Source organism: Periplaneta americana, chromosome 15, assembly GCF_040183065.1.
Source record: "Periplaneta americana isolate PAMFEO1 chromosome 15, P.americana_PAMFEO1_priV1, whole genome shotgun sequence".
Taxonomy (NCBI): domain Eukaryota; kingdom Metazoa; phylum Arthropoda; class Insecta; order Blattodea; family Blattidae; genus Periplaneta; species Periplaneta americana.
The window spans coordinates 52,026,054-52,136,086 of NC_091131.1; the positions used below are offsets into that span (position 1 = coordinate 52,026,054).

Here is a 110,033-nt window from a genome sequence, read left to right on the forward strand (position 1 = left end):
CTCAAGTGATAAGAACGGCATTAAAAAACTGAACCAGAACCAGAAACCAGAAGATAGTGCGGGATCTCCACTAGACTTTGGACAATGTATAACAAGACTTCGAAACTAGTCAGAAAATCCTAAATATTAGCACAGTAAAGAAGTTGGAAATTTAATCAGTGAAAAAATTGTAAAGTGAGGTCTGTTATCACAGATAATGCATCAAATATAACGAAAATGCGTCAACTTAAAAAGTACTGCTCTGAATTTTGCAAGGGAATGCTAACCAGAAACTTCTCTGATGACGAGTGTAAGACTCTAAGCTAACTCACCGCCATTCCAAGAAGATCTTTTTTAAGCTAGAAGGGACAGGAGTGACAACATATGTGTATTGGAAGAATCATAAAAAAGAGTTGATTAAATTTAATGACAAAATGGCTCTTGTAATTGAACATTTATTCACACCTAAAGCTTCTCCTGCTAGTGTTAAGTTTTCTTTTTTAAGCATTTGGAATAGTTGAATCTATACTTTGAAAAACAGATTGGGTACAGAGAAACCATCAAAATTGGTTTCTCTATGTGGAGTGTTCAATTGTAAAACTAATTTAAACACTTTAAATTGAAATTCTATCACTTTCAGTTGCATATTGGGAGAGGGTGCTTAATAGAGGTTAGCCTGTGTATTCAATTAATTGTCAGCAAAAAAAGGCTATAAAATTTGTATTTTTCTCTACTTTAAGTGCCTACTGTTTGTGTAATTTTAAACGAATTAAATAAATATAATGTTACAAAACAAATTACTGTTTGCTTATCCACTGTGTATGAGTATTCTTAATATTGTCAAACATAATTACATGGTTTTAACAAAAAAAAAGTATTAATAAGTTATTTCCTTAAAAACCAGGGTTTCTTTCAACCCAGATATTAAGAAATCATCATAAAGAAATTGTTAAAGAATACATATATTCGCAGTTTATCAAATTTCAGAAAAATTTCTGTAAAATTTCACAGCAATTTTTCCTTGACTTTTGTCACTTTCTTAAAATATTCTGAAACATCTTTTTTCACTTATATTCAAAATTACATTAGAGTCATTTGATAACAGTACACAAAAACAATACTTCACCACAAAAAAAAAGTTCGAATTTTCACACATAAAACAGTTAATTAACAATCTTTATAATAATGATTCTCAACCCAAATTCTCCTATATACCAATGAAGCATCAAAATTATGTTTATTGTGAACTAACTCAAATTACACACACTCACAAAAACTATAACAACATTACAGTTTACACCAGCGGTCATCAATGCAGAGCACCCTGGGGCTAGCGTCTCTTACCTGTGGAGAACACACTGCACTATGGTGCACTCGTAGCTGCTAGTGGGTATGCTCACCATCGAGATCAGTTATTATACAAAAAAAATATTTCACTATACAAACAGTATAGACCCTACTTCTTAACACAAAAGACACAATGTTGAATCATAAATAACTATATACGGGTAGTACATTATTGTAGAGATACCAGAGAACTATAAAAAAAAAAAACAAATATCTATAAATTCAATATAACCAACTTAAACAGGATTTCACCTGTAATTTCAGGTAAAAATATGATGTGAAATCAAAGAAATTTGAAGTGTTGCGCTACTGCAGGAACATCAGTGTTTTACTTCTTATATAAAAATAATATTAGGTAAAAGCTAAATCATACATTGAACTCTTTTCCCAATTTCACGTGTTACGTTTTGTATTTTTATATCATTGCCAAAGTTGCCTGTTCTAGAAAAAATATAAATTGTTGCATTAACAAGCGTCTGTAACTGCGCGCTGCTGAGTGTTTCGGGTCATTTCGGTTTCGTTCGGCCGTACTCGTAAACAGCTGTTTGTGATCTGTGCAGCTGTCACTTTGGCGCGCTGATTTCAATACGTATTACGTATTTGTTTTTGTGTTAAAATGTCTGTGTTAGAAGAAAGTAGGAAACAGTAATTTTTGTGATGCTAGATTTTCTTTCAAAAGGAATTGTGGAACGCATGAGGGACAAAATATGGTGGGTCTTACACATAGGTAAATCTAAATATAACTTATAGCCAGTCAACAGTTTGCCTACTGCAGAGGAATTTGTCATTAGGGTTTAGATCTTACTACATGAAAGTACTAATGTGCAATTGTGAAGGCAGATAGGTCGCTATCGCTATTAAGAACATCATTATTATTGTAATTTTTCTTATCTCGTGTCAGCAGATGTCCTGCAGTAACAATTTTATAAATTCATAAATAGGCCTATAGTATGATTAGAAACACCTATCAAGACCTAGAAATAAGATTGACGAATCTATGATTTGTAAAAATCTATATGGTGAATAAGTGAATAAGGTACTACTGCTACTACTAGTATAGTAAACAGCTTATGTAATACAGACGTGAACTTATTCTGCAATGTTTAATTGTAATTTTTACATTGTTTCATGATAATATAGGCCTACTGTATTATTACGTTTAATTGTAGTTAAACATTTTATGCAATGTTATTATGATAATAGTGTGGATATCGGATATAGAATTTTGATATTCATATTAAAATGAGCTGTTTCCGACGGGGCCCAAAAGAATACGAAATGATCCTAAACATTTAGCAGTCCGCAGCAGCTGTTACAGTTAGTGTAAAAGGTACCGTATTCGAAAGCTAAAAGGTTTTGCAGAAAAGTTTGTATACCGTATCTGTAACTGACTTATTATGTATGTTTTGAGAACAAATGCTTAATATAAATATGACATTAACCGTCTGCACCAGATTTGATTGAAAATATATTGAAGAAACTATTACGAACGTCACGAAAAAGTGAACAAAATTTGATATTCCTATCTCCCATGTCTAGGATTTTTGTCATCATTGACAATTATGTTACATAAATCACCACAGATGGCTCACTATGTCACAATTCTAATTAATTATGAAGTCTACGAAGAAGTTGGCTGTCTTTCAACTGGTGTTCCTCACGTTGAGTGGATATCATTGTACTAGATCACCAGAAAGATTTGGACTTAATTCTCGACTCCAGAGTACGCAAATTTATGAGCCTTGAGTCAACATTTGGGTACCCAGTACAACATTGCAACCTGAAAGGTTATTGGCCTTATGTTTGGAGCAAGAGGATGTGTTTCTAGAGTGGAGAAACTCTCGAGGTTCTCAAAAAACTTCTAGTCTGTGATACAACTGTTGGTGTTACGGCGTCATCAATCTTGAAATCATCACTGGCTATCGAGTCATCATTTATATTCTTAATTACTCCTTTTTCAATTATTTCTGACACACTTTCAAATTTTATTTTTGACATTGTTCTTAAGCCGAAATGATAAGGAGAACATCCTTCTGGAACCACAATTAGGACGGCTATATTGTATGTATATTCTTCTAACACTATAAGTTTCACATTACGTATAATTTTCATAGTTGAATTTACAAGTTCCGTAGAATAACCTTTTGATTTTATAATGACTTCACCAGATTAGATGATCGCTGATGAACTAAAAAGTTATTTAAATTAAACAAATGACAACTTCACTGTGTTAATATTTAAATTATGTGTTATTTTTACTGATTGACTAGTTTCGATGCTATATCCATCATCCTCTGCAGATTAGGATTCACAGGATGAAACTATTTTGTTGAAATCATTCCTTGTTCGAATACTTCAAACAGTCACTGTATTACTAGCATTTTTGCCATTACTCCTCAGCTGCCAGGAGAAAGAGTTTCAAGCGTCAAGTCGATATGGTATAATAATAATAATAATAATTGAAATTTTTACGTGAAGGGAGATTGCTGAGCATACCCACTTTCATTTCGGGATTTGACTGAACAATGCGGAGAACAAGCCTGTAGTCGGTATCTATGGTGAGGAGCATTTTCATTGTTTCGATTACTGTTTTTCCAAGTTTTTAACATGATTTTATACTTGCACATTGTTGAAATACCGACTTGATGAACTTAGTCACAATTGAAGACCTCCCTGGAAAAAGGATGTATTAACATAAAATTATTGAAATATGTGATTTTGGTGGAAAAAGTAATTTTTAAGCATATAACAATAAATTATTGTGTTCAATAGCTGAATAAACTTGTATTTTTTGATTTGTGAATTGATTCTGCTAAGTACAGACCTAATAAAATATGCCCCTGAAATTATTTTCCTTCCTCCTGAAATATGAATTATAGTTTAGTTGGTTACATCCTTATTCCTGGGAGGTATTCAATTGTAGGTATTGTCCAAATTTCATGAGAGGATCCCTGCGAGAGGAGTATAGTCCTTGCGGGGTAAGAGGAGAGAGTAAGCCAGTGACTCAGCGTTCTTGAAGAAGAAGGTGGATGGGGGTGATGTCATTGGCCGACTGGGACAAACAAGACTCAGTCAATGGCTGGCCGGTTCCGTGTTGGGGGTAGGTTATAAGAGTGGTGGAAAAACTTGCATTCCTTGCTCGGATCTTCTCGTGAAATGCGGACTGTATTGTTAAAAGAAGCAGACATAATTATTAGTTAAATTTAGACTTTGGATTAGCTCACTCTTTCAATCTTCAACACTGCTATGCTTGGGTATTTACATACTACATTGGTTTTGTTGGTCAATGACAGAAGTTTTTCGTTTATACCCTATTCCTTCATTCTCACATATTCTCAAAATAATATGTAAGACTAAATTCGAAATAATTTTGGATGCAGTATTGCGTAGGTACCTACATAACTTAGTTATAAAGTACAAAAATGTAATTTATAATGAATTATATAATAGCAATAACACATAAATTAACATTTTATACCAGATATATATTATTGTAGAGTAACAGAAATGGTTACCCACATACAGGAGCAAGTGGGGATCGCGGTCCCCTACGATTGGAAAAGGAAAGGGTACCTATGATAGAACAATCCCTAAAGTATCTATGTAACAGAAAATCATAAATTATAATTATATTTTTTATAATTAATTATATAATATTATATTTATATCAGTTTTACTCCAAAAAGACATACTTCAACGCCTTCAACACTGATTAATATCTTTATATACGTGTATTATTAAAATAAACCACTAAGGAAAGAATCACATACTTTTATTACAGCAATTATACAGAGTGTATGTTGTTCTTTATATGTCTATTCTTTGAATACTAATGATGAAAATAATGTATTTATAATTTTTGCTTCGTTTACTTTACTAATCAATTATATAATATGTCATTATTTTTGTATGGTTGTGAAATATGGTTCCTTATTTTTAATAGAAGAGTATACACTACATGGGTAATGCGTATGGAAATATTCTGTAACATAATAATGGCACAAGGTTAAATAATATGGTGTTTACATTAAACAAAAGGAAAATTAAAGCACGATAAGATTCTTACATTTGTCACAAATTTAATCACATTTTAATACTCCAGTTGTAGCAATTCATTTTTTTTAATGTCAATTCTCTTAAGATATACTCTCGTAATATTATCAGAATAAGGAAAAGAAAGGATTATGGAAACAAATTTGTATGGGCCTTTTTTTGTAATTTTGTAGAGTTAATTTAAAAGACTGAAGTAGTTTGGGTGTCGTATCCATAAGGTGAGGAGCAGTAAATTAATTTTCCCAGCATATATATATATATATATATATATATATATATATATATATATATATATATAGAACAAAAGTGGTGTTATTATGCTGATATTTCTTTTTTATTGCTTATAATGGTAGCTAGGTAAAGCTATATCTGATGAAGAATCTCAAATGAGGGACTAATCGATGTTCAGGGAGTTTACGAACTTTATTATCCCACATGTGTTATACAGCAGTAGCCAAAATATAATTTGAAATGTTCTGGTCGTGACAAGAAAAGGACTGGATTGTATTAAATGTGCATTTAAAAATAACTGTTTAATTAACAATACCAGTATATTTTTTATGTAGGAGAGGCCTGAAAACTGCAGCTTCTAGTAGGCTTATTTTGCCATATCGCTTTTGTATTAGGAATGGTTTTTTAAATCTGAGTGGTCGAGATTTTGTAGATATCGAGATTCAGCTGTGTGATGCTATCTACCGATTCAGCTTATACATTGTGTGAACTCTGTTTGTAGCATTTAATCAGAATTTTAAAACTAAATTAAATTGACCTCTGTTGGTCTTATTTTACGAGTGATTATTGATATGCTCTTATAGAAAGGATTTTTGTTTATTCAATTTCGGGACATTAATGATTTAATATATTTCAGTAGTTGTTGATAATTTTAACTTCTACAGCAGGCATTTCCAACTGCTGGCTCTGTGATGTCACATGTCTCTGCTCTCGATCTCCTTGAGAGGGGAAGCATAGTTATAAGAGCAAAGTGGGGGAAGTGGCAGTGGAAGGGATGGAGATGTTTAAACAGTGGAGACACAACATTACCTTCCCTCACATGCTCTACTAGGTCTGCTCCGACATCACAGGTTGGCCAGTTGGAAATGACTGATCTACAGTATATTATTAGTTTATTGTTAGATTCTTGTTAGTAATTGTTACTTGTATAAGGAGCAGTTCATGAACATGCGTTTTTTTCACTCTTTGAGAATCACGTCACATGGGATGACTTTTTAAGAAATAACTATGAATTACTGGTACTATATACAGTATTTTGTGAGCTTTCTAAGCAAACAGAAAGCAGACATTGATCTAAGACGCTTAAATGGCACAGATTATGCAAAGTTGGTTAGCAGATGATACAATGATACTGTAACTGAAAATGGTGAAATGATGATGTTACGGAAAATGGAAATGTTTGGAGAAAAACTACTCAAAACCACTTTTGTTCTAAAAAAAACTCCCACGTAATTTTCCCGGGAATCGAACTCCGATGTTTCGTTAAGAATTTATCAGCTGAACTATGGCAGGGTTGCTTTCAGTGCTTATAGTTTCCTGAATGTTGTTGTGCAGAATAATAACTGACAATTTTGAAACTATACAACATGATTATGATTTTAGATTTCTATTTGGTATGTATTTCAGACTTTTACTTTGATTGGGTTATGAAATAGATTTTGAGTTTTAATATTTCCAGCATTAGGACTTGGAGAGATTTAATATTTCCAACGATTCGAAACTATTAACAGGATTCATCCTCAGAATCGTATTGCTCTAGACCTGGAGGGATAGTCCATTCTCTTGTGTCCACTCGTAATTGGGCATAAGAGTAGAAGTTCTTCCTTGATCTAAACTAGTAGCAGTAGCAGCTATTGTGAAAAAATTTAATCTCACATAATTATGAAGCCTATAATCTTCTTCAAATGATTGTTAAACATACAACATGTTTGCTTTTGTAATTTTTAAATCATATTAAATAAAGTCGTAGTTTGCAGCTTAGAACAGTTAAGATATCAAACTTACATACCTATGTACATAGAATTTTAGAATCTTAACTTGATATCAGTAGTAAAATGATTGTCCTCTCTGTGGAAGATTATTAATGAATTCAGTCACTTTATATTCGTTTAATATCTGTCGGAAATATTAATTAATTACCTAATTAATCAGTCAATCAATATCTTAGGATTTTGTACCATGTGAAGAAATATCTGACAATTCATAATTTCTTAATAATTTCATTATTGCTATTAATTGCACGATATCTGTAACACGAATTACTTATATAAGATATTATTACACAAATAAATGCATAACATCGGATAAATAAGTTCAATGAATGGAACAAGAGGAACAATTTACATGAGTATTGGTTCATATGTGTTATACTGAAGTACCCTACTGGTATTAGAACCATTTGGAAATTATTGTTTATTGTGTGCCAATCTTCATAAAAACTGTTATGATAGGATTTATGAAAAATCTTATATTCAATTTACTAAAAAATAATATTCTTACCAAATTAGATTTCTGGGAAGAAAGCACAATGGAGAAAGCGTATGCCATACGGTATTATAATTGAAATGAAATTATTAAATTTTATTGTTACCGATATTATTATCTTCTTCTTCACTTAAAGAATTAAGCAAAAATAAATGTTCAGCTTCACATTATTTTCAGTTCAATTCTCTTCGAAGATACCTTACATTTCTTCTTTCCTTAGGATTATACATAATTATTATTGATTTTATTCTTTCGCTATACTTTCGATTTATGTATTGCTTCCAGAATGTTTTGTATTCCTCTATCTTGACACTTACACTATTACTAGTGCTTTTCTCATATGTATTTATTTCTTTCATGATTCTATTTGTACAGCATTTAATTTTCCTAAGATATCTCAATTCTGATGCTTACATTTTGCTTAAATTACTTTATACAGTTCATAATTCATACATGTGTGACAAAACAATTATTTATATTAGTTAGAAAGATTAGGGATTTTTTTTACTGAAATTTTCTAGGGGAAGGTCAAACATTGGAGGCATATTTTAAATCTACTAAACCCTGGATGGAAAGCATTGAATTATGTTGTAGTAGGTAGCAAGAGTTATATTTTTCTATAGTTTCATTGAAATATTTTCACATTAATTGCTACAGAAGAAGCTACATGTTATTACCTCACATTTATAGTTCACAACATTTTTTTAGTTTGCTTTTCTTATGTTCATATCTGAAATAAACTGTCAAGAAATTTCAAGGGTTGATAGTTGACACTGGACAGCTTCAAATACTTAGGGTGTACTGTAAATAGTAAAAAGAGCTGCTGCCAGGAAGCCAAGAAGGATAGCAATGTCAAAGAAAGCTTTTAATAGGAAAAGGAGCATCTTCTGCAGACCTTTGAGGTGCTTTGTGTGGCATTGTATGGGGCAGAAACATGAACATTACGACGAAATGGTCCACACCTGTGGAATAACGGTCAGGGGATCTGACCGCGGAACCAGGTGGCCCAGGTTCGAATCTGGTCGGGGCAAGTTACCTGGTTGAGGTTTTTTTTTCGGGATTTTCCCTCAACCTGATATGAGCAAATGCTGGGTAACTGTTGGTGCTGGGCCCCAGACTCATTTCACTGGCATTATCACTTTCATTTCATTCAGACGCTAAATAACCTGAGATGTTGATACAGCATCATAAAATAATCCAGTAAAAAAAAAGACGAAGTGAAGAGAAACGACTGGAAGCATTTGAAATGTGGATATGGAGAAATGTACAGACAAAACAAGAAATGAAGATGTTCTAGAAGGAGTGGGTGAAGAAAGAACAATGCTGAAACTGATCAGGAAGAGAAAAATAAATTGGCTGGATCACTGGCTAAGAAGAAACTGCCTACTGATAAATGCACTAGAAGGAACAAGAAAAAAGTTCCGGGCAGAAGATGATATCAGAAGATAGATAACATTAAGACATATGGATCGTATGTGGAGATGAACAGGAAGGCGGAGAAGAGGGAAGATTAGAGAATGCTGGGTTTGCAGTAAAGGACGTGCCCTTGGATATAAAACTATGAATGAATGAATGATAGAAGGGTTTCCAATGCCTGCATGTACATATCTGATTGGTCATTCAAGACCTCTACTATTGTATATTGTATTGTATAGTGTTCTATTTCTAATGCAAGGGACATTTGAAAGACAGAATTCATTCATTACTGCCGACAGTAGAATATTAGGCGAGAATCATAACTAGCAGAGTTGAATTCTGATGTGGTCAAAAAATGATTGGTAAATTTTGTCTGGAGTCATTTCGTTCTGGAACTGGGTTCTTTTATGTAGGTGCTGTAAATTTCAGACACTTTACTTTCTTTTGAAGGAAGTGGCAGTAAGAATAGTTATCACTCATAAAAATCCATCATCATCAGCTGGCTCTACTTGCAAAGGCAAGTACAAGTCAACACCAAAAATGACAGAAATTTAAAATAATTACCATAGAATTTTAAAGTTTTTCATGGGTTTGAGAAATGAAAAACTGGTGCAAATTATAATTGTTTCGTATAATTACGCATTTTCATAATCATAATTCTCTACCTTCCTTATAACTAATTCTTAGCGTTAAACTCCAATTTACTGCACTGATTTCTGAGATATCTTTAAAATTCACTAACGATACTTGCCAGTATGGCTTAACTGTAATAAATTATAGGCATCTGGCGTTACTAAAGTGTCAGATGTTTCTTACAACATGGCCTGATCTATAATAATAAAACAAAGGAATATATCATGTAATAAAACTTAGAACTTGCGTATCATAGTAAATATTCTTGCCTTCCAATGTATTTATACTGTGTTCTGACTTATGCATAAATAAGTAATATAAATACGATGTAATTTTTAAATTATTATTATTATTAAGTATTTTAAGTCTCAGTTAACACTATGTAGCCTATAAGAGTGAAAATAAATTAAAGGCTGCAGTATGCAATAATGTCAGCCTATTGGAAAGATGTTGTAGTGGTATACTTTGTCAGAGTTTAAGAAAGGGATACATATTTCTAATTCTGATCAATCATAATTTTACACATAATGCATTTTGTTGTCTGGTCCAATGAACACACATGAATGTTGTCTGTCAGATATACCAAATAGATCATTAGTCTTGTAACACATTATATCTAGTATTGATGCATAATTGTAGGCACCATTTAGTGTTTGTTTTGTATATAATATATATGAGCTCCAATAATTATATGGCCAGTGTAATTATGAATTTAAGTACCGGTACCTACCATACTTAAATATCTTCCTTAAAAATATCTACAATACGAATGTATTACAATGTATTACTTTCTAGAAAAATGAATAGTCTATATTTCATTCATTACCGAGGCAGGTTTTATGCATTGCATTAGAGTTATGCTACATGCTAAGGGCTGTAATAATTTATTATCATGAGCGCATTATGTATGTAAAATCATGATTGAGAACTTCTTAACAATATTTATGCTTATGAAGAAAATTTTCTTTGAAAATTTATGTTATTTAGTTCAAATATATATTTCTCAGTTCTGAATATGTAATTGACATTCGTGTGTTGAGCTTGGCAAAGCTATTTTATAGATAAATAAAGGAACATTAAAATGGAATTCCATTACCTTATTTTATATTCAGTGACGCAAGATGGATAGATGAAAATTATACTGTAAGGACTATTTCAATTATGTAGCTATTTAATGAAGAAAAGAGTACTTGGTGCCATACAACTGAAAATTGAAATTGATTAATAAGTTTACCAAGTAATAGGTACTTGCAAAGTTGTATACCGGTATGTGAATTTCTATTATAGATACTTTCTTTGTAGAACATTTAAATAAAGTGACCAATTTAACAAGATCACAAAAGCAGTTGGATATATAGTAGGTAGCTGATGACCCTGTTGGATATAAAAAAAATGTTCTGAGATATGGAAAACTGTTTTTAAGCTGAGAAGTGTTATACTCGTATAGTACAATCAACCATACAAAAAGTCTGTAACGCATTTTTATATCGAAACCATCAAAAGCTTTCACAATTAAAGCATTGTTTTCCTAAGTTCACAGGAACATAGGAATGGAGGGAACATTTTCTCAGTTCAGTGACATGTCAATAGATCTCACAAAGTTTCATGAGTGATTCATTTGTTTCTTGAAATAAAAATACAATTATTCAGTCATGAAACCTTCGAGATTTTCTAAACACTACTTCTTTAAAAAAAACATGTACAAATCTGTACCATTCTGCAATTAACGTTTGAAAAATCTTAATCTCTTAATTACAAAATTAAAGTTCTTTGTTAAATGTACAGTTACAAAAATTATCTATTTTATTTTTACTGTAAAGTTTAATGTGAAAAAACCATTTTGAGAGGCAGAAACTATGCTTCAACAAATATAAATACTGTATTATATTAAATTAAGACCTCATTGTTCTTCTGCATTAAAGTTCTTCGACCTGAAGATCTTTGACTTTTTTGCTATGGCAAAGATCTTCGGCTTTCTTGCTATGGCATTGTAAATAGACTGTTAATTGTCTTTATGTTCAAATTTATATAAATGAAAAATATATGGACCATATTCCAGTTGTTCAATTATCTTAGATCATTTTTCAAATGATGTTCCATGCGGAATGAAAAAAAAATCATGTTTATAATGATTCGAACTACGATATTGTTTTCTTTTCAGACAAGAGATTCGGTCTTACTTACTTGATAATATGTGTAAATCTAGCCTTCAGATTTTGCCATTCAAAATGTTATGAAATAAGATCAAATTAAATATTTAAAAGCAAATAATTATGCTAAGAGTTATTTTTTAATTGTACATGCAATTTAAATTATTTATTTTCTTTTATTTCATATTTTATTTTAATATACAATCGTATCGTGATTTTTTCCTCCTCAATTTGGCTTCATATTGATTATTAAGGAAGTTGACAGTGGCTAGTGAATATGTGGAGTTTGGGTAATTAATAATCATAAATTGGCTAGGATTGGGAAGGAAGCAATCGTATCTATTCTATAAAAATGAGCATTTTGTTGGAGTGAATACATAAGGAAAACAACGATGATTTCAGGCAACTTGGCCAAGCCCTGGGATTTCACCAAGGAGCTTAAGAGGATAATGGAGACGCACAAACAGCACACTTGTTCAGATGCATAAACCATTCTGCAAATATCTAAACCGAATCACTTATGCAGTCTCAGCTGATTGATGATTCTCCTTTTCTGACAGTTTTCTTGCATGTAGCAGAGCTTACCTAAGCCCATTATTGGGCTTTTTTCCATTTGACAGTAGTGGGACTCCATTTGAAGGGAAATAAACACGATACTGGGTCTCTACTTAAAAAAATGCAGGACATCACAATGGCTATGGGCAAACAAGAGAGAAGAGGAAGAGGAAGATAGAAATGAGAGTGAGAGGTGGAAGAAGGTGAGGAGAAAGGAAGAGGAGAAGAAGGAAGGAAGGAAAGAGAAAAGAAGAACAGAAAGAGGCGAGTAGGAGAAAGAGGAGAGGGAAGGGAATAAGAAAAAGAAAATAATAGCAATAGTAGGAAGAGGAAAAGAACAAGAGAAGAACAGTGGAGAGGATATAAAAAGAGAAAGACAAGCAGAGGAGAAGAAAGACGAGGAAATAGGAAGAGAAAATCAGGAGAGGAAAGAAAAGATGGAAAAGGAAATAAGCAACGAGAAAGAACAGACGAAGAGAAGATTGAAGAAAAGGAGAACAAGGCAAAGGAGGGAAGCAGACGTGCCAACCGTTACGAATTTATTATCCCGAAAAGAGGAGAAAAATATGAAAAGAAATCCCCAATTGAGACTGAAATTTTTAAGCATGCAGAAGCTGTAGATATTTCACACAGAAGAATGTTTCATATTCATCAAAGATTCTCAAATTTGGCTAACGAAGGTGAACATGATAGACATTAAGAAGATTTGCAGCTTACCAATGCGATACTTTTCCTGAATACATTATAAATGGATCTAGGACAGATGCAAATTGGACACGAATTGCAGATTTCAGAAATGAAAGTGAGTATAAACATTAAGTAAAGATTGGAATAGGACTTTTGAGTAATCAAAGTGTACTGGAACTTAACATTTTCAACGTTTTGGAACTACATACTGTACAGGTTCCATCGTCAAGATAAGACCAGAGAGGTCATCTACTCTATTGTGCTCGTTAACGCCAGGATAATCTGGACAACTGAGCTCCTGGCATAACGAGCCTAACAGAGTAGGCGACCCCTCTGGTGTTACTCTGATGATGGAACCTGTAGGTAGTTCTGAAACGTTGGAAATGTCAAGTTCCAGTACACGGTGGATTACCCAAAAGTCCAATTCCAATCACAGCCACCATGAAAGCCTAAACCTCGTGTTAAGTAAACATGTGTTTATATAGTACTAAGTGTGCCTCGTAGTAACTCTCCTACAAACTAATAATAATAATAATAATAATAATAATAATAATAATAATAATAATAATAATAATCCATGGCGCTACAGCCTGTGAAGGACCTAGACCAACCAGCCGGCTGCTGGCCTCACGCCCACATGCTGAAGCAGAGGTGGACGATTATCCAACCAGAATGGAGGTATCGTGTGGTTAGCACGATGATTCCCCCAGCCGTTATAGCTGACATTCACAACCGGATTTGGCTACCTATCGTAGCTCCCCAAGTGCATCACAATGCTGGGTGGGCACCAGTTCCATACACTGGCCGAAATTTCATGAGAAGATTTCTTCCCCCGTGAGGACTCGATCCAGCACGCATTCCGTAACGCGAGTCCTAGGCAAGATGCCTTAGACCACGACGCCACGGCGCGGGACCTCTCCTACAAAAAGAGTCTTTAATTTTGTGACAAAAAATCAAACAGAATTCGGGTCTATATTAACTTCAATACACCAACACCGGAATCACTTCTGAGATGTAGAGGATCGAGATGTCATTACAAGGAGAAGTATACTTCAAGAAGAAATTTGCAGAAAGGTATCTGCTAGATACAAAAACACATAACAAAACGTGTAATTATATATGACATGCTTTACATCTGACTTTACCAGAAGGAGCGAGCACGTGCATGCACATTATGGGATTACTGATAATTCACTTAAAGGTTGGCACTTCTGGAGAATGCAAAAGAAAAGAGGAAGATAAACAAAAAGAAGATAAAGAAAAGAAGATGATAAAAGGACCAAGAAGAGAAAGATGAAAGAGAAGGAAATGGGGAGGATGAAGAGAAGACGACGATCTAGAGTAGACTGTGCCTAAAACAGCCGACATCTTTTCAGTTTCCTGCCCTAGTGACCTCCATTCTAACAGAACTTCAGGTCATATACTTTCAGGCTTTAAACTTAATGTTTTGGATTGTCAGCTGCTGTGAACTTCAGTTCGCGACTTTTTCTTGCTCTGAACATCTCCAGTGTTCTTCTATGCTCCTTGGGGCTTTCCCACCTATTTGCAGGCCATGCTTGGTCTCACTTGCGAGATAAAAGAATCTCAGGGTGGCTACGTACACATTACAAACATGCTACAATCCCGTCAGGAGTTGGTAAGGAGTCCGAGCTTCAGGCCCAGGTCTGTGAGCCCCCTGGAAGCTGACACCTGCAGGATGGAGACAGATATCGCTGCTAATGTCACGGCACCTTCCAAGTAGATGGCGTAGAATGTTCTGATGGTGCCTGATGTGAGGCCCACGCCCCCTGCTGCCGTGAAGTCGAGAGGAAACAGCAGACAGGCTGCAAATGGTTGTGCCCTGCCAACACCGAAGATGAGCACCCCGCACAGATAGTACAGGAAGATCGATGCTGCCGGGAACCATTTGAGCCACCTCGGAGGTGAAAGTGAGGGATTCATGCTGGTCTTGCTGTGCCTGACATTGTTAGTGTCAATTGACGAGATCTGATCCTCGGTCGCATGCATATCACGGTGAACCGGGCTTGCTATTTTCTTTACTGGAACAAAAAGATAACAGTAGCTTTCAGAACGGAGATAGTTTATTATCCCTACCAGTACATTAGTACATAACCACTACTACCATCACTACTATCATCATTATCACCAGCATTACCACTGTCACTACGACCACTACTAACATAATTAATTACCCATACTGCTATTGTTCTCATCATCATTATCATCTTGACTTCCACTACAGCCATCAGTAATGCTACTATCACTACCACCATCATTACTATCAACATATCACCCAACAACCACTAGTACCACCATAAGCACTATCATCATCATTATTACAGCATAGCCACAACTGCTCTCATTATTAACCTGTGACTGGTGAGGTGGTATTTTTGTCACGTATCTGGTGAGGTGAGGTTTGAGGAGCCTCAGATATATATATTTTTTTCCCCAAAGGACAGGTAATTATTAAAACATAACAAATTAACTTTGTAGTACTCTTAAGGTTTATTAAACAGATAATGAAGTGATATGAAAAAATTATATAAGTAAGTAAGTCCTAATTGTATTTTGATTATGTATTACATACAAAAGTTTAAAATGACACTTTATACAAAATAACTAATGATACGAAAAAAATAACTGTCATGTCTAAAAATTATTCAAATAAATCATTGCACATAATACAAATTCGCACAACATCTGTACGGTGGCAGTTTTTTTTTTTCTATTTTTTCAAAAAGATATCGTCTGATGAGGTGGAGTTTGGTGAACCTCTAACCGTGCAAGATCCGAAATAACTCGAAGAAAATGTGTTGTACAATGCGACTGCTCACTAGGCCCGTTACTAACAGACTGTATGAAAGTAACTTAAGTGATAGTCACCCATACTACATGCCACACTGAGCAGTGGCGGTTCGTAATTTCCACGGGGTTCGACAAACCCCACCTCACCAGTTACAGGTTAATATTATATTCATATTATTCCTATCATGAAATCTTCTATAGAACAAGTAATCACAAGGAACTCCAATATCTGGTGCCAACACTTGTGAATGGTAATCAAATAACATAATATTACCTTTGTATTGGCAACAGCACTGAAACAGGGCTGCAGGAAACGATGTACCAGGCTGCCATCTGTTAGCAAGGGACTGAAGCTTAACTGCGACTAGCATCCCGATGTTGAGTACCAGCAGAAGGTGTAACGGGATGCCAATTGCAGAGAATATCACAGCTGATATTCTGCCCATGGTCGTTCTTGGAACAGGAGCTCCAAAACCTTGAAAAATATAAAAAATAGTAAGATGATGTTACTGAGAAACTTCTTTTTACATGTTTCTGTTCAACTACAGAAAGACAAAAGAACAATGACAGAAAACTGCGGTACTGGTACTCAGAGAAAACTTGCTCCATAGTTGTTTTTCTCAACCAAGTAACTCATAGGAGTCCACACCTGTGGAGTAATGGTCAGCGCATCTGGCTGCGAAACCAGGTGGCCCGGGTTCGAATCCCGGTCGGGGCAAGTTACCTGGTTGAGGTTTTTTCAGGGGTTTTCCCTCAACCCAATAGGAGCAAATGCTGGGTGCTGGACCCCGGACTCATTTCACCGGCATTATCACCTTCATATCATTCAGACGCTAAATAACCTAGATGTTGATACAGCGTCGTAAAATAACCCAATAAAATAAAAAAAAAAAAAATAAATAAATAAAAAACTCATAGGATTTGCTCCGAAGATGGAATTACGATTCCTCTTGTGGGAGGTGGGAGGGGAGGAGGTAGCCATAATCTGTTACAACTAAACTACAAACAGAAAATGGAATAATAATAATAATAATAATAATAATAATAATAATAATAATAATACCACTATAATATAATCAAAACAATAATTTACAATATAGTTTTTATTTTTTAAAAGTCTAATTACGTCTAAACAATTTTCATGTTGATTTTAAACTAGTTTCAGTTCGTCCTATTGCATGCACACGTGTTTTATTTCATTGAGATAGTGAGAAATCAGTCTTGTTTATTTTTTATTACATTTTATAATCGAAACAGAATGTTACTCTTAAAAATTAACACCCTGGACATTGAGGAAGTGTTTTGTCCCTATTAAGATGAAAACCTATGGGCGCTTCTGATTTGAATGCTATTACTTTTAAAATGTTATATGTATAAATTGTTAGTTTTGATTAAAATATATTACAGGTTATTTATTATGGCTTGAGCTCTGACTTCTGGTTGCACAGTGGTGCAGAGCACATTGCAAAGGAAGGGGGAACAAAACTGTTAGTTATGTTTCAGTAATGAACCAGTTAAGATCATATTGCATTCACAATTTTTTTATGGAGGAGGAGCCCGAAGGCTACACTGCAATCTGAGGCTTATTTGCTTACCACATCTGTTCTGTGAATGATCTTGTCGCTTAACGGCCACACTCTTCTACTATGTGTACAGTATGCTGCACCGTGAACTTAACCTGGGCTACGGTAATGGTGACAGTGATATTTGAATTAATGATGGCGAAATGAGTCTGAGGTCCAACGCCGAAAATTACCCAGCTATTCTCCTTCAGTTGATTGAGGGAAAACCTCGAAAAAATCTAATAGGTGACTTGTCCCAACCAGGATTTCAACCCGAGCCCCCCACTCATTTCATGGTCAAACATGCTAACTGTTACTCCACAGTGGTGAACTGTATCCGCAGTTTAAAATCATCGATAAAATATGATTATTGTTTCACCTTTTTAGCGCAAGCCAAAGCTCAAGTCTAACCAAACAACTTCTACTTATGAGTTGTTCTTGTGTGCAAGATATAATTATGTCCAGAGATATACTTACTTTACTGTCCTCACATAAGCCTGCCATCGGTCCCTATCCTGAGGAAGATTAATCCAATTTCTACAATCATATTCCACCTCCCTGAAATCCATTTTAATATTATTTTCCCATCCCATTCGGACTCCTCAAAGGTCTTTTTCCCTGCAGTCTTCCAACTAACACTCTTTATGCATTATTGGATTCCCCATACGTGCTACATGCTCTACCCATCTCAAACATTTGAATTTAATGTCCTAATTGTCAGGTGAAGAATACAATGCGTGCAGTCCTGCATTGTGTAACTTTCTCCATTATCCTGTAACTTCATTCCTCTTAACCCCAAATATTTTCCTAAGCACTTTATTCTCACACACCCTTAACCTCTGTTCCTCTCTCAAAGTGAGGGTCCAAGTTTCACAACCATACAAAATAACCGGTAATATAACTGTTCTATAAATTCTAACTTTCAGCTTTTTTGAGAGCAGACTGAATGACGAAAGCTTCTCAACCGAAGAATAACAGGCATTTCCCATATTTATTCTGCGTTTAGCAGAGATATAACAAGAACAAAAAAAGCAAGACGAATTGAACGTTATTTTGAACATCTTCAGCGCTACAACCAAGATGTGGTCGCGAATTTATGATTTGAATTGTGACAATTAATGAGACTGGAGTATATCAATACACCCCTGACACCAAGAATGCTAGTAAGAAATGGAAACTTTCAGATTTGCCGACACCAAAAAAAAAAAAAAGGTTGAAGTGATTTTTCGAAATACTTCAATTTTCCCTATTTTTATCATTCTGCTTTTCGATACTAGTACCATTATCTCATAGACTCTGAATTTTATTTTTAACTTAACACCACTGCTGAATAAAGAACTAATGTACCTCCATCGCATTTATCATTATCATCATCACCAGGCATCATCATCATCATCATCATCATCACCATCATCATCATCATCATCACCAAACTTGACATACTTGATATAACATGATTTAAAGATTAATATTTGACATTCAAAGGTAGGCTATTGCTAAACTGTGTACCATTATATAACACGACAAATGTTGGTACCGGTAATTACTAAAAAATCAATAAGCTTAATGTAAATAATTAAAACATTAGGTAGCAGCAGTCAAGGATTCGTTAAACATAGTTCTCGTAACAGTATAATTTACTATACAAAAATACTGCAATTATCTCTTAGAAATGTCCAACTAGTCATACTTGAAAGAATAATTTTTACTGTCTTGTTATACAGTGTACAGAAAATATTATGATGCTGCAAAAAGTTATCTAGAAATTGTCACAGAAAAACACGTTTCAACATACTTAGCAGGTCATTCATTTGTCTGTCCTTTTTCCAGAAGCGTTATTATAAATATTTTTATGCTCGACCATGCCGAAATGTAGTAATTATACACCTGGTAGCAGTCCTTTAATGCATGTCATTAAAGTACATCTACTCATTAAAGTACAGGTGTTCAGCCAATGACAAGTCAGCTTACAGGTGTTCAGCCAATGACAAGTCAGCTTTGTACCGTTATAAAACCGCAAGTATCGATTATTCTCGGATATGCAATCGAAAGAGAATTAGCGAAAAGTCACGGAGGCTGGAAACCCAATACTGTCGCAGAAGGTTATGTTCTGTTACTATAATAGTAGAGTTAATTGTAAATAATATTCAAATAAATTCAATTTGTCATCTCGTTTTTCAATTCTAAATCAATTTTCAGGTTATACTAGAGTAATGTTCATCTTATTCTGTGCCAAGGTCAATGAAATTCGGCCTTGGAAAAAATCAACACTTTCGCGTCTGCTCACATCTCACAATTCAGGTTAGTTCGCACATAACCATAATTTTGAATACTTTCGAGTTAGAAATATGGTCGAGCATAAAAAGTCGTATGAAACATGCCTATAATGGTAATTAAGAGCTCGTATGAAAATTATGAAACTCGCTTGCGCTCATTTCATAAACAATCATATTTGCGTCATAATTACTACCATTATAGGCTCGTTGCATAATGTACTATTACTGAACAAATAAATTGTGTTCAGATGTTTTACAACTTGATGGGCGATGTATAGCAAACTTCATGACAGAATCGTTAAGAGCCAAACAAGGGAATATTCGTAATTTGTGGTGCAATCACGAAGTAATGTGTCAGTATTTTATTCCCTCCGGCCTCCCAACTAACACTCTATATGCATTTCTGGATTCGCCCATACGTGCCACATGCCCTGCCCATCTCAAATGTCTGAATTTAATGTTCCTAATAATGTCAGGTGAAGAATACAATGCGTGCAGCTCTGCGTTGTGTAACTTTTTCCATTCTCCTGTAATTTCATCCCTCTTAGCCCCAAATATTTTCCTAGGAACCTTATTCTCAAACATCCTTAATCTCTGTTCCTCTCTCAAAGTGAGAGTCCAAGTTTCACAGCCATACAGAACTACTGGTAATATAACTGTTTTATAAATTCTAACTTTCAGATTTTTTGACAGCAGACTAGATGACAAAAGCTTCTCAACCGAATAATAACAGGCATACTAGTGAAAAATAACGGGCATAATGTGGACCATGTAGTTCTGTAAGGATGGCCAGGATGATTGCTAACTCAAAGCTTGATGTTCTCTTGTTTTATAAATTGCCAAAGCCTGCTAATTTCTAAACATAGCCCATTGATTAAGTTGTTTCTTTATTGTTTTTACACATAGGCAATGTTAAATCCCTATGTCCTATTCCCAGAAAAATAAAAAAAGCAATGCATGTGTGTGTATGCATTGTAAATATGTGTATTATGAATCTATATTATGAGTTTACGTGTACCTGTATGTAGGTGTATTTTGTATTAGTACTATTCATTGTTCTTTTTATAGTGTCATACATTGAATGAATTAACTTAATTATTTTATTTTTCATATAAATATCATATTATTTTAAAATCACAGTCTCCAAGTTGATAGTTTGAGATGTTGGAAGTTAACTTTCCTGGTGTAAAAGAACAAGCTTCCATCTCCATTTCAACACCATGTCTAAACTGTTTTATATTTGTGTCAATCTTTTTTTTTTTCTCTTTTTTTTTCAGTTATTGAGTAATCCACTACTAACTCGGCTAAGCCTTGCTTTGTTCCAAGGCTCTACGAATAATGTAGTATGACAGCGTAGGACTTATTTATGAGCCTATGTAGGTTGAAACCATGCACATCTCCAGAATATTTTATTTGGTGCTACCTGTAAAATGTTGTAGGTAGAGTTTCCAAATAATAATAAAAAGGAGGTTTGCTCGCACACCTACACGCGATTTGAAATAGAAGGAAAGAAGCAATATAACATGAGAAAAAGTCTGAATGACCTTGAGATGGCCATTACAGACTCATTCAGGCTATCGAATTGAAAATCAATTTGTACTGTATACACACACAACAGCACACAGATACTCGCTTTAAAGTAACAACAAAAAAATTTGTGACCTTTTCCTTATGTAATCCATTTCATTTTCCGTTACTTTCAGAGAACAAAGGGTTAGTATGAAGTCACGAACATAGTACATACAAGTGATTATTCTGAATTATTATTGTCGAGTGATATTTTTGTTCTTACTGGACATTTTTCTTTTAAAGCCATGTTTTACTTTCAGTGATTTAATTTTTTTAAATTTCAGTTTTGTTATACGTTATGCATGACAATCTGAAGCTTTTATCATCGTCTGGTGTCGGTAAGATCTCTTCCTGAAACAATGAAACATGAAAGATGCTATTTTTAGAGGTAGTACAGATCAGGAGGCGAGACCAGGCATGTGAGCTGCATCAGAGGGAGAAAGGATGGACAATCATAAAGATAGCTTGTTTCAATTCGGTTAATATTACACTAATCTACCGACATGGAAGTTCATCTCAGACTAAAACAGAATAATTCAGTTGTCTTAAATGGCTTCTCAAAACAAATCGCAAAACACTACAAAAAGGAATTTGTTAAATCTTCAACTAATATTATAAATGAAAGCTTCACAGATAGTATATTTATAAACAGTTAAAAAGTTATTGTAAGGCCTATCTGTATATAAACAGAAGGGATCACATCTAGCGTAGAAAATTACAGACCAGTTTCTCTATGCTCAGTTTTTTTTTTATTACAGAGGACCTATAATTATTTGAAACAATTACAGAACTATTGTACTAAAATGTAATGTATTATCTGAATCCTAATATGGTTTAAAAAAAAAAAAAGTCTACAATACTTACAATAGAAAAAGTAAACGGCATTATAACCATGGGCATCATTTCAGTTTTTCCTTGGAGTAGGGGGCAGACAGGATTTTTTAGAGAACATCTTATGGGATCTACCACATGACGTACTCCTTATTTTATCTGAAATGAACTATTTTACATACTGTGAACTGAGGTAAACTTCACCACTGGAGTTAACTTGATCATAAAATAATTTAAACAGAATAGAATTGATGAAAGAGTAATGGAACGGAGAAAAATTCTCTCCGGCACCGGGATTTGAACCCGGGTTTTCAGCTCTACGTGCTGATGCTTTATCCACTAAGCCACACCGGATACCCACCCCGGCGTCGGACAGAATTGTCTCAGTTTAAGTTCCAACTCTTGGGTTCCCTCTAGTGGCCGCCCTCTGCACTACGTCATAGATGTCTATGAATGTAGGACTGAAGTCCACACATGTGCTGAGGTGCACTCGTTATGAGTGACTAGTTGGCAGGGATCCGACGGAATAAGTGCCGTCTTAAATCACGAAGTGATTTACGCATATCATATATATTATTTTAATGTACCGAAGTACATATGATATTTCCATGCAGATATTCTGCATCATCATACGATGAAAGAGTAATGGAATGGCGCTTATTCCATCGGATCCCGGCCAACTAGTCACTCATAACGAGTGCACCTCAGCACATGTGTGGGCTTCAGTCCTACGTTCATAGACATCTATGACGTAGTGCAGAGGGCGGCCACTAGAGGGAACCCAAGAGTTGAAACTTAAACTGAGACGATTCTGTCCGACGCCGGGGTGGGTATCCGGTGTGGCTTAGTGGATAAAGCATCAGCATGTAGAGCTGAAAATCCGAGTTCAAATCCCGGCACTGGAGAGAATTTTTCTCCATTCCATTACTCTTTCATCGTATGATGACGCAGAATATCTGCATGGAAATATCATATGTACTTCGGTACATTAAAATAATATATAGAATGGAATTGTTTCTTTGAAATATGAAATATGTTTCTTGTGAATAGCTATGCAGCTGAATTGTATAAATTAGTCTATCTAAAATTTCCGGTTTCATTTATTGCAGGCAGAGCTTAATATTTCCTATCCCATGAGTGGTCCCATGTAGATTAATTTTAGAAATTAATGCAGAAATCCTACTTGTAAAATCCACTCCTAGCGTAATTCAGCACGTTTTATTGCACCTGTGCGTGTAGCTATATCATATGAATTTGTGAAAATTAATTACATCTATTTCAATCGCACACACATACATAGTGTTTATCATAATATGTTGGAACTGTTTACATGAGAGATGATGCAGATCACGAAAGAATTAAAAGTTTGAAGTATCTTAAGCATATTGATTTCCCCTTATTTACAAGTAACATTCGCATTTGTATCCCATCAACTGTCTCTTTACATGTACTGGAAATGTTCAAAATAACTGATAGGGTTTGAATGCAAACCTATTAGTGCCTCATCCTAGAACTCCTGAATCGTTCAGAGACGAGATGTCTGTCACATTTACTAGCAGCCTAGATATTGGCGTAGAATTTCAATGTTATCAGCTAATGTGGTATAAACTATCAGTTACAAAGTGTTCATGTATTCTCAGAATAGTTTTGCTGTTTGATAGAAGACGACTGGGGAGTTCTATTGCATACAGACATCTTGCCCTAACTCTAACTGCTTCTCATTTCTCAAGATTTTACATGAAGTGTGATATATTAATGGTGTCATCTATGCTAGCTGTGTTTATAGAAGACATTTTTGTAGCAGATTGAATTGTTGTAAGTTGGAAAAGTTAGACTTATGATTATAAAACTTTTTTTTTTTTTGCTTCTGAGCTCACCAGTCCTAAAATAGCAGTATTTTATGATATACCTGTAAATGATTGTTTTGTTAGTGATTATTTTATAAATTCTATTAATTTATCTTATTTATGACAAGTTTTTTTCATTTTACATCTTGATTATACAACTTTTAACACTATATCACTTTGGAAAACGTATTATATGTCTTTCACGTGTTAAATTTTATGTTACCTTGTTAACATGTTTCGGCCTGTTATTGGCCATCATCAGAACTGGTTGTTGCTGGTCTATCTCCACAGGACACAAAACAAAAGGCGCCAAGACCAGCAACAACCAGTTCTGATGATGGCCAATAGCAGGCCGAAACATGTTAACAAGGTAACATAAAATTTAACATGTGAAAGACATATAATACGGTACGTTTTTCATTTTGTCTAATAGAACTCCATTTAATTCATTTTATATATTTAAGGAACTCTTAAAATTCTGTAACTTTAGAGGAATTTGAGGAATTTCAGGACGTATCTGTAAAGTAAAATTAGACATAGTCTGCTCCAAAATAACCATGCTTTAATCAACTACAGAAGTGAGGAGAATAAGAAAGTAGATGGGAACAAATGACAGTAAGTCAGGCTGGATTATCCATTATAAATGTGTATCGATTTCCACTTGCCCATTACTTATGGCTCTCTGTCCCATCAGCTAGCAGCTCATTAGGAATGATATATCAAACATTAACATCAATACTATCCTATTATTACACATCGACTCCACTTGCTATGGGGTCATTGAACTGCCATTTTATAGCCCTATTTTGTGTCGTTACAAGTTCCTGAAACTGAAACATCACAATGATATCATTAGAGTTGTCTTCGGTGAAGTCAAGTTTCTTCACAAAACTTCTGAATAATTAATTTAGTTCATTGTGCTTACTCATCTATAGCAGTGAATCATAAAATAAGTTTTTTTTATTTGTACGTTTTCTTCCTTTACATTTAACTTAAGAAGACGTCAGATTTTTTGTCCCTTATTATGTATCAGTACCTATTTTGAATATTTCTAGTGAAGTTTCAGAACTGCATCTCTTCTCGAGTTCACTATGAGACCCTATGTTGATTATTACGTCTAAAAGAACTTATTAATTCCCTAATTAAAAAGTAGGAAAGGATGACTGTATTCATGGCGGTAATTCTCCTTTACCAGTTTTGATAAGAGAAAAAAACATTAAAGTTTGCAGTAATAACTGAATCAGATGACATCACCCTTAAGAGAATTGTGACTTTAATTGTTTTTCCTGTGTAGGCCTACTCTTCATATATTATGTATTTGTTTTGACTTGTCTTACACCATTGTATATATTCTATTGGATGAGTAAACCTATCTATACTCAGAAGCATAGGAGGAGAGAGAACCGTTTCCTTGGGGAGGCAAAGCAAAACCATAGAATCCCCATATAACAGTTTTATGGGGAACATCATTTACCTCCTCTCCCCGTTATAGCTTGACCATGGTACAATACAGTACCGGTATATCGGAATATGATCATTTAATAAAGGTATTTTCGGGGGGCATTTTCCTTACAGTGTTACATCCATATCTGTGCTGTTTCGGACCAAGTTGTATAGGGCTTGAACTGTAGATCTACTACAAATTATAATAAGACATAATCAATCCCTCTCTTTTTCTCTCTCATACAGAAACACATATAAATCAATAAAACTATATAACAGTGCTAACAGAAACTTTTTTACTTTAAGCTTTTCTGAAGATATCTTATGAAATTTAAACTCTAATTATTTTATTTAATCTCGTCTTTAAGTTTGCACATTATACCGGGATCACTTTTCTTTTTCCTGCATTGTTGTGCAGTATGTTATTCATATTTCTCCGAGTGGCGGCCTGAATACCTGCAAACTTCTAACACACGAGTATAGGCTGTCCTCATATAGTAATTTTTATACATTAAAAAATTTAAAATAAATATTATAGTCTAGACACATGATCTGAAGAAATTAATTCGTCAATTTAAGCACAGAAACTTAATCATAAACAAAAGCAAAAAAGATCTGAATTCAATATTTTCTAACGTTAATAGGAAAAAAAGAGTTCAGACAAGTTTGGGGGGGCATTGCCCCCCGTGCCCCTCTATAACTCTGCCTATCCTCAGAAGAGGTGAGAGTTGAGTTTTTCCATTGTTGTTGATATTCCTTTGGGTTATTGCTAAATCGACGTGACTATTCGCCCACTATTGTGAATCAACAGATCAGACCTTGTAAAGTTTCTAAGTATGTGTTTACCTTACCTAGTGTTGTTAGCAGTGACACAGCAAACAGCAAACACCCAGCATAGCTCCATATCTTGCCATTGCTACCACCTTCCCCATACCCTTCACTGACTGCTTCAAGCAGCAACTCCTTGTGTTTTATCACATAACACTCAATCTTGTTCTTCCAACCAGGCTCCTCCTTCTTCACTATCCTCAAGTCTTTCGCCAATTCTATTACAAGTTCTTTTTGCTTCACCATCAGTTCCCTAGCAACTGCTTCCTCTTGAGGGCCTTCTGTTGCTCTAAAAGCAGCAGCACCCAAGAGGGCCCAAATGAATAAAATGACTCCTAAACCACATTGCGAGAACATCCATCTACCAGCTAACCGCAGGAAGAACCGCATTCGCTGGATACTACAGAGTTTCTGTTCACTGCTCTCAAATGTTGTACAACCGCAGATCGGAAGGAAGCGCAAGCGGTACTGAGGTGATGGGGACACCTGAACACCAACTGATGAAAACCGGCCTGTAATGATCTCCTTGTTGTTTACACTCAGTGGTAGTTCACTGTCTTTATAAACCACCTTGGAGCTATCTAACCTAATTTCACCTTCGCCACTCAACACTACTGGCGACTCATCCCGATTCCTGTTGTCACTTCTATTCAATTCTGGCTCATAGTTTTGACTGTTAAGCTGACTCTCCTCCACAGAGGGGAGAGTAGCATTCATGTTTGACGTCCCAGATGTATGTTGGTTATCTTGTTCTCTTGGTGGGCTGCTACCGACGTTGTATGTTTTCTTTGTTTTTAGTTTTCGTTTTGATTTTCTCGGTATTATTTTTGGTGGTTCTGGAGGATGGTTGTGAAGGTTTTGGGAGTCTTTTTGTCTTTTCAGCTGTTGGTAGTTGTCCTCGTTGATGTTATCGAGTTCTTTCTGTGGCTTCGACATGTAGATGGTTACTCCTCCGTGTCTGTCCTCTTTTATATTGCAGATTCGTTGTGATGATCCGTGGGGTTGTTGGCTGAGAACCTGAAACAAGAAGACGAGATCAGTTAAAATTAATTACTACAAAGACGGATTAAACAATCCTGAACACTTTAGTCCTAATAAATCTATTTGTATAATTAATTAGATTTTTTTATTTTAGTAGGTTATTTTAAGATGCTTTATTTAGGTTATTTAGCATCTGAATGAGATGAAGGTGATAATGCCGGTGAAATGAGTCTGGAGTCCAGCACCGAAAGTTACCCAGCATTTGCTCATATTGGGTTGAGGGAAAACCCCGGAAAAAACCTCAACCAAGTAACTTGTCCCAACTGGGAATCGAACCCGGGCCACCTGGTTTCGCTGCCAGACGCACTAACCGTTACTCTACAGGTGTGAACTATTTAATTAGATTATTTTAAACGATTATTATTAATTATAATTATTGTGTAATTAAGTTGTCACTACCACTGGATGTTTGACCATTTGCAGTGTAAATACACACACACACACACGCAAGCAAGCACACACACACAGCCTGGTCCTCACACTAGGTAAGGTGAGGTAAGGTAAACATAATAAAATGAAATTTAATGACCAGAAATCGAAAGGTTTGTTAATAACACGAAAGAAACGCAAATATAAAGAAAACATAAGTATATTTCTCAACAATAAAGAACTACAACAGGTGGAGAAAATGCAATACCTTGGAACAATAAATAGACAAAAGCTTCAATTTCAGTGTCCATATTCAGCACATAGCTGACAAGTGTACAAAGCTGATAAATGCTTTATCCAAATCAGCAAAACTCGATTGGGGATTGAAACATGCAGGTCTCCTAAAAATATATAAAGGTGCAATATTGCCCCTAATATCATATGCTGCACCCATATGGATAGAGGTACCGGTACTCCAAAGGAATTACAACAGATGGAAGCTAATAGGGGTTCAAAGAATAATCAATATAAAAACTGCAAAAGCATTCCGAACCACATCTACTGAAGCATTATGTATCCTGACACGCCAAACACCTATAATCATCAAGTTAGAGGAGATAAGCAAAGCCTATAACATGAAAAAAGGAAATGGAAACATGGAGATAGACACTGTTCTGGAGCTGAAGAAGTGGCCTCATCCAGCAGATATCCCTACAATAGAAGAGACAGACATCAATAGGAAGTATTCCAGCCCTGGGCACAACGGGGAAGCGCCTTATGTCCTTTTCGCTTACACTGCCTTATAAACAAGCACACAGTAGTCACTGTGCATCAGTGGTGAATTTCAGGCGACCAGCGAGAGCCGAAAGTTCGTAAAAGCCTTATACAATCCATCACTGAGCAATACTTACTTCCTGTATACTCGTCTCATCTGGGGAAGGTGTGGTGGGGAGTTAAGGGGAAATCTGCAATGCCTTAATTGAGTTAGTAGTGCCTAAGCTTGAAGTATTCTATGGAAATTTACACGGATGAAAGCAGATCAAACGACGGTGCTGGCTCAGAGATAGTTGCAATGCTCAATGGTGAACCAACACATCGCCAGAGATACAAATTGGATAAGAATTGCTCAAACAATCAAGCTGAACAGTTCGCGATCCTTAAGGCACTCGAAAAAATTGAAGATCTCCAACTAAGCAAAGGCACCACAAAAAATAGCACATTGGATCCTCTTAAGAATATGAGAAATCATAACCACATAATTGAAGATATATGACAAAGTTGACATCTCTCAAAAATCAAAATTGGTCTCTGCTAGAAGTGGAGAACCAGTTTAGTATAGCAAGATTGTAAAAATCAGTATAATGAACATGTTAAGAGAAGAGAGCGAGGTGAAATGACAAAGTCTTTGGCAAAATGCAGATAAAGGAACAGAAATTAAGAAGTACTTCCCCAACGTTTCCCAAAGATTAAAGCTGAAACCACCTTCTCTGCAAGTTTAACAACTATGCTGACAGGACATGGAAGATTAAAAGCCTACTATCATAGACTCCACATAATAGAAGATCCAACATACATGTGCAAGGTAGGGGACCAAACAGTCGACCATATTCTCTTCAAATTTAGTATATAACACTGAAAGGAACATATTAAACTGCAGAATAAGACGAGGAGGAGGAAGATGGCCAGTCCAAAAAAAGAAAAAAGAAAGAACTCATAACCATATATACTAAAGAGTACTGTAAATTCATAAAATCAATTAAATTTTAAAATAAACTTAGAATTAAGAGAAAAACTCATAACCGGAACTCAATGGAGGATGTACTGAAATAATTTCTAAGAAATTTTAAGAGTAGGTTAATTTAAAATTTAACAAGTAAATATGTAAATAAACTACCAATAATTGTGTATATATATATATATATATATATATATATATATATATATATATATATACACACAAACTAACTATTACAGAATGGATAAATATTAGGTTATTTGAATGAAGATAATGTAACTAGAATTTCGTAAATATTCACTATTATTTATAATAATTCACACATTAGACTTAAGTACATTGTAGAGAAAACTGATGACAATAAATTGTTAAAATCATTTATGTACAATATGTAGACCAAAACATGTAGTGTTACACCTTGTAATAGAACGTGTTGATAAAAAGAATTAAATAAAAGAGCTGAAATATTTAAGCATTTCTCAACTCATAATCAAATTGCATTTCCTCTTATTAGTATTCTCTATCCCAGATTTGTGATACCAAGCAATCATCTTCTGAGGCTTAAAAAAACGTACATGAGAGCTGCTATGCTCTATTTTTAATCAGTTATTTAACAACGTTGTACCAATTGTGTAATGTAATTGATAACGAAATGGAATTTTGGTGAGGTGGGTCCGAGGATTTGTCATGTGATTATCTGATATTTGCTTTATAGTTTGAAAAAACCTCGGAAAAAATCGAATCAGATAACCAGCCTGAGACTGAGAGAGATTCGAATCCGTTCCTGAGCACAGCTTCGGACATATGTTTTCTAAAAGTACATTACCTCATCAGTAAACCCATCATAATCCTCAAATTAGTTCTTTTCAGGACCAAGATCTGCTTACTGATATCCTTCGATGGTCTTTCAACCACCCCCTTACATGTCTCAGACCCACACATTATATCAAAGCGCAAGCGTGACCAACCTCCACCCACTTCTTCATTGTGGAACACATCAGACTATTTGAAATTCCACTGAATGATTCTATTTCAATAGGAATATATATCTGTCTCCTTTCTCAGGCAATTTGCTATCTCCTTGCGAACTATTCCCTTTCGTAAGACGACAGCTTATGTTTGTTGTTATAATCCATGAGGTTTTACTAATTGTCAGCTTCTAGAAAGAGAAAGCAATATTATCTTTCTCGAAACTCTCATTACTGTAATTGGGGTACCGGTAAAACTAACACTTTCAAGAAAAACAGGTGGAATCAATAGTGACATCATTGGAGTTTGGACCCTGGTTTTCTCTTATTTAAACACTAAAATGTCATCTCTAATTTCTTCATTGGAGTATTTAAAATTAGTTACAAATTTATTGATGATTTTATTTTATATTTCATTTATTGCACTATTCCATAGATCTTACATTTGCAGTGAAGCTTTAAGATGTGGAACAAGTCAAGATTTTACAAGATCACAAATTTTTGGCGAGAATTATCAGTATGTTAACATGTTCATATGTTTTCCTTAATGCCTGCTGAATTGTGTGGATGCATACACAATTTCCATGCAACTGTCTGTACAGCTGGTACTGCTTTGTTTGAACACTGAGTTTCTTAATTAATTATCAAAATGTAGAATAACATATATCTAGGTATTAGTTTCAATCAACAAATTAAGTGCAGGAGCATATTTACAGCGTGGGGATCGATGTAACCCTACCCTCCCTCTGGTACTATGGTACCTTGCTATTAAAAAAAATAAAACTAGTTTTAGATGTTTTGCTCATTTCCATTCTTCTGCAGAAAGAAGCTTTCATATTCTTTACGATGTCATATTTCTGTGGATCCAAGGCAAATGATATATATTTCTTGCAATTTTTAAGGAGTGAGCATTTAAAGTATAAAATCATAGTAAGTAATCATATTTCATAACAACGGGTTAGAGAGAAAAATAATACAGATATACATGTCATCTTTTGTCACAATGAAGATACTATTAGGATGCACAACACATCGAAAAAAATTGACGTATTACCTTTTGCCTTGGGATCACAGCTTGAGAATTGAACTTCAATCATGACAGAATGAACAATTGATCATGAGATTCATGTTACCGGTGCTGATGAGGAAGTTCTTTACAAATTTCACAGTGTAGGTACCAAGAGAATTTGTTTTGTATTGTATGCATTATTTTATTCTCCTGTGTATAACTGCACTATATTACAATTTTTATAAATATATCAGCCTATATAAATAATAGAAAATTAACGAGAATAATAATAATATTCGCTTAGAATATCTACTAACTCAGTATCTGTACTGTATATGTTCAATATATACCGGTACCCTACTGGCTAAACAGCATTTATGCACAACTAGGTTTAACATGTGTTGTGTGTGAGTGTGAGTGAGAACTAAGTAGATGTGTATGTACTTTCTTACGGAAATGCCTTGTCTGTGGATGTTGCTATAATTTTATACAGGTTTTTTTTTTCCTTTTATTCCCTCCCCAAATCCAAATGCTATATACACCTCTCTAAGTGTAGCTACTTTATTTAAATGAATAGGCACTTAATGGTTCAGCCAGACTATTTCAGGATTGACTTCCTTGATCTAATAAAGTCCACACCTGTGGAGTAACGGTCAGCACGTCTGGCCACGAAACCAGGTGGCCCGGGTTCGAATCCCGGTCGGGGCAAGTTACCTGGTTGAGGTTTTTTCCGGGGTTTTCCCTCAACCCAATAGGAGCAAATGCTGGGTAACTTTCGGTGCTGGACCCCGGACTCATTTCACTGGCATTATCACCTTCATTTCATTCAGACGCTAAATAACCTAGATGTTGATGCAGCGTCGTAAAATAACCCAATAAAATAAAAAATAAATTGATCTAATAAAAATTGTGTTACAATCTTCTCCCACCTTATAGTCAAATTTTACTACCTACTTAATAAAGAGTTAAAATTTAATTGGTTTATTATTATTATTATTATTATTATTATTATTATTATTATTATTATTATTATTTACATCACTATTACTACTACTACTCATTTTATCTGAAATAATTATATCCTTTAATAACTGTATTTGGTTATTTTATTATCTTTCTGATTATATTTATTTCAGTTACTAATAAATGCATTTTAACTGAAATAAATTGTAGTGTAGAAGACTGGGCTGTCGAAAATAATGATTTGCAAGCTATTTTAATGTTAATTGTATCTTAGGTAAATGTTCATGTAATGTTTACATACTGGGACATATTTACAAAGCATTAGAAGAGCTGTAGTTAAAATTATTTTATTAGGGTATTTTGTATAATTTCCCAGTATGAATGCAGCAAATTTAATAAACTTAAAAACTCAAATATAACTACAAAATATGTAACTTAGTCATAAGTACCTCTGAAAATATTTAAACAAGAAACTTCAATGAAATAAATAAATGTCCATGAGATCATGCACTTATGAGACCGTAATCAGTGTATAATAAACCATATTTAAATGTATATATGGTACTTTAAATTTAATAACGTAGGTACATTATTATTTCTTTTATTGTTGTGACATTATTTGATTACCATTGATTACTTTGGATGCTAATTTCATGCCATTTTGTGTCTTATGAATTGATTTATCATTATAGACAACTTCAAAACAATAGCTGTAGGCCCTACTATTTTTTTTTTTCAAGAAAATATACAAGAAGAATGTAAAAGTAATAAGAAACATACACGCATATGTGATATATGAAGGTGGATCGGAAAGTAACGCACAATAATTAAAAACATTTCTCTCATTGTGGTACAGTTTCAGTATACTCTGTTCATAGAAGCCCAATCGGTTGGAGTATAATCATCTGCGGACAGTTGATTGCACTTCTGCATCGGTCACAAAGCAATGGCCGGCTAGGAATTTCTTCATGGGACCAAACAGATGAAAGCCCGACAGTGCAAGGTCTGGACTGTATGGTGGATGCTGGAGCACCTCCCAACCAAATGTGTTGATTTTCTCATGAACAGAAGCCTCAACATAGGGACGAGCATTGTCATGAAAAAGTTTGACATTGTCAGCATTTACGTTTACGACGTTTGTCACGAAGGGCACGACGCAACTTTACTAACGTTTGAATGTACACTGCAGCATTCACAGTGGTCCCATGTTTAGCAAAGCCCACCAACAACACACCATGCATATCCCAAAACACTGTCACAAGCACTTTCTTAGCAGACTGCGTCACTTTGAATTTTTTCTTTGTTGGGGAAGCAGCATGTCTTCACTCCATAGAAGCCTCCTTTGTTTCGGGCGTGTAGTGGTACGCCCAGGACTCATCACCAGTGACAATTCCTTTCAGAAAGTCATGCCCTTCTGCAGCGTAACACCTTAAGTGGTCCAAGCATGTCATCATTCGCTGCCCTTGTGATTGTCTGTCAGGTTCTAAGGCACCCAACAAGCCCTAACTTTATGAAATTTCAATGTGTCATGCATGATATCGTACACCGCACTGTATGAAATGTTGAACTGTTGAGATAAGATTTGCAGTTGGATCTGCCAGTTGTTCAAAATTGCTGCCTCAATGTCTGTGACATTCCATTGGGTTGCAGCTGTTACTGACTGCCCGGAACGTGGCAAATCACAAAGGTTCTTAAGGCCGTCTGTGAAGAATGCGCACGACCTGGAGATGTTGCTACGGTCCATACAGTCTTCCCTGTACATGCCACACATGTTCCTGTGAATTTCACTCGGGTTATGTATGTCCTTTAGCCCACAAAAATCGCACAACACTTCGCTGCTCTTCACAAGTTGTCGACAGTAACATGTGCACCAGCTTTGTTGCGTAGTTCACGCTTCTCTCGCTTGAGCTACATATGCAAAACAAATTGTGTCTGTAGTGAAAACTTCAAACTATATCCCGGTGAAATGTCAACATCCCAGCCGCAATACGAATGCAGAAAAAAATTATTGTGCATTACTTTCCGATCCATCCTTTATATATATATATATATATATATATATATATTCATTCTCCGTTGTTTAACTTTTGACTATATGAAGACTTTAAAAGGAACTTCAATATACTTTTCCATCGGATAAAACATTTTTGATGTCCTAATCCCCTTAAGCGAAGATTTTTAAAAGAAACTTCAATATGCTTTTCGATTGGATATAGTCAAAAGTTAAACTACGGAAAACTGAAATGCAGTTTTATTTTGTTAAGATGTATAAAATCTGTTATATTCAGAACTACTGGTAACTAAATTCCATAATTATAATATTGATTGAGAGATAAGTTTTGTGAACATAGGCTCTAGTTAAGTGTGAAAATGATTTTATATTAAGTGAAAATATCAGATGGTATTAATGAGTGTATTTTGTATTAATGTAGACTTAGTTGTTACAACCTGACTTTAAAATCAATTCAAACAGAACATCACACTCTAAAGCACATATTATTACCTACATATTTAAACGATAAATATACTGCTACAAAATTTATAGGTAAAAAAATCAATAAAAGCGTGAGGAATATTAAGATTGAAAAATTTACTTGTGGTGATTAGAGATATTGTTAATAACTAACCTAGAAAGCAACCATACTGTAAGTAACAATAATACAGTAAAGTAGGTATCCAACTTACATTTGAGAATGTGAGTTACAATTCTAACAATTCAGAATTTTCATGTAATGGAAACAATAAATTTGTGGTACACTTATATAAACATGTATTCGAAACGATTTTATGGTAGCCTTAGTTTATATATGACATTTCAAACAAAAGAAATCTAATATTCAAGGTCATGATAATTTATAACTAAAAATAGAATGTTTTCTGCTGATGTCATCATATAAAATTATACAGATATTAAGAGAATTTTTCATGAGAAATAAATAACAAACTGTACCAATATATGAGCGAACAATTATTTTATTGTAATTTAAATAAATATAAGAAAACTGGAAATAATTGTTTCCATAATTTCTTTAGTTGTGTTACCATATTGAACTCCTCTGTTTTAGATAATACCATATATTTTCAAGATATTTTCGAGAAGAAAACATATGTTTCTACGAACAAATGAAAAATAATCACGTTACTGATAAATCAATACCTCGAAAATAATAGGCTATGTTTACTTTGTCATTATGTTACTGCACTAATTGATTTACATTTCTTTAGGCAATATAGCATCTGTTTAAATATTTGTGAGATCTATAAATAGAATTTTGTCAACAGTCAAGAAATAATCCTATTATTTACATTAAAATGGGAAGGAAATAGTAAACATATTGTGAGAGGGAAAATTTAAAAACAAAAAAATATGCTGTATATAAATATTATATTTCGTGACTTCATTAATTTTTTAAGGACTTTAAGGGTTATTAGAAAATATAACTGATAATAATAATCTTTCAAGATATTTATAAGAACTGTTATTATAATAATAAGTAATCTTACCTTAACAAAGATCTGGGTGCTATGGTTACAGTTTTCTATAACTGCTCCTGGTATATTTGGCTGAAAGTCATCTTCAACACTATCTTGTCCCCTATACAATTCATATTGACTCCTACTAACACTTCCACGCTCGTAATCATCAGTTTCCTCGTATGTGAGATTCATATCATCGTTATATATTCCACCATTAAGGTCGACAACACCTTTTTTAGTCCTTGAACTTGAATGGTTGCCCTTATTTTTAAGTATTGATGGCAATTTTTCGTTTTGTTGGGTGTAAGTTGGGAGACTGTGATTGATAGAACCAAGAGAAAATGACTTTTGATGTTTGACAAAGGGTGGAGAAGGAGAATTACCCTCAGGTCTGGCCGGACTGTTTCTATTGGAATCACTCGACGGACTATTTGATGGTTGGTATAAAGGTGGCACAACTGGCGTCGGTGCTATGGGATAAGCACGATTCATCCCCATGCGTGTTTATGTACATTTATATTAAATATATGCTCTGGGGACGACGGTAATGTGTGACATGATCTTACAGACAACAATCGTGACGTCACAGTTGCGTCTTCTCGCCTTGGAGGCAGAACAGCGACTGAGTATGATGGGGAACATTTGAAACCCCTCCCTAACTCAATTTAAAAGTCTTAAAGAAGAATTTTATATTTTTCTATTCTCCCCTACGTCAACTTTTAACCGCTCACTCGCCTCTCCTTCCCCTTCCTTTCCTCATTCCTTGTGTCTTCTTAAAATGTTCATAATTATATTTGACGTCCTTGTACCATAGTGCGCACGCAACATGTAAATCAATGCTTGTGCATCCTGGAGACTAGTGGCTAAAATTGGATTAAAATCCTCCCTGTGGTGGCCTACGTTCTGATGTTATGCGGTAACCTACATTCTAACATATACCAACATTAAAAAAATAATGGATAAGAATCATATTTTAAACGGAAGAAAAAATAAAACGTTTTTATACATCGTTCTATCTCGGTTTATCTTCTTACGTATGTTTCGGTAACACAGCGCGCAGCGCTGCGTGACGGTACTGCATAACGAGCCAGGAGTTTGCGTGTTCCATACGGAAAATCCAATAAATGGGAATGCCGCGGGGTTCCCCCACTATTGGACAGGGACAGGAAACGAGGCATTGAAACAAATAACAGACTTATCAGAACTTTGCCATTGTTGCGTTCAAAGTCTTTTAGAAGTAAATGAAATGGTATTAATTACTTGGAAAATACAGTCTACTGTATGGTATATGAAATGCGTCATGGAATCATGACAGTTTTCGTGGAAAATAGGATTACATTTGACTAGTTTGAAATTTAACAGACAGTGAACCATGTTAATGTTGAATTAATAAAGATTATTCTTTTTTTTAATTACGTATCTTTGCATTTTATGTCATAATAATTACTTTTGTCTATAGATTCTACAGCTAGTTGTCTGCCTTGCGTATTGAAGACACAGTACGCTGGCTATATTTCAGTGTAGCTACCGCATTAAAAATCGCGAAACATTTAATTTTACTTGTAAACTTTTTATTCTATTGTTGATTGCACGTAAGAGTCATTAAAAAGTTGGAAGTAAAGTTTCAGGGTTGTTTTCGGAAGTTACTGTGAGAAAGACGCAAATACAATAACAAGAAAGATATGACACTGTCCTATCCAAGCATGCCCTAAAATATTTTATACTTTCCGTAACTGAAACGTAAACATTGTTGAAATTATTCACTTTTTTTGTTCAATTGCCTTTGTTGCTTTCAGACACGAGGTCCAGAGACTGACATAAAGGTAATTCATAAATAAAAATGGATATTATGCTTAATACCGGTATTGCATGCGTTCTTTTAAAATGCTTTTAATTGTAAAACTAAGAATAGGCGCACAATTTAAATTCTACAGAGATATTTTTGTCAGAATATTTCTATGAGTATGAATCTTAGACTATACAAGAAAAGGATATTTCACAGACACAAGAGAACTGAAATAAATTTGTTCCAAAAAGTAGAGTTGTAAGATAATGGATTCATACAGAATGAATCGAAGTATTTTCTATCATTAGAAATTCCTACAAGCTGCTCGATGGACAATTTTAGTAGAATGTAGCTGGAAGAATTTAAAATCGATATAGCTCTCGAAATAGAAGAGATATTGGTGGCTCATTTCTGAGCTGGAAATCTGAAGTCGGAATAGGAAAATTATCCTGCTTCGTAAAATGGAGACGATGATGATGATGATGATGATGATGATGATGATGATGATGATGATGATGATGATGTCAAGAACGAGTATTGAATTTTTAAAGAACGGCGAGGCGTGGTTCCGCAGGTTAAAAACTTGGCTTCCCTTGTATTTTGCAGATATCAGCACTTCCAGCCAGAAAATTCAAGATCTAGGGCAGTCATAACAGCGAACCGGAGCCTTTATTCAGACTTGGCTCGCTGCACCTCTCTTCGATCTCTTTTATCGTGATTTATGAACGAAGTGAATGATAAATGGAGAACGCCTATTGTTTTATCTCTTTTTACATATAATTACGTTTAAAAAATCTTCTGATACAAACGGCCTCTTGCATTCATCAATGTTCACATTATTTCAGTTACAATTCTTTTGGTTTATTTATCGACTCGTTCGGTCAGGCACACTATAACCATTTTGAATCGAGATATATCGGAAATTCTACATTATTCAAGAAACAGTAATATGAAATATTGTCAATAGTATTCAAAATTAATAATAAGCACAATGACAGCCTATTAAATACTCAACCAACCATGTAAAATGGGAAACATATCCTCTACTGGTACCCGCATTTCTCTCAACACATCAATGTTCTTAATTAGTTTTGTCTACAAAATTCACTGTTCTTTCTAAGGAAAAAATTCTTAACTTCAGTAGAAGAATCGTGTTTATTTCTTATGAATGTTTTAGCCGTAATTTTATAGAAATGTCTATAAAATTACAAATAGCACGCAAAAAAGAATTTAATATTTTAAAACTCTTCATTATCGCTTTTGGAGTAAAGGAAAATTATTTACCATTTACATTATAGGCCTACATTATTCTTCTTTTTCACACAAAATGGATAGACCTTATAATAAAGGCTTTAAAAGAAAATATTGTTTTTTTCTGTTATTTGTATATTTTGTTGATTTAATTCCGTTGAGCAAACTTAGCGACTAGTTAAGAACTAAAAGGGTACGAGTTATATAATTATTCTGACCCGTACGGTAATATAAAAGGATTTCCAAAAGAATGCATGCGAACATGGAATACCGAGATCAAAAAAAGATAGTCATAATTTACTTTAAAGTATGTATGGTTTAATAATACCAAATGCGCAAATAACTGTTCATTCTTTTGGAAATTAGAAATTAAATACTATTTTACATGTATATTCGCTTTTATTTAGTGCGAACATTCCAAATGCCAGACTTAAATTGTCAAGCAAAAATTCAACATCGCCAATATTATGACTTTAACAACATTTTGTACAAATGATTCCAAGAGGTTAACTATTTTAATGATAATTAGAACAAATTTGGAGCTTGAACATTTAGAATATAGCGTAATGAATGAGAGCTGCAAAGATTTAGATTTTAAACAATAAATAAAATAATAAAAAATAACAAATAGAGTATAATGACAGAAGTATGAAAGAAGACTAGAGGAGAAATACCTCTAAGATATTATTAGACAATGAATATTCCCAGTACGGTATGCGCCGGTATGGAATACCGCCACTGATTTCTATGGCCAGAAAACATACCGTTAGTAAAAAATGACATAACGTCACTGAAAAAATGTGGTCCGTAAAAATTTGTTTATACATTTCTTCACAGCAAAGAGTAGGCCTACTATCTGTTTGCTTCGTAAATCTAAACCACAGTCTTCTGGAACTGTATTCAAAGTGTATTTAGACATATTTATTTGATGAGTAAACCCCTGGAATGCTTACAACGGTAATATTTCAAGTATATGAGGCTGTTATTTGTAGCTTGTGGTGGTCATTGTTGCCAATTTAGTGACTGTGTCATTTTTGTTGTTGTTGCACTTTTTACTAATAATTAAGTAAGGCACTTTGAAGCTTTAACATTATTTTAAATAATAAGTTATCAATTGACATTGCCAAATAACTGAAGTAACTTGAAATTATCTTATTAAGAAATTTAACGTGTTGCGTAAGCTTCAAAGATTCGCGTTACTGACTGCACGAAACAATTTATTGTATACATCATGTATGTGTATGTTGTTAGAGGGGGTATGACTTTTTTAAATCGAGGTATGTCAGGAGAAAATCTTGGGGTAACATACCGTCTCTAGTTTTTTTCCACTTCCCTCACTGGATATTCCGATAATTTTGTATGGATATGAGGGGTAACATGTCTTAGATTTACAGGACATAAAACACTCTGTCCCTGAATGAGAGGTTTACATACAAAATATGCCATTTGTTTCTTTAATAAAGTAGAAATTAAGCTTAACAAATTATTCTTGCCTAATAATTTTCGCCTTACATGTTTCTCACCTCAGAGTGGGATTCTACATATTTTTAAAAATTAAATGAGAACGGGAAGTTCACAGAAGCATATAAAATGATGTGATGGTGGTGAAAATGATAATGATCATGATGATGTTGATGGTGATGAGGATGATGATTATGGCAACAACGGCTTGCACGTGAACTTAAGGTAATTTGATCGTTTCTTAGGAGACATTACTAAAAGCCATGCCAGTTTGCAAGTAGGTCATCTGATCCCCGTAACATGAAACAGACGCATAGATTAAGAATTCGCACGCGGGAAGTAATCGATGTGAACAAAGCGATCTAAATCGTGTTCAGAGCCAGGACCCAGTTGCATGGCAACATAATGTATCTGCAAGATGAACAATAACGAAATCATAACGCAAGAAAATCGTTACTATAATGCTTTAATTAATTTCTCATTTTAGCTACGCAGGATATTCAGAGACGATACTATCTTAATAGTAATTATTATTTATTTAAATGTCCATTTTTAATAGGGAAAACCCGGGTAATTTCGCAGTATTAAGATTTTACTCCTCTAAAATATAATAAACGACGTATTAAAATTTTTCTATTTTTAGGAAAAAGTCTTAATTATGATTATTTATACACGACACACGCAAATTTGATTTTTTTTTAACTAAATACGACAGAATTTCAAATTATAATCCTTTGGACAACTCGCTTAATTTCACAGTACTAGTCTGATAATTTCGCAGTAATATTTTAAAAATAAATTTCTACATATTTGGTGCAAAAATAACTTCAATTCTATTACCAATACATACGCAATGATTTATTTGTCTTACAAGAATCTTCTCTCACTCAGATTTATGTTCTCTGCAAGAGTGACGCAAGAAGTCCTTGCGGTACGTTGCAAGTCCGTGACATTTTTCGTGGAACCACTTTTGCACTGCAAACACTGTATCCAGGCCTCTCCGTTCGTTTAGGGTCCGGCAGAGGAACGGGTGATTAATAAATAGTTGGTTACTTGGTTATTGACTCAAGAATTTATATGTACAAAATGGCATACGTGAGATCATAAAGTACATAGTCTGTCATTTATTTCTTGAAAAGGACGTTCTGTGCATGACTACCTTGAGATGGAATTGTGTTTCGTTAGACATCCACAAAGTGTCAATCAAACCTTCATATTCATCCATTCGATTTAAAATCTCTTCACAAAACGCCCTGCTGTTGAGAATATCGCGATGTTTTAATTGTTGTAGGCTACTACCCGAATTTTATATGGATGAAAATGTAAGTCTCGTGAACATACGGGACGGGATCATGGCGCCATAAATTAAAATGAAGAAATTCACGCCTAACAGCCTCAAAACTGTCGTTTTTGTAAGCCGCTCTACCTATTCAAGATGACTAAGTGACATTGTATTGGTAACAGAACGTGTGCGCAGTTTATTTCCCCTCAACTTTGCTGCGAGAAATATGCGCTTCTTAAAATCGCCCCTTTCTCTGCCGGATCCTGTATATTGTAATCATTTCTAATATTATTTTTCTATTTACGAAATCGGTATTTAAAAGTGATAAAAATGCTGAAAGATTTTAATGGTTTGCAATGATTATCTGTATTACAGTACCTGTCAAGTAAACAGCAATAGCCTACCACGAATGCATTTTAAAAGTTTCAAACAACAATGAACATATTGCCTGTAACAGTAATGATACTAAACATGGATTCGCGTTTTTACGATCGTTAAAGTATTATAAAATGAAATCATAGTATAATTTAAACATTTCTGTACATTTGACGCCCGGAGTCGAAATTATTCCGGCCTCCAAAGTTTCCCGATCTTTATTAGATAGTAGTTTTATAATACATTGGAAATATGTAAAATATATTTGTAAAAGAATGAAGAAATAATTTTATTGACTTTTGTTTTAGACATTTACATTTAAAAAACTACAAGAATTCCTATTTCGTATACTGCGTGCGGTATAAAGTGTAAAACAATTTATTGCACAAATTTGTGATACGCACTCGCTACCGAAGTATAACATAGGCTACTGTAATTTCTAAGTGAAGGGATAAATTAATTTTTGAACTTCTTAACTACTCATTCAATTTACTTTAAATTTATGCTACACATTTGTTAAGCTTATGTTCTTGTGTGATAGTGCACAAAATATTTTTTATTCCAATAATTTAAGAAATATCATGTTTTTTGTTAATTCTTTATTATCCGATAATATTCCCTGCGAAACAATTCCGGTTTCAATTTTTTTAGTCCATACTTTTTCTTAAGATTTGTCATAGATATAGTTCTCAAATTTATGTTGGCTTTTAATGTCACAGGTATAGTTATTGTTGAGGAATTTTAACATTTACTTAAATCGAAAATTCTATACAGAAATTATTTTTTGAATTAAAAATTATATAATTATTATGAGCTTATATTTATTAGCTGCAAAAAAGCCGGTATAATTTCTATTCATTACATATTTTTGCTCTTCTATACCAAATTTAAAAGCAATAGATTAAGAATTGTTTCGCAAGGACCATTTTGCATGCTGAGAATATAGGAAAATCAAGTGTCAGAACAGTGGAAAAGTGGGCGTACCGAATCGAGATATTTAAATGCCGAGCCATTTAAAAATGGCTGCTGTGACGTCAAGGTGCCTGCCTTGCGAAATTGCAAAGTTTTATTTATTTATTTTTATTTCGAAAGAGGAAATATTGCAGATTTATTCAAAACAAAAATTAAAAAAAAAAATAAATAAAATTCTTCATCGAGTTTACCAAAATTCAGTCATCCGTCCCCGTAAATAAAAATTGTATTGTCTATAAAAAGACTGTCTACGAACGATTAAAATATCTTTCTTTATACGTTCATTGACTACGATATCTCGAATATTTCCAACGTCACGTCAATACAAGGTCGCTTAATCTCGTTCAATGCCCTTCATTTACGTTAACTTCACTTCACTAGTACGCAGTAGAATAAAAGGAAGTTTTGCAATGTTATACACCGCCTCTTCGTCATGATAAAATCAAGCAAGACATATCAAGTGATTCTTAAAAATAGTTATTGTAAAAATCTAGTTCTGCGAAAATGTATATACAAATAAATGCGTTGAAATGTTGATTGGAGGTTATGGATGAACCGTATGAAGGGTGAGACATTGATGCATTATGTGAAGGTGTGAATAACTTAGATAGGATAAAATAAAAAGAAAATGAGATTGTATTTTTTAATGCGTTGCTTCCGTTTAAAAATTTTGGGACCAGTGTTCTTTGCATTTACTTGTTTCACTCTAATAAGTGAAATATTCAGATGGAGAAAAACTTGGGGAATATCGCCACGAAATGATGATTCCGTACCAAATGGAGAACATTTCTCCTACCCACAACCTCAAGGCGTTTTCAACCAAACAAATTTTATACCAGGGCAATTTCTTAAGGGTGTGTTTCCAAAAAATGAGAGTTACTGCCAATTTAGTTACGGTACACCAGAATATTTTAATTGGACAGATAAATACACGACCGTTAGTCCAGAACTTGGTGAAATGGGGCCTTATCGCATTATATATGATGTGCTTAAAGTACCAGATATTGTAGAAAATAGTGGCCCTGTTAAAAATTTAGGTGTAACATACTGTACACATGCTACTCCAGAATTTGTGTATCATATAGTAGAGATAGTGCGTCGATGGGATGGGCCAGTGAGTTTGGCTGTATATGCCCCTTATACAGATGCAGGACTCACCGTTACTGTAATTAATCATTTATGTCACTGCCTTCCTGAAATGTCTAAGCTCTCCTTACATCTGATCTTCCCAGTGTCACATCCGCCAATTTTCACACCATTCTTCCCTAGCCATAGATCAGATTTAAATATTCACCAGTTCCCAACATTCACAGACTGTTCAGTACCAGAGTCTGTACTTAATGGAAAGCTACAGACATTCCGACAGAAGGAGGGGCTAACATATCCTGTTAATGTAGGACGAAATGTAGCAAGAACTGCTGCAAAGACATCACATGTGCTGGTGTCAGATGTGGAACTACTGCCGAGCCAGGGATTAGTTCCAGCATTTCTCTCAATGCTGGCAAGATTTCGCAAGCAACGCATCGAAGGTGATGGAGTTGTTGCAGATCTCAATCCTCCATTACCAGTTATGCAAGAGTCCCGCATGAAGAATTTTGTATTTGTATTGCCCGTATTTGAAGTGGACGAGAAGGAATCTGATGTACCAGGCACAAAGGAGGAGCTTCTGGATCTGTATGCACAAAGCAAGGCTGTGTACTTCCATCGCTGGGTTTGCCTTCATTGTCAGAGGTTTCCTGGACTGCAGAGGTGGCTCCAACGGAAACCATCTGCAGAAGGGACCAAAGTCATCCAGGTTCTGTTTGTCCTATAGCTCGCTTGCCATATCCGCTTTTCCTGTTGTCCTCATCGTATAGAGAAATGCATTATGAAAACTTCCTTTACTGTCGGATGATCAATATGCAGCATGTAGACGTCATTTTAAAAAATAAACACCGTTTCTATGACTGTCTAAAAGGTCACATGTTAGAATGTATTTCACCATAGAAATCCCATGGGTTGTTCTAGGATAGCTTCTCTCAAAGTATGGCCAGCAGAATGTCAATGATTCTGTATGTGTAGCTTTGTGGACTGCAAAGTAGAATTGTTAGCAGACACATTAATTTATTCTAGTAATACTGTATAGGTACTCTTCTTTTACCCACACCTGTGGAGTAACGGTCAGCGCATCTGGCTGCAAAACCAGGTGGCCCGGGTTCGAATCCCGGTCGGGGCAAGTTACCTGGTTGAGGTTTTTTCCGGGGTTTTCCCTCAACCCAATACGAGCAAATACTGGGTAACTTTCGGTGCTGGACCCCAGACTCATTTCACTGGCATTATCACCTTCATATCATTCAGACGCTAAATAACCTAGATGTTGATACAGTGTCGTAAAATAACCCAATAAAATAAAAAAAAACTCTTCTTTTTACTTCCTCATTGTAGGAAGCATAAAGGAACAGTATTGTGATGCTACAAAAAGTCGATCTCGAGATTTTCGCGGAAATACACACTTTTCAGTATCCTGGCATGCCCTCCATTTGTCTGTCTATCTGTCTTTCTTTCTTTCTTTCTTTGGACAAATGTTATTCATACCACTGTTCATCTATGAGTTACTGCATGAAATGTTTAGTAAGAAATTATTAGCTTTTTATCTGAAATGAAACATACGAATGTTATAAACGTGACACATATTTTCTCGTTTTATGCTTGGGCCTATGCATTTTTCATGTCCTTTATCATGTTACAAATTATATTTCTATGTTATAGTTTACTTTCTTGAAATACCGGTAAGTTACTATTAAAAAGCATACAAAAATAAAATTATTTAGTATGCACATAAAAAAAAAACTTTCTTTCTATGTATGACATACAGAAAGCAGAGCGAGTAGAAGACAGAAAGTGAGATCACTAGCAGAGTTTCTATGGCCTGATGCAGCGTGGCGTTAATATCTCTAGTTGTGCAAATATGCAAGGAACATAGCGAAGCATGCAGTGAGATACGAGTTTCGAAACGAATATAATTCTGCTTATTTATAATTGTAACTGTAGATTCTACCTATAATACACTATGATAAATGTAGATGCAAAATATACATGATTTAAGTAATGTGTATTCCACTTCAGTCTTGAAATTGCAGTAATTTTGTCATTCGCAACAAATTAATCCACCTTTACAAGCAAATCACCTGAAAAATGGACGTGAACAAACATAGCATTTACGACTAAAGGCTGGTTCACAACAAACCGTGAACGGAAACGACAACGGGAACGAGAACGGAAATATTGTTAAAATAAATGTATTTAAATGTGAGCATTCACAATTAATTTTCACGTTCCCGGGCTCCGGTAAGCTTCTCGTTAATTGTGAATGCTCAAATTTAAATACATTTATTTTAACAATATTTCCGTTCTCATTCTCGTTGTCGTTTCCGTTTCCAGTTTATTGTGAACCAGCCTTAAGAGATATTTACGACTTTCTGGGAATTGCCTCACCCACTTCGAAAACTGATCTTCATCCTTAGGGGACTTGAAGAAATGAATGCCTTTGTAGGAATCCTTGCCATGTCCACTCCTACACCTTGGCGCAAAACATGATGGCATTTCAGCTTATTTTAACGCACGCATCGCTTAGAATGTCCGTAAATCATTCACATGAGTTACCATTATCTTTAGCTTTCCCAGCTCGGAGATTTGAGATATTTCAAATTAGAACGGACTGAATTTGTAGTTGATAGAGACAGTACTAGAGCAAAACTTTTTGAGGTGCTCTTGATTTACTGTGATTTCTGTGCTTCATATCTTTGCTGCAGAAAGACAGGAGATTTCGGCACAAATATGTGCGTGGAGTTTACTTTGTGACAGTGCAAGAGCCTCAATGCTGTAGTTGCATTTTGTTAATAAATTACTTACCAGGTATAAAATCGTACCGTAATTTATCTTACAGTACAATCTCGAAATGACTAATCTCTTCATGGACGTATGCCTTGCAACTTGTAAAAAATGTTTCCAGCAACATAGCCCAGTTCTTGTCTCGTGATGTCGAAAATTCAAGACAGATATTGTTCATGTAGCATGTGAAGATTATTCACCTTCATTCTTATCTTTCAATTTCCCTCATAAATATACGTAAATAGTACGTATTTTAATGAATAATGATCCAGTTAATCCAATGCATACAGACAGATCATAACCAAAGTGTAGAATCTTATATGTAAGGAAACCTCTTGCCATTAATTTGTGAATAAAGAATTACTTAGTATGTTGATATCGTCTATAAAATTTGCTTTGACGTCTTCTCCATAGTAGCTTACAGTAGAACCTCGATTATTCGTCTTAATGAAGTGGAAGGGAGGAATGGTTAATCGAAAAAGACAGATAATAATCTGTTCTTCTTGTTCTTACTTTATTTTTATGATCTTCTAAAGAAGTCTGTCATTATTTTCTAAACTTTATACCAGAAACTTTTTTGATCTTCATTCTAATTTTCTGAAGTAAAACAGCATTCGGGAATGAGGTGTCATCTTCTTCTCCGAAAATCTCATGCGGATCTCCACTGATTCAAGTGCAGTTTGTAGGAGAACACGTGATTCAGGCACTTTCTCTTCTTCCCCTTCACTGCTGTCATTCTCTAAACTTGTAGTCTCACATGCACATCGAATTTTAGCTTGATCTTCTTGATTAAAGGGGGGGGGGAGGGAAAGCATGGGGCATGTTGGATAATCTGAGGATCGGTTAATCAAGATACGAATAATCAAGGTCCTACTCTTTATGCTTTAGGGAATTATTATGTGTGAAACTTCTTTGCTCCACGTGTTCACTTCAACAGAAAAAAAACAATCTAGATAAACATGGAATGAGTCTTACTTATTGCGCAGTTTGGATTTTATGCCATTGATGTTCCTAGGAAATAGTTACACTATGTGTATCCCTTGGAGAAGTAACGAATCAGTATCCCCAGATTTGGTGTCAATGTCCGAGTCATTAATTACAACTGAAGGAATAGAATCTGACATAATATTATGTCAGATTCTATTCTATCTAACCCACACTTTTCGTCACTGGGCATTTTTCGTCCGACAGCTAATGGAAGTAAGACATCGTATATCAGCACAGTCCTGGCTGCTGTAGTTTAGATCGTATTTAATTTTTTCTGAATGTGCAAGACATGTATTTGTGAAGTATCATGGACTATTAGAATATTCTGTCACTTTTTTTTTTTTTTTTTGCATGTTTCTACCATAAGCACACAATGTAGGTTGCTTTATTCCGCATACTTAAAAGGATAGTATTCCTATCACTTGTTTCGCTGCTTCATTCAGTGGCATTTTCAATCTGGCATTCTTAACATATTAGAGGTCTCAAATAGTAGAAGAATAGTGCATCGAGTTTCCAGCTGATGTTTTGGGATAAATGTCTCCTGAGATAAAATTAAATTTGTGGAGAACAGATGTGTTGGAAAAGTTTAACAGGCATATTGCTGTTTCCACTGCTGTTCCACGATTTCTAAATTCAGTATTATCAATAATAAGGAGAATATACCAGTCAGTACCACCTGATGGGTTGGTCGGTTCTTAGTGCCTCTTGATATGTCAACGAAAATCTTCCAAACTCTTTTAACATAGCTGTATGAAAAATTCCATTTCTGATGTGAGAAATTTGTTACTTAGTATGATACAGTAGTAGATCAGGATGATAAATAACATACAACAATTCTGACATGGACATGAATAAGTGGTAAATTTAGCATAGAGCCCTTTCATTTAGAAACAGGACTTCTTAAGTGCTATGACTCTAGAACAGTTCCCTCAACTTCATTCTTTTTCCTATGGAAATGATTTGTACCACCCTTAAACAATCTATCATCTTCCAAGTTTACTTCACGTACCTAAGAAGTAATGGTAATATTCACCAAGAATGATTCCGTGCCTCCTCTAAATATAATTTGCTATGGCTTTTTTTTTTTTTAGCTTGCAGTTCATAAAGCTGCATGATGCTGATAACATTGTTTTGAGATGAGCAAGTGGCGCATGAATTGGTCATGTATGACGATTACAAATACATCGTAATATTTATATAATACTGGTACATGTTTAATGTCTTTCTTGGGAATCTTCCACAAATATTAGATGAAAATTTCTTTTGAAAAGTCATACACTGTAAAGAAAGAATTAAATATAAATAACAGCTTTCGAGAATAGCAGCCTACATTTAATAGTCCTTTTCTTAAACTCTTGACACAGCTGTGATCCTTCACCTTTCCTCATCATTTAAGCATATAGATAAAATATGAACATTCTGTCTTTGATCTATCATACTGGTTTTCTGTTGGTAGCTTACTTACTTACAAATGGCTTTTAAGGAATCCGAAGGTTCATTGCCGCCCTCACATAAGCCCGCCATCGGTCCCTATCCTGTGCAAGATTAATCCAGTCTCTATCATCACACCCCACCTCCCTCAAATCCATTTTAATATTATCCTCCCATCTACGTCTGTTGGTAGCTAGGACAGGAAAATCTTCTCAACTGTTAAATGAAAGCACAAAATGGAGTTCGTAATAGACACTGATCTAATTAAATTGTAACTTACAAGTTTCACCAGTTTGTCTCTACTGTAAAGTAAGGTGTGACTTTGCTAAGTACAAGTAAATTAATATTTTATGTCATACTCTTTGTATTGGCAACTAGGATCTTATAGGTCATGTTTTCTTTACATTTCAAATTTTCAAGAGAAATTTCGACCTTATATGGAAGATTCCCTTGGTAGATATATTTTTATGGCATGCAAACTTAAAAATTATCCTTATTTTAGTGCATTGCTGTTGTAAATGCAGCGTTGATTTATGTATACCACTTTATTTTGAATGACATGGTTTCGTTATAAAATTTTATATAGGTAATGTTCTTGGAGTTGTGTACCTTTTGCCTATATGATATATAAGGTCTGTACACTGTTTTTTTTTTTTCCCCAATGATGAAAAATAATGTAGTTTGTAACTTTCTATTGAATTCATATCTGTAATCGTGTACTTTTTTTATACACGGTGTTCCATTCAAACCTCCCATAGTTTAATTAATCATTGCTAACAAGGTATACCAAATTATGGAATGCGAGTGGTACTAAAAGAAAAAGAATCTCAAAGAATTTTTATTTAATGAATTTGAAGTTGATTGTTCACTCACTATGTTGCGCCACAATCGTATAAAGCAAAATGGCGACTCCACAGCAGCATGCACAATCTATATTCTGGTATGCAGAGACAAAACATTACAATGCAAAGAAATGACTGGAGAGGATATGGAGGAGATGGGAAAGCACTGAACTGCTGGGATGCTTGTCGAATTGATTTACGTGAGCATCTCTGATATTCTGCTCGAATTTCTTCCACCTTCTCTTTTGAAACACATCGACGAGAACCTCCGGATTGTTTTTTAACACTTATGGATGCCAGAAACTTCTCACACCATGCCTTAATGATTTTCCCATTAGATGCCTCTCCTTTATATTCTCTCCGGTAATTTCTTTGAACTGTAATGATTGATTTTGTCTCTTACTTACTTACTTACAAATGGCTTTTAAGGAACCCGAAGGTTCATTGCCGCCCTCACATAAGCCCGCCAGCGGTCCCTATCCTGTGCAAGATTAATCCAGTCTCTATCATCATACCCCACCTCCCTCAAATCCATTTTAATATTATCCTCCCATCTATGTCTCGGCCTCCCTAAAGGTCTTTTTCCCTCCAGTCTCCCAACTAACACTCTATATGCATTTCTGGATTCGCCCATACGTGCTACATGCCCTGCCCATCTCAAACGTCTGGATTTTAAGTTCCTAATTATGTCAGGTGAAGAATACAATGCGTGCAGTTGTGTTGTGTAACTTCCTCCATTCTCCTGTAACTTCATCCCGCTTAGCCCCAAATATTTTCCTAAGCACCTTATTTTCAAACACCCTTAACCTATGTTCCTCTCTCAGAGTGAGAGTCCAAGATTTTGTCTCTGCATACCAGAATACAAATTGTGTACTCTGCTGCAGAGTCGCCATTTTGCTTTATGCGATTGTGGGGCAACATAGTGAGTGAACAGTCAACTTCAAATTCATTGAATAAAAATTCTTTGAGTTTCTCTTTCATTTAATACCATTCGAATTATATAATAAAATTTGGTATACCTTGTTAGCATTGATTAATTAAAATGTGGGAGGTTTGAACAGAACACCGTGTGCTTACACATTTCTTATATTATGATATTTGTTCTAAAGTGTATGCAGTATAGAAAGAAGATATTTATCTTTTATGTAATTCAGTGACTGAATCAGAGTTTGATTAACAAACATAAACTATAAAATAATATATTTAATTAATATTTTAAAGTGGTAGAAATGATTTTCCTATTAAATCTTAATTCCTAGGTTATCAATCGAAATATTTGTAATTTTTTTTTTATGTTAACGATGTTCAATATTGTACTATAACAGAGAAACAATGTGAAAACTATGATAAACCTTGGAACTACTGCTGCTATGGACAGATCTGTGAATTATATGGGTAACAGTGTAACTTAATGGAACTCTGAAGACTACTCACCATCACTATTGGGAGGGTCGTCTGAATTCATGATTGTTCGCAATGATGTTACATTTGACGTCATTTTGTGCTTGTTAGTGGTCTTCCTCCTTGAAAGGTATACTCCTCATCTTCCTAGAAACAGTAAAAATGCAGAGAATAATTGCATAATGTTTCATTTACGTTTTATTTTATCTATCTATAATATATATGAGGGAGGATCGAAAAGTAATGCACAACAATTTTTTGTGGCAACATATTTAATAAGTAAGCAAAATGAAATAATGCGAAAAAAGTTACAGGTTTTACTATTTTTCAACATAGGAACCAAGTCTCTCGACACATTTCCCCCATCATGACACCATATTCAGTACACCTCATTCATAAAACTCCGTTTTCTGGGCATATAACCACCTGCACATGACTGATTTCACTCCTTCATCCGAACCAAAGCTTTGGCCTCCTAGGAATTTTTTCATTGGTCCAAAGAGGTGAAACTCAGACGGTGCGAGGTCTGCACTGTAGGGTGAGTGACTGCTGTCTCAATGCCTCTGACATTGGGTGGTGTTGCAGCGATCACTGTTTGGCCAGAACATGCTTCTTCGGTAAGATTTACTTGACCCTCTTCGAAAAACCTGCACCACCTGGAGATGTTGCTATGGTCCAGAAAATCAGCACCTTCAACATTTTCCTGTAGATTTCACTTGGACTTCTTTGTTTTGCTCAGAAAAAATGGACTGCACCTCGCTGCTCTTCACAAGTAGACGATGCTAGCACACATTCCATCTTTACTCAGTAGTTACCGCTCGTTCCGCCAGGGTGACATCTGATCGAGCCATTGCTGTCTTTAGCACAAGATTCACTCTATCTGCCAACTTTGAACATCCTAACCAAAATAGTATACTGTAAAGAAATTATTGTGCATTACTTTCCGATTCTCCCTAGTATGAACAACATTGTTACGTTAGTTAGATAGGTTTTAAAAAGATTTGGTGTTGACTCTCTTCTAATTCATAAACTGAAAATAAATGTTATGAAAATCGTGGGACTTCGAACTTTTTTTTTTTAAGTTGTGTATTTGCTTCATTACATATCAAAAGTTCATATTACTATTAGAAATGTTCTTTTATGCTAGTTCATAGTTTTTTATTAAAATGAAATGCAATAATATGCACTGAAATTAATTGTTGGATGCCTTTTTATGAGTCCATTTTTGTTTTATTTATATATTTAATTTTTTTTAAATATAATCAAATTGCCATTTGTATAAGTAAGTACATTATTCTCTTTATTTATATTGAATCTTACATGCATTCAGAAGTGATGTAGCTTCTTGGACTTCTTCTTCCATTGCTGGTGAAGGAAACCTCCAAAAGGTGTGAGAATTTTTTTTGCATACTTTACTAGCAATGAAGAGTCCAAGTTACACTCCTTCTGAATAATCCACCATTAGTTTTCCCATTTAGATTGATATACGTACATATTGGATGTAGTTATGTAAAAAAGCAATAACTGTTCCTATGAACATTAGGCTACATGAACAGTGAATATTTTAATTTTTAACATTTCGAATACAAATACTTTTGATGCATAATGGAAGTGTTTATCATAATGTAATATAATTTTAAGTTTGATGGACATGGTTTGGTTTTCACTTCATTGGAAATAATTTTACAATTTTTTGCTATATTGAAAGTCGAATATGCTACAATAATTACATGAAAAATAGTTTTGTGTAATTGAGCCTATAATTTCGTGAACTGGTGTTGGGCACCGTTGTGCATTGTATTCCAGGATGTTATTTAAATAAAAAACTGAGACTTTTAATGTACTTTATAGGAAATATACATTATAAGAAAGTTACACCATGTTAATTTACTATTTGAAAAACTATTTTGCTAATACTATTGTGTGAGAGAGTATATCAAGGCAATACTATTCTTTTTAGAGAGATTTGTGTTTCAGTGTAAATATATCTTTTGTAGCCTATAATTACGTTTTAATGTCGCATTGTTTCTCTTACACAGCCTCTGCTAGTTGTGCGTCGAGAGTTCCCCTACCATCGCTGGGAACCCATTTACATTGGCACAAATCGTGAACCTCTCTACAGTGAACAGCTGACATGGGAAGGTCAACAAGACAAGATGACTCAGGTGAATTATAATGACAGTATTTTATATTGTCGGGTGCTTCATGATGTTTTTTGCAAGTATGCAGCTTATGTCAGATTTATTTTGAAGAGAATGATCAATTTATGTCAGCAGAACAGCACACAACAGGAAGTATCTTCCCAACATTGTTTGAATTGCATACAAATAAAACAATCGCTTTTATTATTGTCTAAAAAAAACAATTGCAGTCATTACACGGAATATTTGATTTTGACTCTAACTCTAGCTCTGACTTCAACTTCAATTCTGACTCTATGGAATGTTGGTATTTATTTATTTATTTATTTGTTTGTTTGTGAATATCGTCCATTTTGTTGGTTTCATGAGTTCTTCTCTTATGTGCTGGTTATATTTATGTGTGATTACGCTGTATATGTTTGTAGAGTGGTCTGAGAGATCTCATTTGTTCTGCTTCCATTTTTTTTTTTTGTGTTTCTTATGCAAGGTCCACACTTCTGAGGATTGGTTTTGCTGTTATTTCATGTAATAATTGCTGTTGTACACTTGTATCTCTTGGCATATGCTTTCTGAAATTCCTCCCTATTATTCCAATTATATTTAACAATAATCAAATGTAAATAACTAGGAAAGAACCATTATAAATATAAAGATGTTCATATAAACATGATAAGGCAAACAATATTGTCTCTGCAGATATTGATTAGATGTATATGAAGTACGAGGAATGTGGTCTCTATGTGGTGATTATGGCAAACAGTCAACTGTACAAAGTTTGTAAGTGTTATGTCTTGTCCGTTGTTATTGGTTCCTTACATAAACAATTGAAAATATGAAACCTAACTATAGAAATCTGAGTAAAATTGAAAAATAATGGAGTATTGTCTTCTCTACAGTACTGCTGTAGAGTGTTGATTGACTTATGAAGTGGGAGTCTTAACATCCCAGGGCCTGTGATGGAATTGTTTTGCTTTTTAATACCACAGAAATTGTATGATTTTTATGAATCACTTTTTATTGCATTTCTTATAAATGCACTCACTGCGTAGTCCATTTTCTGAATTTTTATAAAAACAATTTGCCTGAATTAGCAGAATTTATGATGACAAATTCACAGATGGTTTTAAAGAGTTGATAATGTGAACTTGCACTAAAATATAGCATTACATTGCTACAGCAGAGCAGCCTTTTTTTGCTTTGAAACTAATAAAGCTTTATATCAAGGTACACAAAGCTAGGACAGATTGTCCAATTTAATTTCAATTGAAAACAACTTGCAGAAGTACGACAGAATTGTTGTGACAAAAATGTACATCTCGGATGCGAGTGACTGATATGATGTATAAACAGAATGCATTTTCTTAAAGAAGTTTATGTAGAAATTCACCATCTGCTAGTGACCAATAGTCAAATGAAGTACTGTTCTTCCATGCTGCAAACAGATTATCAAATTTAAAAGATAAAAGAGTGTACTGAGGCAGTTTTTCTCGATTTCTGTCATTACATTATTTATATTTATCATTGTAACCATCGTCAGTGTTGGCACTGTCACTAGTATAATCATTTTACTATCACCATCACCACTTTCACTGCCATGTAATTAAGTTTTTACAAGTGCTGTGAGCATATAATATTATCTAGCATTGATGTCTCGCACAATTTGACGCGAATTTCTCGTAACTTTTCATTTTGATAGTTACAAAGCAAAATATATGATAAAGTTTATGTGATTTATATAAGTACATGTATAATTTTATTTTTATTTAGAACTAGTATTTTTTGTCTTATGTGTATTCTGATGTCTCTTGTGTCTTCTATAGAAATTTTACTATGTTACTAATATTTGTTTATTTAACAGATGAACGAGATGTGTCTAATGGGCTATCGCTTTGTTATTTTGGATGGAGCATTTCTCATACACACCCCTGGGATCAAGCGTCGATCAGACATCACAGTAGAACGTACTGCATGGCGTCATCCTCATGAGCGTCACAATATCAAAATGTATCATTCTATCACTATGAGAATGATGCGCAAGTATGGAGCAAACACTCGGTGCAAGTTGTAATGAAGCACTTGTTAATGCACATTTCTGTTTTTATCAATAAATAATTTTGTTGAATTTTTATTTGGGTTCTTGTTCTTTTAGTCGACTTCCCTTCAGAAGAAAATTAAACTAGAATATTAACAAATTTTTAACACAAAACACATACACCACATGATAAAATTACCATGTGGTGTAAGTGTTTTGTGTTATCTATAGTTTATACCAATGTTCTGATTTTTATCCATGTATTGTGGGTCCCTATCACCACGGCATGGCGCGTCCTCAGGTTGCGGATAGAGGAGACGGCCTCCAGATATGGAGGGTAGCTGCGAATATATTGAATAAGCAGTCGTGGACAGCCGATAAGGGGTGGTCCTCCAGCTTGGGGGTTGGGCGAAGGGCTAACAACCCATCACCGTAAAAAACAGCTTGTTACGTATCCCTATAATAAGCCTCGGAATAGGACTGATTCTCTGGCACGACCACAGCAAAGGAATAAGGATTTGAGATTTGGCACTTGGAACGTAACTAGTCTTTATAGAACAGGAGGGGTAACATTAGTAGCAAAAGAACTAGCTAGATATAGAATAGACTTCGTAGGAGTACAAGAGGTTAGGTTAGATGGGAATGGCATATCACAAATAGGAGATTACTTGTTGTATTATGGGGAAGGAAACAATAATCACCAATTAGGAACAGGATTCTTTGTTCATAAAAGAATAAAATCAGCAGTAAAAAAGGTCGAATTTATCAGTGACAGGTTATCATATTTAGTACTTAAGGGTAGATGGTGCGACATCATAGTTATAAATGCTCACGCCCCTACAGAAGAGAAAGACGACCATATAAAGAATAGCTTCTATGAGGAATTGGAACATACTTTTGATCAATTCCCTAGATATCACATGAAAATTTTATTGGGGGATTTCAATGCTAAAGTAGGACGGGAGGATATTTTTAGACCAACTATTGGAAAAGAGAGCCTACACGCAATTAGTAGTGACAATGGAGTTAGATTAGTCAACTTTGCCACATCGAAAAATTTAATTGTCAAAAGTACAACATTCCCCCATAAGGATATACATAAATATACTTGGACTTCTCCAGATGGATTGACACACAACCAAATAGATCACATCTTGATAGATAAACGGAGACATACTAGTATAGTAGATATTCGAACTTTCAGGGGTGCAGACTGTAATTCTGACCATTATTTGGTGATTGGAGAATTAAGAGAAAGATTATCAGTAGCCAAGCGAGTAGAGCAACAAGTTAATATTACTAAATTCAATATTTTGAAATTAAAGGACGAGGAAGCTAAGCAGAATTATCAGGTCGAAATTTCGAATAGGTTTGCCACTTTAGAAAGTTCCGACGAAGTTGAGAAAGAATTAGAGGTTAATAGCGTGTGGGAAAATATCAGAGATAGTATCAAAATTGCAGCTGAGCAGAGCATAGGTTATTATGAAACTAAGAAAAAGAAACCGTGGTTTGATGAAGATTGTTGCATGGTAGTAGAAAGAAGGAAACAGGCAAAATTGAAATTCTTACAGGATCCAGTTGAGGAGAAGAGAGATAATTATTTCAATGAAAGACGGGAAGCAAGTCGTACACTTAGGAATAAAAAGAGAGGTTACTTGAAGGAAAAACTGAATGAGGTAGAAACAAATAGTAAGAATAAACACATTCGAGATTTATATAAGGGTATAAAGGAATTAAGAACGGATATCAGCCAAGGGTAAACGTGATCAAGGATGAGAATGGTGACTTGCTTGCAGACTCTCCATCAATCCTAAACAGATGGAAAAACTATTTTGCGCAACTACTAAATATACATAGGCCAAATAGAAATGATCGGGACGAAATTGAAATACAAACTGCTGAGCCATTTATACCCGAACCCACGCTTTCAGAAGTCAAAATTGCGATAGAAAATCTGAAAAAGTACAAGTCTCCAGGTGTCGATCAAATTCCAGCAGAATTAATACAAGAGGGTGGGAGTGCATTATATAGCGAAATTTATAAACTTGTACTTGCTATTTGGGAAAAGGAAATTGTACCAGAACAATGGAAGGAGTCCATAATTGTACCTATTTTTAAAAAGGGGGACAAAACGAACTGTGGTAACTTTCGAGGAATATCACTTTTGTTGACGTCGTACAAAATTTTGTCCAATATTCTTTTGAGAAGATTAACTCCGTACGTAGATGAAATTATTGGGGATCATCAGTGCGGTTTTCGGCGTAACAGATCGACTATTGATCAGATTTTTTGTATTTGACAGATAATGGAGAAAAAATGGGAGTATAAGGGTACAGTACATCAGTTATTCATAGATTTCAAAAAGGCATATGACTCGGTTAAGAGGGAAGTATTATATGATATTCTTATTGAATTTGGTATTCCCAAGAAACTAGTTCGATTAATTAAAATGTGTCTCAGTGAAACATACAGCAGAGTCCGTATAGGTCAGTTTCTATCTGATGCTTTTCCAATTCACTGCGGGCTAAAGCAGGGAGATGCACTATCACCTTTACTTTTTAACTTCGCTCTAGAATATGCCATTAGGAAAGTTCAGGATAACAGGCAGGGTTTGGAATTGAACGGGTTACATCAGCTTCTTGTCTATGCGGATGACGTGAATATGTTAGGAGAAAATACACAAACGATTAGGGAAAACACGGAAATTTTACTTGAAGCAAGTAGAGCGATCGGTTTGGAAGTAAATCCCGAAAAGACAAAGTATATGATTATGTCTCGTGTCCAGAATATTGTACGAAATGGAAATATAAAAATTGGAGATTTATCCTTCGAAGAGGTGGAAAAATTCAAATATCTTGGAGCAACAGTAACAAATATAAATGATACTCGGGAGGAAATTAAACGCAGAATAAATATGGGAAATGCGTGTTATTATTCGGTTGAGAAGCTCTTATCATCCAGTCTGCTGTCCAAAAATCTGAAAGTTAGAATTTATAAAACAGTTATATTACCGGTTCTTCTGTATGGTTGTGAAACTTGGACTCTCACTCTGAGAGAGGAACATAGGTTCAGGGTGTTTGAGAATAAGGTGCTTAGGAAAATATTTGGGGCTAAGCGGGATGAAGTTACAGGAGAATGGAGAAAGTTACACAACACAGAACTGCACGCATTGTATTCTTCACCTGACATAATTAGGAACATTAAATCCAGACGTTTGAGATGGGCAGGGCATGTAGCACGTATGGGCGAATCCAGAAATGCATATAGAGTGTTAGTTGGGAGACCGGAGGGAAAAAGACCTTTAGGGAGGCCGAGACGTAGATGGGAGGATAATATTAAAATGGATTTGAGGGAGGTGGGGTATGATGATAGAGACTGGATTAATCTTGCACAGGATAGGGACCGCTGGCGGGCTTATGTGAGGGCGGCAATGAACCTTCGGGTTCCTTAAAAGCCATTTGTAAGTAAGTAAGTAAGTAAGTTCTGATTTTTATACAGCTTCTTTAGTTGTTATTTAACGAGATCACATTTGACGAGCTGAGGCTGAGGATTAGCCATATGATTACCTGACATTCGCCTTACAATAGGGAAAAACTTGGAGAGACCGAACCAGATAACCAGCCCAAGGAAACTCGAGCCCACTGCAGAGTGCATCTCTAGATCAGCAGGCAAATGTGCCTACTATGTGCTACACTGGTGGCTTATAGAAGTTGGTATAGACCTTGTTTCATAATTGGACACTTCACTACCACATTTGGATGGTGATTGTTGATTTCCAATTCCAATCACTTGACAGTGAAGTCAGTGACTCTTCTCGATTGGTCTTTACTTGATAAATTTATGCTACTCATTTAAATTTTATACATGTTGTACATGCACGTCTGCGGTATCCATTTTCATAAACGATTGTGGAATGGTGAGATTTTGAATCAGCATGTTTCTACTCTTCATTACATTGACTTCCACTGTCGTTTCCATTGTAATATCTGTTACCAAGAGTTCAAGATGAAGTAGTAGCCGATATAGGCATGAGCAAAGGGATATTTTATGAGCAGTAAGTCTATTACATACAGCCAGTGCTTACTTCCAGTGATGGAAGTACTTAGGATTTTTTTGCTTCAAAATCTATTATCTTTGACTGGAACTAAGCACACTTGCCTTAGATAACCATTAAGCCACCAATGTTGACATGAAGTAATAGTAAGTTATTAAATTACCACATGTGTTCCATAGTGACACCTTAGTGACACCTTTTATATTTTTACACATGGTGAGCCACTAGTTTCTCTTAAATGAATTAATAAAACTAAATGCTTATTTTCCAAAATATCATTAGAGAAGGATGCTTTTCAGATTGCGTCATGGAACAGCATGAGAAGTGAGTTATGCAATTTTCACATATGACCGCTGTTTAACTTTACTTACATCCATCTTGGATACAGCCTCTAGCATACTAACTTTTGCGTGTGCTGTCAACTAGCCACCAATGCACACAGACGCAATCTGGCAGTGGCATCCCATACAGTGTACAACAAGTTTTCAAACGTATATACTGAACTAACCACATTTTCGGTTATTAGGAAGATATAACATAGTTGCCATGACTTATGAAATGATCCTCGTAAAATGAGCGAAACCATCTCCTTCTTCGGTATCAGCAACATTAATTCCCTTAATTTCCTAGTGGCCTGGGAGCCAAAATAATTCTTTCTGTTCTTGGTAGATATCTCATTCACCATCATCTGGCACTCAAGCACTAGTATTGTTGCTTATCCTCTCAGAGCTGCTTATTATGGACAGAGAGACATACTTTTCTCTCAGATGCCAGTAGGCCCTCAATTTCATTAGCACAATCATAAATCGGAAGTAATTCAGCCTGAAACACTATTAGCCCACGGGAAAAAAATTTTCCATTTAGAGACCTGGACTTAGACCTCGGTCCAGTACCACCTCCTTTTCTGTAACAATGAGTACACCAAATACATTAACGGCAGAGCTAGTTTAGCCATTCTTCTAGGGATAGGAGAATTTCATATTTAATAATAATAATAATAATAATAATAATAATAATAATAATAATAATTTATTTAATCTGGCAGAGCTAAGGCCAGTAGGCCTTCTCTTCCGCCCAGCCAGACTCTAATTCTAATTAAATACATTTGCTTACATAGTGATTACATTAATATCTAGATCATAAAACAACATGAAAGTAAATAATGAAAATTGGATAACTAATGTTAGTGTGACAATAATAAACATTAGTAAGAAATAGTTATAATAATAATAATAATAATAATAATAATAATAATAATAATAATAATAATAATAGTGATAATAGTAATAATAATAATAATAATAATAATAATAATAATAATAATAATAATAGTAGTAGTAGTAGTAGTAATAATAATAATGAGATAATTTAGATATTTATCTGTGATATATGTAACCATTAAACATTGAGAAACCTGAAACAGCTATTATTGTTAACAAGAATTGTTAGAAAAATATCTCGTTAGCCTATTCTTTAATAGGTTTGATGTCTGACAGTCCCTGACATTACTCGGTAGGGAATTCCAAAGTCGAGGAACAGCCACAGTGAAAGGAGATGAATATGAGGATGTTCGGTGGGAAGGAATGGATAATATTGAAGAGTGTTGTGATCGTGTGTCTAGGTTATGATGGGTGGATAAATTTTGAAAACGAGACGCAAGATAGACAGGAGTGGAGAAATGCAATATGTGAAAGAGAAGGGAAAGACAGTGGATTTTCCTACGATCTTCTAGACGGAGCCAGGACAACATTTCGAGGGATGGTGTTACGTGATCAGCCCGGCGAATATTGCAGACGAAACGGACGCACATATTATGAACACGCCGAAGTAACGCTTAGGTCAGTAAGCAGAATATTTAGGTTTAAGTTATAGCATAGTATATACTCGTACAATCACGAAGCTCAATACAAAGGGAATATGCATCCACAGATAGTTGCTAACCACTAGGATCGCTACTATCGCCCCATCACAGACAATGCGAAATAGTATCGGCACAGTCTATTGTTCCTAGTACCCTCAACAACTCAAGCTTCATGACTGTATATACTAGACTGTGGTTATAGTATGAAAAGCATACTGTATGGGGCGCGATTCTTGAAATTACATGAGCACTGTAGTACTCTGTCTGGGGAAGGGGGTTGATTGGACCAGTTGCCGAAACTCCAGTTATTTTTCAGTAATTCTGATCTCTTCCTGAACCACCAATTCCAGTGCAGAAAGGTAAGTTATTACTTCAAAAGCACTATGAGAAGTTGTAGCACAGCTCCTGTTGTTCTCAAAGATGCAAGTCAATGAATTTTGATAGAAACAGTGACAGACTACCAAAGCAGAGACTATTGATAATGCTGACATAGTTCAAGTCCGTCTTTTATCTAGATAACTTCCTGATAAAGGTCAATTTGGGTAGCCGTACTGTTTTCTCGTAGAAGTGAGGCTCGAAATAGCCGTCAGGTTTTCTTCTGTTAGCAAGCATAATGAGTAGGGACCGTATTTTTTGATGAAATAAAATGGATGATTTCGATGTGAAATCTGTGACAATTTCGGTGGGTATTGTCAATAACATGTACAGTATTATGTTTAACATAAAACTTCTACAGATATCACATATCAGCATTATCAAAATTTTAAACAGCTAAGCATGGTTTCTACAGTGTCTGCACCAACATTTGTGCGACAGTATTTTTATGTATGCAGGAATCCGCTCTGTTTGTCCACATTAAGTAATATAGACCTACTCTAATTTGTCCTCTACTAGTCTGTCTTTTTTTCAATAGCCATAGAGACAGTAAAAGTGAGTATACGCAGTATCCATAGATAAAATACAGAAATACTGATGTTACCAAGTGATTGACAAATTAACTGAAGCAAAAGTCACAAATTTGTTATTTTGACAATATTGAATGCTTGGTGCATGTTTCGTAGTTTTTGCGATAGAGGTGAGTATATCTCTTGGTTATTGATTATTTTGTATAGTGATTAAAATTTCGCGAGTTTGTTTCCCGTAAGGGATTAGGTACAGCTTACCGGTACAGCAGTAAAATTTTTGGAAATATTCAAAATTTTTTCCTCCATTACTGTATCCTGTACAATAATGAAAATTGATATGTTTAAAACATTGTCCTTCTGTTATATGAAAAAAATTTTTTACGATTTAAAAAAAAAAATATATATTTATATTTATATATGAATTATAAGTTTTTAGTTAAGCAAAAGCAAAGTTTGAAATGAGGACCAGTATCATTATGATGGACTGAAAATCTGACATTCTACATCTAGACATGTGCCCTTTACACCATCTGAAGAATTACCTTACTTATTTTTATTTTATTGCTGAAACTCATGTTTACAATATCATGCTCTTTCAACTACATTCCTTAATAAATATATTTTTTTTATTTTGTGTTAGAAGAAAATGCTGATATTTGTCCATTTTTTTAAATGAATTTATTTTTTTATCAACCAATCTATCAAAGGTAGAGAAGTGATCTTGCATCATATTGTAGATATGACATGCATAAATACATACAAAAAATTTCATCACATAATGTTAGATAGTTTTTTAGTTATGTGGGAAATACTTCATCACTGCACAGTGAACTAAATTTTGGAAGAAAGAAAAAAGTGAATAATTTTTTTAAAAATTGTGACATATTTTTTTTTCATACAGCAGGAGGACAGTGTTTTTACACATACTAAGTTTCATTGTTGTACAAGATACAGTAGTGGAGGAAAAAAATGATGAATATTTCCAAAATTTTACTGTTGTAAGCTGTACCTAACCTCTTAAGTGTATGTTAAGTATCTAGGAGGGTAAATGTAACAAAGTCATTTTCGCGTGTATAGCTATTACCAAAAAATACGATCTCTAATAATGAGGTCTGTTTTGTGAGAATTTACTGACAAATATGTGTTATACGAAGGCATAGGATGGAGCAGAATATAATGACAAGTAGAAGGAAAAGAAGAAAGATATGTTAATTATTATAAATTGTTCATAAAGTTGCTGAAATCTAATTTTAAGTGAAAAGGTTTCAGTTTATGATACAAGGAACAAAGATTAACGTTCAACATACCCTCTGCCAAACATATAAGGAAAGTAGTATAATTAACTTCATAGCATGCTTCACTGCTAAACCAAACAAGTCGGCATCAAGAATGTGACAGCTTGTCACTCACAACATTGAGAACAGGTGCCATGTCCTTGTCGTGTCTTCCGACAATGTTGATGTTATGTAAATTAATCAGCCTAATTATACCACTTTTTCAATATTTCACAGATGTTTGTCAGTTCATGTTAGGTCTTATGTCATCTTAAGTAGACGTCCAGATTAGACTATGATATGCTGACCTCAAGCCACAGATGTTGAGAAGTTCTCAATGAGAGGAAAGTGTTTTAATCAAAACAATTCGATTGGGAATGAAGCAAGTGAAATATGACCATTTTACGAGAAAATTAAAAGGTTTGTGTTTGAAAACAAAAATATATAATTACGATGCAGTCGAAATCGGCTCTAATGATTGTCATATTAATTCGAACATAATCATTTAGGTACTATATTCACAAAGTTACTTCACAGAATTACCGTACTAAACTTTGTAAATATGATAATGAGACAGAATGGATAAAGTCTTACAATGATTTATTATAAAAATGTAGATAGACGGACAGGTAAAAACATTATGTTAAAGTCTATGTATTGCTTTTATTGCATAATAACATACTTAAGTATGCTACTAGGTGTCAAAAGAAGAACTTTAGAATAGGACGGTATTTTTTCAGAAATATTGGTAAGTTTCTGTTACTTACTCTTGATCTTTGTAAAGAAGACCTTTTTTATTATATTCCCCATTCATTCATTCATTCATTCATTCATTCATTCATTCATTCATTCATTCATTCATTCATTCATTCATTCATTCATTCATTCATTCATTCATTCATTCATTCATTCAATAGATCTTACATGAGCAATGAAGCTTTAAGATGTGGAACAAGTCAAAATTTTACAACATTACAATTACAATTTTTACCAATTTTTATAGTTTTACAATTTAGTAGTTTTCTACAATTTTTACTATTTTGTGCAATTTTTTACAATATTTTGGCGAGATGTAGTGAGATGAGGTGAGGTCGGAGGATTCGCCAAAATATTACCTGGCATTTGCCTTTTGGTTGGGGAAAACCTCGGAAAAACCCAACCGGTAATCAAATCAAAGGGGTTGATGCCAAGGACTCGCCATAGACCCAGTCTTCAATTAGCCTCTCAACCTCTCAACGAAGGAGTGGGATGTTAGTAAAAATGCGGAACCAATCAGCGTAGGGGAAAGGCATGATTGGTCTGGCGGTTGAGTAGATTTAGGTGGGTTGATGAAATTGCTTTTCCACTGTTTTAAAAGTTTCCGAAATTGAGTTATTTGTTTCTTTCTTAGACTCTGGAACCACTGCCTGCTGGATCGCATCCTATAGCTGCGTAAACTGCCTGCCCAATCAACGGTTATGCGCGAATAGCCGCTAGGTGGCAGGTAATGACATTGCATATACTGATAATGTTAATAAAATTGTATTTTATACTGAATCATGTACTATGTTACATACATCTTATAAAAGGCATGGGTCCATTTTGCGACCTGGTACTTAAATAAATATACATTTCTGAAAAAGCGGTGAGCACTACCTGCCACCTAGTGGTAAAATAACTTTGATTGACCAGGCAGTATAAGGAGCCATAGGATGTGATCCAGCAGGCACAAACAAACCTACTATTACCGGTGTTATAGGCCTACATCTCGGAGTATATTTTGTTAGATTATGACACACGTTTACTTCTTACAGATTTTTTTTAAATTTCAATCAAAATTTAAATTTACTGATAAAAAGGGCACTTCAGTTCTAATTATAATTATACTACATGATCTTCCTTCTAGATCCGGCAAAGCTGGGTTCTGCCATAAGTTATCAAGTCTGATTGACTAAGTTCTAGTGTGTTTCAGGATGTCTTACTTGTCAGCTCGATTATTGCGTAAAAAGTCACTGTTTTGGTATCCGAAACCCTCATAAGCCATGGTCGTTGTGTTGTGTAGTCCTAGATGAAGGACCGGCGTCATGTTGATTATGCGTTATGAGAGTCCCACCATATGTCCATCTAGTCTGCAGGACAAGTAAAGGAAGAAAAACCTCTAAACCACGAGGTGGAAGAGGAAATATAATACATAGTCGTTTATTGATATATACGTAGATAAGTAGAAACCTGTTTCATAATAATTTTATCTTATTATATATTTAATATAGACCCATATTTATGATGAAATCATTATACGTTTACGTTAAAAATACATCAAAGAAGATGAAGGCATTAAAGTGTTTGGTTTGTCGAGGAAGGAATGGCACATTAGCATTATTTAAATATGCTATTTGTCTATCCGTATTCATATATCGATCGTGGACGACGAGTGTTCTGAAAAGCCTTCAGCCTTGAACATAAAACAGGAGACAAACATTGGTTATTACATAACAAAAGAATATACGAATAATATGAAGATGTAATCAAAATATGTTACATCATTATCGTACATTCCACTTGCATATCATATTTTGACATTTAATTACTGGTTCTTTCAGTTCTGTTTAGCCCATTTCCATAAGAGACACACGTTCAAAATGAGCAGAAGGACGAACGCGATTGTTATGTGAAGGACGTCTGAATGTTGGAAATTAAAACAATGCAATTTTCAGAAATTAATATAAAGTAGAACTAGTTTTACAATATAGCCTAGAAACAATCAAAGACAAAATTGAAAAAGCATGTCAGAAAAATGGAGAGATGACGTATCCCTAAGGAAATTCTCCAATATAATTTTAATGGAAGATGTACTCTTGGCATAGAGATGGACTGATATGAAAATAAATAGTAACGGATCATTTGGTCTAATATGTATTTTGAAGAAGAAGAAGAAGAAGAAGAAGAAGAAGAAGAAGAAGAAGAAGAAGAAGAAGAAGAATATGGAGATAAAATAACATGTTATTAGATATCCCCTTCAATATGTGTATTGCATTTTGACATTAAAACGCGACTGGTTCTTTCACTTTTGTACAGTCAAATTTCCATAAAAGCGCGTGTTACGTCTGACGTAAAACTATGTCTTCCTTCTCATTAGGTATGGGGGTAATTTGGGAATTGATCGTCACATAAAAATGCAACACTCTCCTTGTTCTCTTTGTATTCTCTTTGTTCTCCTTGTATTCCCTTCGTTCTCCTTGTATTCCCTTTGTCCTCCTTGTATTCCCTTTGTTCTCCTTGTATTCCCCTTATTCTCCTTGTTCTCCCTGTATTCCACTTTCTCTTCTTCATTTCCCCCTTTTTTGTATTCCCTTGTTCTCCTTTTACTCCTATTGTTATCCTTATATTCTCCTTGTTCTTCTTCTATTCCCTTTGTTCTCCTTGTTTTTCCCTTGTTCTCTGTTCCCCTTGTTCTCCTTTTATATATTGTTTTTCCAAATATGTAAAATATTACAAGTTAACCAAACTAGGCATCTGTTAAGTTTTACTGAGTATACTTCCATATTCATCCGACCTAATGGGTGTCCCAACCTCAGAAGAGGATTTTTCATCATAATCGTCGAAAAGTAGGCGGAAGACCAAATAGCTACACGTCAATATGTGTGGCGTTAGATAAAAACTGAATATTATTTTTGTCTGATTGTATTTATCTTTAGGAATACCTCACTTTACTTCTTCAGATGAAATTGCCATATAGTAATCTTCAGGAAGGAATATGATTCATAACGAGTGCACCTCTGCACATGTATGGACATTGTGCCACTGTCATACATCCATGACGCAGTGCATGAGGGTAGGCCACTAGAGGGAACCCAAGAGGTGGAACTTAAACTGAGAGGATTCAATCCGACATCGTGATGGGAATCCGGTGTGGCTTAATGGATGAAATGTCAGCACGTAGAGCTGAAAACCCGGGTTCAAGTCCCGGTGCCGGAGAGAATTTTTCTCTGTTCCACTCATTCTTCATAATATCACGGAGGTTCTAACCTAGATCATATATACCCAGATTGCTCGGCATTATAGGCTTTGACGGTAACAACTTTTGTCAGGTTTACTATGCTGCCATCTAGTTGTTACATAAGGAGTCACGTCATAACTCCCATTTGAATTGCATTAGCGACCGTACTGCCATCTCGCGTTCGCTTACGGCGGACGGGTGGCGATCCTCGCGGTTGTTCTCTTGAAAGTGCAACCGATTTTAACATAAGAATGAGCAATCTATATGTGATCTGGGATTCTAGTAACGATGTCTGTAGAACGACATCTGTAAGGCAGCCAAGAATTGTAGTTCTGCGGAGTTAGTTAGTGCCAACAAACAGAAAGTATACACATTGTCCCTACTGTTTATTAATTACGAGTGAAACGAAAGTTTCGATTCATTTCAATGGGAGAAATTATTATTGTTTATTAGCAGAGACGCATGCTCATATCAGGAAAATTGGTGTGTATAATTAAAGCTCTCGAGAATATGGACTGAAAATTTTCCTGATTTGATACCCCTAGCATTGTTTTTTGAAACTCTTGGGTGTGCAAAACTAAAATTTCACAGTGTTAGCTAAATTGAAAGGTTCAGAACCATAGTGGGCCAAGCGCCATTTACTAAAACCATAGAAAACAAGAGTTAAAATGAAGTTATTACCATAATTCAATGGAAACATATAGCAAGTAATATAAAGCATACACATTAAAACTAAATGATATATCAATCTTCATTATTAAACTACGATATTCATTTAACTTTAACCCTTGCTTTCTCCGTTTTTAATAAATGGCGCTTGGCCCACTATGGCTCTGAATCCTTCAATTAAGAAGCATCGAATCTACAATGCAGATGAAGCTAGTACAGCAGACGTGATGCAAGAGCTTTTATAGTAACTATGACACGCTGGGAAGAGTGTTATGGAATTTAAGATGGTCATACTAAAATGTACTGAGAATGTAATACCAAGACATGTCAATATAGTGTACGTGTCAGCCACTAAATTATTTAAGATTTTTTCATCAAAATGGATCAAGAGTTCCAATCCACTTTACTCTTGTATAGCCTACCTAGTCATTATCGAAGAGTAGAGTCGTACGAAATTATGTTTTGCCAAAATCATAATTTAAAGAACAATAAATTCTATGTTACTGTAGTTAGCATTATTATACAGTTTATGAACTCACGTTATTTGGATTGGCAGCCTTGAATTTCTTCTAAGCCCTCGTTTGCAGTTAGTTGTAGGCGCGTCATTTCATCCTTCTCGATATGCAGAATTAATGGTCGTCACATTACAAATTACACACTGAGGCCTGAATTATGGATTCCTCACACTTCCCGATAATAACGTCGCTCTTCTTCTTGAAATAGAAACCGCGTCGTGGAGAGTGCGTTCAAGTGGATAACGCTGAAAAAAGAAAAGTTCTTACAAAGAAAATTGAAGGAGTAAAGTGACACTAATTACCTCCGTGTATTTGCTGACTTTTACGTCAGCAATCCATCACGTGATGTCGCTAAAGTGGAAGACCGTTGAGAAAATGAAATGTGTAGGCATCGTAGAAGAAAACAACAACGCCGAGACGATGACATGTGCTCGAGATCCAGCCATTCACCTACAAAAATGTCGTTAGAAGTATGGAAGCACACATAAGAATTAGATGTATTCATAATCGGTTTAATAATGGAAAGAGAAACTACATAAGTAGGCCTAATCTCTTGAGACTTGATTGAGTTTGTCACTTTCATAGGACAACAAAATATGACTTTTAAAATACGTTACATTGCACAGTTTTTGATGTGAAACAACCTAATAACCTTACAAGGAGAAATATAAATACATTTTTCTCATTTTGGACATTCCTCTGTCCTAAGTCTCCGAAGCTACTATGCTAATTCTCACATTTGAAGGGTACACGGGAAAAACGATCAAGGTCCATCAAAAATCGAAATTGAGTTAATAATGCTATCTTGTAGTGGAAAGGAAGTACTATCATGTGGTATAGCCAGTAATAAGAAATCATCGTTCTTGACATTCCACTACGTCAATTTCTATTAAATACACACATAACAAAGTATTAAGTGCTTAAACTTTAAAATTCGTTTTTCTCGAAACTTTCTAAAATGGACCTTGATCGTTATTCCCGTGTACCCTTCATTTTCTATTCTGTTTTCCACTTCGTTCATTAGATAGGTACTTTCGCGATCTCACGAGATTTTGACCTACACAGAAATCTACAGTTTTGAAGGGATCGCTGATTGACAGATATTTTCGTAAGAGAGCAAGAAACATTTGGCCTGTATATTTAACCTGGAGCTCTCTCAATTCAATTAGAGACAGGGGATTTCAACGTCCTGAATATCCACGGTAAGGAATCTCTTGCTGTATTTACATTACGAATGAAGTTTTTTTAACTAATGGCGGACATCTGACTTCCTTCATTCACCCAAGCGTCCTCATATACTGGGCGATACGCCGAAGCTTGTAGTTCTTTCAGCCGCTACGAAGGCGTTGCCCTTGGTGCACCTTAGAAGGCGAACTACTAACACCATATGATGGAGCAATTGTGGAATACCGGTAGAGGAAACGGAATTACCCAGCGGAAAACTACGACTAAACACCGTCTTTGTCAATCCAGTTGGACCCACAGAGGTTTGAATTCGGATTCCCAGCGTGGAAAGCCGACGCTCTAGCCATTTGGCTAACGATGTGCCTTTACAAATGAAGTTATTCTAGGGATTTTTATTACCTTCGGCCGGGTTTGCGTCCACGAAATTGGAATCCTTTGGCAAGCACGACGACCTGTAGACCACTGAGGATTTAATTTACTTTTTCTCGGAAATATTCAACTTTTTAATGTTATTTCATCGTACAAATCTGTTGTCGATTTGCAAAAGGGGACATGTCCAAAACAACATAGTGTTAGAAAATCGCAAAAACTACAACTAAGTTAACAAATTAAAATGCTCATATATTTTTTTCTAATTAGATCACTATGGATACTTACATTCAGGATCCATGAACATTTTAATTTTTTAATTCTGTTATGTTTTTTTTTTTTTTTTTTTTTTTTTTTGCGATTTCCCAACACTTTGCTATTTTGGATGTTTCCCCGTTTGCAAATCGACAACAGAAATATTCTATTGCACATCAATTCCGCATAAGAAAATATACAGAATTTCTTTATTTTATAGATAATTAAGTTTACATGTTATGAATGTCATTTTAAGGGCACGAAAACATCAGGATGTAATTGCAACACGACTGGAATCACTAAAAAATAAATTACTAGTTCGTTATAAAACAGTTCTTTCAAATATGACTGTTGATTTAAAGTACAATGATTTCGCCAGAATAGCAGCTGCGATAGGTCTCTGAATTATTGTTAATAAGCGTCAGTCAGCGTCTATCGAAAATGTATACCAAATACCTTACTATAATAGTAAGATATTTATAGTGAGGTATTTGTTTATACTGTCTAGACCAGTGTTTCTGAATCATTTTGATGACGATGCTCTTCTTTTCCCCAAATTGCTTTAGTGTGTCCTCCTGTATAAGATGTAGAGTAGAATGTGAAACTTTTTTTTTATTAATGGCGGGTACTTTACTTTTCGTCATTTACCCATACGAAGCCAGTTCTGTAGACTAATTTACCGACAGAGTCGTTACCCAGTGTGCGCCATAGGAGGCTGGTCTACGCTACACCCACTAAAAGATGAGATGATGATGATTTGTTGGGATGCCACAAGGGAACCGAAGCCCCCGGAGAAACCCCTGTGTTATTACTCGACCGAGGCCAGTGGAGTCCTGCAGCCCGGAGCCGTGGCGCTACTGCTCCTGCGTTCGTAATACCTTCACATTACGCCCGCGGCTCCATTCGCCTCGGTCGAGTTCGGTCGAGTAATTCCTAGACCACGGGCTTGCCCAACACAAGTTATAAATTGGGGGTATGCCGGGGATCGAACCCGGGTCCACAGGATTAGAAGTCCAGCGCTCTAGTCACTAGACCACCGTAGCGGCTCAGTATGTAGAACATAGTAAACTTGTAAAATCTTGACTTGTTCCACATCTTAAAGCTTCAATGCTAATGTAAGATATATATATATATATCCCTCGCTTTCTACATCTTAGAGAGAAGTGTGAAGCAAGCGCTTCAGTTCATTATAAATGCGACAATTTTATGCAATGACAACATAAACAATTGCAGGTAAAATAGACAGGTGAGTGAAAATTATTATTTTTTAAGTAATCATTCTCTAATTAACGCATAATTATTAAATAAAACAACATCTAATGACTTTGCAGAAATCGCGTCACATAGAAATATTTTTTAGGTATTCATTTATGAATGAAACGATTCTATTTCATATGGATAATTTCCGAATGAATTGACACGTGAATATTAAACATGAATAAAACTCATCCAATAAATTCGGAGAAATTGATGTACACAAACACAACCACTTTTTCGGTATGGGTGAAGAAAAAAGAAGTTAATTTTAGTAAACTCTTCCTATTTTTGTTACAAGACAGAAAAAAAAAAGAAATTGGTTGATTTGTCATTATAAAATAATTGAAATATTACTTCACTGATTTCAAAATAATTTGAAAATAGAACTACATTCGGCACTGTACATAATTTTAGAAATGCAGCATACCCTACATTCAACAGTTTTCACCAAGAAACAAAACACTGATGACAGAGTAAACTACCACGCAGCCAGTAACACTAACCACAAGAAATAATTGATTCTGTAACGATGAAGGCCGCATCGCGGCAACAATGCAATCGATCATATTGGAGAAGCCAGCAAATATAAACAGAGCGCTCAAACTGTTATGCATGTCACGGACGTCTGACGATTTCCAATTACGTTAAAGGTACCCGGTAGTATTATTCCTTAAGAGATAAATGACTGATGCTCCTTTTACTTTCGTAGTATTATTTGCGAACGTCTAGTATAGTAACCATAAAAATATTTTCAGGCTTGAATGAAATTATGGAATAAATAAAAATGGTAAGTTTTAGCAATTTTAAATAAATATATTGTTCAGAATATTGTGAAATTTTAAAGAGAAATGTGGTTTTATGCCACTGTAAATACCTAGCCATATTTTACTGGATAGAATCATTAACATTAGGAGATTAAATACCATAAAGGTCTAAATATTTCGGAGTAAATATAGTTAGGACCTATTTTAGGCCCCTAACAATTTTTCTGCTTTACTTTATGACACATATTATGGTCACTAATTCATTCATTCATTCATTCATTCATTCATTCATTTACACGTTCATCGTAACACTTGTTCACTCACACACATCTTGCTCGTTCACTCATTAACTCATTCACTGATTTACTCACCCAATTTCTCACTGATTCACTGATTTACTCGCTCATTCGCTCGTTCACTCATTTACTTACTTTCTCCCTCATTTACTCTCTAGCTCGCTCACTCATTTACTTACTCATTCACTGATTTACTCACTCATTTACTTACTCATCCACTCATTAACTTACTCGCTCGTTCAGTCATTCACTCGTTAATTCGCTCGTTTATTCATTTACTCTCTCGTTCAGTCATTCACTCGTTAATTCGCTCATTTATTCATTTACTCTCTCGTTCAGTCATTCACTCATTAATTCGCTCGTTTACTCCTTTACTCTCTCGGTCAGTCATTCGCTCATTAACTCGCTCGTTTACTCATTTATTCGCTCGTTGAATCATTGACTCATTAATTCGCTCGTTGAATAATTGACTCATTAACTCGCTCGTTGAATCATTGACTCATTAACTCGCTCGTTTACTCATTTACTTTCTCGTTCAGTCATTCACTGATCCGCTCACTCATTTACTCACTCACCAGCTCGCTCGTTCATTCACATATTCACTAACTCAATTACTCATTCACAAGCTCGCTCATTCATTCACTCAATTACTCACTTGTTCAGTCATTCACTGACTCGCTCGCTCATTTACTCACTCACTAGCTCGGTCAGTCATTTACTTACTCGCTCATTCATTCACTCAATCTCTCACTCGCTCACTCATTCACTCGCTCGCTCATTCAGTCACTCACTCGCTCACTCATTTACTCACTCACTCACTAACTCGCTCATTCATTCACTAACTCGCTCATTCATTCACTCACTCGCTCGCTCTCTCATTCACGAATAAATTTCCCAGGTCTGTCTCCTTCTACACTCAGAGAACAAAATTTGACCTGCATGCCACACTCTGCTAGTATATGAAGCTGAAATTAAACTGGGAGCCGTTTTGAAAATAATGATGACATTTGTGGCTGTCTGGGGACCTCGTCACACTACACCCACTCCTCAGTGCTGGCATCTTCCAACGAGCTGTTCTGCTGAAATTACTCATTATGCACTCATGTAAATTATGACAGTGGCAAAAATGTCTGCTAAATATCGGTAACACTGCAGCAGTTTACAGTACGGCCCTTCTTGCTGTAAGATTATGGGATAAAGGAAATTACTCATATATTGCCAGTTTCACTATGTATCTTATTCTCAACAACTTTCATGACCACATGTCGGACTTTTCTTTGATTTCTCATTATAAAAAGTATAGAAAAAGTATTTTGGTGCTCATTATTGCAAAAACGTATTCAATATTTTCACGGAAGTGCATGTTATCTGCATTCTTGATATCGGATAGTAATTTTTTGAATGCCGTTTGTATATCTCTTCATGCAGAGACTCTTTTCTAACAATTGGATGCATTTCCTTCATAACATCTGCGAGACAATGTACTCGGAAACATGCAGTATTGTAGTATAATTATAATTTTACTTGAAAAGTAACATAAAAATTGCACCAAATGTTGACTCTCTTTCTGAGTTCTTTATTAAGTTACATAAAAAATAGTACAAAATAAAATTTTATGGACCTATGTCCCCATGAGTGGTTCAGAGTCATACCTAATTATCTAAAAGTTTGTCTCAGAAAAATGTATTATACAAAAAAATAAATTATTCCTAAAATTACAATACAATTAACCACGTATAACATAGGCCTAAATGTAAGAAGTTAACTTCTTCATATTCTCAACAACTTTCATGACCACATGTCGGACTTTTCTTTGATTTCTCATTATAAAAAGTATAGAAAAAGTATTTTGGTGCTCATTATTGCAAAAACGTATTCAATATTTTCACGGAAGTACATATTATCTGCATTCTTGATATCGGATAGTAATTTTTTTAATGCCGTTTATATATCTGTTCATGCAGAGACTCTTTCCTAACAATTGGATGCATTTCCTTCATAACATCTGTGAGACAATGTACTCGGAAACATGCAGTATTGTAGTATAATTATAATTTTACTTGAAAAGTAACATAAAAATTGCACCAAATGTTGACTCTCTTTCTGAGTTCTTTATTAAGTTACATAAAAAAATAGTACAAAATAAAATTTTATGGACCTATGTCTCCATGAGTGATTGGTTCAGAGTCATACCTAATTATCTAAAAGTTTGCCTCAGAAAAATGTATTATACAAAAAAATAAATTATTCCTAAAATTACAATACAATTAACCATGTATAACATAGGCCTAAATGTAAGAAGCCAGCTTCTTCATAGCATCTAAATATTTTCTGGTTAGTAGACAATGGTTTTCTGTTATGTAGTTGTTTCTTCAGAGAGCTTATGAATAAGAAAGTTTCGAATGGAGGGAGCAGTGTAACCTGAAATTCCTAGTAGACGTTGATGGATTCACTTTCCGTTCCTATTGTGTGTTATATATGGCCTTGTAAAATCATACACAGAGAGATAACTGAAAGAATATCATAGGTAATTTATTTTAGCAAATCTTTAATTAGTTGTTACATTATTTGTAAAGTTAATGTCCAGCGAAAAGTCTAGAAAATGTTTGTAACTACATTCGTCTGTGGATTCAATGAATTTACAGATGAATTTTAAAGGTGCTTGTAGGACTTTTAATTTAATTTAATTTGTGTCTTTAAATATTATTCATTAAAGACTTGAATATTTAATCATTCATTATTGATTTCTATATCCCATTTACGAATAAACTATATTATTTTCATCCAGGCTGAATGGATTAAAATAGTATATACGTATACTATTACTGTACATCATTATTTTCATCCAACCAGGTTCTTCATTACAAAGTTCCATGTTTATTCAGAAACGTATTAAAATAAAAATAAAAATATTGTGTATAATACACTTGAAGCTTGCTTGTTTATCTTCTGTTTTTCCCCTCTAAGGCTTTGTGATACAACAAACAAAAGACAGCTCATAATATGCATGTATACATTAACTTGATGTCATTGAAGTTTCAAAGAGAAGCTGTAAATTTTAACGCCGTGACTCTGAATAGAGAGAAAATTAGGTTAAATTAAACGTAAAATGATGTAAATGGGAGCTAAAAGAAGACAACAAAGATAAACACAGAAATATAAGGTACTAAAAGCAGGTTGTTAGTGTTCTTTACAGATTTGCATAGTTTCTTGATTTTGACTGGATGATAGTATTCAAGACTGTTAATTACACAGATTCTAACACATAATTAATACTTTAAAATCTGAAAAAAATGCCTTTACAAGTTATGAAGGCGCTTGGGAGGCATGAAGATAGAGCTCCATGATTTCATGGCCTCTGTATTGGAATGAGGTGGTGTGGTCAGCACTACGCTCGATCGTCTTTTACCCTAGAGAAAGATTGAAGATAAATGTGACGTTAAATAGGTTTTTGAATTGATGTGAGATATTAATACAGTGGACTCTCCTAAGTTCGACAGAACAGAATTGAAAGTTCTCTCCAATAAGGGCAGGTGAAATGAATACGAATTCTTATTGGTTACCCATCAACGAATACAGTACTGTACTTGCATTTCCTGTCCGCCTCAAGACTTGTGTATGCGCTTCTAGTACCACAGTGAGTTTCGACAGTTCCGTCTCACAAACGGCACAATTCTCAAATAGAAAAGAAGAGTTCATTAATTTAAAATCAGTGATTAATATGGATGTCCTATTCAATAAAATATTCTGTTTTACTTTAACAGAAGTATCACTACAAGACACAGAATCACTTCCTATTCAAATGGCAAACCCATTTCTTAGTGTCCGTATAGGGGCGTGTTTAATTCTCCTACGTAAGCAGTCGAATTATAGGATGTCGAACTTGTTTTCTGTCGAACTTAAGAGCTTCCACTGTACTATACATTCACAAGCAGCGGGGCTACCTAGCTACGTGGTTAGCTTGGAACAAGACCAGTGACAACACAGAACAAACGCGAGAAAGAAAGCTTACACACAGTACTAGGGAGACGAATGTATTATCCACTACTTTACCGGAAATTGAACCCGAGTCCACTGGATTTGTAGCTACAAACGTTACAACTTCAACCATAGCGGAGGATCGCACATCATAAACTAATACTATTTGTTCCGAGGAATACTATAGCTTTAGATGTTTATCAGATATTTACTATAATGTATATTACCTTAAAGTTTTATTGATGCACGTTTTAGTATATAGTTTATTCACTATCAGTTGATACATCAGCAATTCCTTCACACAAGGATACACACCGCGACAATGTAGTTTACGAGATCAATAGGCTGTCCTTCGGTATATCAGACAAGGTGGCATGTCCAGACATTTCAGAGAAAAATACTGCACAGTGTGAGCTATTCATTTAATTGTAAATGTTGATATAAAATCGATGACACTAGCAAATTACCCTATATTAACTCGACACTTAAGAGAGAAGCATCTTCAGCTAATTGGATGCGCTATACTACTGGAAGGTTTCAAACGGCTGTAAATGCTGCCATTCGCTGCAGAAAAAGTGTACACAGCAGGAGAGCAGAAGGACAAAAAATGTACTAACAAACCCTAAACCGACACAAGGCTGCCAGCATTTTTAATATATATTTTTTTTATTTGTAAGCCCAGCAGTAGGTCAGGTCATGACTTCTCTACATAGGAAGGATCGGGTTTCGATCCTCAGAAAACTTTGTGAAACTTAATTGATAATTCTAATTGTTTATATAGGCTAAAGTTCCTCTTCAACAGAATTATACGAAATATGAAGGGTTCAGAGCCATAGTGGGCCAAGCACCATTTATTAAAAACGGAGAAAGCAAGGGTTAAAGTTAAGTGCAAACCATAGTTTAATGAAGATTGACATGTCATTTACTTTTAATGTGTATACTTTATATTACTTGCTCAATGTTTCCATTGAATTATGGTAATAACTTCATTTTAACCCTTGTTTTCTGCGGTTTTAGTAAATGGCGCTTGGCCCACTATGATTCTGAGCCCTTCATATATTCACAAGTAATTAAATAATGACGAGGTGATGATTGAAGAAAAGTAAAATGAAAACGGCAGGAAAAGTCGAGGTGCTTAGAAAACTATTTTCCACTCCTGAAAGATTCTAGAAAGTCTTGTGATAAGAATTTTATATAAGTAGGCCTATGATTAGTCGAAGTTTAATTTTTAATTTTTAGATCTTAAAAATTCTTATAAAATGTATGAAAACATTAGCTATAAGTTTAATATTTGAATTTAAAGAAAACTAGAAATCCCAGGATACTATATTTTTATAAAAATCATGAACAAATCACAATCATAAACGGATTTTTATGCGAGATGGTAAATTATAAATATAAGCAGCTAGAGGAAGAGCAATCAACTGACAAGAAGCCGACTTGAAATATCTAGAAATGACTACAAAACCCTACTGCCCCAGAAACTAGAAATTCTGTTAGGGACAAAATTAGACTATATAGAATTTTTAAAGATAAAATAACATTAAAAATGCCAATTCTGTGATGGAAAAAAGACTGAGTTTTTCCAACAAGTATGCTAATTTTAACCTTTATTCCTGTTAAATTATAAAATATGAATATGTAAAAACTTTGTGAATTTTCTTCTTTATCCTTGTTTAACCTCCTTTCTGGGTCTTACAAGCCAATGTTCGTAGAGGAGGGATGATTCTTTTGGATCAACACAAGACAATAGAGGACTTCCCTGCTGAGGGATCAGGTCGACAAAGGGACCATCTCCTAAAGACACCACGAACAATTATATAGACAACGGATAGAGTTCCGGGTAAATGGAAAGTAAATTCCAATCCGGTATTCTTCTTTGCGAATGGGGAAAACCCTGAAAAAACCCACACTCAGATGGTCGACCTCGCGGGCCTCAGTTCGAGATGATACCGCCTAGTCTAGTGGTATTCAATCTATGGTACGTGTACCCCCGGGAATACGTGGGTTTGGCTCAGAGGTAGGTACGCACCCCGCTGAAAAATGCAGACTTTTTTATTATAGGCATTTCTTTATAATTATTGCAGTTTACATATTTCCTTTTATAATATCAACTCTTGTTTTCCTTGCTTCAGTTATATTTTACACGGTTCTTTACTATTATTATTATTATTATTATTATTATTATTATTATTATTATTATTATTATTATTATTATTGCATTCATAACTAGGCCTACTGTATGTACAATAATAATAATAATAATAATAATAATAATAATAATAATAATAATAATAATAATAATAATAATAATAATAATAATTTATTTTCCGTAGAACATCAATCATAGTCTTTTGTCATTCTTTTATATAATTGCAATGCAGTTTGGGGATACGAAGGTAAAAACAAATGTATTTTGAGGGTACGCTAGCAAAAAAATAAATGAATACACTGGCTTAGACCATCTCGCTCGATAAACTACAGGAATTTGAGAGTAAATGAAAAACATAAATTTATTTTTCTACAAAAACATTAAATAATCGTTTACATAGATCTATATTTGGGATGAAAAATGAATAATTTTTTACATTTTTATTCAAATCTACCAATTTTAGTAAATGTGGCCTGCTGAAGTTAAGGCTTATACACAGGTGTCTTGACGAAAATTAAATGATTTTCGGTCTACGAAATTGCATATATTATTAAAGCAACAAAGATTTAACTTTGAAAAACTAATATTTTCAGCTGTTCTCCTTTCTTAAAGCATTACAAATGTACGAAATCATATACTGCATATAATGTATATTTAAAATAAATAAAACGTAACTATCTATAGAAATTTTACATGCTCATTCTAAAGCTAGAGAAATGAATGGTTTGAGCCCTAAACCTGCTATTTTTCTCAAAAACCGATTTTGATCTAATAACAATATAGATATATTGTATACCGTGAATCCAATAAAGTTATTTTTTTGCCAGTTCCTGCTGTCACTGAAATGATATTTAAAAGTAAGATTATTTTTTTAAAATCCTTCTTTTTATGTTTTTTTTTTCTTCAGGCCAAAAGCTACGGTACTATCTTATATTTTAATTTAGAAACTGCATATGAAATATCATTAAGATAAGAATAAACACGCATTTAAAAATCGGCTCGTTTGTTTTAAAGCTCCTTTCTGTAAATATAACTGAAAGTGAAATAGTAGGTTTTAGAAATAAACCATTCGAATATAAAATTCATAAAATCGGAGATAGGTCGAGAAAAGGCTTTTCTAAACGAAGACGTCACATATGACATGACCACTTCTTGGCGCACAGAGACGGTATTTTCAGCCGTAAGGTTGTCTGCTCTGTATGTGATAGCGATGGAGTACTCACAGATCTGTGTAGAAGCGTGCGGACGAAGCCTTGTGAAGCGAAGCACTGGCATTCCAAGTACTACAGGTGTGAGATGGGCAGCGCAATCCGACAACCGGAAGCACCTTCAATTGCACAACTGCTATTCACACGGACAGCGTCCTTGATTCTCGTTTTGTGGCCCGCTGGAACGGGCAATGTCCAACCGGGAGACTAAAAAGAAGGAAACGGCTAAATTAGATGACGGATCTCAGGTTTGAATCTCGACACACGCTGTATAGTTTGTTTGCATAGGATTTTACAGAATATTTCGGTTTATTCTACATAGATCAATCTACGTACAGTTTCTCCACTATCACAGTATTTTGATTATATTCTGAGTGAAGGGTTAGCAATTAAGTAAATTGTCCTGACCATGGGCTATGCATTTTCTTTAAGATATTGAATGGTTCAGAACCATAGTGGGCCAACGCCATTTACTAAAACCGTAGAAAACAAGGGTTAAAATGAAGTTATTACCATAATTCAATGGAAACATATAGCAAGTAATATAAAGCATACACATTAAAACTAAATGGTATGTCAATCTTAATTAAACTATGGTATTCACTTAACTTTAACCCTTGCTTTCTCCGTTTTTAATAAATGGCGCTTGGCCCACTATGACACTGAACCTTTCATATATGAATCATATTGAGAAATATGAATCATATGTGGAGACAAAGAGGAAGTCAGAAAATAGGAAATACTGGGGAATGCTGGATTTGTAGTGAAAGACTTGCCCTTGGGCAGAACACTCTGAATGAATAAATGCATTTTTACGCCTTCTTTAAATTCTAAATATCTTGTCGTCTTTCAGAACCTTTGTAATAATGCTGAGATATGCAACGAACACGACACTAGAAATTTCTTCATTTTAGCAAAAATGGTTGTCGATGAATTAGCTAATAAACTGTAAATAAAAATAAGTATGCACAATTGATCACCAATGACCGCTGTGCTGGGTTAAATATTCTTCATAAACTAATTAACTTGACCATTAATTAATTAATTCATTCATTCATTCACAGTGTTCTGCCCAAGAGAGAGTCTTTCACTGCAAACCCAGCAATCTTCTTCTGCCCCGAACTTTTCTTCAGTTCACCATTCCATTCATTGCATCGTTTAGTAGACAGTTTCTTCTTAGCCAGTGGTCCAGCCAATTTCTTTTTCTCTTCCTGATCAGTTTCAGCATTATTATTTCTTCACATACTCTCTCTAGCTGCATTCTTCTCCATATCCACATTTCAAATGCTTCTAGTCGTTTCTCTTCACTTCGTCGTAATGTCCTTATTTCTGCCCCATACAATAATACACTCCACATAAGGCACTTCACTAACCTCTTCCTTAGTTTTTTTTCCAGAGGTCCGTAGAAGATGCTCCTTTTCCTATTAAAAGCTTCCTTTGACATTGCTGTCCTCCTTTTGGCTTCCTGGCAGCAGCTCATGTTACTTCTTATAATAGTTTACATCCCAAGTATTTGAAGCTGTCCACTTGCTCTACTGCCTCTACTTGCATTCGAATTCGCAAGTTTACCTTCTTCAATTTTCTTCTGACCATGGTCTTCGTTTTGTTTGCATTTATCTTCATCCCATACTGCTTACAGCTGTCATTCAGCTCCAGTAGCATATTCCATATCATCTCCTCTTCTGCTAACAGCGCCTTATCAGCAAATCTTATCACTTCAGTCTTCTTCCTGCTACTATCACTCCTCCCATATTCTGAAAAAAAGTTCTTGACTAAATCCTTCAAATAGATGTGGAACAGCGTAGGTGATAAAGGACATCCTTGAATACTCCTCTCCCTATTCCACTTTCCTTCTGACATTTCTTCTCCTATCCTTTGACTCGTTTCATATAAAGGTTACGGAACACAGCCTCCTATCTTTCCAATCCATACTTACCTGTAATAATTATAACATAAATAAAAAAAAGTTTAATATCTTGCAAGAAAAATCGAGAAGAAGGAAAAAAACAACGTGTTAACATAGAACCTCACTATTTTAATTTGACATTGTAAGGACTTTAATGATTACAGAATATTTCTTTTGGATTTATTTGACACAAAACTCGTAAAATTATCCTATCCCTGAACTAGAAAACTCCAGACAAATTTCACTAGCAATTCTACTCCCACCATTCAAGCCTGTCACCTTATCATAGAGGATATAAACTTTCCTATTATAGTCTTCCTCACTTCAGGAATGGAATTCCATCTTCCAGATAGTAAAGTCCAGAAAAATCTTCGATTTTTTTCTGTAGTCGTTAGCAACTGAGCAAGACACCGTAATTCTCAACAACACAGCACTTCTCTGTATCTCTTATAATGAGCAAGTAAAAAGAAAGAACACGATCCCCTCTCTTTTAGGTTTAGGGTATTGCACTAACAAGTGATTGTTATGCGTTGCGGATGTTTTAACAGCCTACAAGGCAACGTGGGATTCTCTATACAATAAATTTAGTATAGGTTACACAGGTTCAAGGCCGATTCAACTCTTTCCATTGAAGAGACTGTGATGTCTTTATATAGAAGAATATGTTACGTTTTACGGTCTGTGTTTATTAATTGTATTATTATTTCTTTCTATGAAATTACGTCAGACGCTTTATGAAGAGCTGATGGTTGGTTCTGACGCAGCTAATGACGATAGTTAATCATCATCCACTCCTCTGGAATTGTTCACGAACACTAGATAATCATACCCGACGGCCACAGGGCAAAACACTGTTTTGTTCTTCCCAAATAAAAGGAGGATGAAACTACAGTCTGATTCGTTTGGGTATGGATTTTTTTAGTTGGTTATTTAACGACGCTGTATCAACTACTAGGTTATTTAGCGTCGATGAGACTGGTGGTAGCGAGACGAGGCCGAGGATTCGCCATAGATTACCTTGCATTTACATTACGGTTGGGGAAAACCTCGGAAAAAACCCAACCAGGTAATCAGCCCAAGCGGGAATCGAACCCGCGACCGAACTTCAGACAGGCAGGCAAGCGCCTTAACCGACTATACCACGCCGGTGGCGGGTATGGATAATATTAATTTATTATTATAAAACTATTATGATAGTAGGAAAAATTTCTTCCTGGTTATATTATGATTAAAAGATGGGAGTTTCCATATATGACAATCAATAATGCATAATCTGAAAGGACAAATGAAAGTCACAGATGATTAAAATGGCTACTACAAATCAACAGCGGGCACAATGTGTTCTTTGATATGTTAAATTTGAGAGTGTTAAAAGAGTTCAAAGGGAATTTCGACGTGAGTATGGTGTGCGTAATGTACCTAAATACGATTCCATAATTTTGTGGTACCGAACATTTGTAGAAACAGGTTCTGTGTTAAAAAAAAACATGAAGGAGGTCGCAGGCGAAACCTAGTACAAGAAGCAGCTATCTCTTGGCTTGGTTCCCAAACTCCCCAGATCTAACCCCTCCTGATTTCTTCGTGTAGGGTTTTGTTAAAGACATTGTCTATTCACAGAAACCCAGGAACGTTAATGATCTGAGAGTAAAAATTACTCAAGCTTTTCAACAAATCACCCCTCTAATGTTACAACGGAAATGGACTGAATTGCATCACAGTTATGAATTGTCCAGGGTGCGCAATGGGGATCATGTTGAGCTCTGAGGAATCTCCAATCTTTCAATGTTGTATGCACAAAGTTTCAACAAAAAAGTTCAGTAGTAAATGTTTTACAGTGTTTTTATTTTATCCATACCCAAACGGATCACCCTGTATAATTTCCTGATGAAATAGAAAAAAAAATAATGTAATTCATCTATCTGAATATTTGCCTATAAAATAAGTACAGTAAACAAATACACGTATAGAAATGTATGAGTGAAAATAAATGTCATAATAAATTAGGAAATGAATAAATACAAACTTTAATATTTAAAGAAAGCTCTAAGCGAATAAATATATAAACGAACAAATGAAAAAAACGACTAAATAAATAAAATAAATGGATGAATGAATAAATAAACAAATAAAAATAAATAAATAAATAAATAAATAAATAAATAAATAAATAAATAAATAAATAAATAAATAAATAAATAAATAAATAAATAAATAAATAAATAAATAAATAAATAAATAAATAAATAAATAAATAAGCGTTTAATAACAATTACTTAAATATATGAGTGAAGGAATAAATAAAAATGAACACTGGTCAACATTATGTTCCATCCCCTTTTTTTTTATTATAGAAAGGTAACTTTGGGTTGTGTGTATACTAACTGCTCCGGTAGTTCTTAGTGCTTGAACACGGGCACATCATTCATCAAACTCACTTTTGATTCTCAGCATTGTTGACTGAATAATGCTTGAGAATGAGGGTTTTTACCTAGATTCTCCGATTTCCCTCAGCTTTACAAATTTTACTGTACAAACTCTCTCTTTTTCACTCTACCTTTAGTTTCTTCTCGTCAAAAAATTTGGCACAGGCTGAAGTACGAACCTCAGTGACCTTAAACGGAGATAGCCAGACAGAAAAAAAATGTGACAGTGGATTTAAGAAAATCCGCATGATTACGTGGCAGTCTATACTCGAATTAAAGTAATAAAATAATTTCTTTAACACTGCACTATAATGTATTTTATTTTGATATTCATGTAGGTAGTATAATTATACATAACCAATGAACCCGACATTTCCGTGACTATTGCGTGGAACGCCGGAAGCCGGAAGATGTAAAAATCGTGCCCATTGAAGGTAAGTAGCTCGTTTACTGTGTGAGTGACACTCGAATTCTCGTCCATGCACCGAAGGCAACAGGCGAAATCCAAGATTTCTATTTCGAAGGCTTTACCATTGTTGGTTGAGATGACTGTTGGGACGGTGGTCTTATCTCATGGCTGTCTCTTTCTTTTTTTCTCTCTTCTTTTCTTCCTTTCTTTCCTCCATTTTTTTCTTTCGTTTTTCTCTTTCTTTCTTTCTTTCTCTCTTTCTTCCCTTCTTTATTTCTTTCTTTGTCTCTTTTTTCTTATTTCTTTCCCTATTCCTTTCTTCCTTTCCCTCTTTTTTCTTTCTCCCTATTTCTTTTTCTTTCTTTCTTTCTTTCTTTCCCTATTCCTTTCTTCCTTCCCCTCTTTTTTCTTTCTTTCTTTCTTTTCCTATTTCTTTCTTCCTTTCCTCCATTCTTTCGTTTTTCTCTTTCTTTCTTTCTCTCTTTATTTCTTTCTTTCTTCCCTTCTTTATTTCCTCTTATTTCTTTCTTTCTTTGTATCTTTTTTCCTTATTTCTTTCACTATTCCTTTCTTCCTTCCCCTCTTTTTTCTTTCTTTCTTAATTTCTTTCTTTCCTCCATTCTTTCTTTCGTTTTTCTCTTTCTTTCTTTCTTTTCCTATTTCTTTCTTTCTTCATTTCTTTCTTTCCTCCATTCTTTGTTTCGTTTTTCTCTTTCTTTCTTCATTTCTTTCTTTCCTACATTCTTTGTTTCGTTTTTCTCTTTCTTTCTTTCTCTCTTTCTTTCTTTCTTTCTTTCTTCCCTTCTTTATTTCCTCTTTTTCCTTCCTTTTTTGGCCTTTCTTCCTTTCTTTGTCTCTTTTTTCCTTATTTATTTCCCTATTCCTTTCTTCTTTTCCTCTCTTTTTCCTTTATCTCTATTTCTTTTTCTTTCTTTCTTTCTTTCTATGTTCCTTCCTTCCTTCCCTGCTTTCCTTTTTCTTTCTTTTGCTCTTTGTCTCATTCATTCATTCATTCATTTATTCATTCATTCTTCATTCATGCATTCATTCATTCATTCATTCATTCATTCATTCATTCATTCATTCATTCATTCATTCATTCATTCATTCATTCATTCATTCATTCATTCATTCTTTTTCGTGATACGGTGTCGTACCAACCGAGTCTGATAATATTTAGTAGAGAAACGATAGATATGAAGTGGGGATTTTATTGCGGAAATAGTTCGGGAATTGAACTTGGATCAGTGTGTACAAGATCAATTTACTAGATGTTGATGTGCAGCAGCTTAACTTGGGGCGGAGCGCACTTGAGCCGTGATTTCCGTTGACTTGCCCGACTGTCATCTTGCTTCTCGGCTTATCACCTTCTTCTGATCCAGGAACGTGAATGGAGCTCAGTAGCCAAATCCTCTCCTCTCGAGAACACTCGACAGTCGAGATGACTTCTAGTTTCCATGACAACCAGTCTCAAGCTTGGCTGATCATTGCTTCTGACAGGATAAGTTTACGTACAAGCTCTACGTAATACAACAATGGAAAAGCGTGTCTCATGCACAAGACAATTCACTTCTGGGATGACACGTTTATTATTCATGTGATGCATGCAAAGCAAGTTCTCTCGCTGTCTCTTACGCAGACATATTTGAACACGTTTTCGGCGAGTAAAGAAAAAAATAACAATAAGAATTATTTACATCTTGAATGTACGGTTTACAGGGCTTTCATTTCAAAACTTCCCAGTCTATATAACTAATTATTTCAATTGAATTCAATTTAAACAAAAACACGTCAATTTAGATATTGAAGGGGAAGTTTGAAACTAGGCTTAATTGCATTTTAGATTTCACCCCCACCCCACCCATCCCCACTTAGAAATTTCAAATGGCACCCCTATATTTTTATACTTACATATGAAAGAGCATTCAATTGTTTATACATATCATTCTTTTGTTTTCGCATCTTTTGTTTTCTATCGTTGCCTGGCAACCAGTATTTTTTTGTTATTATCTGTTGATTGTAGGATGAAAACAGCTTATTTTGTGTAATTTCCTAAATTTAATCAATAAGGATGATTTATGTTCTCTCATGAAGGGTATACACCATTTTAAAATAATTTAGTACACAAACAAAATTATTATATGAAATGCTCAATAAGTTTTTGTAGCTTTATTCTCTTCAGCTCTCATCAACAATAACAACAATCCAGGTTGCCAGGCGACGATAGAAATAAAAAAATGCGAAAACAAGTTGTTCATTTTAGAAAAACAGAAACGGTTTTGCCTGTTTGTTAATATTTCGATGGCCCAGAACTAGACTGTTCCTAGTGCACCTATTTTTTTTAGAAGAGCTATTTCAGTCTTCTAACATTCAAAGCTTTATGAAACAATTTGGAATAGCTTCATACCAACCTTATGGAGAGGAATATTTACAATTTTGTTCGATTCATATATGCAGACGAGAACTGGAACACAATGAAAGTTGGACTTAGAAAAGTTGGTTTTCAGCCATCGATTTATCTAGTGTTTTATTGTACCTGAATATCGCAAAAAGTTAATTTTTATGGCATGTGACTTCCTCTTCCAAAATGTCACTTAAGAGATTTCGTAGTAGCAGAAAGGCAGATCTGAATCTGTCGCTCTGCTAGTGCATTCTCAATCCGTATTGAACTTGTCGAGGTCGGTTACTCGTAAACTGAAGCCTTCGTAAGCGATGGAAAAGAATTCACTGTAAAAGGTCAAGTGTTATCGACAGTTTTAGAGTGTTTGGCAATAGTTCTTGTTCCAATACATTTCGTAGAGCCCCATCATCAACAGTCAGCTTGCCTTAACTATCAAGTTCGTCGGGTGGGTGTCACCTTCTTTGAAACGCTTGAATCGAATCTGTGCAGTACTGTTGTTCTCCTGCAGTTGCTTTTACACTCAAGCCTCTTACCAATGACAACGAAAAAACATGCGGATCGTTTTTTTTACACAAATTCTGAACTTAACAATATTAATGAGTACTTTTGTTAGGGAAAAAGAAACACACCATACTATGATGACAGAAGAACATATTCAAATCATAAAGATCCGTATAAAATTTTAGGAATCTTCCAGAAATCATATAGGCCTATGAAAAATGTGTAAATTGAATGGAATGGCCTTTGAATGAACCTAATATACAGAGTAATTAAAAAACACAGACAACTCTTAGTATGTTGTGCGGGACGGGAAACTGATCATTTTCCAAGAGGGAACCCTTTCTGGAAATGCTGTGGAGCGTCAAAGTTTCTTCGAATTGTGTTTCGTGTCCTAGTAGTTATGCAAGCCATTAGCCATCACCGTAAGGTGGATGGACGAACTGCGCCTTATAACTTTCCTGCGCATCCGCTACATCCCGCCATAATCCATGGTTCGTATCCTAATGGAGTAGTTTGTGTTGTAACGTTGTTGACAACAGTAAGACATACACCAATACACAAATACGGAAATGACTGACATATCCAAATCGATGGATTGGTAGAGGCGGTGTTTCATGGCCATCACGGTCACCAGATCTTACACCTCTTGACTATTTTCTATGGGGCACTATGAAGGGTGTATGCTACTTCTGTAACATCAGAGGAGGACCTTATCGCACGAATCCACTCAGCGACTGAAATACTGAGCACACAACCGCATTTTGACCATGTGCGTGAATCTCTGCACCGCCGTTGTAGGTTTTATGATCAAGTAGGTTGTGAAAATTTTGAACTCCTTTTGTAATTTACTGCATGATGTGATGCTCATGTTGGGTTTCTTGACGAAATGTGGAACGCATAATATCCATCACAAGAACCGAATCGTTCTCAAACTTCGACTCTCCAGAGCGCCCATACCATACATTTCCGGACATGGGTTCTCATTTGAAAATTATCAGTTTGTCGTCTCGCACAACATACTAAGCGTTGTCGGTGTTGTTTTCAAACATTCAGTATAGAGAGATTAAGAAGGAATATTAAAAATGTTGGTAGTATGGGCTATTCTTAATAAGAAAAAGTTCATATAAATATTTGTTAATGTGGAGATACAGTTGTTTGAATGTTACACGTAACCAGCTTTATGGTATGAAGGTACGACAAATTACTACGCTCTATTGACTACGTACAAATAAATAGTACGCGTTGCTCTTCTGACATCGCCTGAGGGCACTACTGTTCATAATGGGTGCAGAAAAACAGCTGTTTGTATTTACCTTGGTTACAAGAATGGACATGTTCTTCCAGCATGACGGAGCCCCTGTACATTTCAGCCGTCATGTGGTGATCGACAGGAACACACAAGAAGCTATAAAACATCACGCCAGCGCGCAGCGGTCAAAAAGTCACTGCAGCTCTGAAGATGACCGAAGTATGTTGGTCGAAACGTCAGCTTCTAGAAACAATAACAACGCGGCAAGAACCCGGAAACCTAAAACCCAACATATCGCCTTACTTATTTGGATTCTCTCTTATATGAAAAAATTCTTTTTCAAGCAGAGAACGCATTATAGGTTGCATATGATAGTATTGTTTCGTCCTACACTTCCTTTTTTTTATTCGTAAGTGCAGCAACAATACATCCTCACTTTCCGGTAGCATTACAACTACAGTGCAAGAAAGCGTGCTGTCGGTGCGATTAGTTGGTTGTCATATTCGATTCAGTCGCTTTATCGTTTACCGACTGATGCGACTGATTGTGTAGTGTGAAGGAGGCTTAACATGTATACAAGTGAAAGCAAAAATTTAGTCAATCTGATTTCTGAACTCTGTGTTGTACCCGAGATGTTCGCTTGAGATCCCCAAGGGAGAGAAAGGGTTACAAACTCTGCAATATTGACCCGCTGAACACACAATTAATAGGTAACTTCGTGGAAGCTTTGCTGACGTAGTACAAAACTCTTGAATGGTTCGAAGAAGTCGTAGAACTGACTCCTGAACTTTCATTTATTTCTACTAGTGCAAACAGCTTTGCAAAAGACATAGAACCTAATATGTGTAACACTCCACAAGGTTCTACAAACACCTTAATCACTTATTATTATTATTATTATTATTATTATTATTAGTTAATCACTATGGCTCAGTGGACAACCCGTGCGCATTCTAAGAAACCGGCCCGTGATTCGAATCCCGAAGTGGCCGGAAGTTTGTCTCTTGTCTTGTACTTGTCCAGTGACGTCTCTGCAGTGACCCTGCATCGTGCTGACCACATGGTATCACGTTATTACCAACCTTTACCCTATTGCAGTTCTTCAACAGTCGACTTCTTTAATCGGTTGACAACTCTGCAATAACTGGATGTTTATCTAGCGTTGGCGGAATTGGTGACACATAAAGAATATTTTGGCAAGATGACTGCGAGGACTCGCCTTGTATCACCTAACATTCACCTTACAGTCACGTAAAACCTCGGAAAATGAACTCAGGCAGGCAATCAAAATTATCACGGACAATTTATTTCGCACAATTTACCTTAACATGCAGATTTTAAAGTACTGCGTGAAATGTACAGAGTGATCCGTTTGGATATGCATAAAATAAAAACACCGTAAAACATTTACTACCGAACTGTATTTGTTGAAACTTTGTGCATACAACACTGAAAGATGGGAGATTCCTCAGAGCTCAACATGACCCCCATTGCGCACCCTGCACAACTCATAACGGTGATGCAATTCAGCCCATGTCCGTTGTAACATAAGAGAGATGATTTGTTGAAAAGCTTGAGTAATTTTTATTCTCAAATCATCAATGTTCTTGGCTTTCTGTGAAAAGACAATATCTTTAACAAAACCCCATACGAAGAAGTCAGGAGGGGTTAGATCTGGGGAGTTTGGGGACCAAGCCAAGAGATAGCTGCTTCTCGTACTGGGTTTCGCCTGCGACCTCCTGCATGTTTTTTTTTTAACATAGAACCTGTTTCTACAAATGTTCGATACAACATTATGGAATCGTATTTAGGTACATTACGCACACCATACTCACGTCGAAATTCCCTTTGAAGTCTTTTAACACTCTCAAGTTTAGCATACCAAAGAACACATTGTGCCCGCTGTTGATTTGTAGTAGCAATTTTAATCGTCTACGATTTTAATTTGTCCTTTCAGATAATGTTTGTTGATTGTCACATATGGAAACTCCTATCTTTTAATCATAATATAACCAGCAAGAAACTTTTCCTACTATCATAATAGCTTTATAAGAATAAACTGATATTGTCCACACTCAAACGGATCAGACTGTAGGCTATAATGGAATAGATTGCGCCACATTTCATTATACTGCTTATTATACTTATGATGACTGATGAGAAATGACGATATATGGCCCTTTAAAAAACATGCTCCGCTACCTGTAGTTCGTGTACTCTTACAAAGTAGAAGAAAAAACATAATTTTTCTGTAGCTTCCTCCTTTTACGTGTAAAATCCTTCTCTATTAGCAATGGAAACAATTTTTGTTTCCGGCTTCATTTGCGATAGCGGTCAGACGAAAGAACTTGTTTAATTAGCGGTCTGTTTTTGTCTGGCAAATCAGTTGAAATTTTAAAATGTCAGTACACAACTTGTGAACACTGCTTGCAGCTACAGATTGTTTTGTAGCCGCATTAACACGAGGTAACCTTACAAATTTCAAGGCCTCACAAACTACAATTTCAACTTTCATGTTATTAAAGTACTCTCAGGCGTTAAGTTTGACTGCTTGCACTTGTCACAACATCAAATTCAATTTTCCAACCGAATCCTCGGGAACAAATTGCAGTGATAGTTGAAACGACGTTCTTGATCCTGCCTTATCAAATAACAAGAAGAGAAATGATGTCGAGGAGAGCTTAGAACATTTTGCTAAATCGTCCTTTTAAATCTAAATGACAAATGTCTTCCCGGGTTGTCGCATACACCTATGTCAATCGCCCCTCACCTCGCTAGTATGTCTCGGAAGACATGTAGGTATATTTATGCCGTGTTTTAAAATGTTTATGTTCTCATACTTAAAACACGCCTATTGAAATATAAGCCTAATTTTAATTTTCTCTTATTTTTCTAAGTTATGCCTATCCTTCTTGAAATTATACACATAAAACATACCTATTGTCAATAAAATAATTGTAAGTATATTTTAAATTATCATGTGAGAGGGCTTGATTTTACCTTTAATTTTTACGAGTAACTTATCGTAACTGAGGTGACCTTATGCAAGTCTGACTTTCAGGTATAGCTCTCTGTGAAGCAGACTTGAATAATTTTAAGGGAAAAATTGTTCTGAGGCCGGTTATCGATCCCGGGACCCTTCGGTTAGCTCACGAATGCTTTAGTGACTGAGCAACCCAGGAACTACACCCGACACCGTCCCAAATTTTCTCTTTATATCCACACAACACAAGCGGGCTGATCAGGCGCCAGAAACCCAATTCTGAGTGCACACAAACTCTGTGTCACTTGAATTGTGGCTTTCTGTTAACGAACCTACAGTAACGTATATATTATGCAAATCTGACTTTCAGGTAAAGCTCCCTGTGAAGCAGACTTGAATAATTTCAAAGGAAAAATTTTTCCCTTGAAATTATTCAAGTCTGAGGTGACCTTAGCTTATTTATAAAAAAAGTGTATTTATATCTCTTTCTATATTGTTTATTGTTTTGAATAAACTTTTATTTATTCAGCTTTCTCAAGTGGAGGCTGCCTACAAGACATATCTTACCATAAAAATTGTATTTTTTATAAATAAATAATAGGTAAACAATTATAATGAAAAAAGAATAAAACAATGAAGAAGGAAAAGAAAAATAAATAACAGAATAATAAATAATTGAAAACTATTAAACAAATCATTTAATTCCAGAAGAAACATCAAATCTTCCTAGTAGGTAAAGGTTGGTAATATTGTGATACTAATAATATTATGATAGCACTTTTTGAGAATTTTTTTACAATTTTACTGAGCGAGAGAAGGACCAGTTTTGTACAGAAACTTATCAATGAACATTCCCTTAATACATTGAAGCAAAAAAACCGATCTTCCTCTCGCTCAGTAAAATTGTAAAAAAATTCTCAAAAAAGAGCATAATATTATTAGTATCAATATTACCAACCTTTACCCTATACATTTGTTATATATGAACTTGATTTTTGCCATACACTATGAAGGAAATCTGCATACTTTATTGAATTATTAAAATGTATATTATTTTAATGTATTCACTGTTAAAATCAAACAGAAACATTCTTATATAAATTTCAAATTTCGAATTGCCGCTAAAAACTTAATATTTTCGACTTGAGAATGGCCTTGCCATAATAATTATTGCCATTTTATCGGTTGGCAGTACAGTCAGAATTAGTTAGTTTCCTTGTGCCTTCTTGGTGGTAGCTAAGATCACTTCCTTTCTACTGTTGAAATACAGTAATGTCTGCAACTTTTTGTGAAAACTGAGGTGACTTTGTCTCACTGTGTTTTCAGTCAACAGAAATAAGATTTCAATAGTCAGTGCAATATAAAATGTAGAATACTAAAAGATGACATGAAGGAAATCTGAACACCAGTAGGCTACATTATGCTGACTAATAACCAGGCTTCGAGACTTCGGACCCAATAGAGCAGCTCAGTGGGAAATCAGCATAACGGCGTACTGAGTATAGGGTAAAGCGTACAGTGGGTGGGGGTACTGTAGAATGAATGCGAACAAATAAGCAAAGGAAAACGCTCTGGATTTGAAAGTTCTGACGAATAATTTGGTTTTCATAGAAACTGCGTCTGAAACTATTTCACGGTTAGAAAAGTCAGAGCAAGAGATGCCGGAAGCCCTCAAATTAATTTAGAAAATGATGCAGAGAATTAATGAGACACCAAGTACACCGGTTACTGAACGTGTAAAACAGAAGTGGAAATCAATTTTAAGTAAAAATAACGGATATGGAGCATTGTGTAATATAAACAACAAATTAGTGGACATAGAGTCACCCGAGAATAAAGGACTGTCTCTTAAAGACTGCAATGATGTTAGGTTTTTTCGTTTTGCTCCTATCACGTCATGCGACGTAGAGCGCAGCTTTCTACAGTACAAACTTTGGCAGATAACCGAAAAAGATTTACGTTTGAGACACTGAAAATGTATCTTGTAGTACATTGCAATTCGGTACTGTAACTGCACTTCCTAAAGACGACCAATAGGATAAATGAAAAAATTAAAATTGCTACATGTTTATTTCCACCATTAACACTGTGTATAATTAAACACAAATACTTATAAAAGACAGGAGAATAAATGCTTTTCACATTCTTTTGACATTATCATTGTGTAATGTATATTTACTTTGAGAATGCACATGTGTGTGTGTTTCCCCATACTACCGTACTCTACTCTAAACAGGAACGTTGTTACCTCAACACATCTCTATCTACCGAGTCAACAACCTATAGTTCATGCACAGTAAACTTATTGTATCGGGTCCAAAGTCTCGAAGCCTGCTAATAACATATTACATCAATCTGACTTCAGACGTATGCAATTTGTTCTTCCTCTGACATACATCGTCAAGTGAGGTTTACTGCCTGATAATTAAGTACATATGAGCCAGAACCTCAATCAGAGGTAAATATATTGTGGTGAAAATTTTTTACGCCCGATCCAGTAAGTAACCAAAAGAAAAAGGCTTGTTCCAGAGAGAGTTAAGTTTCATTCTATTCATACTGAAATTCTGTGTTAATGATGTTAGAAGTGTCTCGCTTTTCTTAATAAAATCTTAGAACCGTAACTAAGGGATAATCCCACATATTTCTATAGGTATTTTCTATGTCGTTGGAGTCAGCGAGTCGTCAACCACGTTCCTGGTACCTCTGTTTAAGTGTTATTTATTATATTGACGTAGGTTGCAGTTCTCCTACACCAGTTTTTTTGTAAACGATCTTGCCCGTGTGACTGTTGAGCGAAAAAATGGCATTACCGCTACAGTACACGAGGAAGTAAATAGTCGAGGGATAAATGTCTTTTATTGACGAATTGCAAAGAAAAGGACAGGGAGTGCGGATACAGAGAAAGAAGTAGTACCGTGCATCTCCCCACACATTTCTGGCTAGCACTGTAGAGCGTTCGTAATTTAGAAAATATTATCGGGTATTTGGGCGTTTTCTTACTGGACAACCCCCTCTTTGTTATATAACTAAAATAAATGAATCATTATACCTCTTATTAACTGAAAACGTGGGCACAGATTCAGTTTCCTTAGAACAATAAGCTTGAGAACTACAGAATTCGACAGTTATGCCTTTATCTACATAGGGTGTTACGTCACTGATGCAGGCTACTTTCTTGTGACAGCAATAGCGTAGGAGGGAAAATGTTGGCATGTGTGGAGTTTCATCCTGTTTGCGAGGCGTCCGACCGGAAAGATAAGAATGAGAATCCGTCCAATAACATCTGATCCAAGTACAGTACAGGCAGCACATTCTGTCTGGCCGACCACAATACTCAGCCCACGGGATTTTATATATATATATATATATATATATATATATATATATATATATATATATATATTTTTTTTGTGGAGAGATGCAATGAGAGCACCGGCTTTCCATTCTAGAGAACCGCCTACTAATCCCATCGAATTAATAAGACTTCGCAAAATGCAAGGGCACGTGTCCTCATAGTACGTCTCCTTCCTTACCTATATTCTATTGTTTGTGCATACCACAAGCATTCTTGTCGCCAGAGCATCAGACTTCTGTTGTGTGTCTGACTTTAAGACGTTCATTTTTGTTAAGGCAATCCAAATAGCATGAAAGATGAGTGGAACGGAGAAAAATTCTCTCCGGCACCGGGATTTGAACCCGGGTTTTCAGCTCTACGTTCTGATGCTCTATCCACTAAGCCACACCAGATTCCCATCCCGTGAATCCTCTCAGTTTAAGTTCCACCTCTTGGGTTCCCTCTAGTGGCCTACCCTCATGCACTACGTCATAGATGTATGACAATGGGACCATGTCCACACTCCGTCCGTTCCACTCATCTTTCATCATATGATGACGCAGAATATCTGCACGGAAATATCATATGTAGGTCTACTTCGGTACATCATAAAAACCCAAATAGCAGCCCAGACATATGGGAGGAATTTAATGGTTTCGCAGGCAAAAGCAGGGGTTAATATAAAGTCTACTGACATCGCCTAGTGAATATTACGAATTTTAGTCTTATTGATATTGATATTTTATGGAAATTTTAACTTAAACATGTGCAGCCAATCTGTTACGGTATATTTTTTTTCGGCTTTCCAACTTCTCTTTTAGTGATGCGTTAATCGTTGAATATTGTTTTATGGAGTCATTTGCTCTTCTTACAGTTCCGATGATGTATCTTATTACCCGTAAGTTCTCCAGTTCCCAGCATTAATTTGATTTGTTTCATTCGGAATAAGCAACGGACATAAAAAGAAGTTATCTTTAAAGAACAGACAGTACAGAATAAATTTTAACACAATTTATTAATTTAGTTTAAGATATTTTCAATACGTTACTCTTAATATGGTCTAAAATATATTATGAGATCGACAACAATCTATATGAAGTTGGACCATGCTTGCTGGAACGTCTTATACTCAATAAGTACATAATTATAATTGGAAATTTATCCTTTGAAAAGGAGGAAAAGTTGAAATATCTTGGAGCAACAGTAACAAATATAAATGACGCTCGGGAGGAAATTAAACGCACAATAAATATGGGAAATGCCTGTTATTATTCGGTTGAGAAGCTTTTATCATCCAGACTGCTCTCAAAAAACCTGAAAGTTGAAATTTATAAAAGTTATATTACCGGTTGTTCTGTATTGTTGTGAAACTTGGACTCTCACTTTGAGAGAGGGACAGAGACTAAGGGTGTTCGAGAATAAGGTGCTTAGGAAAATATTTGGGGCTAAGAGGGATTAAATTACAGGATAATGGAGAAAGTTACACAACGCAGAACTGCACGCATTATATTCTTCCCCTGACATAATTAGGAATATTAAATCCAGACGTTTGAGGTGGGCAGGGCATGTAGCATGTATGGACGAATCCAGAAATGCATATAGAGTGGTAGTTGGGAGTTTGGAAGGAAAAGACCTTTGGAGAGGCCGAGACGTAGATGGGAGGATAACATAAAATAGATTTGAAGGAGGTGGGATATGATGGTAGAGACTGGATTAATCTTGCTCAGGATAGGGACCGATGGCGGGCTTATGTGAGAGCGGCAATGAACCTCCGGGTTCCCTAAAAGCCATTTGTAAGTAAGTATATAAATCTACACAAGGTACAATCAATATATTTCCGAACTGCATTTGTATTTATTGTACCGTTAAACATACATGTGCGTATCATTGAAGATCATTGCTTCCATGCCTGTTGAATCAGTCTATCAAACAGCGTCAGATTGTCTTTAAGAACTGATCTTCTACACATGATTTTGTGGAAACACGTCAAGGATCTATTGCGATTTTTTTGTGGAATCTCTCCATATACGCCTTATGGCTAGTCTTCTTCTCTGCCTTTAAAGTGATGCATTTAGTATAGATTTCAGGCGTTTCCCTGGTTCCAGATAAATTGTTTTCAATACTCTGTGTGTTGCCTACATTCAGGGGCAATTTGGAAACTTATTGATTGTCCTTTGTAAATAAAATAAATTCAAATTGCGTAAAAAATTCTTCTGTCGCTATCTTTCAATTTTGCTGTCACGAGTTTCAGATATTCGAACCGTGAATGTTTATCGACAATAGGATTCAAGCTTTTATACTACTGCTGTTTTTCTTTTAAGTACAGTGTTGCTGAATTCTGTCGATTTTCAGTCCCTTATTGTAAGAAGCATGAAAATAAATAATATACAAAAATTGATTTCTAGCTTTAACGGAAAGACGCGTTTTCAGCTTTCCTGATATCTAAAATGTTGCCATTCTCGGGATAAAAAGGCGATCAGGGCATGGTGTCGATCATACCACCTCATTCTATAGCCCGGTAACAAACATTTGAAAGTGCACAGAAACCAAGTGCTCCTACCGGTCATACTGGATTAGGGATTAAGTCATTTATCATGAAATTCTTGAAGATTAGGCCTAGGCTTCTGCTCCTGGGTAGTACGGTTTACTCTAGATAGTGTAATATAGCATTGTTCTATTCCTACTACGTTAGAGTATTTTAGGTCAATCTTGAAGTGTAAAATGGCCTACCTCTCTGTTACGCCTCTCGTTATCAGTTAGTGGTTGTGCAACAATGACATCATGCGGTACTCGAGTACAACAGAGCTATGTTTTGAATGGAACCTGGTTATAGTGCCGAGATCATGAAATTATGAAGCTCTACCTATATGTCTCCCATGGAGTATATAGGGATGTTTTTATATGTGGAATTTGCGACTAACAAACAGCGTATTCCGAATCTCACCGGACCGGTGGACAACAATGACGTCACGCTGCGGCGAAATAGGAACAAAAGTGCTGGAAGGTTCGATGGCTCTCATGGCGGCTGCACAAGTTGTTGCCTGTGCTACGCTAGCAAGATTTTGCGAAATTTCGGTACTATCATCTCGTTCAAAGAAAAAAGATCATAAACAATTTATTTCTTGAACCAACTGGTCCGTTGACAGGTTCGCTCATAAGCCATTAACATATTGTTTTTACGTTGTGCTCATTACAAACAATACAGCATAAACAAAGCAGAACACACCGCCATGACACAACAGTGCACGATGTCATTCGTCTGCTAATTCCCGCCCTATACAAGAACCAATCAGATTCACTGATGGCGGCTAATGGAGACTGCCATCACCTCTTCAAACTGATGGAACCGGTGCGACACCGGTGGAGCATCATTGATGTCATCGTTGGAATTCGGAACACAGTGATGTCATCAGATTGCTCAGCGCTGAGATTCGGAATACGCTGAAAGACGGTGTTGCGACAGGTTTCCGAGGCAAATTCCGTTCTCCTTGCAATGTTTCTATTACTACTTCATAACACTGTATATTACCAACATTATTACTAAAGCAGAAAATTTTTTAGATAGTGAACCACAGACCTTCCCTGGAAGATAACCTTAATTCTTTTCCTGAGATATATCTCGAATTGTTTTTTCTTACCATATAATAGTTTCCTTTTCTTCCCTATTATATTACTTTCTGGTGAAGTACTTCGGGGAAACTGACTTTGTGTAGGTTTAGGTTTCATGTTAACCTTCCATAGACTAGAGAGAATTCAAAGAATTCACGTTTCTTAGGTTATAGAGAGTTTTTCATTCTGACATTCTTTGAAAACAGTTTGAGCTTACTGTAAAAATGACTTATAGGATAACCGAAATGTAGTGGAAGAGAAGATCTTAAGGCCCTAACTCTGCCAGCTAAAATAAATAAATAATAATAATAATAATAATAATAATAATAATAATAATAATAATAATATAAATTGCTGTAGAAGAAAATCCACTGACTGTCAACCCTATTTAAACAATACGTTTTCAAACTTTTCTAATGCACTTAAGTGAATTTTAGAAATATTAGATACATAGACACATGCTGATTTCCTGTCAATCCATGCAAAAACTTCTCGATTGTGTTTTGATTTGAATGTTTGTAGACACAAGAGTCCAAAAGTTACAAAACTGTATAGGCTATGCTGTGTGACGGCAAAGAAAAAGATTTATACTAAATTTCTTTTGAAAACACTACAGCAAAGACAAGCAAATCTTATATATTAAGAAATGTATGGTCGTCGAATATCAATAAAATGAGTCATACATACAATGTAACAATTTGGTAAGTCGTTTTCAAATTTGTGGCATTTAAGAGTTAATTTGAAAATTAAAAATTAAGAAAGATTTTAATACTTATATCGTTGCTATATACAACTATTATTGAGTGGACCCGGGTTCAAAACCTGGTTGGGACAAGTTACCTGGTTGAGATTTTTTCCGGGGTTTCCTTCAACCTATTAAGAGCAAATACTGGGTAACTTTCGGCGCTGAACTCTGGAATCATTTCGCTGTCATTATCACCTTCATCTCACTCAGACGCTAGATAACCACAGCAGTTGATAAAGCGTCATAAAATAATCAATTAAAAGAAATATTATATTTTCTTTCTTCTTGTTTTTATGCACTTGTTAAGGTTATCACTAGGCCTCGGATTTTTAGGTGCTGAAAATCGGAAATACATTTATTTTTATGTGCTAAAAATCGGGAAAATATGTGACAAAAAAGGAAAAATTTTTAATTATGTTTAATTATTTTATGTGAATATAAACAATATGCAGTATTAACCAGTATAAGTTGAGGCGGTTAGAAGCAAAAGGGTGTATGTGGCATTTCTAAAAAAATTATTTAAGTGCATCCAGGGTGAACTAAGGCATTTAGAGCGAGATATCAATTAACCACATCATAAATTAACATTTAAAATTAAAACCTCACGGAATTTACGAAGCGCCTGATAGTTACCTGATATTCAACCACCCCGAAAAAATCTCACAAAGGCAACTTGTCCTAAACGGGGAATCGAATCCCGGCCCGCTGGATTCGGAAGCGAAGCCTCTACCATGAGATCACAGCGGTGGACAGCTACCGGTCTTAGTTGCCAATTTAATTTTCTGCTCGTGAATTTTTACATTACGAGTAATAGAAAACAAAGAAGACCTCTGAAACGTTTGGCAGATGATATTAATCTTTTCGCCAAAATCGAATCATACTATGAAGGATTGTGATGAAAATTATTATTGTCATCGTCTTCTGTAATTTTGTAAACCAGCCTGTTAGACCATAGTGCCTTTATTCCGGGCTGATAACTCTTTTCTCTCTCCACAAGAAATGACTACCGGTATGCACTGTAGGTTCATTTGTTTCTGTTAATTAGAAAACAGTTGAAGCCTGTTGCGGGGGCAACCAAGTGCCAACGACACTCGACCACCAATTATCAGAGTCTGGGCTAGCAAGAAAGCGCGACAAAACCCTCGAAATTGCCTTATTGTTGTGTGGGTCGTTACGACTCTAAGGTTCCTGGGGCGAGGGGGTTTCCGAAGCGAGCCCGTACACAATGTTCCAAAATACAGTAAACCTTGAATACCTCCAATAATAATTTTAAGCTTCTCGCTGTTGTCTTTGGCGGTCTTATTTACTATGCGAAGTTTGTGGGCTAAAACGCAGTCAAGGACAATGAGCTTCAGTTCAAAAAGCAAGATCCTGTAGTGTTTTGCTCCTTGTGTTAGACATAGACATTGATATAGGCCTATATTATTTTAATGTACCGAAGTACTTATGACATTTCCAAGCAGACATTCTGCGTCATCATACGATGAAAGAGTAATGGAACGGAGAAAAATTCTCTCCGGCACCGAGATTTGAACCCGGGTTTTCAACTCTACGTGCTGATGCTTTATCCACTAAGCCACACCGGATACCCATCCCGGTGTCGGACAGAATAGTCTCACTTCGTGATTTAAGACAGCGCTTATTCCGTCGGATCCCGGCCAACTAGTCACTCATAACGAGTGCACCTCAGCACATGTGTGGGCTTCAGTCCTACGTTCATAGGCATCTATGACGTAGTGTAGAGGGCGGCCACTAATGGGAACCCAAGAATCGGAACTTAAACTGAGACGATTCTGTCCGACACCGGGATGGGTATCCGGTGTGGCTTAGTGGATAAAGCATCAGCACGTAGAGCTGAAAACCCGGGTTCAAATCCCGGTGCCGGAGAGAATTTTTCTCCGTTCCATTACTCTTTCATCGTATGATGACGCAGAATATCTGCATAGAAATATCATAAGTATTTCGGAACATTAAAATAATATATATAATATGCGTAAATCACTTCGTGATTTAAGACGGCGCTTATTCCGTCGAATCCAGGCCAACTAGTCACTCATAACGAGTGCACCTCAGCACATGTGTGGACTTCAGTCCTACGTTCATAGGTATCTATGACGTAGTGGAGAGGGCGGCCACTAGAGGGAACCCAAGAGTTGGAACTTAAACTGAGACGATTCTGTCCGACACCGGGATGGGTATCCGGTGTGGCTTAGTGGATAAAGCATCAGCACATAGAGCTGAAAGCTCGGATTCAAATCCCGGTGCTGGAGAGAATTTTTCTCCGTTCCATTACTCTTTCATCGTATAGACATTGATAGTTTCTTAATTAGTTGAGTTAAACAGTTTGGTGATCCTTTTTTGCCTTCCAAAATGGAGTCGATATTTAACTCCGAAACGTTGAATGTTTTTGCATTTATGGCACTTTGCAAAAACCCAAAAATTTCGCACCGAACTTAAAGTCTGAGATCCGTATAGTACATTTACAGCTTGCAAAAATTATTTCATCAGTTTGAGAAAGTTTTAGATAAAACTTATTACCCAATTGTTTCTCCCCATATCTAGGTTACCTGCTATTGAGACTGTACATATCTTTTCAGTGATTGCAGAGATTTCGTATGGACAGAGCAGAAATAGATGTATTAGGGGATCAATAATTTATACATCGGCTAACATTGTTGGCACCATGTGTGTTGTAAATATTGGCAATGTCAGTGAGACGAAAACTTTAAAGAGATGTTGGAAACATAATACGTTGACAACATTGTTAAGGCACATTTACACCAACAAAACAGTGTTGTCAACTTAGTTACGAGCATTTAAATGTTATTGTTGCTCGAAATTGTATACCTTTATATCTCCTGCAGCCAAAGAAAAGACTTCTGACAGCTCCGAAATGTTTATTTTTGGACTCCTATCCATTCGCTCCTTTAGCCATTGGGAACTGGATTCATCACTTGCCTTTCTGGCGCCACACAGCAAGAGAAGACGGCGTTACTACATAAATTCTTCGTTCAGTTGTCATCGTATTGTAGGAGCGTCAAGTTTATATATTTTTATTTTTGTATAGTTGCAGTTTAGTTGTGGTTTAACTTTAATAGATTATGATTTCAGTTTGGAATGGAATGGAATTTAACTGAGGGGGGGGGGCACGGATGGCCCAGCACTGCGACCTATTGAGATCTATTGCGCTAACCCTCGATATGGAATGAGTTGCATGCCACAGATCCCCTACGCGCACCGCCATAACCACATGACTCCCTTAACGACAGGTCCCTACAGCCGACAGAATCCATATACCATTCCTGCCTTCGGAAAATTACCTCAAGGCCCCCCTGTCGGTCCGAGGTGAAACTCCTCCCCCGAGTAGGTCCGCCTCGAGTGCCATTGCAAAAGCCATCCAACGTCGCTTAACCACATTCCACGGAGGCCGGTCGAGAGAGCCAGTAGCTTCGGGAGGCCGCCTGTAGAGTGATCTGAAAAACCAGAAACGGGATGATGAGGAAAGGATGATGGGGGAGGAAAGGAAGTGGCGAAGATGAGTGGGGTTCCAATGGCCTGATAAAGTTACCTGCTATTCATCCATAGGAGTGAGGGAAAAACCCCGAAAAAACCTCATCCAGGCAACTCGTCCTGACCGGGAATCGAACCCGGGACTGCTGGGTTCGGAGTTAGACTCGCTAACCTCTCAGCTATAACGATGGACCTAATTTCAGTTTAGTTAATTTTAATTTGCAGGCCTACATGTTCTCACCGTAACAATGTCGCAATCTGAACAAAATCTTAAGAGAAACAATGGAAGAAAAGCAAAAATATAAAAAATGGGAAGGGGTACCCCGATTCACAGACACGCGCGTGAAATGGTGTGCCAAGTAAGAGAACATTTCGACCGAAACAGAAAATAATAAAGGTTTTAACAGCGATTCTGAAAGCTCAGGTTCTTCTTTGGGTGTGTCATTCTTTCCATCATAACAGTGAGTTTATTATTATTATTATTATTATTATTATTATTATTATTATTATTATTATACTAACACTACAACAAAATTGTTATCCCTTGTATACCTTCCGTATTTCATCTCATATTATCTATTCCGTTGTATCTATCACAATAATAAAGATATTTGACTGAATATGTGGTTTGCGTATATTCCCTAACTTTCTTCCTGTAATGAACACAAAACCTCTGCCTGCCCGTGCACCCGCCCGTCCGCCAGCTATCTGTATGCAACCGGGACGAGGAGAGGAAGAATGATGTTAGTTGCAATGTCGCAATCTGGCCCTGTACCTTCCACGTGCTTTGCTAGAGACGTCAGAAATCGATTCTTTTCACGAGATCGCTGTAGTCTTATATATTCCATTTCTTGATAACTATTTATATTCCAATATGGATTGGGTTTGAAAAATTAATATAGTTCCTTTAATAGAAATGTAGAAAGATCGGCCTGTATTGTGGGACGTTAAGTGTGAGAACTAGAAAAATAAAAACAAAAAGTATGCATCGTAAGAAATTTCACAAGACTTTCTTATGGAGAAAGTTGAGATAGAAAAAATGAAGGTTGTAACAGCATAGTTTTATCGTTAATATTATAAACGGGAACACAGAAATCATCTGGAAACGGCATTGAAGAAGTTTACTATATTTCTCAGAATGGTTCAAAATTGTTTTTTTTATTTTTTATTTTATTTTAGTAGGTTATTTTACGACGCTTTATCAATATCTTAGTAATTTAACGTCTGAATGAGATGAAAGTGATAATGCCGGTGAAATGAGTCCGGAGTCCAGCCCGAAAGTTACCCAGAATTTGCCCATATTAGGTTGAGGGAAAACCTAGGAAAAACCTCAACCAGGTAACTTTCCTCGACCGAGAATCGAACCCGGGCCACCTGGTTTCGCGGCCAGACGCGCTAACCGTTACTCCACAGGTGTGAACTTCAAAATGCTAGCACATAATTTCATTCTCAGCGTTTTTAACTCGTTGTTGTAGGAGATTATGTTAATATTTCTTGACAATATTCATACGATCTATTATCATATCAACAATGTTACGCCGACGTAAATATGCATTTACATTTAGACCTTGAAATTCTATTGCGCTTCTCTGAATAGCCTAGTGTCTTCAGCAGTGATTGTAATTCTCATTATCTAAGAGCTCGAAGAAATTAGTTGTATGGAATACATCCCAAAAATTCGAGTTCTTAATTTATTGTTCCGAAACCTCGCATTCACACAATAAATATGAGCTTTATTTGACTTCGCAGACCTGTAAAGAAAGAGATGAACTCCTTTTCTAGTTTCGTACCGTTCACACTGTATTGTTCAAATAGCAGATGATTTTAAATGTTTTCTCTTTAATTTAAATGATTTGAAGACCAGTTCTTGTTTGGTTCTTCAATTAGAACATTTAAGTAGCCTCCTACAACCTTCGTAGAGAATCCACAGCTAAGAGTGGACAGTGGAACTTGTCACATCTGTGGCTTGGAACTAGCACGTTGTTCTTCCATTCAGGTGACTCGGGGTCGTTCCCCGTCCTGGTCGTGATAAAATTTTTGAGAGATATAGCAGACGTTGTAGAGATTTTTTCTTTGGGTACTCCTGTTTCCCCCCTTTCATTTTACCTATGTTCTCCAACTCCTCCTCATTTCATCTAATATCTGTAAATAGGATTGTTTTCAGGCCGAATCTACAGTGCCGGATGAAGACATCGGTCGTATGCAAAATGCCCGGTTTTTCCGCATAGTTCTAAGCATTTTGAAATAAATATATTTTAAATTAAAATGATTCCATTTAAAAAAATAAATAAATATATTTCCTTCTTCTTCTTCTTCTTCTTCTTCTGCTCCTCCTCCTCCTTCTCCACTTCACGGATTAGATTTATTGTCTGTTCCGACTTCATTGTTGGTCCTTCCATCTATTCTTTGGTCTCCCTACATCTTTTCTTCCTGAAGACCTGTAAATATCGTATAACGATGTCCTAGATCTAATACCACGTATGTGTTATTTTTTTAATTTCAGGAGAGACATAAAACTATTATTTATACATACTATCTATTTGAAGTACTGAAAAAACACAATAAATTAATCAGTAATAAAAATACTACATTCTTATTGATTATTGTGCTTTTCAGTGGTTCAAATAGATAGAATGTGATAAACAGTTTTATGTATCGCCTGAAAATTTTGAAAAAATCACATACGTGTTATTAAACCTAAGGCATCGATATGCTATCTTGGACAGTCTAATGCAGGCATGTCAAAACCCTGCACATTGTGCAGTCGCGCACATTGTGCACTGGTCTCTGTGCAACGTGCAGTTCCTATTCCCCTACCTGGAGGGAGTGAATCGGCTTGGAGGGGAACGCGACAGGGCTGTACATTACTTGCAATAGCAGAACAGCTTTGGTGTCAGTAACACAGATCAGTACGGGTGCTCATTGAGCTGTGATTGTGAATGCGTTATGAATATAAAGTGAGGAGTCCACAGACATAACGAAGAAGAGAAATCACGAATCATATAACGTAACTGTTATGATGTTTTCCTCAGCCAACAGCAATTATTTTAAAATGAAAGGCTTTCATCATATCATGTGAACCTAATAGTGATGTGAGAATTTAAATCAGATTAGTAAAGTTCTCAAAATATGATATTCGCCAGCTCTTATTTCATAATTAGTACTCTCACGGCAAGACAAACATGACAATGATGTTGTTTTGGAGTCTGTACTAACACAGCCATCAATGATTAAACGACTTACAACTTTTATTTGATAAGCTGATAAGTGATGAGAATATTGAGTGAAGAATACATGTGAGGGTCTTGAGGTTGTAACGGAAGGAAGAAAGCAACTATTTGTAAGGCGGAAAAATTTTCTGGAAAAATAATACATAATGACGAATTTTCCATCTCACGTTACTATATTATCTTAATATACTTACGTTAATAATTCTTTAAACCTGTCATAAAGAAAATGTCCTCGCTTCACAGCTTGTGAAGTACTCTTTTAACTCAATTCAGTGACGCTCCCAACGTGCTGATATTGCTCTCAACGTTTTCCAAATAAACTAAAAATATAAATTTAAATTCAAGCTTAATTTATCCAATTTATTAATACTAATGTGAATTTATATTAATATACAGCAAGGAAATGATTCCAGTGTAAAAGCCTCACAATGTCCTATTACATGTAATTGGGACTAAAATATTTTCTTTAACATTTATGCACCAATGGTCCCAATAATGCTTGAGGAACAATGAAAGAGTACCACTTTGAAATAATCAGTACCTACAACGTAAAATGAAATACTCTATTCTTTTTTTGTTGTTTCGAAATTACTGCAATATTTATATTTTCTTCAAATACTGTATACAAATCATGTAAATAAATGATCTTTACAAACGATTGCTTTGTGAATTGTAACTGAGTAAGTCTATTGTTTCTTGTGTTACAATTATTGTCAAATATAGACACTGACAATAGTTGTATTTTTTTCCTTCTGCTAAGTGTGTTTATAATGTCCAAATGTCAATTTAATTGAACACAAGAAGCGCAGAATAGCTTCTTGTACATCCCTCCGGCTAAGAACCGGTAAGAGCAACACGTGAATGACACAATCTGCACAGACCGGCGTTCCGCGCACATACACTGCACTTTCAGTGTCTAATTTCTGACATGCCTGGTCTAATGTCTTAAATAATTTCAAGGGAAAAATTGTTCCGGGGCCGGGTATCGATTCCGGGACCCTTCGCCTAGCGCATGAATGCTCTACCGACTGAGCTACCCCAGGAACCATACACGACACTGTCACAATTATTCCCTCTATATCCACACAACTCAAATGGGCTGACAAGACGCCAGAACCCAATTTTGAGTGCACACAAATTCTGTGTGACTTAAATTCTGGCTTTCTGTTAACGTACCTACAGTAACGAATATATTATGCAAATCTCGCTTTCAGGTAGAAGCTCCCTGTGAAGCAGGCTTGGGTTCTGGCGTCTTGTCAGCCCATTTGAGTTGTGTGGATATAGAGGGAAGAATTATGACTGTGTCGTGTATGGTTCCTGGGGTAGCTCAGTCGGTAGAGCATTTGTGCGCTAAGCGAAGGGTACCGGGATCGATACCCGGCCCCGGGACAATTTTTCCTTTGAAATTATTCAAGCCTGCTTCACAAGGAGCTTTTACCTGAAAGCCAGATTTGCATAGTCTAATGTTTGTCATGCTTTATCACGATAGTACGAATAATTTATTTTATCATTGATGGCATAGATATTTAATTTATATATATATATATATATATATTTTTTTTTTCTAAATGTAATATTGTACATTCTCTTTTATGCTGCTCCTAAATCTCATTTCTACATTTGTACTTACTTTGACTTTATTAGTGTTAGGCCTATTATCCATGTTTGGAATCACGGAGTAGAGAGGGCACTTCATAAAATTTCTATCTAGTCTCCCTTTTTGTTTTTTTTTAAGGTTCGATGTATGGTGTCATACATAATTTAGAATATTTCTTCCTTATGTCTTGTTCTGTATTATTGCCTGTCTCCCTCTCCTACCTGCAGTGGTGTGTAAGTTGCATAAAATGGGATGTTAAATAGAGTAAGAAAGAAATAACAACCAATAACTTTTAAACAATTTAGGCAATCGGAATATTAATTGAAGATGACACATCCCAGTAGCTACTTGTTCTTCCTCTTCATTTCAAATAACAAAGGTGACAAATACAAAGAACACACCGTACGTCAGTAAGACAATTGAAAAACGAAACTTATAAATAGGAGACTGAGAAGCGTAGTTGCTATGGGAACAAAGGACGAACTCCTAAGTTGAAAGCATGCAAGAGATTTTGCTCTCTAAAACAGAAATGCTGACGTAAGGTGATGGTCGCTTTACAGCCAGCCATCTACCGAACAACGCGTGAATCATCAATAAAGATATATAGGTCTCAGCCGATAATAGCGGTCTCTTCTTTCCAAGTAGATGTTTGCCATGGCGCATTCGTAAAAACCGACATTGGAATCACACTCCCGGTTTCTAACAGTCGACACTAGATGACACTAATACAGCTCATATCGCAACCCACGGACTCTGTCACATCGGAGAGAAAACTGATGATTCCAGACTATTTAAACCAGAGAGTGGGATATTAAAGTGGTGGAAGGAAGGTGATGGATGGACTTAATAAGCTATAGGACTTTTTATATGCTAGTGCTCTGCAGTTCCATTTAGTCGTTATTGTTATAGTTATTTTGTTTTCCTCTTTTTTTTCAACATATCATCGTTGATTTTATGAAACCTCCTACGTGACAGTACAGAGCATGATTTTCCAGGACGAAGGAAAAGTAAGCACCAATAGGCCTACATTGATCCTAGATGATGTCATCATATTCACAAACGTTTTCTACCTATTTATCTAATATTCTTATGTTGATATTTAATTACTTTTTTCTTCCTCCTGAAAAAATATGCTCTGTACTGTCATATAGGAGGTTTCATAAAATCAACGACGATATGCTTTCATAATATGTGACAAGTATTAAAAATTAATTAATTAATTAATTAATTCATTCATTCACAGTGTTTTTCCCAAGGACAGGTCTTTCACTGCAAACCTAGCATTCTCCAATCTTTCCTAGTTTCTGCCTTTCTCTTAGTTTCCGCATAATATGATCCATATATTTTAATGTCATCTATCACCTGATATCTTCTTCTACAACGAACTCTTCTCCCGTTCACCATTCCTTCCAGTGTATCCTTCAGCATGCAGTTTTTTCTCAGCCAGTGATCCAAACAATTCCTTTTCCTCTTCCTTTCAGCATCATTCTTTCTTCACCCACTCTTTCCAACACAGTTTCATTTCTTGTTTTATCTGTCCACTTC

At 35.3% G+C, this 110,033-nt stretch overlaps 2 protein-coding genes across 4 annotated transcripts; one reads left to right on the forward strand and one right to left on the reverse strand.

The window, feature by feature from the left end:
- Positions 1-7,956: 7,956 nt before the first annotated feature.
- On the reverse strand, positions 7,957-80,720 carry LOC138714920 (uncharacterized). 2 transcript variants are annotated; one of them, XM_069847205.1, is made up of 6 exons: positions 80,607-80,720; positions 69,152-69,372; positions 51,734-51,847; positions 26,504-27,497; positions 16,399-16,599; positions 7,957-15,355 (listed from the first exon to the last, which is right to left on the reverse strand). In XM_069847205.1, the coding sequence occupies exons 3-6, from the start codon at positions 51,734-51,736 to the stop codon at positions 14,943-14,945; spliced, it is 1,611 nt and encodes a 536-aa protein (XP_069703306.1). In that variant the 5' UTR covers positions 51,737-51,847; positions 69,152-69,372; positions 80,607-80,720; the 3' UTR covers positions 7,957-14,942. The 2 variants fall into 2 exon arrangements, with proteins under 2 accessions (XP_069703306.1, XP_069703305.1); XM_069847204.1 differs by lacking the exons at positions 51,734-51,847; positions 69,152-69,372; positions 80,607-80,720 and adding an exon at positions 36,070-36,731.
- Positions 43,503-55,969, forward strand: LOC138714922 (beta-1,4-glucuronyltransferase 1-like). Of its 2 annotated transcripts, XM_069847210.1 has the most exons (4): positions 43,505-43,735; positions 44,483-44,964; positions 53,740-53,865; positions 55,700-55,969. In XM_069847210.1, exons 1-4 carry the CDS (start codon positions 43,720-43,722, stop codon positions 55,907-55,909), a joined length of 834 nt encoding a protein of 277 aa, XP_069703311.1. In that variant the 5' UTR covers positions 43,505-43,719; the 3' UTR covers positions 55,910-55,969. The 2 variants fall into 2 exon arrangements, with proteins under 2 accessions (XP_069703310.1, XP_069703311.1); XM_069847209.1 differs by having other exon boundaries at positions 43,503-44,964.
- Positions 80,721-110,033: the final 29,313 nt, after the last annotated feature.

What these genes read in the sequence shown, in the direction of transcription:
- LOC138714922 (XM_069847209.1), top strand. Translation starts at nt 43,798, where the DNA reads ATGAGATTGTATTTTTTAATGCGTTGCTTCCGTTTAAAAATTTTGGGA. An exon ending in AAGGGACCAAAGTCATCCAG is followed by an intron (nt 44,965 to 53,739) that starts GTTCTGTTTGTC and finishes TCTCTTACACAG; the next exon opens with CCTCTGCTAGTTGTGCGTCG. An exon ending in AACAAGACAAGATGACTCAG is followed by an intron (nt 53,866 to 55,699) that starts GTGAATTATAAT and finishes TTTATTTAACAG; the next exon opens with ATGAACGAGATGTGTCTAAT.
- LOC138714920 (XM_069847204.1), bottom strand. Translation starts at nt 36,540, where the DNA reads ATGGGGATGAATCGTGCTTATCCCATAGCACCGACGCCAGTTGTGCCA. An exon ending in GCACCCAGATCTTTGTTAAG is followed by an intron (nt 27,498 to 36,069) that starts GTAAGATTACTT and finishes TTCTTGTTTCAG; the next exon opens with GTTCTCAGCCAACAACCCCA. An exon ending in GTCACTGCTAACAACACTAG is followed by an intron (nt 16,600 to 26,503) that starts GTAAGGTAAACA and finishes ATATTTTTCAAG; the next exon opens with GTTTTGGAGCTCCTGTTCCA.